This window comes from Anopheles cruzii, chromosome 3, assembly GCF_943734635.1.
Source record: "Anopheles cruzii chromosome 3, idAnoCruzAS_RS32_06, whole genome shotgun sequence".
NCBI classification, from domain to species: Eukaryota; Metazoa; Arthropoda; class Insecta; order Diptera; family Culicidae; genus Anopheles; species Anopheles cruzii.
In genome coordinates, this window is record NC_069145.1 from 5,887,138 (window position 1) to 6,024,612 (window position 137,475).

The 137,475-nt window shown below is 51.6% G+C and overlaps 13 protein-coding genes across 15 annotated transcripts; 7 read left to right on the top strand and 6 right to left on the bottom strand.

Annotated features, from left to right (window-relative positions):
* Positions 1–4,965: 4,965 nt before the first annotated feature.
* On the top strand, positions 4,966–7,724 carry LOC128274369 (isocitrate dehydrogenase [NADP], mitochondrial-like). Its single transcript, XM_053012544.1, has 6 exons — positions 4,966–5,249; positions 5,358–5,494; positions 6,176–6,288; positions 6,358–6,941; positions 7,019–7,270; positions 7,346–7,724. The coding sequence occupies exons 2-6, from the start codon at positions 5,392–5,394 to the stop codon at positions 7,629–7,631; spliced, it is 1,338 nt and encodes a 445-aa protein (XP_052868504.1). The 5' UTR covers positions 4,966–5,249; positions 5,358–5,391; the 3' UTR covers positions 7,632–7,724.
* Positions 7,725–7,797: 73 nt separating this feature from the next.
* On the bottom strand, positions 7,798–9,333 carry LOC128275358 (uncharacterized). The gene is made up of 4 exons (XM_053013835.1): positions 9,090–9,333; positions 8,731–9,009; positions 8,380–8,670; positions 7,798–8,310 (listed from the first exon to the last, which is right to left on the bottom strand). The coding sequence occupies exons 1-4, from the start codon at positions 9,331–9,333 to the stop codon at positions 7,817–7,819; spliced, it is 1,308 nt and encodes a 435-aa protein (XP_052869795.1). The 3' UTR covers positions 7,798–7,816.
* A 729-nt stretch (positions 9,334–10,062) lies between these two features.
* On the top strand, positions 10,063–11,286 carry LOC128275360 (RNA-binding protein 34-like). Its single transcript, XM_053013837.1, has 4 exons — positions 10,063–10,168; positions 10,236–10,343; positions 10,415–10,732; positions 10,791–11,286. The coding sequence occupies exons 1-4, from the start codon at positions 10,063–10,065 to the stop codon at positions 11,216–11,218; spliced, it is 960 nt and encodes a 319-aa protein (XP_052869797.1). The 3' UTR covers positions 11,219–11,286.
* A 12,389-nt stretch (positions 11,287–23,675) lies between these two features.
* LOC128275365 (uncharacterized) lies at positions 23,676–40,642 on the top strand. The gene is made up of 12 exons (XM_053013842.1): positions 23,676–23,882; positions 24,192–24,391; positions 25,475–27,817; positions 27,891–28,036; positions 28,102–28,682; positions 28,772–28,900; positions 28,964–29,093; positions 29,159–29,283; positions 29,359–29,465; positions 34,370–38,455; positions 38,570–39,236; positions 40,588–40,642. Exons 1-12 carry the CDS (start codon positions 23,728–23,730, stop codon positions 40,640–40,642), a joined length of 8,724 nt encoding a protein of 2,907 aa, XP_052869802.1. The 5' UTR covers positions 23,676–23,727.
* Positions 40,643–42,915: 2,273 nt separating this feature from the next.
* Positions 42,916–44,905, bottom strand: LOC128275504 (solute carrier family 23 member 2). The gene is made up of 3 exons (XM_053014026.1): positions 44,679–44,905; positions 43,067–44,580; positions 42,916–42,996 (listed from the first exon to the last, which is right to left on the bottom strand). Exons 1-3 carry the CDS (start codon positions 44,796–44,798, stop codon positions 42,942–42,944), a joined length of 1,689 nt encoding a protein of 562 aa, XP_052869986.1. The 5' UTR covers positions 44,799–44,905; the 3' UTR covers positions 42,916–42,941.
* A 1,033-nt stretch (positions 44,906–45,938) lies between these two features.
* LOC128275505 (protein max) lies at positions 45,939–47,680 on the bottom strand. 3 transcript variants are annotated; one of them, XM_053014028.1, is made up of 6 exons: positions 47,535–47,680; positions 47,203–47,361; positions 47,036–47,104; positions 46,800–46,907; positions 46,597–46,720; positions 45,939–46,460 (listed from the first exon to the last, which is right to left on the bottom strand). In XM_053014028.1, the coding sequence occupies exons 2-6, from the start codon at positions 47,299–47,301 to the stop codon at positions 46,279–46,281; spliced, it is 582 nt and encodes a 193-aa protein (XP_052869988.1). In that variant the 5' UTR covers positions 47,302–47,361; positions 47,535–47,680; the 3' UTR covers positions 45,939–46,278. The 3 variants fall into 3 exon arrangements, with proteins under 3 accessions (XP_052869988.1, XP_052869987.1, XP_052869990.1); XM_053014027.1 differs by having other exon boundaries at positions 47,493–47,680; XM_053014030.1 differs by lacking the exon at positions 47,036–47,104 and having other exon boundaries at positions 47,493–47,680.
* A 475-nt stretch (positions 47,681–48,155) lies between these two features.
* On the top strand, positions 48,156–51,684 carry LOC128275367 (uncharacterized). Its single transcript, XM_053013845.1, has 5 exons — positions 48,156–48,278; positions 48,371–48,565; positions 48,642–49,330; positions 49,413–49,481; positions 49,542–51,684. The coding sequence occupies exons 1-5, from the start codon at positions 48,156–48,158 to the stop codon at positions 51,682–51,684; spliced, it is 3,219 nt and encodes a 1,072-aa protein (XP_052869805.1).
* A 78-nt stretch (positions 51,685–51,762) lies between these two features.
* On the bottom strand, positions 51,763–52,636 carry LOC128273139 (thioredoxin domain-containing protein 17-like). The gene is made up of 3 exons (XM_053011059.1): positions 52,211–52,636; positions 52,056–52,140; positions 51,763–51,994 (listed from the first exon to the last, which is right to left on the bottom strand). The coding sequence occupies exons 1-3, from the start codon at positions 52,353–52,355 to the stop codon at positions 51,841–51,843; spliced, it is 384 nt and encodes a 127-aa protein (XP_052867019.1). The 5' UTR covers positions 52,356–52,636; the 3' UTR covers positions 51,763–51,840.
* Positions 52,637–53,313: 677 nt separating this feature from the next.
* Positions 53,314–57,049, top strand: LOC128271737 (E3 ubiquitin-protein ligase HRD1-like). Its single transcript, XM_053009363.1, has 5 exons — positions 53,314–53,513; positions 53,581–53,826; positions 53,903–54,282; positions 54,386–54,831; positions 55,065–57,049. The coding sequence occupies exons 1-5, from the start codon at positions 53,385–53,387 to the stop codon at positions 55,964–55,966; spliced, it is 2,103 nt and encodes a 700-aa protein (XP_052865323.1). The 5' UTR covers positions 53,314–53,384; the 3' UTR covers positions 55,967–57,049.
* A 274-nt stretch (positions 57,050–57,323) lies between these two features.
* On the bottom strand, positions 57,324–62,593 carry LOC128274270 (cyclin-dependent kinase-like 4). The gene is made up of 7 exons (XM_053012404.1): positions 62,526–62,593; positions 59,676–59,744; positions 58,384–58,690; positions 58,148–58,313; positions 57,825–58,075; positions 57,648–57,743; positions 57,324–57,578 (listed from the first exon to the last, which is right to left on the bottom strand). Exons 1-7 carry the CDS (start codon positions 62,591–62,593, stop codon positions 57,324–57,326), a joined length of 1,212 nt encoding a protein of 403 aa, XP_052868364.1.
* Positions 62,594–67,656: 5,063 nt separating this feature from the next.
* LOC128274268 (cell growth regulator with RING finger domain protein 1-like) lies at positions 67,657–81,132 on the top strand. Its single transcript, XM_053012403.1, has 7 exons — positions 67,657–67,854; positions 71,694–71,851; positions 73,725–73,896; positions 74,640–74,790; positions 77,374–77,481; positions 79,462–79,750; positions 79,956–81,132. The coding sequence occupies exons 1-7, from the start codon at positions 67,748–67,750 to the stop codon at positions 80,135–80,137; spliced, it is 1,167 nt and encodes a 388-aa protein (XP_052868363.1). The 5' UTR covers positions 67,657–67,747; the 3' UTR covers positions 80,138–81,132.
* Positions 81,133–81,386: 254 nt separating this feature from the next.
* LOC128275372 (SKI2 subunit of superkiller complex protein) lies at positions 81,387–85,355 on the top strand. Its single transcript, XM_053013850.1, has 5 exons — positions 81,387–81,398; positions 81,466–83,823; positions 83,894–84,665; positions 84,729–84,907; positions 84,984–85,355. Exons 1-5 carry the CDS (start codon positions 81,387–81,389, stop codon positions 85,353–85,355), a joined length of 3,693 nt encoding a protein of 1,230 aa, XP_052869810.1.
* A 63-nt stretch (positions 85,356–85,418) lies between these two features.
* On the bottom strand, positions 85,419–86,574 carry LOC128274271 (protein SEC13 homolog). The gene has a single exon (XM_053012405.1). It carries the CDS (start codon positions 86,515–86,517, stop codon positions 85,522–85,524), a length of 996 nt encoding a protein of 331 aa, XP_052868365.1. The 5' UTR covers positions 86,518–86,574; the 3' UTR covers positions 85,419–85,521.
* Positions 86,575–137,475: the final 50,901 nt, after the last annotated feature.

Below are 137,475 nucleotides of genomic sequence, written 5' to 3' on the forward strand. Positions count from 1 at the left end.
TTAACAGCACCATAAAACCGACAGCTCGCGAGTGACAGTGGCGGTCGACTGGCCGCCGTTTGGTCCGACCGGCTTACGGTCCCAGAGAGAGCATCCCACGCCGGTGCCGGTTCCACGGCGGCTTGGCGTACCCGGCATGATCACGGCCCGAGAGAGAGCGAGAGCGGCCGCGAGAGGACCAGAGATAGGCCCCGGATCCGGCCGATAGTGCCCAGTGGTGCGTAACAGGTTTGCCGCCGACCGCGGACTTCGGCCAGAGTGATAGAGGGAGATAGGAGGAACGAGAGTACGGCCACACCAACACCGACGACGCACGGGTTGCAGACGAACGGTGCATTGTACTCCCGCCGGTCTGTCCTGGGCCCGGGCGGCGTCGGGTATGGCACCACTGCCGGATGTTAAAAAGCGCGGCCGTGCCTCCCTCGCGAACTGGTTCGCGGAAGGTGGTCGCCAAAGGAAACAAAAAAAAAGAGTATCACAACAACATGTGATCAAACGGCTTGAGCCTTTTTTTTGTTTTGCCGGCGGTGTGTCAAAATTTATCAAAGCAGCCCTATCACATGTTGGCCATATTTTCGTAGAACTGATACGAACTTATAATCCAGATATTCGACTGCGGGGATCAACAGCAGCAAAATTAGAATATCGCGGTTTTTTCTATGGAGATAGTGTTTCGAAACAACTCCTTAATTCATAAATACGACCGGGTCCGTTCTTCTAAGTTAAAAAAACTTCCTAATTCTAATTTTCAATTTCAAATTTAGCAACGAGTACGAATAGCGCGCTCTTTGGCGCCAGCATTCCACATTCCAGCGCGTTCTAATTGCGTTGTAGTTTTCCATACCGGGCAAGTGAGCGGGCAATGAAAAAAAAATCTGACACTATCGTTGTTTATCGTGTAGGTGTCAGTATGGGTGCCTAGGCGGGGGTGCAAAGCCATGATTCCGCCAGCCAGGCCATGTGTGTTTTGAATGTCGGAGACTATCGGTACTCGCGTAGCGGCAATCTGTATCGATCGTCGGAGCATCAGGGATTGGAACGTGTTTCTGGGAGTTTTTGATCGCTCGCCACCGACGTCACAATAGATAATAGCTTAGAACCTTAGACTTATGATCACTGATGATCACTCAAATTTGTAGAACGTCGCCAATTTGTCAGCCGCCTGTTTGTCGCCAAAAATACATGACGGAATGACGTGTTTGAACAACTTTTGCCGCGTAAAAAATGATTGATACGTTAGAACGCCTTCTAATTTTGTACCCTGTTGTCCACACACAGTCTGAATGGAGAGCAAAAGATGTGTCCATTTCGACGTGCTAACGTGGCGAAAATGGAGAAAACGCACGTTAGTGCGCGCCATTTCTTAAACTGTTAACGTCATTTACTTTTAACATACGGTCGGTCGGCCTGTCAGTCAATTAGCAAACTATAAATAATCTTCACTTCGATGGTTTTGCTTACTTTTTCGGGCAATTTTTTTCCACCACAGAAGAGTTGGTGGTGTCAACAAAAATATTCATTGCATAATGTGGTGCGTCTCGTCCAGTATTTACCAACAGATACTGTACGCAACGCATACCACATGTTTATAAACACATGATTCCATTATTTTGCTGCTTTATCCTCTTTATCTCTTAGAGGAGCTACGTACTATTACCTAATCACGGTGGCGGAGTGCGTAATCAATCAAGTGGAAGCGTAGATTGTACACGGCCAACAGGAATGTACGTTGGACCATTTTTCTGGAAGTACCGAAACTATAGTAGCCGACAACAGGCCGCTCACTAACGATCTTTTGCAGCGGAGGGGTCTTGCAATCCATTGCATTTGTTGTGTTCCCTGCGGCTTAGCGACCCATCTATTTCCGGCTGAGCCCGCAACGGGTAAAACCTTGGTTCAAAAGGGATAAAATGGCAAAGATTAGGCCGACCCCCGCATGGTTCGTAGCCGCCAAGACTTATCGACTTTAATCTGGAATGAAAACCAAAAAAACCCAAATCTTTCACCCTATCGACGGACGGCACTCGTCTACTCGAGTGAGTAAAACGTTCATATCAAGTGCACTGCCGATAATCAATCTATGCGCTGGGGAGTCTAGCCGCGACCCCGTGGTGGGTAGCTTACAGCTGTGCGGACGTCAGCAGACCACCACGGAAACCCAACGGCAGCTCAAGTTCGTTATGTAATGACGTGGAACCTTTCCCGTTTGGTTTGCTATTTTTTACCCCTACTATCAAAGGCATCACGCTCCGCTCCCGTTATCGGTGGCCGATTGGTTGGGCGTTGGGTGATTGTCTGATAAGTGTTTTTTTGTGTGACGAACTGCCACGTGGTCCGGTGGGTTATCTTAATAATACGAAAAAAGGTAGTTTTCCCACTGTTAGCTAGAATCATTTTGCAGCTGGACACAGCTAGGAAAGTGATAACGGGCAGCATCTGTCTGTTGGTTGAAGCACACGCAACCTTTATTTGCGCACAGTTTGCGTGCGTTTGCGGAAGGAGTTTTCGTCTTGTGGCAGCGCCGCTCTATGGCTTCTCATTCCGGACCTTGCCGTTATCTGAGCTGTGTCGTCAGCAGCCTGTTGCTGTTTCAAACCGTTATGGCTACATTCTAAATATCTCGATGGGATTTGTTGATCTGCTCGATTCAATCGGTTAGGTCACCGGACTAAAATACCATGACCGCGAGTGAAACTTAATACGATACGTTGCACGGACGTCCTGATGCGTTCGCTTCGCCCGCATCCACTCTACTTGCGTTAATTAAAACGATGCCCATTTAATTCAGGGCTTCTCCCGCCATTGCGGCCATGCACTGTAGAGTCGGAGAAAATGGAAGAAACGGTCCCTTTCGAACAGAGCGTTGTTCACTGGGCTCGTTCTGCGTCACTGACCTTTCTCTGGTGGCAGTAGCAGAACCAAAGCCGAACCCCATTTAATGGCCATCTGGGCTTGGGACTGAACGGGGACAAGTTTTAAGCCTGCGATTTTGGCACTAAACTCCAGCGTCTGGCGTTCGCTGCAGTGTGAAATGTTTCATTCTAACGTAAAATGTAAACATAAGGCCGTCACATGGTGGTCCCCTCCCCATGGTACTCGTGTTTGCATTTCAGTCTGTTTACAGCTTTCTGCCGGGCTCGTAATCTCGGCCACAATCTTCTTATCGGCTCGGCTCGTGGACCACTGCGGATGCACACCAGGTATTGACAAAATTGTGAACACACCAAACATGAAACTTTAACAGGAACCGGCCCCATCCATCTGGAGCTTCGAGGAATCGATTTTTTCGACCGGGAATAAAAGTGCGTGGCACTCCAATAGCGACTGTGGTGGAATGTTTACTAATAACTGCACGCAGTAATTTCCAGGGGCGCGACCGCTGCCAATGTGGGAAGGGGTTTTCTTGGACAAGCCCAATACTTACCCCCGCGTAGTGGATCCCGTTGTCCTTGGGGGGTGTGCTTCGTCCTTCGAAAACCAGAACCGGAAAATATTCCGGTCGCCTTTGAAACAGTAAACCCGTCCAACTGGACGCCGTGCGTCGCGCAAAAACACACCCTCCAGCCGCGAGACACTAACTTGTAACGCTCTTTCTCTCTCTCTCCCTCTCTGTTTGTAGTGTTTTCTGGGAGAGAAATCGATGTATAAAAAGGCATCCAAATCCAGGCGGCATTTCTTCAGCGCGTTCTCGCGCCTCATGGTGACGTGCCCCCGAGATGGTTTTTTTGGGTGTGTTAACCAACCGGCGTTGATTCAAGTGGATCAAGATTGTGCGATGCAAAAAAGCGAAAACTATATTACCAGGAAACGGAAGTGATCTCTCTGTCTTCCGTGCGCCTGTCTCGGTGCGAGAATTTCTGTTTCATATGCACGCCGTATGAGAAATCCGGTGTGGGGATTATAAACCGGCGTGATATCCGATGCGTGTGCAGCTAAAAATAAGACAAAATCGTTCAAACATGCTAGCTTTCGTTTTACTGCGTGAAGCGCGATGCCCCTGACGCACGCACGCAGAAGTATCCGCATTCTGGCGCTATATGATGTTTAGCAAAATCCGCAATTCTACGAGGGTTTCTCGATACTGTTTGCCAAAGAGTGGTCCAAACCAATGGAGATACGCCTTAGCCTGTGTGTGCTAGAGATTATACTGGAATGGCATTTGGGAAACGCTTTTTAGGAATCTTGGTTACACTACGTTTCGAATCACTCTCTTTCCTACACGCTTTTTAATCAGAATGTAAAGAATGGTGGTGGCCACGCGCGCAACACAACCGAGCAAACAAGTTCCACAAAACAAGTTCGCCAGCGCCACAAAACTCGTTTCGCCAAAGTCCCATTATGAAGTCCTGTCGGCTATGACCGATCACGACGCCGAAGATTGGCGCCGGCACGTGAACCGTGAAGACGTCCTGTTGCAACGGCCACTTTCTGACGCCATCAGATCGTCTGGCGTCTGACGAGTTCCCCTGCAAAAATGGGTACAAGGTTGCTGCGGCGGACTGGATTTATGCACCACAGAGTGCAGCACTTCTTGCATCTCTACACTGCGTGCGGCGTATCCCTGACCGAAGAAAGGGACAAGATCATCCACATCAAAAGGGGTCCAAACGCGGCCATTGCCACGCAAGATGATGTTCCGGCCGCCAGCGACGGAGAGCGAGAGCGAGAGAGTGCGCTAAAAATAACAACAAAAAGTTGAACCCACTTCTCACGATCGCGGCTTCACTTTCGTTGCGTGTGATCGTCGAAAGCCGGATACATTTACACCCCCAGACGCACACCACGCTGCGGATGCCGGTCTCTCTCGCGGCTTATCAATGCGTTTCCCGCGAAAGGTCGCCGCCTCGCTCTCTGGGCTTCTCGCGCGGTCTCTCGCTCTCTGTCCGGGAGGTCGCTCAAGCGCACAACTCGCGCGCGGCCAGGTCCGGCATCGAAACCCGCGCCAGATTCGCTCCCACTTCAACGAAGACAATCGTCCGGGTAACATCACCGTCGTCGTTCGTCATCGTCGTAGCTGCTGGCTGATACTATCCGGCAACCCGGTACCATCATTCCTAAACCTAAACCTAAACAGTTTTTGGGGCATTTCCTTACACGCACGCTCTTGTTTAGTTTTCCTTCTACTCGCCGGCGGGGTCAATCGCCTCTAGTTTCCGTGTACGCGTGTATGTGTGTCTGTTGTTTACTCCTCAAGTGCTTTCCGTAGGTGCGTGCGTGTGTGTACGTTATTCGGAGTTCCTTTCCTTGGCGTAAGTACGCGGCGGCCACGCGTTATCACGTTGACGTTTAACGGCAATCGGGCCTGCGAACCGATAACGATCCTATTCTGTTCTTTCTCTCTTGCTGGTGGTTCCCAGATTTTTACGCTCCACTTGTTCCGGTCCAGTTACGATGGCACGTCTTTTGGCGCGTTTGTATAAGGCGCTTCCGGCGCAAAACAACAACACCGCTTCGCTGCTGCCGGCAGTTTCGATGATGACGACCAGGGCGCGCAGTAAGTATTGTTGCTCCACGTACTACGTACGCAACGAATTATTGTGTTGGGTCTCTGGTGTAGAGAGAGAGAGAAGCGCACGAGATGTGGTGCTCCGAGTGTGAACCAGTTGGAACCGGGTTAGCGCGCCGGCACGGCAGATGCACTCTGTTGCATCCTGCATTGCATCGGTATGACCTGTTGCATCCATCACCTCCGCGTTGGCAATGAGCACGAGCGTCGGATTACTTAATTCCGATACGAATACTACAAGTTGCTATACTCTCCCGCACGGGTTGCACTATCTTGCCCAGAAATCTCCAGCGGACTTCGGATCTTGGCGGCTCATCTGCCTCTGCCCGTCTTTGCCCCGCGAGAGAGTCATAACATGTTTAGGATTGTTTGAAATGATTCTTCCGCGCGCGAGAAGACTGTCAGATAGTGCCGCTCTCTGTGTGCCCTTTTTTTTAGTAGATTCATTGCCACAAACAGTAATTCCCTTATCGCTTTGACCTGCTTTTCAAAAGCAAGGTTTCGGTGGAGAATTCTGGGGCAATTTTTGTTCGCAATCATGCTTGCTGTGCTTAGCGATCAACTGGCGATCAGGCTCGGAATGGATGGCGAATATCGCGATGGTGCTGGCCACGTTGCCCCAATGAATCATCTCTATAATTAACTCTAATTACCAACCCGTCCCGCCAGGCACCGATAGCCGCATCCAGGTCGTAAAACCCGTGGTCGAGATGGACGGTGACGAAATGACCCGTATCATCTGGCAGTTCATTAAGGAGAAACTGATCTTCCCCTACATCAAGGTAACGGCATTCGGTTGTTGTTGTCGCTTCGCTCTTACCACCAAGCACTTCCTTGCAATCCACTTCCAGGTCGAGGCACTGTACTACGATCTCGGTCTGCCGTACCGCGACCAGACGAACGATCAGGTGACGATCGATGCGGCACATGCGATGCTGAAGCACAACGTTGGCATCAAGTGCGCGACGATCACGCCGGACGAGCAGCGGGTCGAGGAGTTTAAGCTGAAAAAGATGTGGCTCAGCCCGAACGGTACGATCCGTAACATTCTCGGTGGAACCGTGTTCCGCGAGCCGATCATCTGCTCCAACATTCCGCGGCTGGTGCCAGGCTGGACGAAACCGATCGTGATCGGTCGTCACGCGCACGGTGATCAGTACAAGGCGCAGGATTACGTGGTGCGCAATCCGGGAACCGTAAAGCTGGTGTACGCCGGGGACGACGGTTCGTCGGAGGAGATCCTGGTCTTCAAGTACAATGCGCCCGGTGTTGCCCTGGCGATGTACAACACGGACGAATCGATCAAAGCGTTCGCGCACTCGTCGTTCCAGGTGGCTCTGTCCAAGGGCTGGCCACTCTACCTGTCGACGAAGAACACCATTCTGAAGCGCTACGACGGACGCTTCAAGGACATCTTCCAGGAGATCTATGAAAAGTATGACAATGGCGGCACAGTACGGCCTGTGGGCTGAATTGATCTGCATTGGTTCCGCTTTCCTACGAACGTTTCAGGAGCTACAAGAAGCAGTACGAAGAGAAGAAGATATGGTACGAGCACCGGTTGATCGATGACATGGTGGCGCAGGCCCTCAAATCATCCGGCGAGTTCGTTTGGGCGTGCAAAAACTACGACGGTGATGTTCAATCGGATATCGTGGCGCAGGGTTACGGTTCGCTCGGTCTCATGACTTCGGTGCTCGTTTGTCCCGACGGTAAGACGGTGGAATCCGAAGCAGCTCACGGTACCGTCACACGCCATTATCGGTAAGAATGGGTTCTGAATTTGGGTTAGGCATAAGAACTCCTGAACTCCTAAATGTTCCTTCCGTCACCGTTTAGCGAACACCAAAAGGGACGCCCAACGTCGACCAATCCCGTGGCGTCGATCTTTGCGTGGACGCGTGGTCTCGAGCATCGCGCAAAGTTGGATAACACACCGGACTTGGCGCGGTTCGCGGGAGCTCTCGAGAAGGCCTGCATCGACTGTATCGAGTCGGGCAAGATGACGAAGGATCTGGCCATCTGCATTCACGGTGCCCGCAATACCAAGGAGAACATGTATCTGAATACGCAGGACTTCCTGGAAGCCATCTCCGAACAGCTGGAACGCTCGTGGAAGAAGTAGAGCACTGTCCGTGAAGGACAATACCCTTTACCTCCGTTTGCACCTGCCATCAAAACTTTGTATAAATAAATTTAAATAAAAGATTCCGCCACAATTAAACGGTTCTGGTTCTTATTCGTTTGTTTAAATAGATTAAAATTTATTTTATGATAAAATAATCGGAAGCTCTGTCGTGAATCGCCGACCTATGCAACATGATGGGCGGCACGGTTTTCCTTCGCATTCTCCGCGGCCCTGGCCGCCGCCTTCGAAGGTGTATCTGCACCGCCTTTTGCCGCTTCCGCTGTGGGCTTCCGGCCGAGCGGCTTCCGTCCAACAACCTGCAAGCTTTTGCGCGGAAGTTTTCGCCCCAACTTTCCGGCTTGACCGTGATTGGCGGACTTTGTGTTGCCAACAGTGCGACCCGCGGAACCACCCGCCGTACCGTCACCAGCATTGGTTTTTCCGTTGCTTCCGATGCCTTTCATAAGTTTACCGTCTTTCGGAACACCGGGAAGATCCAGCTTCTCGCACATCACACGCCGCTTGCGGAACGTTTGCTGGCCGATCCGCTTGACGATGTCGACCGGTACGGGTGGTTTAAAGCAAACGTAACCCGCCCGCTGATGTGGAATCTGATCGAGCGCCACGACGTCTCCGAAGGGTTGGAAGAAGATTCGCAGCGCATTGTTCGAAAGCTCTGCAAAGGTGTAGAGTTTTATTGGACGACACACGGGGAATAAGGTATCCGTTGTATTCACGCCCTTACCATCAGGATTGCAGTACTTCTGGTACGCCATCTGGACCGAAATGGGACGCTCTTTAAAGACGGTCCGGTTGAGCGCTTTCGTGGCGGCCCGGGCTTCGGCTCGGCGCCGGAACCGTATGTGGCAGTTTACCGAGGGAAGCTGAGAATATTCGGCATCACTTAGCAGCACCGTACCGTCCGAAAGCTCCATCCATAGCGAGCGGATCGCACCGAATGCCTTCCAGTGTTGCCACAGTTCTTGTCGTGTGGTGCCAGGCGGAAGATTTTCAACGAACACACAATTTTCCACTCCTTAACAGAAATATGTTTTACTTTTCCAGCCTCGTGTACTATCGTATGAACAACGCTTACCGTAACGTGACGGATCAACTAACGGTTTGGCCACAAATTTGCTGCCCGGCTTTACGTCGCATGCATTCTCCGCACTTTCGGGCGAATCGAACTCGACGGTGCAGCCGCAGGACCAGCCGGATTCGTACGGCGGTGGAACCGTTTGGCTACCAACGATCGGGCGCCCTCCTCGGGTCCGCAACTGAATGGCCAACACCGGCCCGTACTGTTGAAACAACTGAAAAATCTCCGATTTTTTCGTACCCCCCGGCAAGTTGCTCACGAAGACGCTCTTTTTCACTGTAACAACGAAGACCAATGGGAGGGTGACGAAATGAGCAAATGTCTCGTGAAAGACCGGCCGAACAACATGTACTTACTTTGCCGCAGGAAGTGCTCATCTCCTTCACAGACTTCACCATTGCTGTAGTAGGTCTTTCGGACATTTTCTTGTTTCACCGCTGCCGGTGGTTGCTGCGATTCGTAGGTGAAGTAGAAAAACCGCTTGAGGCTTTTGTTTTTGATGTCCGTTTTCTTTAACATTGCCAGCACGCTTTGGCGGTTTTGTCGTTTCTTTGAGGCCGCGGTGCCGCCTTCGGAACGTTCACCACCGGAAGAGTTCATGTTTACCAGTTTGTTGGGTCACCGAGAGCAAAACACTTTGTTTAAATTAAAATATTAACACAACATCAACATTTATAAACACTTTTGGCTTTGTGGCTTGTTGTGGAAGCTTCAAGCAGTTTGACAGCCGACAGTAGAGAGGAGTTTTATAGCAACTTTTATGGTGCTAAGAGTTTTGTTTAATAATATTTAAGCGTTAAAAGTCTGATAATATCTTAGACTAATAATGTGTTATTTCTTTGGTAAGTTCTATACATGAAAGAGTTTTGATTATTTTATTTTAAAGACTAACAGCCTAATCTGCTCGACTTATCCCACTCACAGTCAGTGTGCACTGACCTGAACACGGTTTTTTAATGAGTCGGAATTTTGACAGTTCGGGTAAAAACATGTGCTTATCCTGCCCACATTTTACCCTGGAAGCTTCGTAGCGGCACGCGATTCTGCATTTATTTCGTTCTGAAAATACAACGTAACTAGTAATCGAAAATGAAGTTGACCACAGATAAGAAACAGAAGCAAAAACAGAAAGGTGTAGTCAGTAATTCGATGTTAATCAAAAAGAAAACATCGAAGAACGAAAAGGTATTGCCGCCGGCCGCGCTCAATAAAAGTCTTGCTACGCCGGTCAAGAAAGGAAATAAGGCCGCTAACAAACTGGAAACAGTAAAGTCGGAAAAAGCAACTCTAAAGAAGTTGAAAACAAACGCAAATAAACCTGCATCCGGCATGAAGACTCCGAATCCAGCGGAGTCGGAAGACGAAGATGTTCCGCGTGGCAGTGATTCGGAAAACGAGGAGCAAGCAGCGACGGCAGTGGCTAAAAAGGAAGCAGGTAGCTTAAAGTTAATAAGATCGGTATCGGATTGAATCTGACTGTTTCCCTTTTTCCCGTCCTCTAGCTGTTTCGACGAAACCTGAAGATGAAATTGCAACGTCGGAAAGCGAAACCGAAGCAGAAGAAGACACCGCTAAGGAGCCCGGTAAAACCGCGGAAAAAAAGAAAGATGGTAATGTCCGGTCTTGGAAAACGCATATGAGCGACACTCGTTTAATCCTTGTCCCATTCTCTCAACCTTAGTCGAGCATTGCGTTTTCGTCGGAAACCTGCCTTCGACGACCGCAAAGTCCAAAGTTAAGTCTCTTTTCAAACAGTACGGCACCATTTTGTCTGTACGGTTCCGAGGAAACCTTGGGGAAAAGATAATGCATCGAAAGGATCAGGTAAAGGTTAAGTCTCTGATCGCCTACGTGCGCTTCTCGGCAAAGGATGAGGTGCAAAAAGCTTGTACGATGGACGGGCAGCTGGTGGAGCAGAATCGAATCCGGGTGTGTCCGCAGAATCAGAAGCAATTGGGAGAAGTAAAATCTACGGTTTTCGTAGGAAACATTTCAATAGGTAATCGACTGACAACATTAGAAACCGGGCCACTGCTAATCTGCTGTTGCCATTTCAGCTACAACGGACAACGAGTTGTACGATTTCTTCAGCACCGTCGGTGAGATAGAGTACGTGCGACAGATCGCTAACAAGGGCATCGCTTTCGTTTGCTTCAAGAAAGGAGTGTCCATCAAAAAAGCGCTAAAGTTGAACCAACAGCAACTGAACGGACGTGCGCTGCGTGTCATGGAAGTGGATCCGGAGCGGACCAATGTGAAGAAAAACAAGAAAGGCAATCCAGTGAAGAGGAACAAGTTGCCGCAGCAGGGACCGAACAAAAATGGTGGACCCACAGCCAAGGCAAATGACTTCCACGGTAAGGTGGTGGCTGACGGTGGACCCAAGAAGAAGAAGAAGTCTGGGTTTGGAAAAAAGGATAAAACCGCAAAGGTAATTGCCCAGAAGCTGAAGGCAGCCGCGAAGGTTTCTAAGCCCGTCGCTTAAAAACAATGTACAATCGACACTGTTGAGAAACAAACTTAGGGTTTATAAGGTTCTTCTGTTCCGTGTAATAGCGAGCAACCGAGAAATAACATTACTTTACGTGTAATTGTCATGTGTTTTGCTTTCAAATGGACCGGTAAAAGAAAGAAAGACTGACTAAAGAAGTGATTGCATAGTACAGGAAAAAGGGACACTAAACCGAGGGTTCCGTTTGCACCGGTTCATTGATTCGAATAAACCACTAATCGCTGGCCGCTAGGATTCATCTCGTTGGTACGCATATCAAGAGCGAAACGCAAACGCAATGCGTGCGCTTGGCAAGGGACACAAGGGGCTCGGTTTGTTTTGTTTAATGGAAGGTGCGAAGGAGGTTTGCCGGGTGGGTCGGCAATCGGTGACGCGCCCTCGCGCCCTTACACACACTTGCACGGCCACGCGAGAAGTGCGTCCCATTAAACATCTTCCAGTCTAGACGGAACGAACCGTGCGGCGAGACGTTGAAAGACAGAGAGGGTCGCCGCGTCGCCTGGTAGCGAGAAGAGTGTGTCGCTCGCGTTTGCGTATGTGGGTTTTGGTGCCAGTTGCTGTCAGAGCGACGAGTAAAGTAGCAAACATTCCGTCAATGGACGGTCAGCAGTGTGTCCTGTAAATCGCGAATGCGTAAGTTCCCGAAGTTCCGTTTAGTGCGGCTCCATGGTTTTGCGTAGGACGCGTGTGTGTCATCGGCACCAAAGTGTGTTCCGAGAAGCGCACTGTGCACGCTCGCAAGCATGTGTTGGCACAGGCGTGGAATTGAATAATCCGTCCCGTTCGGTCCCGTATCGGCTGGCTGTGTCTGTCTTTCTCCGTTCACTCTGCCACCGGGAATGATGAGATCATAGATCCATTGTGTGACGTCGCGCCCCGTGATTCACGCGCGACCGTGCGCTGTTCACTCGATACACACGGGGTGGATATTCTGGTTCTAGCGATTCACGGTAGTTTCACGTCCACCAGCGGATTCGTCGGTTCGTGCTGACGACGGCGCGTCGACGACCTCCGTGTCACTGTGTGTGCTGCACCACTCGGCGGACACATAGTGCGACGCGTAGTGGTAGTGAATCTAGTACATCCGACTCGTGCATCTAGTAGCCAAAGGAGTGTGGTGTTCGGTACATCGGTTGTCTCACAGTAGTCATTGTTTTGCCGGAGCTCGAAGTGGCCACAGCGGGTGCTGTTCGTGCGTAGCGGCAGGAAATAGGTACAGATGGTGCTGGTGGCAGGCGGATTCGGACGGTCTCGCCTGCCAGCTGCCGTGATCGTCATTCCCTCCGTGTGAGGACAAAAGTAATCGAACGGACGGATGTGTGACGGGATTTCTCGAAGGCAGATAATTTTCCCCCGATTCGGGGGATGATCATCACACGGCAAACGCCAGGCCAACAGGCCGGCCATAAAGATGGAGGAGCACACTGAAGTTGCTCATGCTAAAAATACATGCCTACGCACATGTACGCGGCACTCGCGACACAGCCCCCGCACGTTCTCATTTGTCGCGGCCCAGCACTAGCACCGCGCCACCACCACCCCCGCCCGAAACATCCTCGTCCGTCGGCGAGTCGCTGCACACGGCCGACTCGGTCCACTGATGGGCGTTTTGTCGAAAAATAAACTCCGACGTGCCGTGCATGCGTGCGGATGCAACAGTATAGAGTGCAGTGTGTGCATTCTCATCCTCTCGCACTCGTGTTTCACGCACCGTGCTATGTTGTCCGCGTAGATTCGATTCCGTAGTATATTTAATCCTTTTTGGGGCTTCACGAATTGCGCGATCCGAAGATGATCGCGGTGAGAGCGAGCGTGCGGTGAGATGAACCGTGCGAGCCGTGAGAGTGAGAAGCGAATCGAAAAGTGAGCGAAGCGCTTCGCTTCGGTAGTGCAGTTTCGCGAAAACATTCATTCGCGGCGCTGCAACGGATAAGAGTGCAAACGAACAGAACGGTCAGAGTGATGTAGAGTGCAGCAGCAGAGAGTGCATAACACTGCGCCCCATTGCCGCGCGGGTTGGGGGCTTGTGCAAAAGGTTAAAGAAAAGTTGCCCAAAAAAGCAGCACAAGTGGAACAGGGTTGATTCGGGGAGCTTTCGGATGAAAATTGCCCGTAAATTATTCGGCTCAAAGTGGGACTTGACTTTCGACCTAGCAACGCGCTACGCACCCTCCAGTTCACGGCTTGCTTTCCCATTACATTATGCAAATATTAGTACCGTGGTTCAGTAAGGCGACACCTTCGTAAAATCAATCAGTCGTCTTTCTCGCAGGCCGCATGTAACGTTCTCCCCCCCTGACTGAGACCGGCGGCAGGAGTGTCCGGCGGCCGGAAAAGCGCGGTGACACTGAAGGGGAAAAGAAAATCTCATCGCCGGAAATGGATCACCAGCCGAAAGGCGCGGGGAGTCTGTATACTTTGGAGATCTTCTCTTTCTTTCCCTTCCCGCGAGAGAGAGAGCGAATGGGAGTGACCGTCGAAAGTGAAGTGAGAAAAACAAAAACACACGGAACCAGCGACGACGACGGCGGGACAACAACAAGAACACTGCCGAAGAAAATCGGGTACACCCTGAACCGTGAACGCACACTGAAAGATTTTCAGGAAATCGGGAAAACCAGTTTTTCGTCGCGTTTATTTTTGGAAATTTTCTGTTTTTTTCTCTCGCTCTCTCTCTCTCTCTGAGCCGTTTCTAGTGTGTGCACTGTCGTCGGGTCGGAGAGAGAACCCCCAATTTTTTTTGCTCCGTGTCTCTGGGAGCTGCCAGACACACACGGGCGCCCCGACCCACGGTGTGTTGATGGGTAACAAAACCATCCGAGGGCAATAGAAATGCCGGAAAAAAACCCCGAGGCAGGCTGTGATGGTGGGGTACCTGTGGGGCAATCGTGGGACATCGAGTGCCACGAAATGTTTTGACAAAAAAAGGATTAATTAAGAGCCCGGATTCCTCTTTGGTCGGTCTGGCCGCGTGACGCTGACGTTTGGAATGGTTCGAATCTTGAGCGAATGATAAGTTTTTGGAACAGACCGCTAACAAGCTGGGAGAGACACTAACGATTCCATCGATGACCATCGTGGCGCTGAGAGTACTTCTGTTTAGTGCGACAGTGTGAGAGCACTAACGCGCGCTTGTGTCGGTCGCGATACTGCGAGAGAGGTGAAAAGCCACTTCGTCAACGTTCCGGAAAGTGTTATTTTCGAGGATGGGAAAATGGTGACAAAAACACGGACCCCGGCCCGACAAAAAGGGCACAGTGGGCCGGAGGACACCGTCGTGAGCAAAGGTGTTTGTGTGTGTGTGACACAAAGTGCACGGCGGCGGCCTCTCAAAGAGTTAACGATGGCGTCAAGTTACCGGTTCGCGGTGATGGAAGGTTCGCGGTTACGAGAAAACTTTCCATTCGCCGTGGCCCAGTGGCAGTAGGCGAAAAGTAACCGCATCCTGTAACACCACACACACGTGTGATGCACCTGGGAAACTCCGTGCCTGCTCCGTCGTGCACGGTGCTTCGGGTTTTGTGTTTCTGAAGTGGTCGCCGGTCGACGTTTCCATGGTCTGACAATTTTGTCCACGGTGAATGTCGTGTAAGTAGAAAGGATGCAACTTTTGCAACACGGAAAAACCCCTTCCGACAACATTGTAACCGAAAGCGACAGCCACAGAGAGTGCACACCTTCGTCGTTATCTTTCCGCGGCACAGTGTGACCCCCGGGGACCGGCATCATCGGTTGGGTGTAATTAATTAACGGAACGGGTCAGAACGTCCAAAAGTTGCGGCGTCACCTACGGATTGCCGACACCATTCCAGATTCTCCTGTTTTTCTTCTTATCAGCACCGAATGCGACATTTGGACGCGGCCGGACCTTTTAATCAGCTGGGAGTGCCAATTGCTGTCAGAAGACACACGAGGGTGTGTGTGCCGTTTGTGCAGGGTTGAAAAGGCTGTACCCGGGCCGTGCTTCGCTTCCTCAAGTGTTCTTTCTTTCAATTTCGGTTGGTTGGCGGTCCTAGAATCCTAGTCTTTAGCTCCCATTGCGTTTTGTAATGGCAGCTTCAGTTCGTTTTGTGAGATGTGGTAAAATTGTGGTCATGTAGATAGAATGGGGTGTTTTCTGTCGGTTCCATTAAACATGACAGTTGCTTGGGAAAATCGTACTGTTGGAAATCATTAGGAAAATCGTCATGCAGGCCACATAAAATTACCCGTAGAAGAAGCAATCACTTTCTAGATTTAATCCACGTACTTGTAACGATTGTCCCTGCGCCTTGTTTATTGTCATCGTAAAAGCGCAGCGCAGGGCATATCCGTCGGTAATGTGGGCACTCGAAGTAGTACTATATCCAGTACCATTTAAAACGATGGCGGCTTGATATTTCCCAAAAACATACTCATCGCACCAACCTTTAACTTCTGAATATGTGGAGGCGACCCTGGCAAATGAAGCGAGTAAAGAAGTTCTGGTGGTTAATTTACTGCTTCACCCGGATTCATCAAAGTATCCATTGACATGAAAGTCATAAGTTCTCCAGGTATTCCACCTGGAATGCTGCAGTAGCATTTACGACCAAATAGAAACAGAAAAGAGTTTTCTTTGATTATCCTCAGTGATTATCATATCATGAGTTCCTTCCAATGTTTTTCGTCGTTTGCGTAATTCTGTGCTTTGAAAAGACCGGATTCATGGAGAGACATTTCGGGGTTTTTGCCTCACGAGGAGATTGTTACATCACATTTTTAGGACCAGTTCGTGAACATTTCGCCACAAACCACCGCAGTAGCCTGACTTTGCACCATGTGACTTCTGGCTGTTCGCTAAACTCAAGAGGCCGCTCTGGGGACAGCTTTTTGTCAATCTATAGAAGAGATAGACACCGAAAAGGAGAAGGAATTGAAAGCTGCATCAGAAGAAAACTTTTGGGCATGTTTTGAAAAATGGAAAAAAACGTTGGCACGATAAAGATTTTTTATTTATAAATAAGTTCCCGATACGGTTTGGCCAAAGTAGTACAGTGTGGTTCTCTTATTAATACCAAGTAACTTTCAGTACAATTGTTTAGAAAACCTTCACTTAGCATTAGGGCGTGTTGGTCTAGAATATTTCCAGAAAAACAATTTACTGTTTCACTAGTGTTTACCGTCGTTTTCGTTACCTTCAAATTAAAGCACTCCTAATGGCCGTTCAACTAGTAAATAATTGGTCAGCCCGATGTTTTTTTTAACGTTTCGTAATTTGTCACCGTCCCTGGGCTCCGGCTCCGGAAGCATCCTTTGCACTGTGCATCTGCCTTAACGAACTCCTAATTGAGTTCGCCGTGTACTCGACATCGACATCGACGTGGTGGGGACTTTATAGTCTGTTGGCGACACTCTGCCTGCCAAGAAACGACCAACGGGTTCGGGTCGTAAACTTTTGCGCGGCCTCTTGTGGGCCTTCGAGTGTGGGGTTTTCTGATTAAAGCACCAGCTCCCAGGGCCGTTGACGACGGGTAATGATTTTATTTGAATAATGGCACAACAGTGGACAACAACTGCAGTTGTATTGACTGTGTTCGTTCCTCATGTACCCTGTCCGTTTGTGTGCCGTCTGCAGGTACGTTTTATTGGCCTCTCTATCTTATTCGATATTATTTAAAGCATGTGAAAATATATTTTACAAAATGTTGGCCTCCATCGACCTCCACCATCTTGGGACAGTAATCGATAAACGTCAAATAAGTTTGCTCTAATGAATGCAGCACGATGTTGACGTAAAGTTGGCAGATCTTATTAATTATGCCACCGTTTGGCGCTTACTATCGAGCCGGCAACCCAGCGAAAGCGGTCCGTTCTGTCGCAAATTATCAGCAGCTTCCGGGCAAGTTCCAGCGAGGGCTTCCGGGCAGAAGTGCTGTGGCAATTCATTGCTCCTCTCATCGAAACTTAACCTCGTTTTTGCTCAAACGAGAAATCGGCCATTATCGTGCGCACCCTGCGAGCAGTAATAGCATCTCGTCTCGTCCGTGGCCCTCGTCCGTAACTGCCTCGTCCGGAGGTGGTGGTTTTTGGAAAAGACCGCCGCTCATTATATAGCCGCTCTCAGAACACCCAGACGGGGGTTGCCCACCGAGTGATTTACCTTCCTTTTTCCGTTAGTGGTGGGACCGCGTGTTGCGTGAGTTCGTGCCTTATCGAGTGCCAGTGAAAACGACCACCCTTTTCTGCGCGGAACGTCTGGCCCAGTTTCGCTCAAGGAGCAGCCTCTTGCCGGCCACCGCATCCCGTGCCGCTCGTGACCCTTTCCCTAGGCCATCGGAAGGGTCTGCCGGTTCCTTTTCACTAGTGTTATCCGGTTTTCGTCGTTCCGGTGTTCGGTTCGATGGTGGCAGCTCGGAAACCGATTTTCCACGCCTGAACGGATCGGGGAGCTCCGATCGCTCGGTGGCAGGCGGCCGGGGTGGAAAATGCAAAATTTCATTTCGAGCATAAAACGAAGCGCAGAGCGACCGGCACCCGCCGGAAAGAAGCCGCCGAGTGGAACCTGCGGGAAGCATAATTAAGTATTTGATGGCGTGGCGTGGCGTGTGTTGGCAGGCCAATATCGGCTATCGTTTATTAATTTTCTTTCGCTGCGCCCTTTGCTTTTTTTATTCGTGTGGCCGATTCTGGTGGGATTCTGAAGTGGCGCGGTCTAGTTTTGATTATTTTTATGACGAGATTTTCCTAGTTGACCAATTTTGGCTTGTTTACTTCTGTTTATTTCAGGTTTCGTTTCAAAGAACTGCTCGATAAAAACTATTCCTAGTGGATCGATGATCGCGGTGGTGGCATCATTACGATAAAACCGGGAAGCTGAGACAGAGTGCAGCTAATTTAAAATGCATTCCAACCCGGAAACGAAGCTGGCAGGAGAATCACTGATGATCCGCTTCCAGGCCAACAGTTGAACCGATTGGCTTCCCTTTCGGGATGGATTACGTACTGGCCTCCCTGCAATCCCCAATGCGAGCAGCAAATTCGGATGAAATTTTACAATATTTATCTTCGCTCTGTCTCTCCCTCTGCGTCCGTTTCAAGGCGCTATCACCGTCAGCCATTCACCACCAAGCGGCGAAGGTTACTCCGGCAGGATGGTTTATGTCGGGTTGGAAAGTAATAATCCCCATTTCCCGGCCCGCGCGCTCGGCCCGGGAACTCGTTTTATTTTCTTTGCCCCGCATTGGTGGCGCTTTCTGTGAACCGGTTTTCTTCCACCGGTTCCCGTTACAGGCTTCAGTGCGGGAGGCCGATAATCGTTCATTAGGCCGGCGAGGCGTTTGCAAATAAATTAGACTTAAACTATGGGCGTGGGCCGTTGGATGGTGTTTTGAGTTAGACTACAAAATAAGATGTATAGTGTTTAAAAAAATGCTTTAATCTTTCGATAACGTATTTGGCTGTTCGTTTCATGTGCGCACTTCGTGCGCTTATTATCGTGGCACCAGCAGCGGAAACGATTAGCTCGCTACGGTCAAATATAATGTGCAATCGGCTCCGGCGCCGTCGCGTTGCAAGTTCTTGTCGGAAGCCAGGCGGCCCACTCTCGAATCTGAAACGGGGGGGTTTTGCGTCGCCAACCAAACGGGGCCGGCGTTCGTATATTTGGCGACCAAGTTTGCGTAGGACGACGCCAAACACACACGCACAGCAACAGTATTCTCAAGACGGTGAACGGTGCTTGGTGCCGGGTGGCAAGGGCGACTTGCGCTGCCTACGCGCTGCACGCCGATTGTTGGCCGTTCCGTCGTCCACCAATCTCGTCGGTCTGGCGGACTTCTGGTTTATTCGTCGCCGACTGCGCTGGCCTTGGAGAAATCTTCACTTTCTGGGCGTTCGGCAAAACCGAATGGCGTAGATCGGGGAGTGGCTGGTATCAGCTTCTCTGTTTGCCAGCTTAGCGCCGGATAAATCCGCTCGTATTGATGCTGAGCCCGTCTTTTACTTCGCTCGAGCGGGAAGAGCAGCGTTTGAGGACTTTGTCGGCTTTATTTTGAAACCGCAAGGAGCCGCTAATTGGGTTCCGAGCGCGAGTGCTACCCATCAGCTCCTTAGTTCTTTAGAGAGCTGTCTCGGGTTCCCGGAATGTTATCGCCCATAGATGGGCAAAAAGCTCGTTGAATAATTAAACGTCCGCGAGGTCTAATTAGTTCCTGTAATCCTGGGCGTAATCTGAGAATAGCGATGTTTACAGTGTGATGATGAAATCCCGTACTGGAGGCTTTCGGCGAATGCAGATTTTACGTGCCGCTTCTACAAGCCTTATGCTTTCATTCGAGAATTACAAAATAAAACACCCCATAAGGCATATGTACTAGACAGAATTTTGGGGCGTCGGGACTTCCCGAAAATCGCTGACCACGTGGAGATGCTGCAAAAGTATCGAAAACAAAAATTGCTGACTGAGCCCCTCGGACCGGGAGAATGTAATTTCAATTTTCGTAATCCCCTTCGATTGCAGATTGCAGTTGCTCCGTCGAAAACCGTTCGAAATTCAATTCCAATTTCGCCAAAAGCAATTTGTTGCTTCAACAGCACACACAGGATTGGGGGTTGGGGACCATCTGGGCGCCATTAGGGAACACCGTCCTCCGTATTTAATGCCACCGCGCCCGACACATGTTTCCACCGTTAAATTGCTGACAATGGGTTAGAAAACACAAATCCTTCACAATCGGAACGTTCGTTTCGTCGAACTCTAAAGCTTTATTTTCGCACCTTCCGGTTTCTTCCGCGGAGCTGCACCACATTCATGAACCGGCCGGTATCATCAGGCGGGCCAGAGATGGCCGGTAATGGGGCGCTCCGTTGTGGGTGCGCCGGTTCTGCGTCGTCGCCATTAAAAGCGATCTTCAAGCGTGAAGCGCGTGGTTACGGCGCGTAAAGCGCCCTCATGTGATACGTTACGCGTCACTAATGGCATCGACATTGGGCTCCGTGCCAACGGACCGCGCGCCCGGGATGGCTGCAGGTGTGTTTGGGGGCGTGCGGTCGGGTTGTGCCATTATGCAATGCGCTCATGTGTTTTCGCCGCCCTCGCCACTCGCGGCTCGGGTGGCAAAGTTTTCGAATCCTTTTCCCTTTCGCGCGAGATTGGCGGTGCGCTTGTTGTGGTTCGGGTGCACGCCGGGAGCGCACGAGCTTTCTGGAGCTTCTGGAGTGTGGCTTAATGGCTAGTGTAGTGGGTTGGAAAATGTTCGACGCACTTGCGGGGAAATCCATTTGGCGATTCGGCGAGTGGTTTAAAACTAATTTCAATGTGAAGTATGGCGATGGCGATTTGATGTGTCGAAGTTAAACGTAGAACGTATTTAATAATTCCATCCCAACGGAGGCCCATGCATTTTTAAACAGGAGATTAACGTGTGTCAACCTGTGTTATTTACACGATGTGTACAAATTGTTGATTGTACGTGTACGCGCGTAAAGGATAAATTTGGCATCATGGCACTATTTACATACAGCGCACCGCGCGATGGAGGCGCATGGTGGGGCACGTTATGGCATGTGCCCAGTGTCGAGTAATCCTAGCGAGACAAAACACGACGTGCCCTTGCTCTCGGCCCCCGTCTGTGTGTGTGTTCGGGGGCCTGTATTGTGTGAATACTGTAAATATTGTTTTCGTTTCGACACTGTGGCTTGGCACAAGAAATGGGAACGCCCGCGGATCCGATCCGAACTCTAGGCCAGAACGGATCGGCAGAATTATTTTCAGCTGGGCGTCCAATTACGCTTGGCTATTTTTTTTTTCAGTTGAACTGGCACTACTACTGGACCACGAAAGTGGTTTAAACCAGAAATTCGATATTCGTGTTAAGTAAGCGCCATTGAGTGTTGGATGGCTACTTTGATTGCCATCGATGAGCAGCTGATTCGCTTGCCAAGGGGTGCCTGGCCACTGTTTAACCGTCTGAAGTGGAAGCTTCACGTGATCGTCATTACTTGTGCTCGTTTGTGTGTGTTGCTTCGAGCTCCGTACGGTTCTTATTGCGCCCTCGTATCGCGTACTTTTCCGCCACTGTTCTGAATACTCTGTCTCACGAAGAAGCTCCTTCGTGTATTGCTCTCTCATTTTCTGCACATTCTGATCTCTTCAATGACCGTTTCTGCCTGCCGTGAAACTTTCTCTCTACTCTCTGCCGGGGCGGTCTTTCGGCGCTGGGCGTGTGTGTGCCGTGCGTGGCGTGCAAAAAGTCCGGTGCGCCGGGAAAACCCAATCTCACTCGCTCTCACTCGCGTGATCTCGCGTGAAAAACTCGAGCACTCAAAAACTCACACCCCGATCGTCGCGACGAGTGCGTGCGACGGTGATGATGTGACTTTGGGGCTAGCTGCCAGTCAAAGCTGTGCGAAGCGAGCGAGAGTGTTTCGCCTCACTTTAGTCGCTCGGACCCTCGGGCATTCGGTTGGTTCAGTTTGTCCAGCGGTTTTTGTGTTGAGGGTGATCGTCTGTCCTGGGATCGTCGATCGAGTTGGCAGCACCATTCAGTTCGCCGCTGACAGGATAATGGGTGTGCGAAGAAACCCATTCAATCGTAGTAGACGGTGACAGCGTAGTAGTTGCCAGAGTCGCAGACACCCCAGACCCCGTCTAACGGCGCCATTATAATCCGTGTGTCGCAAAATGGCCGAACCCGACCACCCGAATCAATAGTGTTGGTGGAGGATATCATTTTCTACCGTCATTTCGCACGTTGGAAAGCTCCTGGTCGAAGCACTAGGCCGATTTTCTTGTGCTCCTGCATTCCTTCCTGCCGTTCGTTGTGTTTTTTTCTTCATTTGGAATCTGTCTCTCTCGATGTGCGAGTGAAAGTGTGGCCACAGGGTGGTGCGTGCGTGGCCGTGTGTGAGTGAGTGCGATCGTTGCGAGGATCACGGTTGGCCGAGTGGGCGCAGTGGTGGGGTGCGCGGTCACACGCTCGATTCGATCCGAGTCGTCTGAAAACCGACCCCCAAAAACACACGTCCGATGAGAAGACGGCGAAACGGCGATCTATTTATACCGTACTTAGTAACACCGTCGACGTTCGACGCAGCAGCAGCAGGCGGGGCGGCACACACATTCTTCGGGCCGGTAATGTGTCGCACGGGGGCGCCGACGACATCGTCCAAATCGTCTTGGGCCCGGCCCGCCTGGTCCGCGATCACGGTGAACCGGTGTCGGTTTTGGTGTAAGGACCTTTCCGAACAGCGAGACCGAGGTGAAGCGCAGCGCCGCAAACGACCGTGAACGCGTGACGGCGACCGTGTGCACGTGTGTGTGTGTGTTGGTGTGCCGCGATGATGCCGGGCAGTAAAAAATAATCCAGGCCCACTGCGGAGCGAAATGTTATGACCGAATGTATATTTGATCGATCGATCGATTACCGTAAACGGGGACCGTGAGTGGCTGTGTGGTCACCCAAGCTGTGACGATTTTTCCTTCGCTTGGGGCGACATCCTCGAGAATGTCTCGTCTTTTTGCGGTTGGTTGCGGTGTACATCAGACGTGAGAGAGAGAGCGAACGAGTTGAAAGCGATGCTGGCGAAATAGTGAGCAAAGATGAGAGCGCACATGACGACGGCAAGGAGTGCAAGAAAAAGTGGACACGCACCGCAGGAAAAAAAGGAAAACCAATACCGTTCTATTGACTAGAAAGGGGTTAAACTCTGTGAGGCGACATTATGACATTTGGAGGTTGTGGCTTTTAGTGACGACGACGATCTGCGACGGAGTTTCCCTTACGAAAAAGACAGTGGCTACTTCGACCGAAAGTGAAACCGTGTGTTCAATAACTGAACGTGTCATCACTTCAGTTACTTTCAGTGTCTGTCTGTTTGAGCTTCTTTAGAGGGTTTTGCTAAAATACCATGCCGTTAGTAAAACCTCCAAACGAATGTGAACGAATGTCCACCAAGTGTCTCTGTGTGCCGCCGAGTTCGATTAAGACAGTGAAGAAGTGCACCGGAACACGGAACATTCAGAGTGACACGAGTGCAACGAGGACGATCAGAGCAGCCGCAGAAAACAATTTGAATTTCTTCCTTAATTCATGCAGTTTGTGCTTTCGTTAATTAAATTCATGAATTTTTTTATTTCCAATTTACAGTTTCGGACACTGCCCAGCGCGCGGCAGAGTAGAGCGGAGATTTGGCAGCAACAAAGAGTGCACGTGGCGCGGCGCGGCTAGTGCAGTGTAACGGTTATTTATGAAAACCCGCAAACAGAAATCCGCTTTCCACCGGAACGGGAAAACTTTACCAATTGTTTCTAGTTTTTACCTAAGTTGATCAACTCCCCGCGGATCGGCCAATGCAGACAGAGTGAGAGAGAGAGGGGGAGAACAGAAAAATACAACAAAGTGCCAGCCAGCTAGCCATAGGAGCCGGCTTAACTCAGCTTTGGTGGGACAGGTTCTCCGGTTCCGAAAACCTGGTGTCTGGGGCCTGTAATTGTTTTCGCCAAGCAACGCAACGCAACGACCATGGTGGTAGGCGAGCAGGTGGAGGGCGGCGAGGCACTGCCGCCCTCGCCCCAACAGTACCCACCGCAGAAGGCGTCGATAGAGAACATTATGAGCGGCATCGAGAACACGGGCGCGGTGAAGATGAACAACCACAGGAAAAAGCTACGCCAGAGGTAAGCGGAAAAGTTTCCCAACCCCCCCCCCCCCCCCCCCCCCCCCCCGGCCGGCCGCACGTGAAAAGGTGGACGAAAAACAAAAGAAAAAGTGTCGGCACCCGAAGCCGGAAAAAACGGTCCCCCCATTGTCCTTCCCACACAATCCGTGAGTTTGTGAATGGCTGATTTTGATTCAATTTTTCATCCATTGTTCCGTTTCGTTTCGCTTTTTCTTTGCCGTTCCGGGGACCGTGTCCTTGTCCTGCTTTTATGCCCGTGCCGTCGGGATGTCGCCTGGTGTCGTGCTGCTGCCGGTGCCGGTGTCAGATTCGACATCATCAAAAAGCTCGGCCAGGGAACGTACGGCAAGGTGCAGCTCGGCATCAACAAGGAAACCGGCCAGGAGGTGGCCATCAAGACGATCAAGAAGAGCAAAATAGAAACGGAAGCAGATCTCATTCGGATACGGCGCGAGGTGCAGATTATGAGCTCCGTGCAGCATCCCAACATAATACACATTTACGAAGGTAAGCACAGAACGGATGGGTGGGCCAATTTCTCCTGATTTTGTCCAAGGGCTCGTTTTTTGGGGTCGTCGGTGGGTGCCTTGACCTTGAGGTGTCACGTAAATGGAACGGCCGACCGGAAGCCGGCCAGGTTCGAAATAGCTCGACCGACCTGAGGTCCTTTGAGGTCGTGTGTGTGCGAGGAATGTAATTAGTTTTTGCTCCATTTGCCGGTGCCGAGCTTAAGGAGCTTCCCGGAGCTTCTCCGCCAGAGAGTGCGGCCTTCTATGATTAAATGATAATCTCCAAGTTTCCTGCTCGCCGAAGTGATGTGTGCGGCACACCACTTTAATAATGGACAGAGAGAGAGTGGCTGTGGCATATTTTATCAGCCCAATTTGTTCGATGGCCCGGGGCGCTCTCGGCCTGTATGTGTGCGCCTTGATTTGATTATCAACCGAATGGAGCTTTGAATTTGGGCTACGATGGGAGGCGTCCGTCGGTCCGGGTGTATTATACAGTATGGCTTTAAAATAACGAACCTGCCTTCGTAATTTCAATAAAACACACTCGGTTTTGGTTCGGGTACTTATTTTTAATAGAAATCATTTTTCGTCCTAGCTTCAGGGACGAATTCTTTATGGATTGAACCCTTTGGATCATAAAAAGTTATCAGCATTGTCTTTATCCTAGACTTCAACAGACGCAATATTGTGGTTTTAGGTTACCTGTTTGACTTCCACTCCATGCTTTGACGCATTGCTTGAGAGCCTTCCTTAAAACACCAAAGTTGTTGTCCTTTTTAGCGGTTGAAATCATGTCTTTCGAAGGTGTTACACGAGCGTTCTTTTGTATTACTCTCACCAGTCAACATCCTTGCTGGGAAATGTTCATCCCCAGCAACGATTTCACGAACTTTTCGCACCAATTCTGAATGATTTCAGTCTTGCGGACGCCCAGGCCTTTCTTCGTCTTCCAAGTCTTCACTCAGTCGTTTGATAGATCAAGAACTAATAGATGCGGCTGCATTTAATATTTCTCTTTTATGAAAAACTAAGCTCATTCGCTTTCATCTTCTCTTGTGTCGTCCTCGTGTCGATCTAGTATTTGAAAACCGTGAAAAAATGGTACTAGTCATGGAGTTTGCGGCCGGCGGCGAGCTGTACGATTACCTGTCCGAGCGGAAGGTGCTGGCGGAGGAGGAAGCACGGCGCATCTTCCGCCAGGTGTCGACGGCCATCTACTACTGTCACAAGCACAAAATCTGTCACCGCGATCTGAAGCTGGAAAACATTCTGCTCGACGAGAACGGGAACGCCAAGATCGCCGACTTCGGGCTGTCGAACGTGTTCGACGACCAGCGGCTGCTGGCCACGTTCTGCGGGTCGCCCCTGTACGCGTCGCCCGAAATCGTCAAGGGCACGCCGTACCAGGGCCCGGAAGTGGACTGCTGGTCACTGGGCGTGCTCCTCTACACTCTAGTCTACGGTGCGATGCCGTTCGATGGGGCCAACTTCAAGCGGCTGGTGAAGCAGATCAGCCAGGGCGACTACTTCGAGCCGAAGAAGCCGTCCCGCGCGTCCCCGCTCATCCGAGAAATGCTGACCGTGTGCCCGCGGCAGCGGGCCAGCGTCGAGCAGATCTGCAACCACTGGTGGGTGAACGAGGGCTACGACGAATCGTGCCTCGATCTGGCCGAGGAGCTGGCCAACCAGACGCCGGTCCGGTTGGACGTGCTGCTTTCGCTGGCACCACCGTCGGTGACGGCGGACCAGCTGCTGGTCGGCAACGGGCAAGACGAGGCATCCAAGGCGAAGGATCGCATCCAGCGGAGCCATTCGGTGGGCTCGATCGTCGACATGGGCGGCACCGAGGCGGAACGGCGCATTCTCGACATGGTGGCGGCCGGTGGCGAAGCGGCCCTCATGCCGTCGCCGACGCGGACGATCACTCCGGCGGAAGCGGCCACCGGTAGTCCGGCGCAGACGAAGCGCAAGCTCGAAACGACTGTGTCGACCGAGAACGCGACCGGAGCGGTGAAGAAAAAGGACAAAGCGGATCCATCGCCTTCGCATCCGCGCATACCCGAGGTGATGGACTTGGAGGAGGCGGCGGCGATCGGCTCTGATCCGCCTCCGACCGCACAACCGACGGACGGTAGCCCGTCTCGGCCGGAGGACGGCGCCGGTAGCGAGGCGACTCACGCGTCCCCGACGGCGGACAAGTTCGAGGCGCAGGAAGTGTTGGATGATTTGCAAAATCTCGAGAACATGTGTGACGAACTGTTGCTGGAGGCCACCACGCAGCCGCACTCGGAACCGGCTCCGGAACAGCAGCCGGAACCACTACCGTCCGAGCCAGCGGCGGCGAATGGAGTGGCGCAGTCCCCGGTGTCCACACCGGATGTCACCCACAAAACGGTGTCCAGTGTGCGCGCGAAGCTGGAGAAGCTGGAAAAGCCGGAACCGGAACAGAAACCCGCCTTCCCGGTCGCACCAAGGAAGGTGTTCGGCAAGAACAAAACGACCGACCTGACGTCGGCAATCCACGCGGTGAACGCTCCGGGTGCGACCGAACCGGGAGACGCACCGGGCGGTCCGGTGCACCGGTCGACCAGCGTGGAGCGCAAGAGCAGCCTGCCGGAGGAGAGCCTGGCGCGCACGGCCGAGCGGCGCAAGTCGCGCATTCTCGAGACGGCGGAAAAGTTCCAAAACATGAACCAGCAGCAGCAGGCGGGCGGGAACGAGAAGTTCAAGAAGTTTGTGCTTCCGGGCGGAGGCGTGCCAACGGTCGGGAACTACAAGAAAGAGTTCGAGCGCAAAACGGGCCTCAGTTCGTCGGCCACCTTCACCAAACCGCCGCCGGCAACCCTGGAGCTCCAGCAGCAGCAGCGTAAGCTGGCGGCGGACCAAGACGGCGGCAGGCAGGAACCGGTCGGCTCACCGGTGGCTACTCCACCGTCCACTGTCGGCAGTGGACCGACCAAGAGCATTTCGTCGGCCTTCCAACCGTCATCGCAGCCGCACGTCGAGCCGCCGCCCAAGTCCAAGTCGGACGATGAGGTGAAGGACAGCGACTCGAAGAGCTCGGTCGGCAGTTTCTCGCTGGAGGAAGCCCGTCGTTCGATGGAGAACTCGATCGCGCTGTTGAACAAGGTGAAACCGGTCACCCCGGACACGAGTGCACCGTCGACACCGACCATGGAGCAGCTGTGTTCGCGCACCGAGAGCTTCTCGATGCTGGACGAGGGCGAGCGTGAGCGGAAGCTGAAGAATGCGCGCGAAATCATTGGCAACGCCATACCGATCGGGCGGCTGCGCAAACCGCCGATGCCGTTCGGTGCCAACGGGCGCTCCACGACCGGTACGCTGGGCATCAACAAACCGTACCGCTTCGGTGGAGCGGACACGGTGGAGCCACGCTGCGATACGATGTCCACCCCCAGGAGTAAGTACCAAGAGCGGCCAATTGGGTGGTCCGTTTGGCATCATTAACCCCGTACCTTTCGTGTCCCGTACAGAAGTATCGATGGGAAGTATTCCGAGCCCGCCGAAGGACGAAACCAAAACATCGCACGCGGAAATTACGCTCAAATCGGCCACCTTGCCGAGGCGAAAGCTGTCCGCCAACAAACCATCGGAGGTGCCCGGAGACGGACCGGCAAAGGTGAGGCACCGTCCGCGTCGTAACACTCACTGGGGCCCCTCTCTAACCGGTGCTCTATCTTCCAGACCGACCAGCGCGTCCCACAGCAGCAGCAGCAGTCGTCAGCATTTGCGCCGATGCGCTTTTCGACCGAATTTCAGCACCAAATTCCGGATCTGCGCAGTGCGCCGATCGGGCGCGATCTGCCGCCCGCGTTTGGGCCGATGGCGTACCAGCAGCAGCAGCAGCAGCGGGCCAACAGCCTGGAACCGCAGGGCCGCGATCTTGGGCCGCAAAAACCGCCGGCCTACGGTCGCCCTACGTACGGCGGGGCGCAGCCAGCGCAGCGGGGAACGCTTTCGCGCCAGTCGACGAACGAGTCGAACGATTCCGACAGTAACACCGTCTCGCAGGGTGGCCTATCGGCGACCGCCTCCGGCCAGCACATGGCCAGCGGCACCGTGAGCAACAGCAGCAACGCCACGATGCCGATCAAGAAGAGCCCGCGCGAGTTCATCATACCGATCGCGGTCGAAGGCGGTGGGTTCGTGACACCGCGCGCAAACAGCCTCGAACCGTCCGAATCGAACGCGTCCTCGGCGTCGGCCGTCGGAGCGGCCGGTTTTCCGGGCATGAAGCCGCGCCTCGGACGCCCTCGGCGATTGGGGTAACGATCGTTTCGGTCAAACGTTTCGTGACTAATCAGCACGCCGGTTAAGGTTTATTTTAATTCTTTGTCGTTCGTCCGTCTCTTAGGTCTCTGCTGTCGGAAACCGACAACGAGCCGGCCGAAACGAGTTCCTTCCAACGACTGAACCGCCACACTTCTCTGGGCCGTGATAGTGACTCTGAGGAACCGAAATTCCACATGATGCATCGACTGCGGTACGGCGTTGCCGGTTGATTATTTGCTACGGTTTGTGACAACTCGACTTTTGACATTTCCAGGAGCTCCCGGCCATCGAAGCGTGGTACGCAGACGGATCCGAACGATTCGGCCAGCTCGGGCGAGGAAGACGATGACGATGGTTTCGAAATACTGACCGCGGAGAATCTGTTCTCTACGCTCCTGTCGAGGGTGAGTTTTTGTGGAACGCAACGAAGTTTGGGTTTAATTTGCTCATTTCCACTGTGGCACGTTAGGTTCGCGCTCTCACGAATCGGTTGAACGTGAACGATGCCAGCTCGCCGAGGTTCCCAGCGTCGCGCTTCATGAATAATCTGCGCCAAGCGCAGCCATCCTTCTGGCATCAGGATCCGTTTGCAAGGTAGCTAATGTAGAATAATCGTAACCGTTCGGCACTAACGTTTGTCCTTTTTCCGACAAAACCCTTTCGCGGCAGGCACATGGGCGACCCCAACGCCAACGCTTGGCGCCACAGCATGTCGCGAGACTTGAGCACGGACATCGATTCAATGTTTTCGCGCAGCGGAGCCACACTTCCAAGAGGTGAATATCGTAGCCTTTTTAAGTAGGTGTTGTTGTTCGTTCGTACACGCGATAGGTTCTTACCGTTAGCGCCCGTTTGCAATTACGTCTACGATCTGCGTCCGCGATCTGCGTTTACTTTTTTTCTTTTCCTTTTTTTTTGATGATGATAACCCGTTCTCTTCTTCTTCTTTTTTTATTTTTGTTCATGTGTTTTTTCGCCTCACAATATCATTGTTTTGATTTTCCATTTTTCAAACCAAACCAAAAGAAGGAACAAAACGCTTCAAATTTTTGCTCTAAACTCGAATCAAAAAGCGGCAAACGCACCCGACGCATCCGACTAGTACGCGTTGTTGTGGCCGCGACTGCGACACACACACACCCCAATTGCAACTTCTACAATCTTAAGCAGACACAGCGGCGAACATTATTGATCCGATTTAATTCCTACTTTTGGGAACGCCAAACGCAAGAGTAAAGCCTTTCGGAAGAAGGATAGACGCGAAACGGCAGATCGTTGCTTTTATGTAAGACAATCGGGATGTAAGAAGGGGCCGAGCAAAGGATTCATTTCCCGCGTAGTGTGTGATCGCTTTCCGGCTTGTGCCAGTGTTTACAGGTCCATAGGAACTATATATTTCATTGATGCTAGCGAAGTTTGGTTGATTCATATTACCTTGCAACAACCTTGGTTTGGATTGCTTTTATTTTTTGACCTGGTAATGATTTCGTGCCCCCTACACACATAATTATATGGTATATTTACTATAATGATACTCGCCAAGACGTTTCGCCAAGTACTCTGTGTCCGAACGAGCAGAACTCACCGAACACACTGCAACAACAACACCAAGCAAAAACTACAAACTTGTTCAGACGAGCATCAGTAAAATGTAACGGCGGTTGAAGCCGCGTTTGGATTGTGACCGTAGTACTTTCGTAGTCCGTTTTGGTTTTGTTTTTCTTTTTGTTGCTCTCATACATCTATACTTCCTGTGTCACTGGTTGTTGTTGTTTTTTTTATCATTTTTGCATACGTTTGAACTCGAACAAAATGGAAAAGAAAACAGTTTCCAACCGCCCATTAGTGTGGGGTTAGCACACGATAACGACGATGGCCCCGATACTGATGAGGATGATGATGGTGCGGATAGCGCACGAAGAAGGATTGTGCAGGATACTTAGAACACTATGACGGGGCAGTTGCTCGAGGCAGGCAACTCAAACTAGGGAGAGGCACCCGGCACCGTGTCGGGTTTAGGTAGGATCGCGCGCGCGCATCGTTTGTGATGTTGAAGCAAGCAATTTGTCAATTAAATAAAGCCATTTTTTTGTCCCGAAACGATGTGCCCTCCTTCCGGAATGGGCCATGTTCTTACTTGTGTCTATTAGCCGCGAGCCTTCGACTCAGTGTCCTTCGACTCAATCGAAAATATTGGTTTAGTTGCTAATCCTCTCACACGTAGCGCAGTTTTTCAGTTTCAGTTTCAGTTTCGTTAACGCTTTCCGGTAGTGTTTTAGTTTTTCTCTTTCGTTGAGCGTCAATTAAAACTGTTTCACGCGTAGAATGCTATAGAGGTTCGCTCTTTTGCTCGGTAGAGGTTCGGTGCTGTTAGCGAAACGATCGAGACGATCGATACGGTGGAAACGTTGTTCTTTTCATTTTCGTTGCGTTCACATCCAGTTCCGAAGAGAGAGATGGTTAAAGTTTGCTGGACGAGTAAGAAGGAAAATTGACGCAAACAGATCAAGATCTCAAACTCACACACAGACACACGGCTCCGATGTAGCCGGCTTTACCGGCATCGAGAGAGAGCGAGAGAACGAGAGAGCGAGAGAGAGAGAGGTTAACTAAAGGAATATTTTTGGTTGAACGGTCAAAAGGACGAGGCTTCGTTACGAAAGAAACCGATCGCGCTGGGCTGGCACTACGGCCCCGGCCGGCCAGCTAGCCAGCCAGCCAGCCAGCCACGCCACCTTATTCCTACTCTGTCAAACTTTAACCATCTGTCTGCTGCGTACTTTCTGTGTGTGTGTTTCCGTTTGTTTTTACAACTGTGTGCTTTCGATTGTTTGTTTGTTATTTGTTCTTGTTTTTTGTGTTCACCGTTTTTTGTTGCCATTTTTCTGTGTTTCTGGTCTTTTGGTTTTGGTTTTGTTGCTGTTTTTTCCTCTCGATCCTCTCCCAGGTCCCGGGAGGAAGAATAGTGGGTTGATAGTGGAACTGAGTGTTGTGCGACGGTTGTTGTTTTTTGTGGCAGGGGAAACCATCGGGAGTTCGGCTCACTGAAAGCGATCCAAATTTAGTTCCACAAGATTGAAATCCTAGAATTAGACCGACCTGGAACCTACTACTTTAACACACAGGGACAGACTTTTAAAACGATCGGGAAAACCATGCAACATTAAAACACACGGCGCACAGTCACGTTTGACCATCCCATGAGCTCACTTTTGTCATTATCACCACCAAGCATGGCCAGTCCATCCGTTCTGTTTACCATTCACTGTGTCTCATCGTGTTCTTGTCTTTTGTTTTTGTTCGTTTACACTGTTGCCATTGTGCCATTTGTTTTGTCCTTCTTCTGTTGCGATCAAGTACTTTAGTTTCTTACGCCGTACCGTCGTTGATCTGTCCCTTTTACGTGCTCATATGGTTGCGTGTTATTCTTCTTTTTTTCGTTTAATTTCATGTGATTGCAGTCGGGTTCCGCGTTACGTTATCTCATGTACCCAAACCCAGTACGCCCAGTAGCTCCCATACCGTTTCTGCTACGCCATCCGCGACCGACCCCAACATCCATACGACCACTACCACCACCAACAACAACAACAACAACAACAACAACAACAACAACAAGAACAACAATGCTACCAAAACCAATACTACCAACCCGAATTCTTCCTCCCAGCACAGCTCGACACCTCAACAGCAAGCACTACGCCGGCCAGCAGCGGCCACTGACGAGTGACAACACTGAAATCGATAGGCGATAGAGAGAAAAGTTGCTAAAACCCAAGCGAGCTTTGAGTCCGTGCCTTTGCAAGCACCACATTGTCTGGTGCGCTTATTAGCGAATAGCGTTGCTTCTTTTGGCCAACGGCCATTGTCCGGTGATAAGGGGTGTATAAGTATGAAACCGAAGTTGTTCAAAGGAAAGGCACTTTGCCTTCGCTAGCTTTTCATTTTGGCCATCCTTCTGGCAATTTGTGGAAGCCACGCCAAAAGAGCTGCTCCTTTTTTGGAGCAAACCTATTCATTTCAAACCATTTTGCCAAATGTTCACAAGAGAAGTAAGTGAACGCGTGGGAAAGTAATTCCCAACTAAATGAGTCAATCCTTTCCTTGACCGGCCTTCCATCATGTCCGATATACCGTTTGACTAGGTTTGAGTAGGTCATAGTAGACCAAACCCTGCCGATCCCACCAAACACTGAGCATTGTTTTCCGTCTATAGCGATTGGGCTATGGGATGTGGGTTTTGGGTTTTCCTGCTGCTTTTCGCTTGTGGAGTTCTTGCGGAATCCCCTTAAAAGCCTTTGTTGCCAAACGAGCATTATGATGAGGGCTCTAAATTGACCTGGTTTTATACTTATACACAAAATTAGCCAATTGCGCACGGATCTGGATGCCGTTCTTGTGTTGCAGCTTGCTGTTGGGGCATTGAGATAGATCGTGGCGATCTACGGACGAACCACAAGCCTAGGACCCAGAAACAAAAACAATTAAAAACCAAAAACCAAATGGCCACAGACAGATATGGAGTAGCCAGCGCCCGGAGTCCGGGCGCGCCTCGCAGTGCATGTTTGTTGAACCGTTTCAGTTCGGTGTGCTCCAAATAGCTTGATTGATCTTTCGTTAATTGATTTATTGCTAAACCCGGTCCAGTTAAACAACATTTAAAATGAACAATTTTGTAGCCATTTCGTACTGGAATCAGTGTTTCAATCGTGTATCTTTATGTGTGTGTGTGTGTGTGGAGAATAGATCCTTAAACGGACCATTGTTGTTTATGACCCTGTCTCTGCCGACTGCAGAGAAATTGCAAATAAAAATCTTTAGACCAATCCCCAAGACCGAATCCCCGAACATTGTGATGATGAACCTGTGGAGGTATGTCCCCGCAGTCGATTGAAACGAACTCTAGTAGTTTCCACTTGTAGAACGCCTCTCGTGAGTCTTGTTTGCCTTCCCGTCCTGCCGTTGCATGCCGTTTTCTGTTTCGTGTGTTCCGTTGTGTTAACACTCTAGTCAACTCCAGTCAGTAAGCGTGGTGGCCGTTTGGTGTTCCGGGTGTGCACCGACAGGGCCTCCAGAGCCGGCCACCGGTAAGTCTAAGGGTGATCCGTCCAAGGGTGGTCCGACACTAATCTCTCCCTCTCTCTCTCTCTGTCATCATCATCATCATCGTGGCTGTACCACCATCATGTTTCGAGCTCCCGCCTTCTCCACCCGCCTCCAGCACCCTGCCCTCTATCACCCCCCCCAACACGACCTGGCCTGATAGTTCCCAGTGTTGGCCGGTGAGAGTCGAACAATTGGTCAACCCTCTTGCTGCTGCTGTACATACTGTGGGCCTCCCCCCGGGGCCGTGCCCTCGGCCATGTCACCCATGCTCTCTCTCTCTCTCTGTGTATCTTACATTTTGGCTGTTGCAAAATTGTTTATCTCCCGTTTTCGTGCAAACTGTATTCGTTTTTTCTCTCTCTCTCTCTCTTCTCTCTCTCTTTCTATCTCTCTCTTACAACCTGACACTCCAAAACGATCCTCGGTTCCCGGCCCGATCCCGCACTTTCTCCACCAACCCATCCTTCGCTCGCTCTCACTCGCTCTCTCTCTCCATCCCTCTCTCTCTCTCTTTCTCTCTCTGTCTCTGTCTGCCACCATCGCTGTCCTTCCATCCTTTTTCCGTCTCTTCTAGGCACTAGACTCAAATCACAAAATAATCATGTAACGAATAGTAGTAATAACAGCAACAGCAACCACCACCACCCTACCAACAACCATCATCATCATCATCAACCACCACCAACAACAACACCACCACCAACAGCAGCAACAACAAATGGCAGCCCCATGCGTAGTAGTTTTAACCCTAGGCACAGCTACCATCATCAGCTACCCTCGTCATCTAACCTTCCTTCCTCCATCTACAAGGACCTGGCCGCGCTGGCGGCGGCGACGCCGCGCGGGGGGGACGGGTCCGCTGCCAGCGGCCAGCCAGGGGGGACGGTGGCTCCTGAGGACGGTGGCGTTGGAGGAATCCGCGGAGGTAGTGCCGGTGTCCGCGGTGGAGTGGCGGCAGCGGTGACTGAGGAGAACCTGGATCTGCGCGATCTCGATCTGTCGCAGCTGCGCCTGTCAAAGCGCGATCTGGAGACGCTGTCCAGCATTACGCCCGCCCTGTCGCAGCGCGTCCAGGAGCAGCTGCTGGCCCAGCTGCCCCCGCAGCAGGCCCGCAAGCTGTCGCGGACGCTTTCGATGCAGGGTGGACCGGCGGCGGCGACGGCAGCGGCGGCGGCGGCCACTGCCGGGCAGCGGCTTTACCGGCGCAGCTACAGTAACAGCGCCGCCGGAAGTCGCCCGGCCGGTGACGACGGTCGTCGGGCTGGCAGCCAACCGCGGGACATCCTTTCCCCACCGCCCGGCTATCAGACGAAGGACGAAGACGGAGGCACCAATGGCACCACGTACGTCCCGTACGGGGCGGCGGCGGCGGCGCCCTACTTCGACCTGTCCGGTACGTCTGCGCGCTACGAGTTGCCGAGTTCGCGCGGGTCGGCCTTCGCACCCCTGTCGGTGGCACACACACGAGCATCCGCACCACCACCACCAGCACACCGTCACAGTTTATTACTCCCGGACACACAGCCCGGCCGATCGGTCGCGGTACCTTCGAAGCGGCTGTCGCGCTTCCTGAGGCCCGACTTTTTCGATCCACCCAAGGCAGGGACGGAGGACGCGAAGGCTCCGGTGGAGCCCGAGGGCGGCGGCGGCGTAACACTGCGGGAGGGTGGAGGCTCCCGGCAGCGACGGTTGGAGCAGCTGGGCAGCGATTCGGTCAACGACCGGTTGAGCTACTTCCTCGAGAAGTACAAGAAGCCGGACGAGACGGGGCCGGTCCCGGAGGTGGCGGAGGAACCGCGGACGAGGCGGGCCACCGTTTCTCCACCGCCGCTATCGGCAGCCGAAACCCTGTCGTTACTACAGGAGCAGCTGCAGGACCTGACGAACCTGACGTCCCTGATGGGCGGCAATGTTGGTGGCCGACGGACTGAGGCCGACGCGGAACCGGCGGTGGTGGCGACGACGCCTGCCGGAGCATGTCCCAACTGTGAGGGGCCCGCGGATGCGGATCCGAAACCAGCGACCTCGACGCCGACCCCGGACGCCAGCAGCAGTCCACCGGTGGACGGTACTCCGGCGACGGCGACGGCGGCACCTACGGTAAAGAAAACGGTCAAGGTGAAGAAGGTGAAGCTGGTGAAGGTGGCCAAACTACCGGCGGTCGACTCGGCGGGAGTCGGCGGTGAGCAACCCGAGCCGCCGTCCACCGTGAAGAAGGTGAAGAAAGCTGACCCCCCATCGACGGATGTCACGACGCCGACGACGACCTTGGGTGGGGCTCCGAAGAAGGAGTCGAAACTGTTAAGACCCCGCTCGTACCCCTGCAAGGAACCGGCCGGTGGCCCGGAAGGGAAACTGTCACTGGCGGCCATCGATCCGGCGCTCGAATCAAGCGTAAAGGGATCCGCGGAGGTGGCGCCACTGGCGGCACCAGACGTAATCGCCGGAACCGGAACCAGCACCGGCACAGTGGGGAGTAAAATTGCGCGCCCCAAGAGTTTCCCTTCGTCCAAGCTGACGGCGACGAAATCTTCGCCACCGAAGGACCCACCGCCGCAGCCTCCGCCGGTCCGTGAGCCGACACCGGACAAGACTCCCACCGAGGTGGCTTCAACTCCCGCCGTCACCGTCGCTGCCAGCAACCCGGCACCGAAGAAGGTGAAGAAGGTGATCCGGATCGTGAAGAAGGTGTCCAAGGTGTCGACGGATGGGAAGAGTGCCGCTCCGGTTGAGACGGCCAACGGGAAGGTCGTCAACGGTGCGATCACATCTCCGGAACCGACGGAAGCGGCGACGGAGAAGCAGCGATCCAAGTCACCGGAGAAGAAGGTCAAACAGAAGGGCTTCCTGGCCAGCATCGGGCAGCGGTTCGAGAAGTTCCGCGACACCAGCACCAAAGCCGGCAGGGAGAAGAAGGCTGCGGCGACGGCGGCAGCGGCGGTGAGCACCGGCGCGGACGATGCCACCCTGCCCGATCCGGCCGTTCCCGCGATGGTGCCTACGGCGCTGGTGAAGGAGAATGGCGCCGGTCCAGTGGCGCCCGGGGGGCGGAAGTCCCGTATCGACACGGTGATCCGGAACCTGCGCGAGCGATCGGTTGGCCCGAGGGCGACCGAAGCCGCCGGGCTGACCGAATCGACGCTGATCAAGCGCGCCGTGAGCGTGGAGGAGATGCCGGGCACGTTTAACCGGTGCGGCGTCACGAAGGTACTGGGGCTTTTCCGGAGGTTCGAGAAGGAGCCGCCGCCACCCTCCTCCTCCTCCTCGTCGTCGTCACGCACTAACCACCGTCTTCTTAATACCAAGTCCTCTAGCCACATCGCGATGGCGGCACGGCCTGCGACGGCGGCGGCCGGTGTGTTGGAGACTGAGCCCCGTGCCCGGATGTACGGTGGGGCGCGCAGTGACACCGTGATACCGCTGGGACCCCCGAACGGCGACATGGCGGCCGTGGCGATGATGACGTCGGCGACGGAACAGCAGCAGCGTAAGTTACGACCGGTGCAGTCGCTGGCCCAGTCGTCGCAGATACCGGTCAAGTATGGCTGTCCCGGTTGCGTGCTGGCGGCGGCGGAAGGTGACGGAACCGAAGCACCGGAACCGGATGCGCGGTGCTTCCACCGGGATGATGGTGCCGAACATACCGACGGGACCGGTGGCACCACCGCCCAGACCCGCGAAGAACCGGATCGGAGGGGACGGAGGACCCGCTCGAATGTCCGCGCACTGACGATCGATCTCGAGCAGGCCGTACACTCGGCCACGGAGAAATTGAAGCGCCTGCAGCAGCAACAGCAGTCAACGACGTCGTCGATGACAGCCAATCATCAATCTCACACACACGAACATGCGCCTAGCAATGGCCACAGCCTCCATAACCTCAACCACAAAAACAACAACAACCAGAACAACAACAATTATCTGTACAATGCGAACGGTGCGAGTATGAACGGCGGCGCCCCGCCAGTGCCCTTGGCCAATAACAATCACACTCACAGTCACCATCACCACCACAACAACAACAACAACAACTACAGCTATCCCCCGGCGATGCCCTGCGACGGAACACTGGGGCTCGCCTTTAACAGCATGGCCAACCACAGCAACAACAACAACACGGCGCTGACGCCGTCGTCGTACGACAGCATCACCAACTACTCCTCTGGTTCGCGCAGTAGTCCGTACGACGACGCCTCGTCCAGCACTTTCCAGTCCCCGTCGGAGGAGCGCGAGCTCTACTTTGACAGCTGGTCCGTGTGCTCGGACGAGCACCAGCAGGACACCAGACTCAACGCCGGCGGCAGGTCGTCGCCGGCCGCGTCGTCCGTGTCGAGGCGCCACTCGCGACTAACCCAAGCCCCCCACCTGCCCTCTGTCTCCCCAGTAGATCCGGACACGGAGAGCGTCATCGAGCGGATCCGGCGCAAGAGCTTCTACACGCGCTTCAACGAGAACAAGAAACCGGCCAAACGCGCATCGGCCACCAACCTGGCCACCGGAACGCCGCCCGGGGCGTCCTCTTCCTCGTCGGCCCTGCACGGCCTGGGCAAGGAGTACTCCTACGTTGGCTCTGGAACCCTGCGCGAAAAGTCCCTGACACGGGGTGGCTCCACGTCCTACATTCTGCGCCCGTCCAAGGAGTACGGCGGTGGCAGCAGCGGTAAGTACGGTGGCGGCGGCGGCAGCGGCAGTGGGCTGTACGCCCTCCTGCCGGGGTACGCGACGATCGGCGCGGGGCGGAGCGACCGGAACCGGAACCGGTACGCGCATCCAGCCACCACCAGCATACTCACGTCCGCGTCGGCCACACCGAAATCCGCCGCCCCGATACGGGATTGCGTGCGGTTGCGCAACAACCACAGCTTCGACCTGCTGGCGCCCACCGCCGACTACCACCACCACCTACCCGCACACAACCCGCACTTACCACATCACCACCACCATCACCATCACGTCCACGGCGACAGCAACTCCATCAACAACAACACCAGCAACACGAAGTACACACGCAACACCTACTACGAAACCTCCGTACCGTCCGTGTACGCCCCGTGTTACAGCCCCGTGAAGAGGCGCTCGTCGTTCGTGGCGGCCGCCGGCCATTACAGTGCCCCGACTAACGATATCACGTCGTCCTCCTCCTCGTCGATCGCGCTAGATCTGCTCAAGGACCACCACCAGCAAGGGGTTGGTGGTGGTGGCGGCGGTGCCACCATCACGTCTTCGTCCTCGTCGACCACCGTGTCCGCGTCGGACTACTCGCACGGTAATGGCGGCGGCGGTGGCGGTGGCGGCAGTAGCAGCACCAGCGGCTCTAGGACCCTCCGGTCGTACGACGGGCGCAGCAGCTCGTTGCTGACACCGAGCGCCCTGCGGGAAGCTCGCTACGGAACCACCAGCAGCACCGGTACGCCGCGGTACGAGAGCGGAACACTCACGAAGTAAGTGCCTCCTGGTGTTTGGTGTCTGGTCTTAACTGCATGGAACGCCCGTTCCCCTGTCCCAAGCAATCGGTTCCTGTTTTCTATTCCCCGTACCCCGTTCCAATGGCCGATAGCTGGCCGATCAGAGTTGGTGATAGAAAGGCTTCTATTCCTCGAAATTAGACGTTGATGTTCGCTTCGTGGATCCAAATTCTTCCTAGATGAAATCCCTAGATGGATTTTGCCGTTCGACGAAGATCTACGGCGAGATATTGAGGTATTTGGCCCCTTATGGTGTGTGCCATTACATGTCGCTGTTCATTGGAACGATACGCGATGCTTGGATACGGCACGCCGGCCGTTTATTTATGGGTTTAGTAGTTTGCACTGGAGGGCGTCCCTGTCGGGGATTGTTTCCGCTTTCCGTTGGCAGAGTTTATGCGCCTTTTCCCAAATGTTCTAGAATTTCGTTGTTGTAAGAATCCATAAGGATGGGTTTGTTTATTCAGCCGAATTTAGGCTAATTTCAGTTCAACAAATGCCGCCATTGATCGAAATGCGTGCGGCTGGCTGCTGATAACATTTTTTGGCTGTTCGATGTATACGATTTGATCGATGAACGAATTGACGTGCAATTGACGTTTCGGACACACTTTGGTCCATATGAGAAGATTTCCGGTTTTCATAAAACGCATTTGATATCTAGTGACAGCTGGATTGCTGGATAGCACTATCGGTCTAAGCAGGCTTGGGAGTACCAAACGCTGAATTAGGCGAATCTCGCTTCGAACTCAGGTATACTACTCGGTTAGGCTCTCTATAATGGCCGCCAAGGCAAGTGTCTCACTAGTCGTAACTACCCCAAACAGTCCCTGAGGTGCTAATGGCCGTGCTAACCGCCCGATTTCAGACTGTATTAAAGTGTAACTGTAACTGTCGTCTGTAATTTTATCTTGATGTTCGCCACACACACCCATCGATCTCTGTCCCAGCAACGCACTACAACTAATCGAAAGCCGACTCTATTCCCTCTTGCCTTGCTGCGCCGCCGCCACTGTGAAGCGAACCCAGCGACCACCGGCACCGTAGCACGCTGTATCGCAGTTTTATGATGTTCCTGAAGCTCCTCTAGCTTGTCGGCCTTCCCTCCTATTCCTTACCTTTTTGGGGGGTGAATTCCTTGCGAGCCACCGCTCCCCGTGCCGGCCGATGGGCTTTCCTTGCTTAGGTAATACACACCTGCGGACACCTGCGCAGATGTTTCCAACTCGATAGCGTGCCCTCAATTGCGGTCCAGTAGAACCTCGTCCGGTGGCATTCAGTTTTTGACTAACGATTCTTTCCCGCGTCTCACTGTCTTTCTCCACAGAACCTACCGCAACCGGACATCGTCCTCGTCCCGGCCAACGGAGAGTAATCCATAAGCAATTTACTATTTCAGACCCCCCTCAACAACTAGTGCGATCGCACCAACAGACAACGAAACGAGTGCAGTGATCGGACGCTGAAATGGAGCACCAAAGGGTTGGGCTCCCGCCATTGGGAGGCAGGATTTAGACTAATGTTGCCCACGGGTAAACGGAGGTGTGTTTTTAGAAGAACTATATAGCGAACTAGGAAGCAATGCATTTAGACCAATTCTCCCCAGTTGTAATGATCCTCACAGTTAAGGCCACCCTCGCTGGAGGCAAGTAAGTAGAAGACGCCAAATGCCATGAACATTAAGCCAAAAAAGGTGTAGCCGCACCCGGTGGCCAAGGCCAGGGTTATTAGGAATGTTTTAAATTAGGAGCGCTCTCTAAAGATGGTGCACTTACCGAAGGCCTACCATGGTGGCCATCTCCATCGCCAATAGTGTATGTGTAGGAACCCGCCAAACGAAACACTCGGTGCCATACGGATCACCATGCGCCTCCATCATGGTGCATCCTGATCCAGAGTTGCCATTTGTTGACACTATGTTTAATCTGTGCTCTACCGAACGTATGTTACCATTACCCACACACCACCGCCCATTACCATGTGTCTCACCCAGGCGCCCCACCTTTGGGGCGGTAGGATTAGGGTCTGCGCATCACCGCCGGTCCGAGTGCGGTGCATTTGTGTCACGACGAAATCTGTACCACGTCTTATGCTGGCCCGGATGCCCTCCGTTTTCACTGCTCCGTGGTTCACCCTATTCCGGTGCCTTTGCTTTTCTGACGACCACTTACCTCTGTCACTCACTCACTGTCTCTGTCTCACTGTTTCCAAAAAAAACCCTAGGTTATCTATATTGCAGGTTAGGTGCTTTTGGGTAAAGTAACAACGGACTGGTTTTAAACAACGCCCGCAAGGCGGCGTCAATTTTAAGCAAACCAAAATGGTGGTAAAAAGGTGGTATTAAAAGAGCTCTCCGCTCGTGGGGTGTTAAACGTAGTATAACGGCAAACGAAAGGAAAGGAAAGGTGCCATGCCAAACGCGCAGAGCAGCAGCCAAAGCCAAACAACAAAGCCCCAAGTACCGGGGAAGGAACGGAAATCAAAAGAAACGGGGATGCCAAAAAAGCCCGTGGATAAACGTGGAACGGAGTATCGAGGAGTCGGTGATCTGGTGATTGTTGTTATAAGTTATTTTTTATAAATTTTTACAAGCCAAACTGATGGGATGGAACCCCTAGAAACGAGCGCACCAAACACACACACAGAGGAAGGCATGCTTTGGTGGGCGACAAAATAAAACATAATAATTGTATTGCGATCGAAGCAACCATAGGAAATCGGGCTAATGTCGGGCCGGTAGCGCTGTCAACACTTTGCTATGGCTTGAAAATATATATCCACCACGGCAGCAAAGATCGTAGCCATGGCAAGCATACTACAGTATTGGGTTGGAGTGCGCCAAGGTGACGTCGAAACACTAGACTTTGTTTGCGACTCTGTTTCTCTCTCTATCTCTCTTTATCCTTCTCTCTGTCTGTATGGCGATGGATGTTTTACAATTAGTTGTGAACATACTGTGGTTGTGTTTCTTTCGTTTTTTGTTAAGGAATCTCGTTCGAAAGGTCTCAAGCGTACGACACCGGTGGACTTGCGTCTTCCCAACGGAAGAAGTCTGCTCGGGAAGCAATAAGTAAATGAAATCAAAATGTCATAGCAACCGTTGGACTGTAGTCCTACATACTCTGTAGGAACATGTTGACATCGCTGTGTCACCCGTGGCCATGCGTACTTAACCCATGTTGGCATTGCCAAACCGATGGTTGGTTGGTGGCCAGTAGGAGTTCGCGTTCGAGTAGCAACCATTTCAAACGCGGAAATGGAAGACGAAAGTAGAGGATACATAAAGGAGGAGAGAGAGAGAGACAGAGAATGAATCCCGAATTGGTAGCCCGTGACCGTGTAGCACTATTATTGACCAATTTTTTAATTGTTGGGTCGTAGAGCTACCTAACATTCGAACAGGTAGCGCAATGGTCCTGTGACATCAATAAACCTAGGATGAATCAGTACACGATTCCCTGTGTGCATCTGCTCTCTGCCCGGACCATCCGAAATATGAACTCAGCTCAAGTTCCATCACGGAACGGATCAGGCTAAGTCAACTAATGGACAAAGTAATGACTTAAGTTGTTTATCGAAATTATTTATTATCGACTCGCTAACTCGTTTCATCTAACTTCGAGAAATGATTAATTCTATCTAAACTTAATTGTAACTCGCGATCCATTCGAGGGTTGTCCTTCAGAGCTTCATTTTGTACGTGGGAAGAAACGGTACGTGCCTTGTCCATTTCCAGCTACGGTGGATTGAAAGAGCTGGGTTAATGCAAGCAGCTTCGACCACCCGGTACGGGTTGTCCAACTTACCGTCGCATCAAGTCACTTCCGTAGGGGAAATCGAAGGTGCTCCTCTCGGCAGCACCCGCGTGCTCCGATTGTTGCCCGACGTCGAGTGCCATCTCCTTCGACCACGCCACCAGACCGCGCTCCTCGTCCGTGCCCGGTATGAGATTGTCCAGCACGCAACCGAGCACTCCGCCGACCAGGATAGTCGTTCCGAGCAGCACGGACAGAGTGGAGTCGACCGTTTCGTTGCCGGTGCGAATTGCTCCCGGGTGCTCCTGGAGCCACAGGCAGAGGACGAGTGGGAAGAAGAAGGACACGCCCAGGATGTAGAGGTTCCGAGAGGACCGCAGATCGACGTACTGCAGCGCTCCGAGCCCGAACGCCGTGATCATACCGAACATGACGCAAAAGATTCCCCCGACGACCGGGTCCGGCACCATGATGAAGATCGCACCAAACTTACTGAGCACACCCTGCAGAACCATGATGGCCGCGGCCCACTGTATCACCCGCCGGCTGCCGACCCGCGTCACTCCGATCGCACCGACGTTCTCACCGAACGTGTTCGTTCCATTGCCGGCTCCCCACAGCCCGGCCAGCACCGTGCCGAGCCCCTCGATGCCGATACCCCGGTTGATGGCGTGCAGTGGCGGCGGTGGAGCCCCACACATTTGCGCGATCGTTGGATAGTAGCTGATCGACTCCACGGTGCAAGCGATCACTCCGGCCAGCATACCGAGCACTCCGGCCAGCGACACGGTCGGCAGGCCGAACTGGCCCGGGTAGGGCACACGGAACCACGCCGCATCCTGGAGCACACGCAACCGGACGTCGGTCCGCGCCGGGTGACCCTCGGGAAATACGCCGGTCGCGGTCAGTACCCCGCAAAGCGCCCACATGATGGCGATGGTCAGAAGCACCGGGAACAGTTTGAACAGGGGAAACCACGTGACGCGCAATCCGTGGCCGCTCCCGCGATAGACGACTGCCGGGCAGTTCACGTTGGCCATGAGCTGCGAGAAGAGCGTCAGCATGGTGGTGGTTCCGACCGCGATGCCCCACTGCTTGGACGCCGTTTCGCTGGCGTGCCGGAAGAGCGTTATGCCGACCAGCGCCACGGTCGGTGCGATCGTGAGCGGGGTCACGATCCGCAACAGCTTCCCGACCAGGCCGCTAAAGCCGAGCACGAGCTGTGACACGGCCGCCACGGCGATCGCCCCGGACAACTCGCGCATCCGCACCTGCCACAGCTCGGTCCGCTCGGTGTCGCTCATCGCGCCGATCAACTCATCGGACGGGCACTTCCAGCGCGGCAGACTGAGAATGGCCAGCGTGGGTACCAGAAACGAAATGGTGCCACCCTGCACCAGCGGCAACCGGCAGCCCCACGTTGTCTGCAGGAACGTGATCAGCCCGGTCACGAAGATCATGGTCGAGATGATGGTCCCGCGGGCTGGATCTTCGTCACGCATGCACAACGCCGGCGTCAGAATAAACGGTATCGACACGATCGCCCCGATCATGGTCAGATAGTGCTGGAAAGTATATTATAGGAATGGAAGACCATGTTATTGCCATTTTTTACACGGTAAAGGATGCATTAAACATTCCCAACCGACCGAAAGTCCACTACCTGTAAAGCCATCATGATGCAGAAGTACCACGGTGGATTGTCGTCGATTCCGTAGCTAATGGCGCCACCACGTGCCGTCGATTGCTTCGGCGAATGCTGCTGCTCCGCATCCACGGCCATCACGAAACTGTTCGCAATTGACGCGATCGACTTGGCGCTGATTGGTTTTCTCGCAATCACTGCACCACTAATCACATCAACTGTTTGACTCGCTAGCGCAGTCTATTAGCAAGTTCCCGAGACTGAGACTGAGTGTGAATGCCGAGAGATTTTCGTACGCACACTGCTACTACGACTAGAATGATTACTAGATGTTCACTAAAGTGTTAAAAATAGTAGCTGCCCTTCCATTGTGATGCGGAACACGGGATGTGTTCGGTTTGCGTGCTCCGGTTTGACTGACTTGTTCGAACCTTAGTTCGCGGTTGTTTTATCTGCTCACAAGAACCACACCGGGTCCAATGTGAACAGGTCCGACGCGAAGCTAAGGGAATCGTTAAAGGCTAAGGGTCTGTTAAAAACGGCAATTCTGCGCCGTGTGCCGAACAGTGGCAGTTGGAAGTTACCTCATAAATCGTAACGGTTACGGATCAACCGAAAATGGGAGCCGTTTTTTTTGTCGCAAAGTTTGAATTCGCCCCTGGGGTTGTGGTTTCCGCAGTTGCTGTTATCTATACAGCGGCGGCGATAGTAAGCGTTAGAAAGGCTGTGTTTGCTCGAAGGGAGCTTTGTTTGAGGCACACGCGTCGGTCAATATAAATTAACTCATGTCAGGCGCTGGTAAATGGTACGTCTCCTCGAGTATTGAGCAGGTCTGTGGCTGAAGCTTCGCTGTGATTTAAGATTCTACTTGTCGGAGACGTGCGTTGCTTGTTATGCTCGTTCGTTTGAACCCGTAACGTAACGACACTTCAAATGTGTAAACTCGGAGTGTCTATATGTGGAGTCCAGCGTCAAAATCCGTTAATGCCTCCGGTCACGTGTATTAAAAGACTTCCCACTAGTGACAACGTGCGCACCTTATATCGCTCTATCTAAACGCTCGTTCCACCATCGACAGTTATTTGCTGCAGATAAACAGGGTAACTTTATTACTGATACGGAACCGTCAATTCTGGAGCTTATGTCTCAAACCTTCCCATGGCCGACGCTACCGTCTCTCTGCTCGATGGCACCATACTGCCCCGCGTACTGATTCGCATTCGCCTGCCCACTCGGGGTTCGGATGTGGTCGAATAAGCAGCCGTACCGAATCACACGTTACACCTAATTAGCGTACGCCTATATTTGTTGGTACGTGAAAATAATCATCTAATGTACAGATTGATGTGGTTCCATTTTAGTTCAAAATTGTGGTTTAAAAACAAAAGCCGTTACCGCCAATCTGGCGAACAGATAAAAGCGTAAAAGAGTTCGAAAGTTGATACGCCGATTCCGACCAATGGAACTGACCACGCAAAATGCCGGAACTGTGAATGGTAAACGGTACGAGAAACGCTTACTTTAACTCTAATGGACAAACGGCGGCAGAAATAGAAGATAAATGACAGAAAAAAGATGGGCCACAGTTAAATTGCTGTGCAGCAAACGCATCGTCCGTTCAGTAGCTAGAGTTGGTTTTCATCTTCTTGTTTCGTCGCACACCGAGCCCGTTGTTGTTGTTGTTCACCGCCTCGTCGATGTCGGAGCTGTCTGACTCGCGGGAACTATCGTTCATGCCCATACCCAGCTCGGAACCGTCCACAAAGTTACCGGATGCTCTCGCCTGCTCGAGTTGACGTACTGTGCCGGGAGCGTGACATGGAAATAAAAAATAGATTTAAAAAGCGTCCGAAACGGATTATGCATGAGGAGTAGAGCACCGATCGGACGATCGTTGATAAATATTCATCCCGAGATGTGTGTTGAGCCAACTTACTTTGAGTTTCGAGCAGAGTGTTTTGTCGCCGCAGATCGTCGATGTCTTGCTGGTGTGAATTGTTCTTCCGTCGCATGAACTGAATGTATTCGGCCGCTTTTTTCAGAATCTGTGCCCGGCTGGCCTGCAGCGGTGAAGAGGTGGGTGGAAATATAAAAGTGCCCTTTGACTCCCCAGTGGCGGAGTGCCGTTTTGTAGCCTACCTTTTCGCCCTGCAGCGACGGCACAGAGTCTCTGAGTGAAGTGAAGCTGTCCTTGATGTGATCGCGCCGTTTCCGCTCCAGCGCGTTGTGGTGGGCACGTTTCTCAGCCTGCAACGAGCACAAATGGGGCCGAGGGCCGAGAGGGATTAGAATGGGACAAAGGAAGCCACCGAGCCGGTAGGGTTAGACGGGTGCGATTAGCGTGTGAAGCGACCAAATAATACGTTATGCGCTACCTGCGAATTGTAATGACCACCCCCTCCGGAACGGTTCTGAGATTTTGTGTTATCCGAATCATCGCCGTCCTGGAAGTTGTAGTATAAAATAATAATAATCGGAAATCAAAACGAACAGCGTTCGAGGCGTCGCCTGGTGCTACGGAATAGGTAGAAAAACGGCTTACGTCGCTCTCTATGTCAAGGTCCCGGTCATCGTCGCTCATGTTGTCGTACCAATCGCCGGTGCTTAGCTTCCGTCCTTGGGTGTCCTCGTACAAGCGCATCCACGGGCTGTTGCTGTCTAGGATCGTTCCGGAAGTCTCGTGCGCCGTCTGCAGCAGCCTCTAAACGGTGCGCAAATGGCGGAAATGAGCCAACATAATGTTACTACGCCATAATGCTGCCTCCCAGATGGTACCCGCGAACGCGGATCACAACAAAGTGCTGCGCTGCTTGCTCCCCTCCATTTGTTTACCGTTCAATGGCGCATAAATCGTTGGCGGGCTGGTCAACGTACACTGTTGATGCTCACTAATCGCCGGTTACTAGATCAACCGTACTCCGCCAAGCACTCGCACCGTAATAGTACCGATTTCCTCGCAAAACACTGCAAAAGGACACTGCGAAATAGATATAGATCCGCACCGTGGTTTAATCGCTCGCAAAATCCGTCGAAGCACGAGTTGACATATTTTTGAAGCTTTTTCATGCGCTGCATGGGTATGAGGCAGGGTTCGGTCGGATGCTACGGGAAAATTCCCATGCTGTCGGTCGCTGCTGACAGCACTCTGGTTCGCAAAACTTTGTGAGCTTACAAAGTGGCTACACCTTTACACTCGGCATTGGTTGGTCGCAAAGTGTTTGAATTTATTTTTTTCCAACTCATTGTTCAATCGAAGAGCCTAACAAAATTGTGAAAATACCCTTTCTTCAGCACGATTTAACATACAGTTCCCGCAGAGGGCGCCACCGTCGCGTTGCCGTTTAAATAGCTGTCATTCAGCGTAACGGAGCCGCCGCCAGCCAAAGCAAACATCAAAGCAAACGGCGGTGAAGCAACACAATCGCAGCAGCAAATCTCGTCGCGCAAAAAGGCACACAGTTTTCTCGATGGTTTTGCAGTGAAGTGAAGTAAACTATGGCCTCTAAGGTGCTGATCTTCGACGTCGAAAACAAAGAAGAGCTGTACTCCGTGGTGGTTAGCGAGTTGCGACGACACAACATCAAATATCGGAAAGAGAAAACGTCCAAAGCGTCGCAGGTTAGTCGGCATCACTTTCGTTCCCCCGGGGAACGGTTCCTTTCCTGTTGCTTGTTTGCATAACTGGTTCGGTTCGTTTCGATTCGCGCTAGGATAAGGTCAAATGTAGACGCATATTCAACGCACCGTTGCACACGCTGGAGCTGACGGACGTGATACTGGCCAATGGAGGCATTGTACAAATTCCACTCTTCGTGTCCAATGCGTGCCAGTTCATACTGGAAAATGTGTCCACCGAGGGGCTGTTCCGTAAAGCCGGCTCATCGAAACGGCAGCGAGATATCCGGGTATGTGTGCTACCATCTGTTCGCCAGATGCGTCGCCTGCTTTGATTAACCCTAAGCCTGTGTCTGCTGCTTTCAGACGAGTTTGGAGTCGGGAAAACCGCTCGGTCGCTCGTATCACGTCATCGATGTCGCTAACCTGCTGAAAACATTCTTCCGTGATCTGCCCGAACCGCTGCTACCATGCGGCAACGTTCAGGAAGCCCTTCTTCGGTGCCTGCTCGGCGAACAGAACGTCCAGAAGCTTTTGATGACCTGTCTGTTGCTGCCGCCCCTGACCCTAAACACGCTGGCATTTTTCATGCAGTTTCTGCACACCGTGTCCCAGCACTCGGGAAGCAACAAAATGACGGTCAACAATCTGTCGATCATCATCACCCCCAATCTGATGCCGTTTGTCGAGGACCAGAAACGGATGGCGAGCAACCAGCAAGTGGTACAGTTGCTGATCGAACATTCGCAGCAAATAGGACTCGTTCCGGACACGATTTTACGCCAGCTGAAGGACGAATCCGTGAGCCACGGTGCCATTAACGCGAGCGTGAACGATCGGAAGAAGAAAAAACGGCGCAGTGGCTCTTTGACGCGCATGTTCAACGGATTCCGAAAGATCGTCGGCGCCATCGGTTCGTCGGAGAACCTGGACAAAACGGATGAGTTGGAGGAGCAGGATCCAACGTTGCCCGCCGTACCGAGCACACCGTGTCTCAGCAAGTCCGCCAAGAAGCGAAAAGTAACGGATGGAATGCCGTTCAGTGTGAAGAAGAAGTAAGTATCGTCCCGAAGGGACACCGACTTGGGGCTAGTAATCGGACTAATATGTGCTTCATTTTCCCTTCCAACTCATCAGAAAAGAAGTGACTTCCTTTCTGCCAGACAACCAGGAACTACTGCCCTGCACCCCGACGGTGGTGATCAAGTGAGTGGCTATTCCGATTGTCGCCGAAGGTGACCATTTATTGTTTGTTCTTCATTTCAGAGAGGTCAAGAAGAGCCGCCTTAGCCTAGGTGGAGGTAAAAAACCGGTCAAAATAGTCCAACGTTTGCTACCGTCGGGCTCGGTACCGTCGATTGCGGAGAACAAACCGATGGAAAGGCGCTGGAGTGTGGTCGGTGCGCCGTGGGGTCGCAAGAAACAAAGTCGCAACAAGCACACAGCCAAGGACGCAACGGATCTGTCGGGAGCGAAAACGGAGGACGAGTTTGAGGTGGAGGAAGTGGCCAAAAGGACGCTACTACACGGTGTTGGCCGCATGTCGCCCGTCATGTCTATGCCGTGCCTCGCCAGTGCCGAAGGTTTGTTCGATATTGGCGCATCGTCTCGAGCCAGAAACCAAGTGCCAGAGGCCCCCGACGAAACCGATGGCGGCGAGGAAGATTTCGTCAACTTCCAGCGAAGTGAATACGAAGCGATCAAAAAGCGCATGACCGTCATCGAGACCACCATTTCGCAGGAGTTCCGGCACCTAGGCCAGCGGGAGGAGGTGCTGCTGGAGGATGTGGAGGATAAGTATCGGCAGACGCTCGAGCACACGGAACCCATTGAAGCAGTCTGCTCGTCGACCGATCAGTTGGCGAAGCGCTTGAGCCGGGAGTTGAAGATACGGCAGAGTGGCGAACACAAGATGATTCGTTCACCGAGCGCTCGAAAGATTGGCACGATCCGTCGTCGCAGCCGTGAAGCGGTCCGACTGTCACGCAACCAGTCGTGGCACATTGGCAGCGGTTCGACCCGCGATGGTGCTGCCGTCGATCTGTCGTTCTATCCGAAGCCGGCAGTACTGAAACGAGGTCGCCCCAATACGGTGCAGAGTGGCTTGAAGGCCCCCGGTGAAAGCGAAGCTTCCCCAGAGAAGCTGGCGAAGCATTCCGGCCAAAAGCTGGCTGTCACGCCGTCGCCGAGTGTGAACATGACCAACTTCACCGACGAGGAAAAGGAGGAACGGTGGGTGAATGCGGAGAGTTACTTTGAAACGCACAATGTGACCGTGGACAGTGCGTCAACGATGGACTCGATGGGCGAGTTCCTGACACCGGCCAAAGTGCTGCAGGAGGACAGTTTCCAAACGCCCGACAAACACCCGCGAACGTCGTCCTTGCGGTCGGCTTCAAAGATTTGCCCACCTTCGTTTGTGACGAAAATCGAACTTAACACCTTGGCCAGCACCAAAACGCCCATGCTGCCCCCACCGACCGTTCCGCCTCGATCGGGGAAAACTCCCGCCCACCGCACACCGAGGCTTCCGCCGAGAACGCCCACCAGTGGGACTGCGGCAGGACTGGCAAGTGTTATGCTCAAGTCCCACATCACCCCGCTGCAGCAGGAGGCTCAAAGTGGCCGGGCATCGATCGCGCGAATTCGAAGCCAAAACGCGGGCATGGTGATGGCGAAAGCGAAGCTGTTCGATGGTTTAGTCACGAACGCGGACAGCGGACCGCTTTGTTCAAAGCGCACCGCACCGTACGTGAACAGCGGTGCCAATCGTCGGCAGAGCGCGAAATTCCGGTCGGCGACCGTGGCCGTAGCCTTGGAAGCGACACCGGACCGAGCGGAATCGCACCCCCAGCTGCGGCAGATACAGAAGCTGCGTTCCTCATCGGCACACGGCACCAACCAGCGAAGTCCCCGCAAAGGGACCCCTCGGAAACGAGCGTTCACCAAATCGGCCCACCACAGTGGTGCCATCAATCGGCGCGAAAAGCTTCGACAGATTTCGAAGGGACAAGCGGGGGGGCCGGCGAACGCGTCAGTCGGAAGCGGAATCTCGTCGAAGGTACTCAACTCGCCACGTCTGATGCGCCAGTTACAGGAGAACGTTCAGGAGCATTTCTGGCCGAGCGACGGTGGCTCGTATGCGGATGTTTGTATCTCACCGAACGTGACGCTGGGTAAAGCAGGAGGCAGTGCCTCGACGACGCCCCACATACGCCACCGGTTGCTGCGGAACTCACCGAGACGTATTTTGGCGGCCACACCGTGCCGTGAAAACCGGATGCTTCACCATGCTGGTGACCGCACACGCACACCCATGAAGGCCCTCCGATGCTCGCCGAGTGCCGGTTCTGTTCCGTTCTCCACCGTGCCATCTAGGGCCAGTACTGGTCCACTCCGGCGGATGTAATACTCTGTAACAATCCTCCTCTCCTCGAGGGATTGTCTCTGGTAAACTAAAATAAATTTTTCGAAGTTAGATCATTTTAGCAAACGGCCATGGAACTCGTTTTTTGTTTATTGGGCGAAAGAATGGAACCCTGTTCGGTTCACGGGTCGTATTCCGCTAGTCTTCTTCGGTGAAAAATAGCTCCAAAAGGTCGGCCTTGGCACACTGTTCACCTTCGAGCCGCTGTGGGTTCTTCCAGCGGATCATGGTTGGAATGACCGAAAGGCGTGTGTTCGTGTCCTTGCGGAATGCATTGTTCATGTCTTTCCAGCTGCAGAAAAACGTGATGAGAAATCCGCGTGTCCCCGGGCAGCCCCAATGCCTCTACTCACGTAGGTCTATCGCCGACGTCCACGTAGATGAAATGAGAATCTTTGGGAGCATCCTTTTCTACCGCTTTTTCGATGGACGGGGCCGCTGTTTCGGATCGAAAGAGGAGACTTGTATCAGCCGGAGTGTGGCTGCACTGGAATTCGCGCTACTGTACCTTCAACACAATCACCACACCAGCTCTGACCGTTTTCTAACTTCGCACCGGTGAAGAGAATGTTGATCGGTGCACCGTGGCCGTTAAAATCCTTCATAAAAGCCACGAAAGCATCGTAGCCGGCCAAAAAATGTTTGTGCACCATGATCGAAAAACAGTCACACCTAATGCCTAATCCTTCGTACAATACTATGAAGTGGTTTCCCGGGGACTGTCTTCTGATGCCAAATGGCCCTATTGTGTGGGATCGTATCGATAACCGATAAGGGCTATCAGTGAGATACTTTGCTCGTTTGTCTCCAATCAGGCACTTTGCTTCGCTTTGTTTGTTTGTTTTGACAGAATATGTTTTGTTTCGAGATGCGCCAAAAGCTGCTAACAAAACTAATGCAACATTAGAAAAAATCTGCGGACCTTAATTGTGCTCTGATTATAAAATCCAATTTCTGGAATGAACTCTCTTTAATTGGGTGAACTCTCGAATTGGGTGAACTCTCTCTGGAATGAACTCTCTTTAATTGGGTGAACTCTCGAATTGGGTGAACTCTCTCTGGAATGAACTCTCTTTAATTGGGTGAACTCTCGAATTGGGTCACACATCTTGACATTTTGCTTTAGTGATCTTGGGTCACCGAATCTGACAACCGAATGCTGTCAGATTCTGCTGAGCCCTGATGTGTCAGATGTTGCAATCGGCAATTGACAGCACACGAAAAATATTGGTAGTGTTTACGTGTACTTTAAAATTTGTTGTAAAAGACCCTGGGAATTGGCACCACCCCGAGCGAATGCGTAAGGTGCACGGATCGACAAATTAGCGAATAACTGTGTGTGGCAACAGGTAGTTAATGGGCGCCACGACCCAGCCACAGACGGTGGGGCACTTGAACAGTGGCAGCTAGTTTCCACACGGCACCCCGGGAATCGAATGAGCTGCACAGGCCAGCGGCAGGGTAAGGGAAGTAGCAGGGCAGTGCAACTCCGCAAACGGTGGATCGAGGCCGTAGGCTGAGCCCAAACGCGGCTAGGCGGGCGCTACATTTCCGGACATCAGTTCACGGCCATTCGGTTCGAGTGCGCTTGGTGCGGCGGCTGGTGGGAGTCCCGTCCCGGAGCGGTCAAGATTAACATATTTCTCGAAAGCGTCAGCCAGCTGGCTGCCTACTGCGTCAAGATGCGCACGCTCGGCATCTCGGTGATCAGCATGGTGCTGACGGGGTTAGTGATCGGCAACGCATACTACCAGAAGAAGCAATTCTACCCGTCGGTGGTCTACATCACCAAGTCCAACCCGAGCATGGCCGTAAGTCGCGGGTGCCGCTCTCCGGCTACCTGGGTACCTGGTGTTAACATCCCCCTTTTCGCCGCAGGTTATCTACATCCAGGCTCTGGTGCTGGTGCTAATGCTGGGCAAGGTGATGAAGAAAATCTTTCTCGGCACGTTACGGGCGGCCGAGTTCGAGCATTTGATGGAGCGGTTCTGGTACGCGCTGACCGAAACCTGTCTCGCGTTTACCGTCTTTCGGGACGACTTTAATCCAAAGTTTGTGGCCCTATTCACGGTGCTGCTGTTTCTCAAGTCCTTCCACTGGCTCGCCGAAGATCGGGTCGATTACGTGAGTATTGCCGCGTGACGGTGCCCAGTCTCCCAAAGGGTCTGTGATGATGCGGATTTTTGTTTGTACCTTCCAGATGGAAAGAAGCCCCGTGATTGGGTGGTTGTTCCATGTGCGCGTGGCCGGTTTGCTCGTATGCCTGGGACTGTTCGACTACGAACTGATCTCGTACGCCTACCAATCGACGATCGCCAAGGGCGTCACGGTGCAGCTGGTGTTTGGGTTCGAGTATGCGATCCTCATGACGATGGTCATCAACACCGCGATCAAGTACATCTTCCACGCGGCCGAACTGCGCTCGGACACGCCGTGGGAGAACAAGGCGGTCTTCCTGCTCTACACCGAGCTGATCATCGGGTTTACGCGCGTCGTGCTCTACGTGGTGTTTGTGATTTTGATGGTCAAAATATTCACCCTACCCATGTTTGCCTTCCGGCCAATGTACTACACGATGCGGTAAGTAGAGCCGAGCCGACCGTGCAGGTCTTATCGCGGCGAAAGTCGAATCTTATCTTGCCCTTGCTTCAATGCCATCCCATCCCCAAATGCGCAACCGCAGAAACTTCAAGAAAGCGCTCAACGATGTGATTCTGTCGCGGCGCGCCATTCGCAACATGAACACACTCTACCCGGACGCGACGACCGAGGAGCTGCAGATGTCGGACAATATCTGCATCATCTGCCGCGAGGATATGGTGAGCAACTCGAAGAAGCTTCCCTGTGGCCACATTTTCCACACCGCCTGCCTGCGGTCGTGGTTCCAGCGGCAGCAAACCTGCCCCACCTGCCGGCTAAACATTCTCCGCACACCGATCACCGCTGCCACGACCGCTGCCAATCCTGTGCCAAATAATAGTGCCAACGATGCGGGCGCCAACGCTGGTGGTGCTGGTGGCGGCGGTGGTGTTGGTGGGGCCACTACGACCGATGCCAGCCGATCCACCGGAGCGCTGGCAGGTGCCGGCGTAGCCACGGGAAATATCATCAATTCCACCGTTCCGAATGGTAAGTTATCGGTCGGCGGCCCATCACGCCACCGGGTCACTTTCAGTTAATCCGTTTATCGGTCGGTTGGAGTGAATGAAAGATAAGATCCTTTCGACGTTTTGAGTGCCTGTTTTTGACAGACAGCCGTGAGTCGTGGCATGCTAAGAAAAGTTTCGGAGAAGAAAGGCATCGCCGGTCTACTGTGATCGTTTCATTTGTCATTTTAGTTGACTATCTGTCTTCTCCTTCAGGAATGCCACCGACAGCGACCAATGCTATGCCAATGTTTCCGGGCGCTCCGTTCGTTCCGTTTCCCTTCGTCGGAATGCCTCCGTACACGATGCCCCTGCCGCCGGTGCCACCTTTGCTCGGTGAGCTTACGGACGAGGAGGTCCGTGCGATGGAAGGTACCGAGCGACGGCACATTGAAGAACGCATTAAGCACTTGCAAAACATTCGTACCCTGCTGGACGCATCCGTGGCACTGATGAACCAGTACGCCACCATTACGTCCCGCTTACCGCCGGAAGCCGTCGCTCACTTGCAAACACAAGCCGTACCGCAACCACCACCATTGGTAGTTCCGGTTGTTCCACCGTTGGTACCCGAGGAAAGCACCTCTTCCACCATCGTCGCTCCCGAACCGGCAGCGACTTCGTCGGCAACAGCGACAACATCTCCTGCACAATTGGTCGACGAGCGAGTGCCGGTAGAAAGTGTCCCGGCAGCTCCTGCGATCGTCGCTGGGAGCAGTAGCAGTAGCTTAAGTAACACCAATAGTCCCACTAGCAGCCGATCGAGCCAGGTCTCGGTGAAGCCAACCCGAACAGGGGTCGAACAGGCGAAGCTGGAAGATTTGGGTCCGATCAGCAGCGACGAGGACGATGCATCGTCCGGTGTGAAGCTGAAAAAGGAACCCATTCCTAGCACCAGCAAAGCATTCCTTATCACACCCGACCAGCTGGACGCGAAGGATGGTTCGGCATCGAAAACTATGGGTGGCGCCACACCCGGAACCGTGAACGGCGGTAGTAGTGCCGATGCCACGAGGCACCCGGAAAGCTCGACCATGAGCGAGCTGCGCCGTAGAAGGTTAGAAAAGTTTGCAACCTCCTCCCCGGCATCGTCACCCGGAGCCGGAGATGGCCAGTAGTCGGCGAACGGGCCTAAGGGAACCGACAATCTCCGCCCTCCGCGGTTCCCGAAGCTAAACACAACACACAAAACGGAAACTGCAAAAATCTGCTTCCAGGTAGCGATAACTGCTGCAGCAGCCAAACTAACACGCCACGTGTGCACCAAATCCGACGAGGCGCTGAGGGCCAAGTCGAGTTCAGGGGAACGTTCGTTTGACGGAGTAGTACGGCCGCCAACGGTTGTTATTATTATTTACACAGAGGCACTGACGGCGGCACGAACTAAAGCACGTACTAATTACTGCAGGCACACACGGACGGAAGAGTGACGTTCTGGCGCAGCTTTTCCTATTCCCTTTACGTTTGTCTTGTCTTGTGCTCATCATCCCACATCCGTTCCGTTCCCGTTCGTTCCCGCCTTGTTCGCCGTTGCTTTTAAGATGATCTTTTTAATTCTTATCGCCCCGCGCGTTTAGTATTTCTGTTTGGCCGTGTTGTGTTGATTAAGTTGATTTTGTGTAGGTTTCTTCGCTTTACTGTTGTGCTTTTTGTTTTGTTTATTTTCTTCTGCGACTTGATCTGCGACGGAATGCGAGCACGCCACACATTATGTAGAGGGTCTCTATATGTGAAAAATTAAACCAACGTTATGTGTCTACATATGTAAGAAGCTGTATGTAGGGAAGCGAGAAAGATCGAGTGAATGAGCGAATGAACTAGGTTTATAGAGGACGCGGTGGAATGTGATTCAGCGAACCGTCAACGTTCCGGTTTGGTTCGAAAACTAAAATGGTAAATCAGTCAGAGAGACACAGAACACAAACACAAGGGGGGACGTTTTGTACTAGCGTGATACGCAACTGTTGTGGCGCGGACCAGGAGAGACCGGAAACAATGGACACAAACACAACGGTCTGCTGTTGCTGTTGTTGTTGCTGTTGGTGGGGAAACGAGGTCGAAAGGATTGGAAAGGACAGACGGAAGCGATAACCTCTGGCGGTGCCGCGATTTCGGTGTTTGCGAACGGGGCACCGTTAGTGATGGCGTAATGTAAATACTACCATATAACTGTACTGTGGAATCTAAAATAATAAAGGCAAAGCAACTGTAAAAATCTCCACAATTCTATTGTTTTCTGCTGTCTTGTTACAAACATAGCCACGTGTGTTAAAGTTTAATAGTTTCGATAATTTTATTCATAGAAAATAGTGAACGTAATGAAAAGGTATGCAATACTTCGCAACGGTTCTCTGATGCGCGTGCCCTAAGGCGGCCATTTCTTTACGCCACTGGCCACTTGAACAAACACAGCGAACATACGGAGAACTGACTCTCTTCTGCCCACAGTGGCGGTAGCGTGTGTCGGAACAGCTTCTAGATGGTAGGCAAATGGTGGTCGGACCGCAGAAAGAGATTCTTCTGCGGGACGCGTGATTCCTGCGTGCCGGGCAGCTGCGGCAGCGAAGTGTTGGACGTTTTCGGTTTCAGCTCCCGGTTACCGTTTTGCTTCTGCTCGAGCGTGATCGTCTGTTCGATCTCCTTCTGCTTGCTGATGTAGTCCTCGAAGTACGGGTGCGAACCCAACCGCTCGCACGACCAACGCTTGACGGGATCTTTGTCGAGACATTTCTGTGGGCGAAGGGAATTGGAATGGGGGGCCTTGTAGCAAACAGCCGGAGGCCACCGGTCGGTACTTACTTTCAAAAAATCCATCATCAACGGATTTGCTAAGGTACGTGACGGCATCTTGGCTTCCAGTGTTTCCAGTGTCGGTGGCACGGGAAGTGTTATACCCTGGCGATTCGGAAACAATTTCATGCATAAAGTTTGTCCAGAAGCGTATGACAAACGGCTTTCTCTCTCCATTGAACGTACCTTAAAGAATTCATTCTGATTGAAGATGGCCAGATGCCGAGGTAGTAGATCGCCGAGGGTCCGCCGAATCAGGTACAGCTGATCGACGTCACTGCGTCCGGGCCAAAGAGCATCGCCGCGGACCAGCTCGGCAAACACGCACCCGATGGCCCACACGTCCACCGGCGTACCGTACTGGGTGTCGCCAACTAGCAGCTCCGGTGCCCGGTACCATCGTGTCGCCACGTAATCCGTATAATTTTCTCCCGGACCTGCAGGTTTTGGGTGGGCAGAACACACTCCCCTTAAGTCCCTGGTCCGCGCATGGCGTGGCGGCTACTTACTGAGCATCCGAGCGAATCCGAAATCGCACAGCTTCACCTGTCCCTGGGCCGTGAGTAGGATGTTTTCCGGCTTGATGTCCCGGTGCAGACAGCCCTGCTTGTGACAGTACGCGACCCCCTGGATCGTTTGGTACGTGATCTGCTTGGTGAGATTATCCGGACAGCCCTGTCGGAAGCAGTCACGATCAGTCACGCGCCCCCTCCTCTTCGGTGTTGCAAAGATGGTGTCCACTTACCTCTGGATGTCGCTCGAGTTCATGCAGCACGGTGTGTTCGCAGAACTCAAACACCAGGTGGAGCCGCCGTTTGCGCCGGAACACCTCCAGCAGGCACACCAGGTTTGGGTGCTTCAGATTCTTCAGGAGGCGAATCTCTCGCAGCGCTATCTTGCGTATGGCCGGATCGTCCTCCGACTCGACGAACCGTTTGACCGCGACGAGTGACCCGGTTTCCCGGTCGCGGCACTTGTACACCACTCCGTACGAGCCTTCGCCCAGCCGGCTGAGCTTCTCGTACCGATCCATTCTACTGCTGCCGCGTGATCTGGAAAAGAGTGTCGACAGGACAAACATTCTGGTAGTGATGCTAGGCACTGGCGGTGTCCAACGCGGCAAAGCAACTGGTTTGCAGAACAATTCACACGGTAGTACCGGCACGGGGGCCAACAGATAGCTAGTAGCTTCCTCGCAGGGAAGCGGACAACAGCCGCCGCCGTCAAAACTTTCAACGATCGTACGGGAGCGAACGATGCCGAATGTTCCCTGGAACATTCTCCAACTCGAACTGAAACGCTCGGATCCAGAACCACAGCCCAGCCCGACCCGGTGTGTCCGGTACGGGGTAAATTAAAATATCGCCTGACCGGACCTGATAGTTTTCCAAGTTTTCTTGGCGGGCCATGCCGTCTCTTTCGTACGTTCTTCGAGGCCAGTTAGCCACCGGGTGTCCTTGCAGGAATCTTTGGCTGCGTCTCTTTTCCCACGCCAGGCCAGGTGGCGGCTGTTACACGATAGTCCTTCGGAGTCCTTCGTAACGAACGGCGAATGTTTCAGCCTTGGGATTGGCTGCCTTGCCGCCCTGCGTGCAAGAATACTTGCCCCAGAACGCGGGGCCGTTGGACCCAGTCAATGTCAGGGAAGTGAGTGAAGAGAGCCGTAAGGTCCGAGAAACTACGTCTTTCAGTTTTCCACTCGATAATGTGTGTAAAGCGCCCGCCCAGGCCGGGCACAGGGGTTTGTGGTTGATGCGGTGATGGTGAATAATAAAGATTAGGTAAGCATACGAAAATCGATAACCCTCGACGCGGCAGCAAGGACCTCACGGCGTGCCTGTATATGTCATGAATTTCTCCTTGTACCGCCGGTTACGCCCTGCCGTTACGACTGAACGCGGTTTTGGTCCTTTGGTCCTACGTTTGAAGGGTTCCTTTCATGTATTTATTTTGAGCAAAAGTAGTAACCGTTCGTGCCGAGTTTCGTCACAAAAGTGTGGAATGTCGTCACCAGGGGCAACCGCTTTGGAACCTTACCTTTCTTGGATGGCTTTGATTACTCCTTCCGCTTTCGATTCGCCGGACGTCCATCGGAAGGGAAGATTGCTGGAAAGAAACAAAGGCCGATCAGTAATCCCAAGGTTTGGGGGGCGAAAAATAATTGCCGTGGAACTACAATCTGACCATCTTACAGTAGAACCTTTGTCCTCCAGGAACCCAACGCAACGTGAATGTGCATAGTTTGAATAAATTAAAAGCAGACCTGAAAAGGACGTCAATGTTTTGTTCTCCACCATAAGTACGCATACAAAGCATGCTGCGATCAACAACTGGCTCGGCTCTGGAACTGCAGCTCCTAATTGAGATTGAATCAATCGCAGAAACCGCGAACTAACCTTATTGTTTACTAACCTCCAAACCACCAAGAAATCCTCGCACCATTAGATTGTCGAAACTTTTGCCCAAACAATTCCCCTCTCTGTGGAGCCAGTCTTGATTTTTCCTCATTTTTTTGGGGTGGGGTTCGAAGTCAGCTCAACTTTTAACGCCCAATAATTACCGCGGCTCGGCTCGCGATGTACGGTTCTTTTCGGTTCGACGCCATTCCTTAGGGTTCTACGCGGTGACCTTTTGCCGTGGGTTTCTTTTACTTCCCGTTGCTTGTGCCCTTTGCGAAAGAACTTTTCAGACCCACCAGGTGTGCTGGTGGTGGAAACGCTATCGTTTAAGGTCAAAAGTTGAAACTATCGTTAAGCAGGGTGTTGTGCCGGGAATATAGGCCAACCACGGTTTGCACGGAAGCCGCAGGATCCTCTTTGGCGTGATGCAGGTTCACCATTCATCATGCAGGGTAATTGTTTTTTCATTACCATCATATCATTGGATGGCATGTTCCGATCCGGTGCTTCTGATAGTGGACGGATCGGTATATAACATCAATTACATGCAAACGGACAGCACACCGTGGCCGCCATGCAGTGATGATGCCTCCTGGAATTCGCCGCTAGGTCAACTATCGCGCAATATTGGTTTGAATAATTACTCAAAACGTGGAACTGATCCGTCTTGGGACCGGCTAGATGTTCTGCCTATCAGACGGCTCAGGCGACTCCAATGGATTCCCGGACTCCGCCTTCGATAGGTACCTTGAAGCCCTCGTCAACAACAGCGCGGGCGGCCAGAGACATGTTTTGTCGCCCAACCGATCATACACACTTTAATCTGTAGGCCATTAAACCGACAGGAGTCCAACACTCATCCATCAACCGTTGAACATGTGCTGTATGCCGGCGTGTGCCAGATTATGGTCGTGGTCCCGGCTCCGATTCGAATGTCCGGGGTTGGGAAACATCGATGCGTCGATGACTCCACGATGCCGTACGAATGGTGCCGGACCGATGCCTGACGAAGTACATACGTGCAATGGGATTCCAATCGCGCCAGTCATCGGCCATGGCGACAATTGGCTAACCATTTGTTGATTTTGTGTGCTTTTTGTTCTCACCGAGCCTAGGCGCCCGGTTTGTTTGTGAAGATTAAGTAAGTACGGCAGTAACGATATTTGGCAAAATGATAGTAGTACTAGTAGTAATTGCGGCACATACTGCACAATGGATTTATAAAGTACCAACAAAGAGTTACTAATCAAGAGCCAATACCATAGATCGAGAATGATCGCAATTCTTAATTCGCTCCTAAACCACCAAGCAATGCGTTTAATCATCCATCATTGTGTCGATATTGCGACGACGTAGTCCGGTAGAATTGCAAAACTCCGTGTCCAACCCGATACCGGATACATCGTGTCCGGTGACTAGGGCGGCCATCGATTAGTGATGTTCCGAACGGGGTGCTCGATAAGGGCACCATATATCCCGGCAAAGGAGTCCGCCGATATAAAGTCCGCCCGGTCGGTCATCACTCTCATGAAACGGTTCAGCTTCCCCGCCAAGTGAACATCGGTCCCGCTTCCCGCTTCGAAGATGCATACCATCACCGTCGTAGCCCTGCTGTCCCTCGCTGCCGTCGTCACCGGTGGACCCCTTAGCGGAAGGTTGCCGTTGCGGCTGGCCGACTCCGGTAACCAGCGGCGGCTGGAGGTGCTCAATCCGACCAACGGCGGGGCATCCGTCACTTCAGATACGATCCAGAACCTGGCCATAGTCATGGCGGAGACGGTCTACATCATGGCGGACGGCAGCGTCGTTCCGGAAAACCCTATCACTACGCCGGCTCCCTTCCCGACAACGACCGGGGGGAACACGTTCCCGACGGTACCGGGTGCCCCATCCACACCGAACCTTACCCCGCCACCACTGTTCCCGGGCCGAAAGTAGGAGTTACGACCGAACTGAAGCGCAATAAAGTTCGCCTAGCGTGAGCCCAAACCCAAGTTGCCGCACGCGTAAACAAACTCCGGGCTTCCCGGGATTCATTCATGGCTTTTCGCTTTCGATGACGTCCTGCCGCGGATATTTCGATTCTGGGCAATCATTCCGTTTGCTTGGTGCTCCGCTCCAAAGGTCGGCTGGTGAGAGTTGCCCGGTTGGAAAATGACGTGGAAAACTCGAGCCGTAGCTCGGGGAGGTCAAAGCACTGACTCGCGGCCTCATTAGGCCCTTAGCTACCTCTGTCCAGGGCTGGGGTGGTGGTCCCGAGACTAAACAAACGACATGCCCGGAACCGCTGCCTGCTAAGAGCTTACCAAGTTCTGACATAGCGGGTTCCTCGAGACTCCCATTTCTCCAATCAATGACGCAGCATGTCTCGCAAACATTAATCACACACGAATCGATCGATCGGCGGTTGGAGTTGGTGCAAGTGCAATAAATCAATAAAATCAGTCTTAAAATGGCCGCCAACGCCGGGACGGTGGCCGTGCGTTACCTGCGTGGTAGGAGCGGTAGATGATTACCAAACAACCACAGCCGTTTCTCCCCGAACCATTTGTCCATACGGACCGCCACGTTGGAACCGCTGGGGTGAGGATGAGTGATGCCCGCCGTTCTGTAGATTTGCCGCGTACTCGTACTTCTCCTGGTACTCCTCCTGGGGGTCACAATTCACAGTTCTTTCACAACACGGACCCTCGCCGAGGTCCTGCCTATCGTTGGTGTGTGCGGGTTTTGGTTGACGGTCAACCGATGTCGGGTCGAGACACTTCTTCACTACGGTGTGTCGGTTGCTGCGTCCATTGGTCACTGCCTCGGTTACGTATTAACTTTCGCGCCACGACAAAACGGCCAACTAGTTCCAGCGACACTACTGGCCGAAGTTTGCGCTATTCGGGCGCAAACGGCGGCGGCAGGAAAATCGATCCGCCGTTTTCAATCGCTCGGCCGCCCCACACCGCGCCTGTGTTCACTCCTCCTCCGAGATTTGCCGAGTGCAACAACGTGCTATTACGACCCGTGGCCCCGTTGCGCATCCGCGGCGGCTGCTGCGGAACCTGCTCGCTGGCTGCGTAAGATGACCAGCACCACATTTGAAAGGACTCACTGCTGGCAATCTTTTTGTTTTTTTTTCTCCGTCGACTAAACACCTTCCGCACGATGGCGGACGCGCGCGAATTACGGGTACGACTGCACGCGCCAGCTCCGGGACAGTGGAGCGCCAACCGCTTCGACTGATCGGCGGTCGGGGTGGCGGTTGGGTAACGTCGGGACCGTGGCGTATCCGTGGCGACGGTGAAAACAAAACAAATTTTCACCACCGGGGAGTTTGGTGGCCACCACGGTTTGGGTGCGCGGTTACCCGTTTTCGTCGCGCTTGCTTCGTTTCCGCCGGCACCGGCTTCACGATTTTTGGTGGTAGTGGTGAACGGTGTAGAAAAGCGGTAATGGTGGTAGTAGGTTCGGTGGTCTTGCTCAATCAGTTTTCTATCGGTTAGAAATGTAGATTGAATTGCATTTCATTCGGCGCAGCTATTGGCAGCAAACTCTACGGTTAGCATACCAAAATCTAGTTACAAGCACCGCTAGTCTTAACAGTTAACCACCGAAATGGACGGTGAAGTTTGGTTGTGCTGTGGCAGCGGTTAATTTAAATGCATTCGATTCGAGCAGTCGAGCAAACCGCTGCCAGGTGAGCAAATTGTGTCAGCGAATGCGTGAGTTTACTCGTCGAGATTCTGAACTCACAATAACATCTCACTATGAGCAGCCGTTCACAAAATTTTACTCTCCGATCAGCAATTTGTATGGCGGAATAAACGATTGATGCGTTTTTAGTGTTTATTTACAACTTGCGCACATCGAATGCATAATCAAAATATGAGTAAAGAAAAAGTTCAATAAATAAAAAAAATCTAAAATGTATAGATGTGTTTTGAATGTCTACAAAAGGCCACGGGTGGCATCACATAAGCATCTAAGTGGGGCCGATACTGTATGAGGACGTCAAGCTTGAAACAAAAGAACATTGATGGTCGAAAGATTCTTCGAAAGACGATCTGGACAGTTACGAATCTAGTTGTGTGGATGTGAAGTTGAATATTGAACATTGTACAGTCTATTGTGTATAGAAAGTTGTTAAGAAAAGAACAATTGCTCTTGGTTTGGTTGCTTTCTACGTCGAAATTGCATACAATTTTCCTGATCGGGTCGGCGACAGCTGATTAACTGTCAGTCGCGCTCATCAGAAAAAAAAGTGCAAGAAAAAACACCCGACGCACATTGTAAAATAATAACAAACGTGAGTAATCGGCCAAGTCTGTGCATTGTGCGCGTGTGTGGTTCGACGGACGGGTTAAGTGGCCGGAGAAAAAGAGCCACGCAAAAAATATAAACCAACATCTTCACTATCGGCCAATTATACAAGGGCCGTGCTTGCGCGCCGCGTGTAAATAGAGACATCCGATCGGTCCGGTTTTTTGTCGCTTCCGCGGCGGCGGCCGCTACACCTGGAATGCGGTAACTAAAGCGATTCAGTGACCTCTCGACTAAGCGCCGTGTGGCCAATCGATACGGACGACGACGGTGAAACCACGTGCCAGTGATCCAGAAACGACAGACGTGAACATATGATGCAGGCCTTGACTCGCAGCCCAATTCTACGTAATGACCGGCTTTCGATTTGCTGGAGATATCAGCGCCCGGCCATATCAGGTCAGGCGATCCGACAGCTTCAAAGCGACACTTCCCACGGCCACGGCACGGCTGGGAAAGCGTCGCGAGAGATAGACGGGAATCGTCCGGATGTTAATAGGCCCAAATTGAGGCGCAAATTGTTTTTTTTTCTTCTCTCTCCCATCGCTGTTGGGGCTGTCGTTTCCTTAGTTCCCGAATCAGGCCACACGAACAACGGCGGGGAGGCGGTAGGATAAGATCACGGGGTTGTGGACAACGTCCTACATTGTTCGGGCCGGGAACGGAATTTTCTTCTCCATTTCGTGCCGTTCATTAATCTTCCGCAATCATGGCCGGGAATGGCGTGCAAAAAAGCGCCTCTGCATGAGGGAGCAATTTTTAGGCCAACGGTACTCCCTGTCCCAGCACCGGTTGGCGGAACTCTGCCAGAATGGGGTCCTAAAGCGGAGAGAAATACAAAAATCTATGCTGCGGGTGATCGTGGAAGGGGATTCCGATTTTACGTTACGCCGGTCGATGCGTGTAAGGCCGTGGCAGTGGAAAAACACAAACAATCGGCACCCGAAGGTCGTGTACCTGGTCGCGCACATGCCCTTCGTGTGGGGGACACTCTGTACATCGCTCGTTTGCGTGTGTGTGCACCGTGAGACCAAACATGCGGCCAATCACTGCACACACGCGAGACGCATCGATGAATTTCTTGGCGCTTACGTCCTTCCGCGGCACAACAACCCACCGAAGAGGACAGCTAATTGCTCTTTTCTCCCGTTGCCGGTTGGGGTGGCAAATACATTGTTTTGTGCCTCAAGTTCGTCCCCTTTGTGTCACGGGTCTGATCCGATGGCTCGACGGCCACTAAAATTCCTTGCGGATGAGGTAATTTGTTAGCACTTTTTAAGGCTACAAACTAAAAGCCGGCTGGCTGTTGTTGTTGTTGTTCGCACCCCACAACGGAGCGGAATTTCGGTCGATCAACCGACCGAGACGTCGGCGGCAGCGGCGTTGTCGTCGTCTTCCTACGCTTCAGGAGGCGCTGGCGCCAGCCGGGAGAATCCGGTTCTTTTGGAGAAAGATAACGCGTGTGTTAAAATTCGGGTCCATCCACCCGGAGAGACGCGAGACGAGAAGTGCGCGAAATGCGCGCGGGGAGTTGTTTTGAAGCAGATTGGAATTTTCACCTTTCGACGAGCGTCCCGGATCGTTGCGGTCGTGGTCATCGACCGGTCGCCACGCGCGGGAATGCGAAAACAACCATTACTCCGGCCACACCTGGAACGGCGGGTGGAACTACGGAGAAATCGGCTGTCTGGTGAACCGTATCCCAGTTGGCTGTAAAAAGTTCAACGACACGGACGCCAACTACGACGGATTTGAGCAATGAAATGACCAACATTGGAAGGAAATAACGCATTTAGTTCCACTGGCCTGTTAATGATTGATCCCTGATGTATTGCAGGTTTCCAGCAACGGAATCGCAATGCCTCCCGGGATCCAGCGGGTTGTGAGATGCAGCTGCAGCCGATGACGAATAGAGCGGTTGCGAAGAAAGGCATCCAAGTATGCAAAGCGGTGCGGTGGGCGAGAGTGCGCGGCTATAGAGCGTATCTCGTCGCAGCCTGCTGAGAGACACACGAAGACGGTTCGGTCAGTCGGTTCACCAACTAAGAGCCCCACCAAAACCCGATGCCAGCCGAGCGCGGTAGTGTCTGGACTACGCGAGTAGTAGTTGTCCGGTCCGGCTAGTTTCTTGCGTCCGATCGCGCGTACAGCCGTTGCTCCGGCGCTCGGCTCGGCTCAGCCTGTCGCGCACGCACCGGCTCAGTTATGTTTCAGCGCTGCTGAGGAGAAGAAGCGATGAACTATCGCCGGCAAACGGTGTCGTCGTTGTTGTCGCCGTGCTCTGTTTCGTCGCTGTAGTGCACAATAGTCGCGGCGCGAAAAAAGGCCCCGCGGTGATCGGGAAGCGTGGTGAGTGGAAGTGGCTCGGAAACCCAATCTGTCGAGTGACCGATCGATAGATCGGGAAACAGAGACAGGCTGTCCTGGGTCAGTTGAGGGAATGCAATCGATACGAAATGCGATCCTCATCGATCTCACCAAGCTCGAACGGATTGCCGTGCGCTGCGTTGCTTAAATCATTTTTAGGAGAAAAGTGCCGTTGATCGTGTGTCATCCGCAGTCCAACGACCGGCAGCTGAGCGTAAGAAGGAAGTGGACGTTGAAGTGTGCGCATCTCCCTCTTTGGTAGAAAGACAGAAGAAAGCAGAGCGCCGGCGCCGTCACGGTTGTGTTGCGTGGCGTACGCAAGGCAAAAAGAGCCGATAACTGCGAAAAACAACATCGCAGTTTGTGGTGATGATGATGATGATGATGATGCCGCCCATCGGTCGCGATCGGGCTCGCGATCTGTCGGCGACCGGACGCGATCTAAATTCGGGTTACTTTCTCTTTTTGAGTTCGTAAATCTGTTTATGTGTTTTCTCCCATTTCTCTGCCTTTCTCTCGCTCTTTCTCTGTCGCTCTCTCTCTCTCGCTGGTTGGAGTATTAGAGACCGCGATCGGGTGTTGATGCGTGTTGTGGATCAGTCGCCGGGACCTAGGTCGCAGGAACGGCACTGCCTCTACCCATTGCCAGCGGGAGTCTTCTCGCGGACAGTTGTGCCTGGGCGTCATGGGCGATCACTGCTAATCGTCTAATCAATCTGTTTCGATCTTTTCTTGTTCTCCACGTGTGTGTTTCTTAGTGTGCTAATCGAATGAATTACTATCCGCCGGTCGTCTGGGCGAATGCACGTTGATCATCCTTTCCAGGACGATAGATTCCGGTTTCGGTTTGCATTTCGTGTCGTGCCGTTCTGTGTGGTTGTGTGTTTGTGTGCGTTGCTAGGAACGATCGTGTGAAACGTCCCAAGAGTGTCAACATCGTGCCGACTTCCGGAAAACGGATTCAAACAGGAACACCGGAAAGGCGGAAGAAACGGAAGACAGCTCACTCGCCTCCGGTACTACTTCACACACAAGATGAGTGCGTTCAGTTCGTTGGCCTTTTCGGCGGCCGAGTTCAGCAATCTGGTGCCGCTAACGGCGGTGATCGTGTGCATCGGTGCAACGATCATGTTTTTCATCAAGTAAGTACCATACCGTACCGTAATTTGGGTGAAAGTTTCTCACGATTACGATTTTCCACTTTTCCGGGTTTTCACTTGCTACGGGTGCGATCGGAGCAACGATTTGTGGGCTCTCCCTTCGCTCAAGATGATCGTCTGCGTTTGAACGGTGGCGATCCATTAGCGTGTCACGATCCGGCTCTGGAGGGCACCTTATCGCCAAACTAACATTGAATCGGTTCCGGTGTTGGTGGCATTCGAAAACCTCAAGGGCGCCAATTGCGGAAAGCTACACGGAACGCCCATCGCCCGGGTGCGGCGTCGATCGATTTCGTGTCTGCTGTCGGGCCGTCGGTTATCAAAAGCATATTCTGTTTCGGGGCATTTGGGCTCCGGTTGCCAGTCACGGAAGATGTGCCAACTAAAACCGGTTAGTTCGTGGCGGTTTGTTGTTTTTTTTTCGGAATAAAACGGCCCACAAAAGAACCGCAGCGCCCAAGTCCCATCGGTAGGTCGGAGACATAGAACTTAGGCGTAGCATGCTTCAACCCGACGCGGCGCGGATAAACAGCTGTGCACGAGCGGGGATTGTGTCGTTGGAGGGGATTTTGAGTGAGTTTTGGTGCTTCGAGCAAACGGCCACCAGATCGTTCGCGAAACGTTCAAATGCCCGCGGGCCCACGTCACGGACTTGTTGTTGTCTTAGGGTAATCTTCCGAAGCGCTTATCATATTACGCGTGATCGTTGTAAACAGTTTCTTGTTTTAAGCAACTCTTCGATGGATGAATCACCGTAACGCGAAAGGCGTTGGCAAACGAGGAAACGGACGACCGAATGCCCGAGTATCAAGACTCTCGCGCGGGCAGTCGAAGAAGAAATCGTCCAAAGTCTAGCCGGCGTTTAGATTCGATTCCATCGGTGACATGGTGTGCGAACAGGAACGCCTTTAAGCAGCGTCAACACTTCTACAAACCCGAAGTCTCGTAGTGGTCCATCCAATCCAATGCAAGCGGCTCGCCGGTCTGAAACGTTTGCCCGATGGTGGGGCTTGGCGTGCGATAACGCACGACCGCCGCGCGATTGTCGCGTCGATATTCGGTGCTACCCTTCTCTAGAGTATGCAACTACCGCTATGGTGTCCTTGAAAAATTCGACCACAATCTGGCACAGCTTCAATTCGTGCGTTGCGTGCGGCTTCCCTCTACGGTGCGAGCCATTACCAGCTCGGAACCAGTCGGTCGCTCTTTGTCAGTCGCACCGTAGCCCTTTCGCGCTCTCTGTCTCCCGTGGCGGGCGTTGAGTCCGTGGGCAGCATAAATTAACCTCCTCAGTTCGCTGACTGAGAGCAACGCATCGAACCGAACCGATCCCGGTGACCACGGGCGTTTTTCATGATCATCCCAGCCGAGCGTAACAGTCGTGGGTAGCACCAGCCCCTTACACGGCGGCGTGCTGGCGTGCGTGCAACCGTCCAGCTCCTCCCGGTAAACCCTGTGAACTTCACGTACGAACGACGACGATGGATCGGGCCGACACGCACCCATCAAACTCCGATTCGGCATTGGCATTTTTCTTCCGCATCGCAACGGTTGGATTAGCCCGCATTGCTGCCGCTTGGACCTTTCGGAGATTAAGCTCGAAATAGTTTTCTTCCATTTTCGGGTTCGTCTGTTTGCTGCCAGCGTGTGGCTTGGCGCCGTGTACCGATGGCGCCCGAAAACCCCTCGAGAATGGGATGTCCGAGCTGTTGGCACCGCCAGAGAACCTGTCTTTGGCAGTGTGCTTCTTTTTTACTATTGTTTTTACTACCCAAAGCCTACACGTGCCGCGCGCTGGAGCGGATGTTTTCACCGACCGACTGGCTTTTTTAGGGCCAATCTAATATTCTATGGGGCAGCTTGTTATCTCCAGGATTATTTGCATAACGATAGGTGTCACAAAGTGACTCTCCAAATGGTGGTCCCCCACACGGTGCAGTTTTTAATGGCCGGTTTAACAATTGACGTTTGATGAACGAAATTCGAACGCTCGAAAATATAATATCGTAAAATCGAACCGGGAAAGGTTTACTACTGATACGGCAAAGGTAGGAAGACGAAAACTATTCCTCATGGAGGTCACAAGAACTGGTCTTTATTTATTGTGACTGCAAGAACGGACCGGGCTTAACAGCCAAATAGTAATGTTTGTTGACAGTTTGGCCGGAATTAATGATGCACCACAGCAGGAGATTCGTGGAAAACTGTTTCCTGTTTGTTTTTTGGCCACGGCGCACACGCAAGACCAGTTTGGATTCCTCTGTTTCTGTAAAACGTTACTTCATTAATCTACGAACTGTGGGCCTACTATGCTCCAATCAACGGTGAAGCTACTGAACCGTGCTAGTCGTTGGACTGATTGAATATCGATTAGCCTGCGGAACGGTGAATGTTCCAAACATGCGTAGGATCAAGTAGCCATTGGAGCGTTGGCGACGATCAAAAGATGGTGCGCTTTATATAGCAACCCAAGAAATGTTACGTGTTGTTCGAAAAAAAATACAGTTCAGCTATGAGGAAGAACATAAAAAATCATTAATGGCTGTGTGTCTGACTTAAGCCTTTACCGCTTTCTGTCCAATTCTAGCAGTAAATCTGCCGTGGGTGTTACCGTTGCTAGTTCGACGTAGAAGTCGTGCCTGAAGTCGAACCGAACCGAACACAGTTACTGCAGAAATTCCTTCACCTCGCAAACCGGCAAACCCGGCGATCCGCCGGCAGAGCGAGAGACTTGGCCGAGATGCAGACGGCGAACCGAAATCTGCAAAAAGCCGGCTGGGCCCCGTGCGCTGTGAGCGAGCCGCTGAATGAAAAATCAAGCTAAAAAACGTACAGCCTTGACTCGCTTTCAAACCGGTGTGTTGCCCGGCATGGCATGTTGGGCCGCGCCACCCGCAAAACCCCGTTGCACGGCGAAGACACCGCACCGAACGCGGTGGTGTCGGGTGTGTCACATCACGGTGGCCGCGCTCGTGACTGTTCTGTGGATTGGCATCTACGGCGAGCACGTTTAAGGGACGGCCGGGTTGCCAAACGCCGCCGCCGCCGCCGGATTAACGTTCCGCAACGGTTCTTTGGTAACGGACCCCGCCGGTAGAATTGATGATGTGTTAGCCATTCTTCGACCAACCGTGGGTTACAGAACCCGCGGATCACGGATCATTGCTACACTGTGTGTGTCGCCCGGAGAGCTGCAGGAATGCAGCCGGAGCGGTTGCACTTTTCATTCGCCCCCGGAGGGTCACCTCTGGTGGCCACTTTCTGGTCCGCTTGAGATCCGTTTTGGAGCTGGCTGGAGAGTTGTTTCTCGAGTGTGGTTCGCGGCCGGCCAAGGAATGGGTAAAGATGAAGCAATGCGCGCGCGCGCGAACCTCTCCGTACGGCGTACCCGGGGTGTTTGGTTTGACTATTTATTGCACACCCCGTGTACACCTCGTGTCGAGCCACTCGAGAGGAAGGGCGAAGGACAACGCACTCGTTGTTGCCGTCGCCGTCTCCGACGTCGTGTAATAATCCGTCGAGGTTACCGGCTCGAGGAGCAGTTACTCGCCCCTCGCCGCCGTGTGGAGGGGTTTGCGGCAAGAAGAAATGAAGAGACAGTTGCCCCTGAACGGCGTCAGGAGAGCCACAGCCAGCCGTCAGGAGGCCATCTCCGACGGTTCTTCGCCTGCCAGCGCGTGTACCCTTTACCATTTCGCGCCGAATGACGTCGCCGGCCGGTCGGTCGGCGGGGTTAGGTCGGCGGCTCTGTGCAGCCTCCAACAACGTGATGTTTGTTCTTTTCTTCTCTTGTCTCACACTTTTCTCTGCCTTTTCCCCAGGGCCACCGTCATACTTCGCGTGCAGGCCGATGACGTGCTGCGGCCGTCGAATGTAACGCAGCAGAACCATAACGTGCACGTACCGCGCCTTAAAATGACCAGGGTCCACATACCGTTCACCTTTCGGCTGCTCGACGCGGGAAACAACTCGTTCGATGGTAGGTATTGACGCGCCGTGACCGTGCTTGGCCGGCCGGCCCGGGGGAGGCATTTCTGTTCTGTCTTTCTTTTAGGATTTATGCGGCTCATTGACGGCAGGGCTGTTCGAACGTGTCGGAAAAGGGGACGAAAAAAAATCGGCAGAAAAGGAAGAACGCGAGATGCGAAACGATCATTGGTGCCTTGGAATATTAGAATATTAGACAACGACTGGCCTACTGTGGCATGTTGCACTGCGTTTTAGTACAAAAACTCAATGAGTGACGTTTAATATCAAATGCCAGAGGTCACGGGGGTTAATTGTATGAGACCATGTGTAGGTTCGGAATACTGACCAAAATTACCGGACTTGTTAGAATGATCATGTGGAGGTGAAGGTGCTCCTCTTCAACATCGCACGGGATCGAACCATCCGGGATTCTGAAATAAAGATCTCGGGGACATAGATCTCACATTTGATCTCACCGCGCCACGCCAGGCTCCGGTGGGCTGGTCATGTCATGAGATGTTCAGATGCTGGAGGGAGTCTCTATTGCAGTCCAAGACCGCTCTGCGGTTGTAGTTGTCGGATAAGTAAGGTCACGAGTTTCAAATTTGTTAGCCACCACGGTGTGCCCGTAACAGAAATGCTTAGGGCTTGCTGCATATTTACTCAGCTTTTGTTTTGTTTAACAATTTTCCTCCATTGCCACTCCGCCCGGGCAGAAGGCGCACGACTTGGCATTAGGAATTAATTTTCATGCCAATCATTAGAAAAGACGCACACGGTACCACGGTGCCCCTACTTTGACTGATGCCGTTGCAACGTGCTGATAATTAAGCACAATGTTAAAGAGTTTTGCGGCGCTGCGGACGCTTTTTTTTTTGCAGCTCCATCTTCTCCACGATTAATAGGTTCACGAATGGGATGTGCAGCGGCTTCAATTTGCATTAGCACGGCGCACGGTGATGGTGGTGGCTTTGGCCACCTAGCCACCCCTAGCACCCACCCCCCGGTTCCGATGACAAACGGCGCTTCAAATTACTGTCATTCACATGACGGCGGGCTGGCCGCGACGGTGGCGTTGCAACGCGCGGGAACCGTACCTTTCGCCGCAGGCGCGTGCACGAGAACGTCTAGTCCCGTGCACCGGAGCCTTGCTCCACCGGTGAGCCGTGGGGGAGAGCGGGAGCGACTGCGGTGCAGAATGAAACGTGCAGTGATCGGTTGGCGGCAAATGATGCAATGACGGCTGCAACAACTGTTGTAGCATCCCGTAGCGGTTCCACCACCTCCTGCGCTGCACTGTAATGCGAGGAAGAGAGTCGTTAAAAAGTCATTCCAGTTCCAGCCTGGACTGAACCTACGTGACCAGCGTCACGTGAGGAAGTTCTATATTCTGTACCGGTGCGCGGGCGCGCGCGCTTACGAGCCAACCGACGTGGCTCGTAATCTCGCGCGTCTGTGGTACCAGGTGCCTGCAACCAGTTCTCGGCACCCCGGTGGGGGGCAAAGGTGATGCTGCTGCGGGTGGCGTGGCGGTTCATTTGCAATCTTGTTCAGCGTCGTCAGCGCTGAAATGGCAAACAGCGTCGGTCGTCACGTCATCGTGTGTGTCATTTTCACTTTCCACGCCAGGACCACGCACCGGTGTTCGGTGCGGCCGCCAATATGGGGCCATGGTATGCTTTTCCGGGGTTTTTGCCGGTGCCCGTTTTCCTGGTTGTAGAGCGCAGCTTCCCCGTTCTTTGTCGCAAGTCCACCTCGTGACTTCCTGCCTCTGTCAACACGCTCTCTCGTTTAAGGTTATGTGTGGCGCTCGAACTATGAGACACTGGTTAATACTGTCTGTTTTCGCTCTCTCTCTGTCTCCCTTTGTCCCTCCCTTACAGAGGTCCGTCTAGCGGTGTCGAGCCAGGTGAAGTACTCGCTGCAAGCCTTCTGGGGCGTCTCGATCCGTGAGCTGCACGTATCGCTGTGGAGAACGTGGAACGACCTCAAGGAAGCGTCGAGCTCGCACATCGTAGACTCCAGCTACTGCCAGCAACTGGCAACTAACGTAAGGTCTGACTTCACTGCTGCTTGCCGACCCTTATTCTACCTCCATAGCTTCCGCCTAAAGGCCCCACGGTGTGCTGGAAGAATTGGATTCTACTTTTACGTCGATTGGCCTTTGCTCCTCGATTTGTTCGTCTGGGCTTCCCTCAGCAAGCGAACGATCGTGCAGCTAATTATTTGGATAAACGTCGTGGATCATCACTTTTTATCACACTTTGGCTGGCCGTAGTGTGTGTGATCGCAAAACCAGTTTACTGCGCGAAACAATGGCGCGAAGAAGTTCCCCTCGGAAGGAGATCAAATCGAGATGACTGAGCGATCGAGAATGCTCATTCTTACAACGGAGGGAGAAAGAGAGAGAGAAACCCAATACCAGGTGACCAACCCAAGAACAGTCGTACCGGCGGCATCCCGCGCAGAACACTGTTGGTGAACTATTGTAGAATAAAAAAAAAAAAACGATTTAAATATGGCGGAAAAACGTAAAAGCAGTTGCCAGATCCAGTTCTTCCATCCACCGGTCGGTAGAGTTTGCTCTTAAGCGGAAATAATTATGGCCTTGTTTTTAACTGAAAGTTTACAGTGCGGAGAGAGAGAAAAGGCCACCGCCACCCACCCTAGCCACTTTTTTCATCTTGCCATTTCTTGCTGTCTCTATTTTTTCCACTCCATTCCGGCGGACGGACCAACTGACGGACGGATGGACGGACGGTCGATATTGGGTTGACCTACGCAAACGGTCCACACAGATGCTGTCCACCGCACGCGGAGCACATCATCGCGTTGCAGTCACCGAAGCCACCACTGATCCTGGGCGCTCCGCCACGGCTGGCGTATCCGCTGGTGGTGTTCATGATCCGCGAGTCCGAACCGGACGAGCTGCTCCATCCCGATGAGACGGTATGTATCGATATCGGGGAAACCGAGAAGACCACGACATTTAAAGCACTGAATCGATCGTCGTCGTTACGCTTGGGCCAGGATCCGGATGCTCCGGAACACCCGCCCGGAACGCTTGAATCGCTGGGAGCTCGCGCCAAATTTGAATGATTACGCGCTCGAAGCGCTGCCGCTTCGGCGTCTTGTTACATCTCGATGATGTGCATAAATTAAATGTTGTGTCATCAAACTGGCAGCGGAGCTCCGTTGCTTCACTTTCGATTCGTGCCGGAATCGAGGCGTTCTGGGAAATAGTCGGCGACGAACCAACAACCTACACAAAAAAAGACGGGGCATCTTCACCCGCGGTGTGGGCCGCATATCGAACGCGGTGCGGTCATAAGTGGGCCTGTGCGGGGCTTAAAGAAATGGTCAGTATTTTTTGCCCCCTTTGGTGACCATTATTATGTAAAATGGCAAACTCTCACCGCGCTGCTTTCTTCCTTGTGCGCTTCGTGCGCCGATGACGATTTCGTCTTCTGCTTCGCGCGGCTCGATTTGATTGCCGCCGAACCGTTTGAATAAATATTATCAAAATAAATATGCCCGAAAAAAGGGGCCTCCCGGAGACGCAAAAGATCCCCCCGAGATTACGGTGCCCGTGTTTTTTTTGGCAGGGTGGAAACAGGAAGTGGCCTCGACAGTTTTGCGTAACCGTTCAGGAGTGTGAGATGGGTTGAGCACTTTCGTAACATCCCGTGACCCGTTTCGTGGAGGCGTCTTAACTTTCTCGTCCCTCGCGGCATGAATTGCTGCTTTCGGAACAACCGTTTCCAGTGCGCAGAACACTGTTCCACCGACAAAACCTTCGACTTATAGTTCTGATCTTGTTCCGCTTTTCGTTTTAGCCGAGCGAGCGGATCGTACAAATGACATTTTTCTTACGGAACGGAACGGAAGAAATGGTTTCAATCCACGTGAAAGGGGTTTTCTCCCCGGGGCCGTCGGGGAAAGTTTGTCGCCATCGGTCACGGGAAACGGGACATCCAGCGTCCCCGCACTTTAAGGGCCGTATCGGGGCCGATGTACCGGTTTTCTGGCTTCTTGAAACCGCTTCTTCCGCACGCAGTGGTGCGCTCTCGGATTACTTGCGCTCGACGGCCGCAATAGCCCGCCACATAGGCCCACCCGGGAAAGAAACGGAACCGCAGCATCGGAGGTTGTGCGTGTGCTCTAAAGAAGCGGTACTTTCACTCGTCGACATCATCTTGGGATGTGGGTTTTTTGGTCGAGAGGCGTCTTTCGAGCTTCGAACCGAACGAGGGTTTTCACTTTCGCCCGAACCCGTAGGTGGCTCGCCGTAGGTTATATTACACATCCGTCGTCCGGTTCGTCGTTTTTTTTGTAGCACGCACGCAATTGCGCAAAAGTACTTGTTGGGGCCTTCGCGGAAAGAAAGTGGACAACTAATGAGCACGTGAAATGGACCGGTTCATACAATTACAGACAAAAAAAGGAAGTGAGATGGCGTGGCGAAAATGGCACCCGGCTTTTTTGGATCCTGTGCCAGTACCTTCACACGGAGATGGCCACGGACAGCCGGACGACGAAACTGGCGTCAATTTATGGTTTGTTTTTCTTTGCTGACCGGTTTCTGGGGTTCGCTGTCGCTTTCGTTGAGCCGTTTGAAGAAGATTCGTCCCGGGATGGCCAACACTGAGATTGTGTTGACTTTCGCCGTACGTAGCCGGAGCCTGTCTGTGGAGAGTGGTTCGAACCGGTTTCGTCCTAGATATGCTGGCACCCGCGCGCTCGGTCAGGCCTACGGGTGGACCGCATGCATAATCAGTTTCGTTCGAGTGGAAACGGTTTTCGGCAACCGATCGGCGATCGGCGCGGATTGCGATCGGATCGCGGCATTCTGGCTACCGTGGCTTTTGTCCGTCCGTCGTGTTGTTGTCGGTGACGGCAGCAGCGGCCTGCGGGCCAACCCAAATGACGTAGGCTGTGTGGAATTTGCAGACTGTTTATCCCGACTGGCCGCTGTGTTGATCTGGCGTGGGCCACCTAGATGGTCGCTTTATTACGATCAACAGTTGTGCGGGTTTCGGTGGAAGCCCGGCGTTGCTGGTTTTCAATGTTTGTTTTCACCAGTGCACATCAAAACAGTGCCGCAAAGAATAAAGTGGCCAAGAGGGTACCCCAAAACGATCTAAAGTCAGTTGATCAATAGTACGCAGCATCGCAGTGCACTGATGTCCCGGGGAATCAGAGCAACGAATAGGAGAGTGATGCAATGGTTGCTGCGATGCTACGTACATTGAATGTCAAAACTGTAGCCAATTTCACGGTGTGTGGCAAGTGGCCAATTTGATCTAAAACCATTAGAAAGTACAGTAATAAGCCAATTGTTGTCGAGTAATGGAACGCACCACCCAAAATACATCGACCCTAACGGTGCGTAACGACGGTGCCCAATCGTTAGCCAGTGAAGGTAACAGTGTTTAAAACGAGCGCAAACCAAAAATGCCAAACAAAAACACCCAATCAACGCCCGCGTTTCTAATGCATTTTCCGCCTTTCCACCCCTTGGTTTCCCTGCAGGTCATTTTGGTGATTGTTGTCCACTTGCGGGACCCGGTGTGCCCGCTGCCGACGTCGATTCTAGCGCAGTACTTGAAGCAAGCGAGCGGTCAACTGTCCTGCCTGAAGGTGAGTGTGGTATGCGATGCGATAATTAGCTGCTGCTGCTGAGACGAAGCTAACGAGGACAACGTGGCCACCGGCGCCCGGTAACGCGACGGGTGGCTTTGATTGACCGTAACCGAGCGCGACGAAAACGGTAAAACGTCACGATGCAACCGAATCGATGCGATGCCGAACCTCCTCGGTTGAGGTTCACCGGCCAGTGCCCGCCATCGGATGCTGTCTTTCGGGTTGCGCGTTGCCAATTAATCGGATAGCGGAGGTTCGATTCACCACCACGGACGCCTAGAACACGCGCGAGGCTAGGCACTGTGGCACCGTTGCCGGTGGTGGTGGTGGTGGCCCCCACACACGGTGTCACACACGGGTTCGATGGGTGGCTGATTGGCTACCTCCCGCTGTTACACAATCCGTGGTAAGCGGGCGCACCGAGGCGACCTTCACAGTTCAATTGACGGTGCGCGCACGGCTCGACGGCGGAGGCTGCTGAGATCACGGTGCCGCTGTTGCAGCCCCCCAACCTCAGCAAGCTGTGCACCGCTGAGAAGGGGGCCACTTCTTCACTACCTCATGCGTGTGTGTGTGTGTTGGCCGAGAATGTGCAGCCGTGATTTGGGGAGGCAGTGCCTCTGCAGGGAGGCCCCTACTTACGAACAACAACAACAGCATCAACAGAAAAACCTTCCACGAGAAGAGAGGACACATTACCACCGACGAGACGTTTTGTTTTGCTTTTCTCACCTGTGGCTGGCCACCAACAGCCCGTCTGCTGATGATCGGCTGCCGGTGGTAGTGGCAGCAGTACTACACACACGCGGCACGGCATCGGAAAGGTTTTCTTTTCATGGGCAACATGTGGCAACCGGTGCGGCTACTGCTGCCGCCTGTGGCCCCACTCTGCGCCCGGCGTGCGGCGTGGCATTAACATTACCGTGCAACCCGTTCGACGGCCTCGAGTGGGAGCAGAGTGTACACTGCTGGACATAACTTCATCCCATGGCCGTGTCGCTGTGATGCGCGACGGTTGGCTGTTTCTTTCTTGGTGGTTGACTTTTCTTTTTACCACATTTCAACGGTCGGGGTGAATCCTACAAGGATTTAGAAGAAATATTGGACCCAGATGATGATGCTGTCACTGCTTCGACTGTCGACTAGAACGTAGTCATTTGCGAGTAAACGTAGGCATATTATCGAATGTACTAAACTTTAGTACACCGTTCACATGCACTGCTCATGGCCAACTGCTCTGCATGCTATAACAGTGTCGGTTTCTCACCGCAAGACAGTTCACTGTACCTGGATTACCTGCTCGTAGCCGGCAGGATGCCTTCTTGCTCTCCGATGCGGCCACTGCCAATGACCACCGGGCCGCCACCGGTGCCGGAGGGCCCCTCAACTCAAACCTGCCAACGACTGGTTTTATTTACTTCGGGGACCCCTCCGTCTGGCCGGCCATAAATGAACTCATTGCACGCCCAACGTTGAATACCGGTTTTTGGTGCTTCATTTTGCTGTCCGTTCCGCCGGTTCTCTCTATTTATGCGCACGCGGGGACTTGGTTTGACTTTTTTGGCCTAGCTTATTACCGCCGGCTACTGTGGCGTGTGTGCGCACGCGCGCGCCCGGTCGCGTGTGTTATCGATCGCATCGGTAGCGGATGATCGGAAAGTGATATGCTATGCGCCGACTGTCCCTTAGGTGCCCGGATGCCCGGCGGCAATATCTTTTTCTGCGCAACGTCGTCGGCTTCGGATCGACCATTTTTGAACCGCGACGGTGTAGGAGCCAAAAGCGGTTGGGCACGTTGGAACGCGGCGATCCGGTTCAGTTCCCGGTTTAGATTCATTCGTTTAGGCCTGTGAAGGTCACGGCCGTTACGGCCATTGCCGCGGAACTCTAAAAAACATCCCCGGGGAAGTTACTTCCCCGTTTTAAACTTCAAAAGTTTGTCGAATCGTTTCTGATGACTTTTTCTCACTTTCGCAGCAACTCTACCTGGCCACCGGCGATCCGATGACGGCGGATGAAGTGAGCAGTGCAGCCACCGGTAGCGGTGCAGCCGGACCAAACGGTGGCAGCGGAACCACTCCTACAGGAACACTGTCCCTCGCCGAACCGGTCGCCTGCGCCGGCAACAATGAGCCGCTGCTCTGTTCCGATTCGGCGCCCCGGGACTGTCCGGTTGGTGAGCAACTGTGCGTCGTGTGCCATTACTTCCCACTGTCCCGGGCCCTGCTTCCCTGTCGCCACACGTGCATCTGTGCGGTTTGTTTCGGTGAGTGTTAACGGCGTTAACTAACTGGCGGGGGCAACCACGGTCCACCGCGAAGGTCAAGTTACGCGTGTAATGAGTCTCGCAGTGGTCACGGACCTCTACCGGAGAGCCTAGCTAATTAGAGAAACACGCCCTTTCGCGCGGCAACTGCTGCAGTCCACGCAGTCTCTGTCAATGCCCTAACTTTTATCTCTTTTTCTCGCAGCCAAACTGGACCGATGTCCGATGTGCCGTGCCACCATCAGCAGCTACTTTTGCATACGAACCGAGGAGTATCTCCCGGCGAGCACGACGAACGAGCTTAAGGTCAACAGCAAACCGAAAGGAACCGTTCACTGGCTGGACGCGCTCAACGATCGACTAACCGACTTTCTTGGCTTTCGGTGAAGAACACTCGTAGACTAATGAAGGAAGCGTACCGTGTGTGTGTGCGTGTGATGATGATGATGGTGTGCGCGAGTGAGGCGGAAAGATAAAGTAGAGGTCCGGGAGCGGGTGGGTCGGTGCCACACCCTACCCGTCGGCCGGTAACTGGTTGAAGGGGGTTGCGTAGCATCTTCCGCTCGGCGACAGCGTTGAAATGGCGGCATAATGAATTAAATATGAAAATTATGTTTATCGCTAAGTATTAGATAACGTCCGGTGGCGAAGGTTCAGTGTCCTGAAGTTGAGCCTCCGCCGGTGTTAGTAGTAGTTAGTAGCAGAAAGATAGGAGGAGCTTGGATGGGAAGGATGCCGGAACAGAAGATATATAGGGTAAGGCTGTTGTGGATGGCAGCGCGCGAATTGTAGCGGATTTTGTCTCTCCCATGGAAAAAAAAAGATTGGAATTAATGTTCCCCACTTCGGATCAACATCGGATTGTGGCGAGCGGAGGGGCATGTTTTTTTTATCTTTCGAAGCGGTACGCCGTCGGTCGGTAAATGGTTGTCCTTTTATATTATTTGATGTGTTTATTAAGCAAACTACTAAACAGTTTCGAGGAGGATTATTTTCTATAGCTGTGATTTTAAAACGAGAACGTAAGTGATGTGTTAAAAAAAACAAAAGGAAGAAATCTATCCACGGATGACTGATATGTGTTTTAAAGAAAGGAATATTAAGCTGTGAGGCACTGTTTGTTTTGTTTTCTTCTTCTATCGACCTATTTCATTTTATGTGCGTGGTGCGGTAATCAAGGAAAGAAATGGGTTATTCTCGAAAGAACTATAACGTAATTTACAAGTGGTTCGAATCGGATCGGCAACCGGAACCGGAACCGGGCGATTCAAATGAGAATCGAACATCGCATATAGAGCTCACATTTTTCAAGTTTTTACATGCTTGGACATTTTTATTTAGAAAGGCCGTCAATTTTAAACTAATAAAATTTATACAAACATAATTTCTGCGAAAAGTGTTAACATTTTTAGTGCGAAATGTTCGTGGCTCACTGTGTTTATGTGTGCGAAAGAGACAACCAGTGTTCCGCGGTTTCCACGGTGATTTGACAGCTCGACCCAAATCGGCTTTTTATGCCATTGTTTACTTTGTTTCGGCACACATTGGCCGGCTTCTGGCAGCGATTTTTCAGCGTTTCAACGATTCTGGTGCTGTAAATTGTCCCTCTAAATCGTGACCACAGCCACCTGCCGTCATGCCGTTTGATGTAATGCGACACGCTTGCGGTGAAAGAGTTAAGTTGAGCTAAACTTTCGATTGGTCCCTTTACGCAGCCGGCCTGGTTAACGACGGAACCGCCGCCACCGATAGTGGACGAACGGGACGATGTGCTCCGTGCGTTCCTGCTCGACCCACAGATTCCCGTGAACGATCCCAAACCGTACTACGAACCGCGCCATCCCAACATCGAGCAACTGTACGACGTTCCGTTCGCTCCGATCATTAGCCGGATCGTGCCGGAACGCTGTGCCGAGACGGGGCGTGTGCTGGACTTTGTCGAGGTGTTGGTACAGAATGCGGGTGCGAATGCAAAAAACTCCATGTCCCTGCAACGGGAACCATCAAAGGGTGAATCGGCCCGCGGATCGGCATCGTACTTTCCCTTTTGGCCGGGCGGGTTCGAAACATCGGAAACGATCCTCGGATCACTGCCATCACCCAGCGGTGATGAGCCGCTGTTTACGGGCAACCTCAAGACCTGTCCACCCGGCTTTGCGAGTGGCATCGATTTTGGATCCAGCACCACCGAAGGGGCCGCCAGTAAAGGCGGTAACAGTGCCGCCGATGGCGGCTTAGTTGATCTTCTGTCGGCAATCGATACTGGTGAAGGTTTCGATCTGCTGGCGGAAGATGGCGGGAAGGAAAAGGACGAGGGAAAGCCAAAGCCAACCAACGACACGCTAACGCCGCTTGGTGAGGAGGAAGAGAAAGTGCTGGCAACGGCCGATAGGGGCCCGCACGTGCTGAATATATCGAGCAACACGACCAGCTCCATCCAGTCGGCGGAGTGGGCCGAAATGCTGGACATTTCGAAGCCCGTCGACGATTTCTACGCCAAGATACCGGTGATGGCGCATCGGTTCCCGTTCGAGTTGGACATTTTCCAGAAGCAGGCCATCCTGAAGCTCGAGGAGCACAGCCACGTGTTTGTGGCGGCGCACACGTCCGCCGGCAAAACGGTGGTGGCCGAGTATGCGATCGCACTGTCGAAGAAACACATGACCAAGAGCATCTACACGTCGCCGATCAAGGCGCTATCGAACCAGAAGTACCGCGACTTTAAGACCACCTTCCAGGACGTGGGCCTGATGACGGGCGACATTCAGATCGATCCGACGGCATCATGTCTGATCATGACGACCGAGATCCTGCGCTCGATGCTGTACTGCGGGAGCGACATTACGCGCGATCTCGAGTACGTGATCTTCGACGAGGTACACTACATTACCGACTCCGAGCGGGGCCACGTGTGGGAAGAGGTGCTGATACTGTTGCCCGACCACGTGTGCATCGTAATGCTGAGTGCCACCGTTCCGAACACGATCGAGTTTGCCAACTGGGTCGGGAAGACGAAGCAGAAGCGTGTTTATGTGGTCAGCACGGCAAAGCGACCCGTTCCGCTCGAGCACCACCTGTACACCGGGTTCGGGGGTAAAACGCGCCACGATTCGTTCCAGATTGTCAACGAGCAAAGCCAGTTCCTGCAGGAGGGCTACCGGAAGGCGAAGGAGTGCGTGGAAGCCAAGCTGGCCAAGGCGGGCCCGGTGCGACACCAGCAACGCGCGGGGCAGTACAGCCAGAAGCAGGAGCAGACACTCTGGGTCGGGTTGATCGATCATCTGCAGAAGCAGGACAAGCTCCCGGTCGTGGCGTTCACACTGTCGCGCAAACGGTGCGACAACAACGCCGAGGCCCTGATGTCGTGCGATCTGACGACGGCCCGCGAAAAGTACGCCATCAATTCGTTCTTTCAGCTGTGCCTGCACCGGCTTATCGCGCCCGACCGGGTCCTGCCGCAGGTGATTCAGGTGCAGAGTTGCCTGGAGCGTGGCATCGGCATCCACCACAGTGGCATTTTGCCGATCCTGAAGGAGATCGTGGAGATGTTGTTTGCCCGGGGCCTCGTGAAGATACTGTTCGCGACGGAAACGTTCGCGATGGGCGTGAACATGCCGGCGCGGACAGTGATTTTCGATAGTACGCGCAAGTTCGATGGCCAGTGCGTGCGGCCACTTCAAACGGCGGAGTACACGCAGATGGCGGGACGGGCGGGGCGCCGCGGGCTGGACAAAACGGGCACCGTGATTATCATCTGCAAGAACGGAATACCGCCCGAATCGGAACTGCGCACGATGATCCTGGGCAAACCGATCCGGCTCGAGTCGCAGTTCCGGCTGACGTACGCCATGATGCTGTACCTGTTGCGCGTCGAGCTGGTGACGGTCGAGAGCATGATGTTGCACAGCTTCCGGGAGTTTGGCAAGCGGCAGCGGATGCCCCAGAGCAAGCTCGAGCTGACCAAGGTGCAGGAGAAGGTGTCTGCGCTCAGCAAACTCGGGGACCACCTGCAGCCGCTGTGCGAGTTTTACCGTGCAGCACGTGACTACATTAGCGTGTGGAATGAGCTGGTGGTAAGAAATAGCCTACCCGGGAACGATCTGGTGGTTGGTTTAGACATTCTCTTCCCTTGTTCCGTTGCAGCCTCAGCAGCTCTGCCAGACGAAGGCACTGAACGAGCTCAAACCGGGCCGTGTGCTGGTAGTGACGGAGAAGGGCCACTACAACAAGCTGGCCATTTTGCTGTCGGTCACACTGCAGACGCACAAGCTGATGAAACTGACCGTCTTGGTGCTGGACCACCAACACCCACGGGAGCAGCAGCAGGGGACGGCCGGCGACTCTTCGGAGACGCTCGATCGGGGTCCACTCTGGCACCAGATGCTGTCCCTTTCCGCCAACTATATGTCGTTCATCCCGGAAGGCGTCGGTGGACACCAGATCCTAACGATCGGGCCCACGAACGTGATCGAGGTAACGAAGCTTATGATCAAGTGTGACCCCGCCAAAATCCTACAAAACTGGGACACCCGTCAAATACCGCGATTCCGCGATGCGCCACCAACGCAAGCGGTCGTTGACGCCGTGGCCAGTCTCGCGGAGTTGCACGGAAGCCTCGTTGAAGGCAACACGATCGGGGTGCTCGAAGTTATCCAGCTTCGCACACTGTTCCAGCATGTTGACCTCACCAATGAGCTGGCCGCTGCCCATGCACGTGTGGTGGAATACTACCCATACACCTGCATTCCGCACTTTGAGCACGAATTCGCGAAGGTTTACGATCGCATGGAACTGGAGGCGAAGCTGGACGAGCTCAAGTACCAGGTGTCGTACGAAAGTATGTCACTGTATCCGGACTACTGCCGGAAGTTGGAGGTACTCCAGGCGCTCAAGTACATCGACGACACGCATCAAGGTAAGCGAAGCGACGGGACATAACGGTGCGCTCTATGCCGGCTAATCGGTTCTTCGTTCTTAGTGGCCATGAAAGGGCGAGTGGCGTGCGAGATGGGCCAGAACGAGCTGATGATCACGGAGCTGGTGATGCGCAACATACTGACCGATCTGCAACCGGCCGAAATCGCGGCCCTCCTGTCCAGTCTCGTGTTTCAGGCCAAAACGGATGTGCAGCCAAAACTTACCGAAACACTGCAACAGGTAATGTACCGGATGGAAAGTGGCCGAAAGTCGGTCTCCTATTGTCTTATGCACTGTTTCTTCCCCCCCGGGGCAGGCTGAGGCACAGTTCCGGGAAGTGGAAAACGACATCCGGACGGTCGAGCGGCAGTACGGTGTGACGGAGGTGATTAAAAAGGAGGAACTGAACTTTGGCCTGGTCGAGGTGGTGTACGAGTGGGCGCGCAACAAACCGTTCGCGGAGATCATGGTGCTGACCGACATCAAGGAGGGCATCATTGTGCGGTGCATTCAGCAGCTCAACGAGACGCTGTGCAACGTGAAGGACGCCGCGCAGATCATCGGCGATCCGGTGTTGCAGAGCAAGATGGAGGAGGCATCGAATGCGATCAAACGAGACATTGTGTTCGCGGCCAGCCTTTACACCTCGAGCACGCCGATCGATATCGAAGCGCAGCCGCTGGATTGAGTCTATATTAATAAATATTCTGCCGGGCAGTTGTCGAAATGGATTGGCCATTCGATCGCGATATTTAAAAGTATTCTTTTGTTTTATTTTGGGTAGCATGCAATACACGGTAATAATGGAATACAAGCAAACAAAGGGTTCCTAAGCTCTATGGTTCGTTCGTGGCCTATAGCGTTCGCTGTTCCGGTATGAAATTGTTTTGGCCACCGGACGGTTGCTGACCGGACGCTAGCGCCGCCGCGGAAGCCGTGTTCGTATCTTCGCTAATGCAAATCCATTGCCCTTCGTTGGTTTCCTTCCACAGGCTCACCTTGTTGTCGCCGCCCGACACTCCCAGGATGTTACCCGTCAGCGACCAGCTGACGTTCCAGACGACGTCGTCAAAGTTGTGCAGCACCGTCGGCTGCCAGCTGAGCAGATCGTCGCTGGTCCAAATGACCACCCGGCGGTCCTGTGAGCAGCTCGCAATCTGATGCCTCGGCATACCGACGCTCGGGGCCCACGCCACGTCCCGGACCCAGTCCGAGTGTAGCTCGAGCCGTTTCTCTTCCTCCCAGCGGTCGCCTTCCTCTTTCCAGATTTTCACCGCATTATCGCACCCGCCCGTCACGAGCCGCTTGACGGCGAGGTTGGTTTTGTTCGGGCGCTGATCGAACGCCGGCTCGGGAACGGTGGCCGGGCACCAGCTAACCGTGTTGCAGCCGATCGTGTGCACGTTCGGTATCTTCTTGCAGTCCCAAGTGCCCGCTTCCACGTTGGCCGTCAGTATCGAGATGGAACCATCCGAGCTGCCGCACGCCAGTATCAACCCGTACTCGGCCGGTGCCCAGGCCACGGAGTTGACGGACGAATCGTGATTGCTGTATTCGTACCACTTGGTCCAATCGCCCGGACCGGCCTCCTTCCAAATGATCACCTTCCGGTCGTACGAGCACGAGGCCAGCACGTTACCGTACCGCGGGTGTCCCCACGCCACCTGCCAGACCGGGCCACGGTGGCCCTTCAGATCGGCGGCCAGTGTTTGGGCTCCGCTTTTGATGTCGAAGATTTTCACCGAGTTGTCCGACGAGCAGGTGGCCAACCGCAGCCCGTAGTAGTCGACGTCGGCACAGTGGATCATGTCCTCGTGCCCGGTGTCGATCGTGTTCAGTACCGAAACCATTTTGAGGGAGAAATCGGGCTTAATAAATGCAAAATAATCACTTTTCGCTCTGCTCAGTTTGCAGCGTTCGGAACGGTCGCCACTATTTGACGTGGAGCAAAACACAACGATACGCGATGCTGTCGGTGCGCCCCGAACTGACAGCACGGATTTGACGTCTGGCATCGGCGGTGAGAGCAGCGACACTTGAAAACACTCACTTGGATGACATATTTGAAATTTCAAGAACAATCCGATTCTGACGTACGAATTCCGTTTGCTCGTGAAATGTGTAACGGATTGTTGGTTCTTGCGTTCTTCTGTGCTCCTGGAGGCTAGAAGAGAATCGAAATTACATGAACAAACCACTTTATCATAAGCAACATAGTCGTATAAGTATAACTTTCATGTTATTAGCACATTGTTGGACTGAATAAAGGCGATTTTGCGATGAACAGTCGCATTTCTGTTTCTCCGGCCTTACCACAGAGATCAGTGCCGAAGAGACACCAGGAGGTCGCCCCGTATAGGAAGCATCATAAAAAACAAATCGGTGACTTGTAGTCGCTAAAGCTTTGACTACTTTACTTCAGTTGGGTACTAAACGAAAACGTAAAGCATATTAATAGATTCGATACACGAAATCAGAAACCATCGTGTCATTTCATTAACCGTTTGCTCACACAGATCCCAAGAGTACATTCGACCCCATTAGCCTCGTCGTGTAATGTGTTCGGACAATCGGTCGAAATTGATTTCAGATTCCAATCGTTGAGCCTTATCCAATCGTTGAATGGTGAGTGGATTTTTCCTATTGCCACCATTATCAGAACATTGGGCCCTCATCGCCTCAAGTGTAGAATGTTATCGGTACATTGGAATAAACATTTTCCTAAGTGGGACCAAACTTGTGGCTGAACGCCCCCAGCCACCAGGGGCTTGTCTGGAGCTCAAGCAGCAAACCATAATGATAATGAACATTGCTTGACCGTTCCGTGGATCGCCCAGGCCAAGGTTGGGGAAATTTAAATAATCGAGCTTTCATTTAGTACGTCCCTTTTGCAAGACGGGGCCCGTTGGCGGAGACGGATAATATTTTGGGCGAACGGCGCGGAGACGGTCTTGCAAATAGTATTGTCCTGATTGTAATTCATTGCCCAAATTTGGACGGTCTCTCTAGAGGGACACGCGTCAGCGTCCCGCCGAAAGCGGGCGCTATAAGTGCAAAATTAATAATCCTAATGGGCCGCGCTGCGATGGCAGCCCGGGACAGTTTGAATCTAATTTATCAACGGTTAAACGGTTGCCAGGTAAGCGGAGGCTCCGGGGCTGCTCGGTGGCCCGAAAATCTAATACGTCGTAAAGTGCGCGGATGATAATCATCCATCGGCGGCCCCGCGGATTAGCGAAGTCGCGAGTCTCTCCTGGTCGGGCGATCCTCGGCCGACCGACCGGAGGAGTGAAGGTCGTTCAGAAATTCATCATTACACATAACAAATTGTGTTCACTTTCCTTCGGGAACCGGAAGGCGGGACGACCGGAATGTCGTGAGGTGAATAAGAGAGCAAACGCCAAAGCGACAAACAAAAAAAACGCCGTTCATTTCAGCGAATGCGGATAAGAAAGATCTGAAGTCGCGATAAAGGCAACGAGGGGCCGGCAGAATATGGGGAACAAAAAAGACATTTTCCATCATCGCGAAACTTTATGCCGTGGGGAACGGGGCGCCCATGTCGCGGTTCTTTTTTGTTTCTGTGCCACTGAAAGTTAAATTACCCATCACCGTGTGCCGTAATGGCGGGGGACTCGGTTGAATTAAGGTAGTAGCTGATTGATCGCTAACTCAGTGGACCGTACGCAAAGTGGACGAGCGGAATTGTTATGCCGTTAGAGTCATGTCAGCGCCTATTAGCAGATGCTGCTGATTGTTTTGATTGAACATTTCCATCCTGTGCTTGCGTTTGTTTGTAGGTGAGAAGAAAAAGAAAACGTTTGATGTCGGTTTGAAATGTTCCTCCGATTTCGATTGTTTGGACAGAAAAATTTCAAGGCCAACCTAGCCAACTATGAAAACAGGAAACTTGCGTGTGATTTATGCCTGTCAGAATTGTGTCAGCCGCGGATACGTCTGAAAGAACTCTTCTGACACAATTGATTACAATTGAACAAATTCGTTTCCTTCTAACCCTGCGTTTATTCTCTTTCTACTTCTATATCTTCCATCCAATGCTTGCATAAGTTAGTTTTGTTTGGTTTATGTTTTCTGCATTAATATGTATCACTCGATGTCGTTTTGCATAGTTTAGGTTTCTATTTACGTGGTCTGTTTGTGAATTTTTGCCTTTTTTGCATTTTTCTTCATGCATTTCTCATTCTTGGCTTTCCAATTTTCCATTTTATATGATGCATGACGCGGAATTGATCATCAAAACGTTTCCTGGTCGTGGTTCTAGATCGCATACTCAACAATCATCCGGTTAGACTTTAATGCACAACTACTATAGTGATACTAATTGAGTTGTTGCTTTGCTTCCAACGAGCTATGCGCAGGGAAAGAGAGAAATAGAAAGGATTGTTCAGTTCAGTTATTGTATTTGCATTTCAACCATTCGCACATAACATCCGAGTTCAACGGGCTGTATGAAAGTTCTAATAAGCTAGTCACCGAGTCTGTGTCTCGCGCAGCCCGCGGAACCTTCATCAACTATCGCTGTTGATAAGGGGTCCGAACGGCTCCTGATAGTTGGCAACTCTCATTCGTTACGCGGCCGCCAAGGGAGAGTTCGATTGAATTCAATCCACTTCGATCGCGGCGTCGCTTCCGCAATATCGACCTTTTTTTCATTTTATTTCACCAAAACATTCACGCTGCACATTCGCGGGTGCGTCCTTCGTCTATTGTGTCCGCTCTGGCAGGGGCGTTCCCCGGGGAGTTATTTTTTGCATTTCGCCCATCCCGACCCGACAGCGATTGCACTGGTGTTAAGTTTTCTAATCAACTTTAAACTTTTCTCTCGATAGCAGTTTCATTTTCTCCAGTTCTCTCTCTCTCTCTATCTATGCTTTGCGGCCTTTTGCCCGTGCTTTGCGCCCCTTAATTGTGCCTGGCCAATTCAATGGCCCCCAACGACGACGACGTCGGTGGGTTTGCGAAAAGGACTTCGGAGGCATCGGAAGCAGCGGCGCAACGGCGGTAGGTGTGATTCGTACGTGTGTGGTGCCGTCACAGAGCGACATCTCGGAACCGGCGGGGGCCGCCGCAGGACTCGGGACCGGTTGATGAACATTATAATAAATCTAATATGGCGCTTGTTAGCTGTGACGGTTCAATTTAGTTATCTTATCAGTGTGTTCAATTATTGGTGATGATCTGTTGGATGGGGCCTTCGGCCGGGTTTCGGCCAGCATGTCGGCCGGCATCCCGGTGCTGGCTCCATTTCAAAGCCGTGCGCACCGGGCGCTTGGTGCGCAGCGCCAGGAAGCGGATATCTATCAGAGTTTGCGGCCAGATTGGTCATTTAATCTAATTACACGCGCCCCAGTTGGCTGTGACGAAACGCTATTGTTTGTGTGGCAGATTGATGTGATAAAGGAATTGCCCCACAAACCCGGTACCCGGCACCTGGAAGCCCGGCACCTCCTGCCGGTTTCGACGGATGGATGGATGAAACGAGCGCGGCTCGTTTAGAAAAGATTTATCGGTTAATCGGTGGCCTCAAACGGGCCACTCGATTCTTGCATACACTTATATGTAGCTGCCTTGTGGCGTTCGTTTGCATTTTGATTTAAAATTATGAAGCAAAAAAACAAGGACACGGCTGGTGGAGTATAATTAGCCGATAAGTTTAAATATTGATCGATTCGACCGTCGGAATGTTTGCCGAACAAAATGCACAATTTCGCTTCACCGGCGTGGTTTGTTTGGCGCACATCATCATGCGTCAGAAGGCTGTCCAGTTATCGCTCGGTGCGTGGTCACGTTGGGCGATGGAGGCGCATGGCCGTCGATGGAGACGCCTGGTTATTGGTGGCGATATTTCCAGTTCGGGGGTTTATTCATCGAACACCGCACTTACTGGGGGCGAGTTGTTTGCCGTCGGTTCCAACCCGACAGGGCAATCCGCTCTCGCTATCGTCCTGTGAGCCGCATAATCCGGTCTCTATTGGCCGAGTAATGGGCGAGGCGAAGTTAAGAGGTTTTACGCGCTCTCGGTTGGACTTTTCTGGACCCGGACCCGCTTGTAATGAGATGCACTCGAACGTACTAAGATTCGAATGGCAGGACCGGGACGGGTTAATGACGGGTTGATACTGGCAACGTACTGGGGCTGCTGGTCTCGGAACGCCTATGTTTACTGAGCAGATTACACCGAGCTATTGAATGCATATTACATCCGATCGGGATCTTTCGGGAAGCAGCCTTCAGGTCGATTCATGATGGCGTTCGGTTTGTGGCAATTTGAGTTTGAAAGGGTTGTGTGGCAAATTTATTCACCATCGGCCGCTGCCAGCTCGATGAATCTTTGGGTACATAAAATAATCTTTCCGCCACTTATCGATGCTCCATGAAGGCGCCTGTCGGTTGGCTCGGACCGGCAGCCACCAGATGTTGTTTTTCTTTCGCCCACGGGAGGGCCAGGGGTGGCGTTGCACAGTTCATGATTGGCCGCAGGCACATCCGGTCAGGGCCGGTCAGTTGCGGTGTCCGACAAGCCCGGCGGACGTGAGAATGAATTGAATTCGGACGAGCTGCCAGGATCACGTTTCCGGAAGCCGCCGGAAGCGATGATCCCACGCGGTGCGGCTTTAGGTACGAGGAGGTACGTGTTCTGGGACGCCCATTGTGGCAATGCACCACAATTTATAATAACGTATGCAAGTGGTAAATTCATCGATGATGTCTACCGAAGTTTGGAGTTGAGGTACTGTGTGGGAAGAACCCGTAAATGGCCTCCATATTGAGGCTTATGGGTGAATTTATTTGAATTCATAATCTGGGTATAAATTGGGTTTAAAATGGGGTGCCCACCGCCTCCGGATCGGGAATGTACCAAAAGTTTAGTTAAGATAGGGCACTTTTTAAGACGAAGCACTAATTGTGGAATGCATTAAAAGCCGATCCGTGCGAACTCTGAAACCAGATACAATCAGCTCGTTAGTGGGTCATTATAATCGGCGTGGCGTTGGCCCACTTGCCACGGGATATTTTTCGTGGCATCGGCAATAATAAAGTTGGTTCTTGATCAGGATAACATTTGGTCGACCGGAAGACATTCGGTTATTAACCATTTTTCCACATTAATGTTCATATTCTCGCTTAAGACGCAAGAAGTAGCTTTCGAAGCACTTAAAACCGTTTCAACATTTCGCATGGAACGTCCTTGGGCTCTGGTGTCGGCAAAGAAATGGCACCGGAAGTGAAGCAAAGGACTTTGCCATGCATGCATTTTCTGACACGCAACCGTGTCCGCCGCGGGGATCTTGGTCGCCAGCGTGGTCTAGTGGCACTGCCATCGCTGCTCGGAATCGTCCGTTATCATTATTCGTTTTATTATGTTAGCTGCCTAAGCAGCTGCCCAGTGCCGGATTTAGAGCCCAACCCGCGGTTAGGGACGCATCCACATGTGGCTGGATGGACTGGGCTGGTCATTTCAGCCGTGCTAGCTGCTTGCTGCTTCTTTTTCCCCTTTTGACGAACACTATGGCCGGCCTGCCGCACGGACGACGGATTTCGTCGGAAGCAAATGCATTCATAGCAGACGTCTCGCGATTCAAAAGCTCACTTCAGCACCAGCATTAATCCTTTTCGCTCGTCATTCGGGGGTAGCAGCGACCGAAAGACGCCGCAGGATGATCCACGCCATAGTTTTCAGCCTAAGCAGTACGCTCGGCAGCACGGCTGGGATGTCCGAAAAGCATTTGAGGCTCCTCTTTTCTGGGACTTTCCAGGAGTTCTGTGGCTGCGAAACGATGAATAGAGCTGCATCCGTTTGAGTACTCACCGCGAGATGGGCTCACTCGAAGGAATGTCTGGAGCTTGGCTGTTATAAATGTTTAGTACATAAATGGAGGTAAATGTAGGAGCTAAAACGGACCGAAAAATTCTGGTAGATCTAGGCCATTTGCACAAAATCCTTTGAACACATAAATGTCCAAAGAGCGTACATGGAAGACTCAACTGAATGTGCTTCGAAATAATTTAACATAGAAATTCACGCAGGGCCCGCCCGAAAGAAATCTGGCATGATACTGAGCCATCAGTTAAACAATTAATTCATGTCGACATTACGGCGCAAAACGACTTCTAGAATCTTACAGCCACAGGCACACATGCATCGATAACAACTTCGCTGAAGGTTCCTGCTTCTTTTTCGGTTACCATTCGAAAACACGCAAATACCGAGGATTAACATGCCACTTCCGGGGCGAGCTGTGTCGCTAACTTACAAACTCACTTCGTTCGGCCCCAAATCTTGCGTCATCAAACTTCTTCAGTACGGAGTTTGTATTTACTTTCGGAAGGGCTTACTTTCTTGGGCGCGGCCACCGAAAGAAATTAGCCAAGAATAATGCATTCCCGGAAGCCCTTCTGCCAGCTGGCGAGGCGAATGAAATGAATCTGTGACCCGAGCACCCCGGGGTGTGGCAGTTGAAGGTTAGCGTGTGTGTGATCTCACATTTCCACGAATTAATGCCTTTTAATGGATTAAGCGTTGTAATAAATACATGAATCAGTCACGCGTGTTTGCCCTGTTCGAGAAAGTGCGAATCTTGCTAATGAAAGGCCTCGAAAGCTGCGGCATTCATGTTTAATACAGCTGCGGCATTCATGTAAATACTTGTACTTGTTGTAGGTTCTACCATTTGGAGAGCAGTATATTGGAGCTCCTTGTTGGCCGGAAACTACGTCACATTTATTTGCTTTTCTCCGTCAGAAGTCAGACACCCGTAGCGGTAGCCATTTGAGTGTAAAATAGGACACGCCAACCGGTGGGATAAAATTAAATGTCCCGGACACCAAAAGGCAACAGCCATTTCCATTCGCAGCGCTAATCTGTGATATTGGATTTGGTGCTCCTTCGTCCATTACTGTTCGACTGTTCGTCGACCACACTTGGCCGTTGTTGGCGAAAATGGACGCGCCGGCGTTGCATTCATATTTGTGCGCCTTGTCCGCTCCTCGTTCGCCATCACACAAGAAGAAAATAAAAAAGGAACGAAACGAAATGAATGCCGCTGTCATTACTTGATTACTGCGCGGCGCTGTGCTGTGGCCGATTCTTCAGCCGTGCAAAAAACAGAAGCCCCTTCAGAAGCTCCTTGTCCGAAAGGCGGGTTCTCGGGTTCTCGGGTGGTGAAAGATGAAATTTCTATTTTAATTCAAGCTCCACTGGCACTGATGATTACACAAACGAATCAGCCAGCTGGACTCAATACATAGTGCCCGGACGGATGTGAGGACACATAAAAATAGGGATAGGGCGCCTGCCAAAACCGATGAGTCCCCCAAAAAGGCCACCCGTGCCTGACGGTGCGCGAATGTATTCGAAAGCTCGAAAGTAGACACGGTGCAGGGCGCACGGCTCTGCTGCTGCTGCTGCGGTTATGATAGAAGTTAGAAAATTGTCTTCAAAAAGCAAATTTGCCAACCAAACGAAACACATGGGACTTTTGCCCGAACCGGCCGCAGGAACCGACCAGGGTGGCCCAGAATTATGCATTCCGATTTCTTTGCACGCCGATTGCGGCAGGACAGTGGGCTAATGGGCACCCCAGGAGGTGTCTAGTTGCCGTGGGCTTGGTTACAGGTTTGAAACGAATCGTGGAGTTTGTTAAAACATTATTTCTGTTACTAATTGATCATTAAGTTTTTTCGTGTAATTTAAAGAAATATTCCTTAATTTTGGCCATCCGATCCGATCGGTGCAAGAGTGTGCGCGTCCAGTGCGGTACCTACATTTGTCATCATCGTCGTGGTTTGGCCGTTAGATTTAATTTCGTCATGAGTTAAGTAGCTAAGCAGCGGGGCGAGGCGCGCCAGCCCTTCCCGAAAAGAAGCCCGGTGAAAAAGACAACCGACAGCGAGCGAATGACCAGAACTTGGAATGCAAAGACAAATCGTACCGTTTGTCGCAAAAAGCGCGGCGACAGATTCGGTCCGTGGCCTCGGCACGGAGCGTGTCCGGTGATTATCCGAAGCTCGGGCAGTTTGGGCCGAGGACTACACAGAGATTGCGACGATTTGGAAGGGTTTTTGGCGCAAAAATGGTTCTGTTTACTTTTCGAACACGATTATTTAAACTACGCTCAGCACCGGCACCGGGCAGAGCGCCGTGGGTCGGTGGCCGTTAGAGCGGAGAAACGCGGCGATTGCATGACGGGTATTCCGGGAGTGGACCAAGTTTTGTGTTTAACTAAATTCGACATGCTTTTTGCTATTCGTCCCTCTGCGGAACGATAAAATGGCGTGGCTTTGTGGATTTTATATAAGTGAATGTGCGTTCAAAATGTGTTACAAATTGGAAGCGATTCTTCAGACTTTCGTCCGGTGTCCGGACCACGGTCTTTCGTCAATTTTGAAACACAATTTTAAACAGAACCACAAGCCGGAGGATGAGCGAGATTCACGTTCGGACACAGAAATGGCATAATTTGCCTCTGTTCCACTCGAGAAGAAGGGGAAAGATATCCCCAGGAAGTTAGTAATCGGAAACGGGCCTCGATGATGTGCGGCGCCCATATGTTCCGTTTCTATGGCAGCAAAGCATAAGTCCTGCCGCCTCACAATGGCGGGATTTATGGCCCATCTTCCTCCACCGTGCTTTCCCCGAAGCGCTTTCGCTCACACGCGCTGGCCTTTGTCACGGTCGCTATCTGCTAAATTGCGGTACTTAATCCAAATTCAAATTGATTGGTTGCTCGCGAGGAGCAATTCCGTTTAATTGCAACCCCGCGCTGCCGGCCGACAAAAGGACACCCGTGTGTTACATCCAGGGGGTTTCAATGCTATTCATCATATGGCAAGGGGGATTCCATAACGGGTGCGATCTTTATCTGAAGTCCAATCGTGTGCCACGCGGAGTGGCAACGGCACGCCGCACTAGCAATCAAACGAAGCGCTCCGGAATGCACCGGGGGTGGTTGATTTTTTGTTTACTGTTTCCGGTGGTGTTGTGATTGGTAATTAGTGGGATATTAGTAACGGAATCCACTGTAATGAAATGTAATGGTAATGTTGTGAATGAAACCGGCACATTATGTCACGCCTTGAGGCGCTGGTTCGTAGCTCTGAGTTACGCCAAATGGGCATTCCTCAAGAAAAGGGTTGTCCCTAGTCTCGGACAATCCTATATCTTGGCACATTAGTTGGCAGATCAGCTAAAGGCAGACCGCATTGGAAGTGTCAATTCAGTAAAATTTTAATCATAGAACAACGATCTAAATACGACCAAAAAGTTACTGTTAGGTCCGGATATGATCAACGGCCCATATTTCTTTGAAGACGATGATAGAGAGCTAGGGATTCGTCAATGGTGAGCGTTATCGGGTTACAATTACGGATTTTGTGATGCCAATCGTTCGTGAAAATAACATGGACGACTAATGGATCAAACTGCCCGGTGTCACATGTCCCACAGCGCGACCAACAATCAATTTATTGCAACCATTGTTCCATTGACCAAAAATCTGTCGCCCTATCCGCCGAAACATTGGCCAAAGTGATGGAAAACGCCGCAAAAGGGCACATTTGGTTACCAACGCCAGAGTTGGCCCTTTGTTAAAAAGTAATAGAACCAAATATGCTTGGTCTAAATGAAAGATTTTTCAAATAAATATAATTAAAAAAAAGTAATGTTAAAATGTATTTATTTTTGAAGAAACAAGTTCTTGTGGAACGCAGCTTTATGTCAATCATTTTGACTTTGGGTACAATGTGTTAAAATTGGCTCTGAGTCTAAATTCGGTCGGCATTTCACAAGATATGCTCGTAAATTTTCAAAACCTTCAACGATGTAGAAATTGTAAACGGTAAACCTCATTCGTGCCTTTGGATACAAACGCCGCTTGTTCCATTCCTATAAAAAACTCATCCTTACATTGGACTTACACCTGAACACCTCAACATTAAGATGAAATATTTTAACTGAAGAAGAAAAACAAACGTCACGCATTTTTTGATGGCCGAACTTCCTACCCAACTTCGAAAAGCAAACGTCGCTGCACCAAAATTACGGAGAATTTTCTCACAAAAGCCAGGCCCGCCACGCAAGCCAGGAGCCGTCCCGTGGGAACTGCCCAGACGTGGGACGGACGGCTCAGCATTGTTTTGTATGCAAGATGGATCATAGCCTTTTTAATCATACCGGAGACCACCGAAGAGATAGGTGTCCCAGGGTTCAGGGGGTGTCCCGTTACGGTCGTGCCCACGTCTCGCGACTTGGTGCGCCCGGCACCAAAAGTCCCCAGTTGTGGTCCCCACCACCGCCGCGAACTTCCGGTGGAGGTTTTCGGTGTTGAAGGTAACGAGTTCGTGAAATGATGGCACGTTTTGCCGGTGAGAGCGCTCACCGGTGAGACACGGAATTTTTCGACCCGGTTCGGTGCGGCATCATAATTTGGGGCGTGTTTCGATTTCGGTGAATACTTTTTTTTAATGAAATTCGGCCGAAAAACGTTAACAAAAGGTTCCGGACGGAAGTGATCCGGGGTGCCCATTTTTTTGCTCCCTTTCGTATAATTAGGGAGCCAATTTTGCTGGTCTATGGTTAGTAATATTTTCAATATGAATAAAAAGTTGTAAAATCATTTAAGTCCCTGTTAGCTTGCTTTCCTTAGTCCCTCGGCGAGTTGACTCAAAGTGCGTACCGAGCAATGCAAGTGAGCATTGATCTCCTTATCGATGGCAGCAGTCTATTCTTTCCCAGGACGATATTTCTATCGATAATCGGTGTGCATCAAAATAACGGTCGAATGTGGTACAGAATGGGGGACATAATTCACTTACCGACCAGCGTATCATGTTGATGATTTCGTGCCATAAAATTCTATGACCCTCATCACCTTGGGGTATCATTTCTCTACCCGTGGTTGCCGGCCTTCAGTTGAGTTAATTTGATTGGAATCTCGCGGACGCGAACGACTCTTCTTTCCTCATTAAAATCCTAATCAAACTGCATCCAGCACGGACGGGCTCACTTTAGAACCGGGGTTGGGGAGGACAATATCTGGCTCCGGACAGTCCCGGAGCCGCAGGAGCTCTGCCGACTGCTGCATCGACTGACAGCGGCCCGCCAAAAAGGGCATGGAGTGGAAAAACGGATGGCAGATTGATCTAAATTCATCTAAATCCTTCCTTTCGAGGTGAGCGAGCGCTCGGGTCACGACGGAACGCCTCCGAGCGGATGCCATCGCCGACGGTGTGCCCGCTGCCGGATGTTTTCTTTTTCTCGGGGAAAGGGAAAATAAAAATGGAAGGAGCAACAGAAAAAGCGGCAAACAAGTTGAAGAAAGCCGGAATTCGCCGGAAGCTCGGCCGTAGAAGGCGATACAACGGGCCACGGTCCCAGTGGCGCCTCTTAACGCCACCGTCAGCAGCAGCAGCCGGCGCACCGTTGATCGAATCCCGGATGATACACACCGGAACAGGAGATAGATGAGCTGATGGTGGTACGGCTCCGGGAGCCGGGCTGCTGCCGCCGGAAACGGCGAAATGTAATTTATAATTCATAAAATGTATTCCCACATCCAATTAATATCGAAACAGGCATGATAGTAGTAAGTAAGTTCGATCATTCATTTTTCTCCCCGGGCATGTGATTGGCCCGGGACCCAGGACGCCGTCCGACGCTGGCCGGGTGAGAGGTGAGGTAGTTATGGCGAAATGTTGCATCATCTTGCAGGGGAGCGGGGGACGGCCGGCCAGACGGACGGGCACCGCGAGGCAAGAGCGAACTTATCAGGACGCTGTGCACACTCAAGGTACATACTATTAATAGTTGATAGTGAACCCATGGCGACCCTCGCCGTGGGGAGCTTGATTTTGGGTCTAACAACAATTTTGGTTTGCGAAAGCCACAGATCTCGAGGCCGACCAGCGGTAACGTCCGCAGGTCGGAAAGTTGCCGGTTCCCGGGTGACGGTTCGGAGGATGTTTTTGGTTGCTAACAAATGTTTCCGTCCGTCATTTTCACACAACTTTCGTGACTCGCGCACTATCAATAATATTGAGCCGTAATTGGGTTCGAGCAAAAGAGTGAAGTGAAGAGCCTGAAGAATTGCACTGAGTTCAATTGAATGGTGTTGAACTATTTGCTGCAGCTTATATAGATTTCTTCATATTTGGCCATCATTTGGCTGCCAGTAAGCTGAGCGTTGAAACAATGCCTTTAGTAGATTGTTGAAGACTGAAAAAACTGAAATGTGTGAAGATTATTCATATCCATTGGCGTTCTATTTACGTCTATTGTTCGAAACCTATCCTAATATCCTTTCCCCGGGACGGCCGTTTAATTACTAAAATCGTGGTCGTGTCGCGTCACAGTCGCGTCACACTGTTCGTTGTGGTTGGCCAACTGGCGTGCCTAATCAGTGTGATTTGGATTTTGAGGGACCCATGTTTGGACGTTCCTCTAATTAATAATCCTTCCACGGCGATAGGCGACATCCATCCAGACACGGGGACCTTCTCACTTTTCGCCCCCAAATGTGACCACCGCAACGTCATACATCATATTTGATTAAAATGTTTACACTCGAATCGACCCTCGTGCCCGATCTATAATTCACCATCCGGTTCTGGTTTCCGGCTCGGCGGGGAAGGAGTGATAGTTAAAAAGGGGGCCCTCGAAGCGCACCACACGACCTTGATAATTACAGCACACGGAGCCATCGTGCAGCCAGGGCCATGCATGCCACAGATGAGAGAGAGAGAGAGAGAGAGAGAGAACGCTCGAGAGAGTGGCCAGGGCTGATGGATTCCGGGTGAAAAACGGAGCCACTGAACCGCGGCGTGGCTCGTGCATCCATTTTCGTTATCGGAGGTAATGTAGCATGAGCCTTCCGGCGTCGCGTGAATTATGGAGGACCTGATTTCCGCGTTCGCTTCGGTAATTAGCTGGCGCTGCAGAATCGGCTCCCGTCCGGTCGCCCGCCCGGCAAATTTTGCATTCCAACGGCCAGCCCGTGCATCTCTCGTTTGCATTTTCGGTTCGGCTGCACGCCGCCGCCGCCAGCAGGCCAAACCAAAAAGCGCCCCATTCATGTGCAACATTGTCCGTGTTTTCCCCTCCGGTCCGTGTGCCGTTTCTTTCATTTAATCAACCCTGCGCACTGGGATACACTTTTTTTGTTGTGGTCCGTAATCTTTTGCAAGGAATTAAAATTCACGCATCTTGGTCACTGACGCGGAGTTTCCGGTGTTCCGGCCGGGGCAGTTAGTAAATCACCGCGTTTGTGGTTGACCGCGAAGACGCGCGAAGCAGCAGTGTGGTGAGTGCTTTTCTGCACACCGACAAACTATTGTGCAGCTAATCCTGTCTGATCTTCCTTACCAATGCTATTCGGATGCGTTTTGTGCAGTAAAGTTGAATCTGAATAAGTAGCCCTACCAGGTTTATGCGCACCACCGGGCAATGTGGGTCTACATATACACGGAAGCAATGACTCGCCAGGCTCCGGTGGGTTGGTCATGTCACGAGAATGGCGCACGATGAATCAGCCTCCAAAGGCTTCAGTTTGTTGAAAAACACTGTGTAAACTGTTTTGTGAAAACTGTTCTTTTATTTAATATTGATTAAACCTCTACAGACATTAAAATGTCCCATGTTCTCAGGTTTGCAGCTGAAAACGATCAAATACGTCTAATATGCTCTAATAGTAGAGCATATTTCAGTACAAACCCGGAATCGGTTCAACACGCTCTTAGAGAAGGAAATTACCGTATATCACTCAAAGAAGTTTCATTTCTCTATTGCTTATTACCATTTTGCGCGTTATTGAATAAAATTTAGCCTAAGGTTTTGAGAAAGGGATTTACTAATAATAAATTTATAACTACTGAATAAGTGTGAGCAAAGAGGACATAGCATCTTATTCGATGTTCGTCGGAAAGTTACAACCATTTGACTCCGGTCGCTATTAGACTCTTGAGAAGCGAAACAGAAACGATTGCGCGCACGAGAAACACTCAATTCGCCAGTAGGAGCCACAGCTCCCCACCGGGCACGGGCACTTTCGAGAGTTTTTGTTTTCCATTTTGGTTTCCTTTTACTTCTTTCCAAAAATGCAGCCACCCGAAGATGCACACGGGCTGACTGGCTGGCGGACTTTCGAGTAAGTCACGGTGTCTCCGGTGAGATTCGGTTACCGCCGTGTCGGGCGGGCGCCCTAACGATGCTCTCTCGTGATTGTTGGACCGGTAGTACCGTGAAGTACGCACTCGACCAACCCCGGGTGACCTGGTTCCGGACTAAAAACTGGACTAGTCCTTACCCTTTTGTGCTCGAAAAGGCATGACGTTTTGTGTCTGTCGTCGCGGCTAGTGTCTGTGGCGCGCGTCGCATTCATGTCGCTGATGAGGGACGCTGAAGGGCTTGTAATTGTTGGACGGTTCCTGCCTGTCCGCGGTTCCACGGTTCCGTTCGCGGTGTGCATATTTCATGTGTTTCAGTTTTCGGTCTTTGAAGAAACTTGGGATAATGGATGGCAATTGGAAAGGGCAACGCAGCTTTCGGTGCGGGTGCCGGCAGCTAACAAGGCTAAGGATGTACAAACAAGCGACTCGCAAAGCGTCTAGTGATTAAAAGAGTACCATTTTAATTTGTTTTCTCTAACTTTTATTAGGTCGCTATTACTCAATTTACATAGTAGCGTAAGGATTATTATTGGCAATCATAATTCGAACATAATGGTTTGTTACTTTATTTAAAAACTATGTTTTCAACTATTAAAAGATTGTAAGAAGTATTTAAAAGTCCCCTCTCACCTGCAAGCATAAGTTCTCTCATAAGCAGTTACAATCCGTTAAAACCCCAAATATGATCTAATCGAGCGTTATCCCTGTTTCCTTTAAGCCCTACAATCCATTGTTTACCGTTTGTGCCGCTTTCACCCGAGCCCCAGCAAACAGCGCCCGGTGTACATACCTTTGACCTATGTCAATGTGGTCCAAATCCCGACATGTGTAAGGCTTGGGTTTTTTTCCGACACTCCAAGGAGCGGTCGCCCTGTTCGTTCGTTACGCTCCTGCCTTCACACACACACACACACGCGCATTAGTGTTACATAAAACATACTTTTGAAGGGTCCGTGTTGAGCATGGGCCTGGGTGAGCCTTTTTTTGGCCAGCGCGCTTCGGCAACGAGAGGTGATAAAAGTTCTTCGCCGGGCGACGCCAGAATGGTTAATGAATCGGAACGGGTTAGGAAAGGTTCAGCAACTTCGGGGGTTCTATCAGGCCGCTCATTTCCGGCAGCACCCAGCGCGTGTGGCCCGGAATGGGCCACACCACTCAGAAACACGATAACAAAATTAAACATTGTTTTTGCTTTGGCCCCCTGAAGGCCCATCGTTAGTTTCCCGGTGTGCCGCCGGGTTTCGCGGGGTGCTCCAAGATGGTGGGCCAGAGATTTGGCCCAAAAAGTTTGCGCTTTCTTTCTTAGCGCTCGGTGCTTGGGCTCAATTTTTCTGGGCGTTTCTGGCGCAAAGAGGAAACTTTTCGTTGGCGAGGAAGAAACAATAAGTGTCCCGGCGAGTTAGTGGAACCTTCGCCCTGGCTGTAACCCGTGGTGGGAAGTCCACCGAAGCCCAGCCGAGAGTGAGCAGCGTAAGCGTATGGTTCGTTTTGCGTGAAGTGTGAAAAACACGAAAATCACTAACACGGTGTCGCATTTGCATACAGAGTGCACAATGAGAGTGTAATTAAAAACCGTGGCCGGCTCGTGATGAGCTGAAAACGTTGTCGCTGTTGTCTGTCGGCTTGTAGTGCGTGTTTGAACGAGGCCCACGGCTTGGGGCACTTCACGGAACCGCCACCCGGCGCCGAAGAACTGACAGAACACTTCACTTCGGCTGGCAGAGGTTGACTAGGTCACCCGACAAACGGCCGCCCTCCGTTTACTCACCCACAGCACCATGAGCTTAATTAAGTCTAATAAAATCTTTTCTATTGCGTCGTCACACACTCATCACGACATTGTGTGCCGTAAAGGCAAATGTCTCTGTCGGCAGCGCCGAGCTCTGGCCTCAGACTCTGACGCCGGTGTCGGCAGTCTTGAGACGGCGCGGTCACGCAATCGGAGTGGGCCCTCGGCAAGATGCTTGTAACGGTGTAATTTCGTGAGGTGAAACAGTGTTTCCGAATGGGATTTCGTTATGGAACGACTTACGGAAAGAGTCCTTCCGTACTGGGCCTAGCCCGAAGTTAGCTCAAGAGACCGTCTGCGGGGCGTGGAGAGCACCCCGGGCGCGTCACAGCATCTCCTTTTGATCGTCCCGTGCGTTAGTCGGTGGGGCGATAAGTAGCGAAGTGGCCAAAGCTTCGAACTAGAGTATTTTTTTCAGTTATAAGTTTATTACAAACTTAAGAATTGGTCATCGAACGGCCCTTTTTCACACCAATGAACGACCGTTATTATTTATAAGATTATAATGTTAATAAAGTTGTTATAATATTTACAGCGTATCTACGCTCTTTAAGCTAAGTTCAGAAACGCATTTCATCGTGTTGTTATTTACTGCTTATTTTGTGAGGAACCGTAAACATCTTTCTGAATTAGAAATTGTAATTCTTTCTCGGCTCTCTCAATTCGAACGATTCAACGGTCAAAAGGAGATGCTTTAAATTTGAAGCCAATTGCCTACAGATCAGCTGCTGGATTCCAGCAAGCCGATTAACCCTTTCGAGACTCGTAATCATGAAGGCGTTGGCACACTTAGGCTTCACTACTTTTGGACCACCCTGTCCGGAATCCGTCGCCTGCGGGGTCCGACTAGTAGCGACACTGAGCGGCCGATTGTCCTGTGGGAGTCCAGGAGACTTCGAATCACAGCCAAACACCCAAACGGATCACGTTGTGCTGGTTGAAAGAGTTAGACATTCGTTCCACAACAACGCCGCAACACAACGGGTCAAGCACTCGTTCGTGCACTCCGTGGCCTCGGTTTCTTTTCTCCACTCCGCGCCCGAGACTCGAGTCCCGCTGAGTAGATTAAACTGCACGTGGGGAAATTAATTTGAATAAACCGCACACATACACACACACAAAGAGCTACGGTGCCGGCGGCCATGGCGTCCTGGCCGTCCTAGTCCTCATCATCAAGGATCGTACCGTTTTGTGTTTCATCTCGAGCCCGCCGTCGTCGTAACCGCACTCGCGCGCGCGCGCGCTCGGTGTAATTATGAATGAGCCATAAGCGCGGACGCCATAAATCGCAACAATCCGAAGCGCGGACCACTCTTTATGGCAACTACGTGTTTTAATTAATGGTTTGAAGAGTCGGTTGGCTGTGAAATGAGTTTCTGGCCGGCAGCGGCTTGGCGGTGCGGTCGGTTGTGGCTCGGGCTGTTTGGCAGCAGCGTTCTGACGGAGACGGAACCGTCGACGGATTGTCGACGGTGTGTCGAAGCAAAAAATGGGGTGATTTATGCGCACAAATCCATTCCGAACCTGGTGGTAGTTGGGTTGGGCAGTGGTTGCGGGTTATATGACTGGTCCTGGCTACCTCTTCGACCAGATCGCACCGGAGTGTCTTCCTTTTTGATGCGATTTGACCCGCGGAGGAGATTTTTTTTTTCTGTCGTTAGGACAACGTTGTGGACTTGGACAGTGTGAGCTAAAAAGGGAAATGGTTTGTTTATTAACGCAAGGTTATGTCACATTTGAAGCGTTTTCAGATGTGGCAATAAAATAAAGCGTGCGTGAAAACGCAACAATTAAGTACAGGGTATTTTATTGTTCTAGTTTCAAGAATATATTCTGAAAAAACACACTACAAATCTCAGTTTTGAATGAATTTTTTTTCGCATTACGTTTGCACTTTGCCATTATGCGTCAAACACAATATCGTTTACTATGTAGATGGTCGCCTCCGGATCTATGACAACAGCTAACTGTTCTGTCCATTCAAGTGATTGGCAAACATTCCACTAAAAGTTGGACGCTTGGCTTCGGTTTATATTTGAAAACTGTAAAGTGCCAGCCCTATGATTTCGAAACTATGAAATGGGTAACCCAGTATTTTATACTTCGTTACGTTAATAAATAAGTGACATTTTCGGAGTAAAACCATAACAGAAACGTGGTAATGTTTTGAATACATTTTATTGAACACATATTTTTGCAACAATCCACCCAATTGGTTGCAGTAGTACTGCGTAGAGAGATTGTGGTGGGTTGTAAACGTTCAATACTCACGAGTTCGTTAATAGTTCACAATGCGATTGAACACATTCCACACGTCGAACATTCCGCACATTGAATAACATTCCTTAATTTATCGTTGACATCGAGTGAAAGGACCCATAAATAATCCATGATACATTCGCTGCCATCAATCGCTTTCAAAGAATTCAATTTCATGCCAAAAAATTACCGAAAATTCGTTATTTTCTACTTCATGCATCAGTCGCTCATGTCCAAACTGTTCCTACCTTGCTCGTACGGGGCCGAAAGTGGTCCGGAACGGTTTGGTGAGCTTAATTAACCCATTTCACAACCTACACCATGCATATTGACTCATTTCGCTCCGAAATATTATTGACAATCGGTGCTGATCGATCACTGAGCGATTTATCAAAATCATTTCATTTATTCAATTTCAAATTTAGAAAATTAAGTTCGGAGTTACCAAATCAGTCTGCTACTCTAACCATTGTTGCGAAGCTCGCACGAAGTCCACTTTGGTTCTAGTTCAATTGTGTTTTGTGTTGTGAAAACTAAAAACCAAACTTGAAACGAATTTTCTACGGGTCCAACCTGAAAGAGATGAACCGTCAGTCAAGACGTCAGTAAAACTATACCGCCCAAGGCTGCGCGGTCCGCGCGGCTTTCGGGGGGTGGGGGGGGCCCAAACTTTGACCCTCTGATTACCGATGGCCGCCCCCGTGTTTATGTTGCGGCTGCGGCGGTGCCGTTTGGTTGGAAAATTGAGAAATTAATGTTATAAAACCGAGCTCTCGTGGCCGGCTCGGAGCGGATCCAGCCGCGGGCGCCCTAAGGGTGGTTCCACGGACCGTGGGCAGGGGCCAGAGGAGATGGAGGTCAACTTTTCGTTCCGTTCCGGACCCGTTTCCGTCTGACTTGCGTTTGCACACAAATTCGGCACGCACGGTTGGATAAATTTGGCCAAATTATCACAAACCCTTCGCGCGGTGCGGTGCAGGCGATGGGTCGCCCACCAATATTCAGTCGAATGAAGCTGAAAGTGAAGTCCAGGACGGCGGAAACTCCCGGCCGGCCACGCAGCGGTTCGGGCACAACAATCAAAGTGGCCAAAGTTGAGCAACGTTAAAAGAATGACGCAACGACCGGCAAGCCCGGGCCAACGCACTCCGGAATGTTGGTATGCTAGAGTACGGCATTTTACCGATTGGCCTATGCAATTATGTGAACGTTAAATATTCGCTGAATGTCGCTTTCGGATTCAATTGTTGGCAGCAACATTGTACTGAGGAATTGCGTTCACCGCAATGTATCATAATGTTGCCGTTAGTGAGCCGTCGGTTCCGGTGACCTTTACCTGTGAGAGGACTCGAGAAATCGTAAACTTTGTTCATCACCACCACCCCGAGCAAGGATACCTGGGCGGACTGGGTACACTTCGGCACGCCCGCAGGTGAAAAAGATTAATTGGAATGCCTTTAATAAAACCTGTTTCGTTTGGGTCGTCCGTTTCCACAACACAATTAATATCAATTGAACCGAAACCGCTCAGCCTTGGTGTTCAGCCATCAAAGGGATCAGGAGGGACCATAAAATCTACATTTTACCCATCATCACGATCGCTCCAAACCCGCTGTGGTTCGGCCAGTGATACTGGCCCGGGATGCGCCCCAGGTTGCGACGGGTCACCGCTCACACCGAGGCAAGATTGAAATTAGCATATTTTGCATGCGTACCGGAACTACCACTAGCCGGCAGTCGGACCGGCAGTAATCAGGGGTAGCAGCGGCACCGTGTGAAAAGTTGTTCCGGGGGTCAACCGGAAACTTTTGCTCTGCCGAGTTTGCTGGGCGGCCGAAGAAAGCCGGTAGCAAAGTTTTGCCGGGTTCCGCACGGCAGGAACCGGCCCGTACACATCACAAGCAAACCGGAACAAGCTGCCCGAAGCGGACACAATACGACCGAGAGTGGAGCGGGAGCGGGAGCGACGAGGAGCGAGTTTAGAATAATATTTGCTATTAATGTTGACAAATGTGACTACGCGCACCGCACGGCCTATTCGGTAAACCGTTTGCTGTTGTGTGTGTGTGTGTCATTTAAGTCCGAGGGCTATCCGGTGCCGGCTACCTGTAACCGGATTTGTGATGGAAGGAAACTTATTTTCCGTCGGTGCCCGGTGTCCGGGGTAACTACTAAATAATTCATACGACTGACCGAATTAAAAGCATCGGTCCGTCCGCCCGTCCGCCCGTCCACGCAAAACGGAAAGGTCCACAACTTGGCGAAACACAACACACAGTCAGCGTTGGAACTAGGGTCAAAATGCGCCCGGGGTGGAGACTGCGTGGCTCGGAATAGGGAGGTGCCCCCAGCACTTACTTCATAACCGTCCGACACAGTTTATGGGCGTTCGCGTGTAAAGAGGAATGCGCCACGCGTGGAATTGGCCACTTCTGGGCCGGAGCGCCCAATTAGTGGAAACATTTCAAAACAACAATCACCACACGCGCCATCTGAGCGTGAGTACGGCACGCGATTAGCTGCCGATCATTCAAATGATTTGTTGACGATTTGAGGATTTGTGATGATTTTATTTGTTTCATGATTTTTTGATTCGACATACGTGCGTATGTAACACATGGGCTGAAAAGTCCCGAACCTAAGAAAGAAAACTCCGTCTTTTGTTCAAAATTGGCTTCATCAACGTAATCTCCTTCAAGAGCCACACAATCGTTCCAGCGCCGCTCTAACATTTCAATACCACTTTTGTAGAACGATTTTCTTTTTGTCGTAAAATAGGCCTCAGTTTCAGCTATAACCTTTTCATTCGAGCGACATTTCTTACCGTTGAACATTGTTTAAAGGCTGTCCGCGTTGTCGGTTGTTGCGGTTGTCGCGTTTGCTCACGTTACCATCACGTTGCTCAGCGTTGCCATGGCGAGAATCCGCGATTTACGGTTTGAACTGCTTGACCATCCCAGATCTGGTCCCAAGCGACTTCTTTTCGTTCCCTCATCTCAAAATCACGTTCGGAGGACAGAGATTTTCGTCAAATGAAGTTGGCCTTGAATCACCTTTTTCGTGAACAATTATTTTGACTGGAGAAAAAGTGACACTTTTCAGAGTACTATTTGGACGGGTTACTGAGATGGAAGCTTCGCCAGGAGAAGTCCACGCTTCGCTGACAGCTTCCACGACGTAAGGTCTCCACGATAAATTTTTTGGAAATTAAAAAGTCTCTGTGCTACCTTGCTGAGCTACATTTTTGACCTCTTGTGACCATTGAGTTCGAAGATGTTCCGTGGAAATTAGATTCTGATCCCTTGGGACGTCTGTCGGCGAACAACTCATAAGGATTTCCTTCCCTGGTGAAATGATTTCATAAACGGAACACAGCATGATTGATGCGACTTCCGGCAAAGTATTCTAAGGTCTCTGACGTAAATTGATTGTATTCAGTTTCTGAATAAAAATGGTTTACGTGTGTTGGTGCTCAATGTTTTTCATGCGTTTGTTGAGAGAAATGTGATTTTTAAACGTTCGTAAACATCGATAATTTATCATCATGAGAATGTTTGAAAAAACCCACAATTAAGCTGCTATTGCTTGCGATCGTTAAATAGAATCACATTCGGTCGAATATTTAAACCATTTACCTTCCACACCAAGAAGCGCCTGCTGAGCGTGTGCCACGCGGCCATTACCAAATGACTCCAATTTCTCAACGCTCTCTCTCTCTCTCTCTCTCTTCAAATCACTTTTCCGCTTAATTGCTTCCAAAACGCTTGAAATCAGCGCGTTTGCGGTGCGGCAATTCCTGGGGCGCTGCGCCCCACGAATGGCCAATGCCTCCCCCCGCCGAACAAGGGACCTCCAAGAGGATGCGGTTTCGGTGCTGTCGCTAGAAGCGAAAAGTGGAGAAAAAAAGCAAAGCCGCCCAAAAAGGGTAGGTCCCCACGAAAAAGGCACACACACGAGCCCAGAACAACCGCCAATAATTGGGAAGCCATTTTTCGCCGTCGAAGACCGACGCGCCGAGTTTCTTGCTCGGCATGCCCCGTCCCGTTCCAATATTAATGCTCACTCAATTCATTTCCGCTCGGGACTAATTGTTATCGAGCAGCAAAAATCTTGCTCCGGACGCGGGACCCCGAGTGTCGAGTCTGCAGAACCTGCAGGTCCCCTGCGGAGAAGAATGTGCCGATCCCGGGCCGGGCGACATGAATCGATTCTAAATCATTGCAGTTTTGAGAACTTTTGCCGAACGGGGCGGCCCTTCGACAGCCCGCAGCGGACCGGAGCGGACCGGAGCGGTGGAACCCGGTATAAAGCAGAGTCCCCCAGAAACCAGAACAAACCCTTCGCAGCGCAATTTTCCGCCTTCAATAACGGCGACAATCGGATGCCTCCTTCGGCGGGGGCCACCAGCCAGCGAAACAACACTCGAGTTGGGGCGCTTTTTTGCTTCTTCTTCTTCCGCCTGGCTGCGATCGGGGCCGGGGAAGCACCGTCGATTGATCGAAACACATTCCACACCATCGCGATTTGTATTTTCGAGCTTCGAGTGTGTGTGTGTGTCTGATTCGAGGAGATGCACTTTTATTTGCACTTTCCGCCGCGGCCACATCCCGGCCGCGTGCGGGAACCACAAATCGCTCTGCAGAAGAAGGGTGCTCATGCGGATGCGCCCGAAGTGCGGTGAAGATGCGATGATGAAGGCGCCTCCGTTGCGGGCACGTGTTCGCTGGCGCAAAAGAGGTGCTCCAACTGAACGATTGCGGTTGAGGCTGTTCAAATAGTTCAGCGACGCCGAATGGAGCCGAACTTAATGATGCGTTTGCGGCCCGGAACTGCTGCACAGCTGCTCCTTGTTGGGTTTGGTTCCGCACAAATCGGTTGGTTCCCGGAACTGACGTTTGGAGTGATTTTGACGGTATTTTTTGGGGTCCTTTTTTACCACTCGACTGGATACTGGGTGGTCATTTTTACAATTGCTACACGCTGTCACGCTACAAACCCGACACCAGTTCGCGAGGAAACTGCCGAAAATGTAATCCACAAACAAAACACGTCCCACAAAAACCGAATTGTGACACTACCACACCGTGTCCGAGCTCCCCGAAAAAAATCACTGTCCAATTGTCCCGGCGAGTGCGAACTCGCCGATTTGGCGAATCAAACTCATGCGAAATTCATCATCCCCACGCCGAGCCGACGAAGTGCCCATTACAGAGCGCCACGATGGACAGGCGTATTGGTAGCGTTTGATTATGGCCCCACACTTCGAGCAGGACGAAAAAGTAATCCACCCAACAGCCCGTCCGCCAGTTGTTCCGCCCAATTTCGCTCGGGAACGCACGCCGCCCGACAGCTTCCCGATTTTTTTTCTGTGTTTCCCTTTTGCTGGCTACAAAATGTCGGCGCAAAATGCAATCAAATTAAGTGGAAGATGGTTGCAGTCGGTAGTTACGCCTGGCCCCTGTTTTTGCTTGCGGCTATGTTTTCGCTTTAGTTACGTGTTTGGTAGCACACAAAAAGTCGAGCACTTTTTGAGGTCCGCTGCATAGTGTTCGATTCTCGGTAAATTTGCAAATCGCTGTCGATTCCACCCCGTGTCGGAGCCTGCTATGTCGAGGCACTACTACACGAGAGGCGTTTGTAGAGACTGATGCGGACCCATCAAGCGATTGTCCGGTTCCGGCCACAGGCGCCCGGCAGAGAGTGGTTTGTGGCGAGAACAATTAATCTCGAACACACACGCTTTTTCTCGGGCCTGCATCCATTTCGCAGTAGTGATTCCATTATTAATTCCATTTCGGGTTTTTTCGATTTCAATCAGCGGGCATGCACTGGCAACAAAAAAAGTGGATCTCGTTCACGGTAACCACATCGCGACGTGCTTTTCGACCCAACCTATGAGCGAAAGAGAGCGAGTGAGATGGAGTCTTGAGAACCAAGGCAAGGCGGCTCTAAATAGGCCGTCCGTGGCGGTGAGAATCCAACCTTAACGGGCAATGAAACGGGAATTTAATTACCCCTGACAGGACACGTGACCGCAGACATGTGATCCCGAACGGACGCTCTCCGGACGCACCGCACTCAGAAGGCGCGCTTACCTCACGCGCTCGGCAACCTCGGGCACGGTTTGGCACGGAAAGGGCCCGTCGGGATCGCCGATGGCCATCGATTTTCCATTAGTGTCTTGAGAGTGCGCGCCGCCCGGTGGACGGTACGAAATTATGTTGTGACGTGACGTTGAAGCTTTTTGTCTGCTGCACCGGACAACGGACACCGGACGGAGTGACATAGACATTCCCGTGACATCGAAGGCTGCGAAGTCGAGCAGCCGGCGAGGAACGATCCTTTTTTGGTGGTGTTTACGCCATCCATCGTGGCCGCGTGTCGCGTGTCGCGAATAACGCTCATTATAGACAAACGATGTTTTTACTACACGAGTGGCTAATTGCGAATGCGAAAGTGAACCATAAGTGAAAACATAAGTCAGAAATGTAGGAGAAGCACTGATGAGATGAGTTTGGCTACTTATAGCGAATTTGGCAGGGAAAACTTGAGTTCTAAAAACAACCCCCAGACCCGCTAGAGCATTGAATTGACCACAACCAGCTGTATGGCGAAATTGTCAAGTTATTTCTACGTTACACTTTTGTGGGTTCCTGGTTGTTGCGTTTTCTAGGGAGTCTCTAGCTATGTGTATGACATTTATCTGACCCAAATACCCTTGAATGCAAAATTTTGCTGTTATCGGCTCAGTAGTTTCCAAGGTTACCGTGTCAAATAGAAATCCATTTTAGTATACACAGATGAATGCTGTATGAATGATGAATAGAGTATGCAGGAATTGGTCGAGTAAACTATTTTTAAAGTCAACGAATCGAGTCCAGCGATTGGAGCTCCTAATCATAGACAAAGAAGGCTTACACGAAGCAGGCGAAGAGTCCTTATACACTTTCAACATTTATTCACAAATTTCCTTTGTTTTTAAACCTTCCAAAAATAGTAATTCGATCACTTTACGGTACTTGATTTTTTCCATTGTAAAAAAATAATGTGACACGTCGATACTAAATGGTTTGTAAACAAAAAATGAAGCGACAGATCGAAGTGAAACTTCACATATGTTCTTATGAAGAGTGTACATCAGCCTGATACATCAAAAAGACGACGCTGTGCCATTAGGAAGATCCTAGGAGTCCTGTTTAACGAAAATAACACCAAAGTTAGCTTTCTGATATGAAAATGGTTAAAGCTTTTCCTCGGAGATTGATTGAACCAAAGTACTGTTGTCGTGTCGAAACATGCATGCGAACGTTGGTTTAATCATCAGTTGTCAAGATAGAAGTTGAATAGTGTTCAGCAAAAAGAAAAAAAAAACTATTCTATTTCCCAATCCCCGAACTTTTGCGATGTAACAGCAATCCTGTCACTGAATGGTGCCAGCGAAATCCGCGTCGCGTTGCAATTTCCGTTACAAATCGAAGCACGAGGCCGAAGAAAAAGAAAAGCCGGGAAGGGACCAAAACCTTAATTCAGGTACATCTCGCGCCGCGTATGAGTGGGCAAAAGGTTCCACGGCGAAGAAAACATACCTCACTAACGACCTCAGCAGTCGCGTATCAATAATCTCCGGCCGGGTATCGATATCCTGGCCGTGGCTCACTCAGCCCGAACGTACCCTGGTCGTCGTATCCCGGGCAATACGGTTCGGAATGCAATAAAGCTCGCGCGGAACTCGCGTATCGAAAATAACAATTCCTTGAGCAACGTCAACAATCGCAATAAGATGCGAGAATGTTTAACAGAGAGCAAAGAAGAAAAAAAAAACGCGCGCGTGGAAGAGTCGTACAATGAAATAAAGTAGGCTGTGCCAACAACTTCCCGGGTGGTGTGTACGGGCACAGGGCCAAAATAGTGGGCCAAGATGCGGTACGCTGTATTGGGCCAGCGAAATAAGGAACTTCTTGGCATCGCGTGATCCTCGTCCTGGTCGTCGCCATAGCCGCCATGCGATGGCTTTCGAATACTGCGGGCGAAACGTTGTCTATCACTTGCCGCACCGACCGCACTGTGGGTGAGTTTGGGGTGTGACTTGGACAAAGGATTTCTCCTTTAAAGGACTAAAAAGTGCAGAAAATGGCCAAGATTCTGATGATGATGATAACAGTAACTTTTTACAGATTTGATTTGGTTGAAGTCGCGGTCTGCATTTTGCAAACGCCTAGCTTAGTCAACCTTAGTGACTATTTTACTAGACCGTCTCGGCATCTCTTGAGCAAAACTTACCACTTTTCCTTTCTTTTCCAATTGTCTACAAAGTTTTGCTCACTAGGTGATCTATGTTTGGCATAAAATCAAAAGTTGTTTCTCTAAATACATTTTATACTCCTTCTCCTTCTCACTTTATAACAAGCCCTGAAATCCCTGCAAAGCTTCGCGACTTTTGGCATGCGTTCGTCCCACTGTTTAGGGTTCGGAAACCAATCACAACTGTGACCGACTGCTGAGGGATGGTGGGCCGTTCACAACCGCCTCAGCACGTCGTGGGAATGCCACGGAACCGACGGGGTATCAGACCGGGTAACTCTATTTGCACAACAGACTAGGCGACCGTACTCGGCTATTAGCAAGGCTTTCCCTCGAATTCCAGCCGAACGGAGGTATGTGGTGAGTCGAGGTCCCTGCCTCAAGTAGTGGTAGAAGAAGAAGCAGCAGAAGAGGAAAAATATCAACCAAAAACCCTCGAAACACATCAAGAACAACAACTACACACAGCCGGCTGCTGCCGTGGGCCTGCGGGACGCAAATGCAAATGAAAGTCAGCAAAACCAAACCCTGGCCTGCAACTTCTTCCTCGGAAGCACTCCAAAGGAAGGCGGAAGGCGACTAGCCGAACTTACCAGGCCCCGTTCTGCGGGTTCCACCCGGGGTTTCTGATTTTGCAGGTCGTTAGCAGTACTGTCGCTGTCCGCTGCCGGTTTCGGTTTCGTTTTCGGACTCGGCCGATCCCTCGGCCTCGGTCTCGGTAAACATGGGATGGAAAAATAAATTGCATTTTCTATTTAAAATTAGATGCAAGACCCGAAACAGAGACACGTGCACAAGGAGGCGGCCCACGGATGGAGTCCGGTTCGGAAGTCGGGTAAGACGACGTGCGTCTTCTGCAGTGGCGAGCGGCTCAAGAAATGAAATTGCTCCAGTCGTCTCGTCCGGTTGTCGAATTGTCTTCAAACATGACAAACTGGACCAGCCATGGGATGCTCATCCTTCCCGGAGGAGCTCGCCGCCAGCGTACTGGATTGGATTTGAATTCCTCACGGGGTTGGACGTGGTGTGGACCCATCGGAATGACGCTGGAATTTCTGGCTTCCGAACCAACCTACCGGCCGACCTGCGGCACATCTCAATCTCGGCCTTTGGAGTACCAGATTATTTGCATCCAGAAGTCTTTAGAGGGCGCCTTCCTCGTGCGCCAAAGCCAACCCTGGCATGACATGACTCGCGGATTCGGCAGGTATCGCTCTAATTGTCTGCAGAATTTGGACGCTCCGTCTCCGGCGCCGTCCGACCTCTGTCCGAGCCAACGTGTCCGTGTCCGGGTGTGGTGCAACATTTTTCAACGAAACAAATATTCAGCGTCATCGTCGCCGTCAGCCGCTCCCCCCGGGGGGAGTTCATGAGCGTTTCGGGGCCGTTCCCCGAGGTCCTCGAGATGAAGTTCCGAGGAACCGCTAGCAAATTCCTCGCATTGCACCGACGACAGACCAGCCCAGGTCCCGTTGCGCAGAGCTCTGTTGTGGTCTTGTCCGATAGCCACTTCGACCGAGTGACGGTATGCAGTATTTAAAATAGGACATTTTCTCAGCCAACCCCGGGGCCAGTAGGAACGAGCTAAGGCACAGGTTTAGAGAGACTAATCAAATGAATTCTCTGGTGTGTGTGTGGACGAGACTTGTCTCGGACTTCCGGATCTCCTTGGTCCGGATCCGAGCGGTGAAATTCGATTGTGAGTGGTTTTATTTGTCATTTAGAAGACAGGACCAGCAGGCTGGCCAGGATGCTGAAGACTTCTTAAATTGTTTGGTTTAGTATGCACGGTCAGCAACACACACACAGCGGCGTGTGTGTGGATCGAAGCTGCAAAGCGGCACACAAACACAAACACAATTGAATTGAGATAACTTCGAAATGGGATGGACTCACTGATGAGCAAGATGTGGCCTCGGTCTTCCGAAACGGCTTTTGTTTAAGTTTAATTGCGTTATCTCCCTGACGGTCCGAGTTTCTTTGATTATTAGATGCGCCCCTTAACGTATGCGGGTCCCTGGACCAATCGTTGCCCCGATCTTGTTTTTTATTTGAGTTAATAAACCATTGGGCCGGGTAAACGACGGGTAAAACGATACACTGTTCACATGTGGAATCGGAAGCTAGCCATACTGTGCTGTTTGTCGGGTTTGATACGAAACCTCTATATTTAAATTCTTCAAAGAATGTAATATTTTTTGCAAGATCGATCTCCTTTCGTAATAATGTTACTAAAGGCTATCTTTTATTCATACTTAACTAATATTGGAGGATCTAGTTTAGCAGAATTGAACGAGTAAAAACGAGTTTCATTGAAGTCAGGTGTATAACAGTTTTGTTTTAATTTTTTATGGTGACTTCAATTCTTCATTTTTTCAAACTTTAGACAGTCTTTAAGAGCACCGATGTGACATGAAAGCTAAAACATCACGACACCAATCAAGGGACATATTAAATTAAACTCAAGCAGTGACGAGAAATTGTTGTACGTACGACAGAGAGCTAGTAACGGGCCTTTATGTCCGGTGAGGGAGATCGCGCATCGATTCTAAGTTTCAGGTTAATCCAGGTCCAGGATCAAGCAGCTTAAGCTAGTCAGCATGAACTAGCTGGTATTTAGAAATGAAAGGCTTGTGCACGGACACTACATGCTTTATCGTTGCTTGAATAGTTCTCTTAATCCTTTTGGACCAAATTACTCAATTGGAGTGCCACCAACCGAAAACAGAGTCCAATTGATTTCGCTGCGTTGAGCGTTAGCTGTAGATACAAATAATTGTCACATTTAAGCACTAAGTGCATCCCGGTCAAAGTAGCTGTCCTACGCACACACACACACACACACGCACACAATCATTCCCTAAGACGTTCGGCTGCCATTCCCGGGAGTCAGCCAAGCCACGGAGTCCAGGCCCCCGGCGGGGAGTATATCGCACTAATCGCCGGTGGCACCAGGTTCAGCAACAAAAGGACCATCCGAAGGACCCTCAGTGGCGGCGGCGGTGGCGTGGTCCAAGTGTCCTTTGAATTCAATATCCCTTTTCCGGCGCCCAAATTCACCCGAAACAATTCGCAGCCCAAAAAGCCCGACACGACTGGGTGGGGACCAAATTACAATCTCCCCGGAAGGGGCCTGGCGGTGGTGGTGATGGGTGGTAAAGGGTGGCCACCACAAGCCGTGGGATTCGTGGGACCCGTGATTCGAACCGACGCGCGCGGCTCGCCACGCCACGCTCGGGCTGCAGTCGATGCTGGTCATTTGAAGTTTAATTGAATTTGATTTTAATTAAAACCCTGAAATTTACTCCGCAGGCGTAGAGCGAAATGGCCGGTATCGGTGGTACCGGCGATAGCGATAGCTGGCTTCGGAGGTGGTTCCGGTTGGCTGGTTCTACCGGAAGACCCACACCCAGGGAAGGGTGCAGGTGGAAAGGTGTTACTACTACTTTCCGGCCGGAAGTATTTTTCTGAAGGGCTTTTCCGCGAGCGAACGAAGGAGAGAGAGAGAGAGAGCGCGTGAGTGAGGTTCCGGTCCGGTTTCCCGTTCGCCATTGTTTTCGACTCTCGCCAATCAGGTAAAATCAGTGTTAAAAGGCGGAAATTACAGTGCTACTTCAGCCGCCGTCGCCGCCGCCGTGGAAGGCTCGCCGGGGCTTCAGCCCGAACTTCATCCACCATCCTGTGGGCCGGAAGCTAACCCTCTACTTACCACGCCACGCCAGCGTCTTTCTTCTTGGAGGGTTGGAGGGTTCCTTTGGGTCTCCATCGGTCTGCTTGCCGTCTTTTCTGGACAAGTTTGCTGCTCGTTACCTGGGACGTGCCTTGGACGTGAGTCGCATATCGACGAGGCGAAGAATCATTTTCTGTGAACGGCGCTACCTACGGCGCGCCTTCAGTTCAGCTGGCCTTTCGCACTGGCGAGTGTCAGGAGTGCGTGTCGTTGTGGGTTTCCCCGCAGGTTGCATAATGCACCGCGCCGTAAGCGGTGCTACGGAATTAAATTCAAGACCGGAAGCCGGAGCGGTGTGTTCTTGAGAGAATGCCAAAAGACGACGACGACGCTACTCCTGCGCAGCTTTGGTGAATGAAACGTTACATCGGGAGTAACATTGTCAAATTTAATTTCCTTACCACTATTTTACATACGGAGAGCGTCCTCTGCTAGTGGAGTAAATAACTCCGCTTTGCTTGGTTCGTGCGGCCCCATCCCGGCAGCCAGCGAGAACGGGCGATTTTTGTTTGATTTATGAAGTGTGAATCCGTTCCGAAATGGAGCGATTTGATTAAAACTGGAGCTGGATATATTGTGGAGCCGCGCACTGGACGTAGCCGGGATTCCGGTTTGGTCATACTTTATATGATTATTATTTCATAATACTCGAAAAAGTGAGATCTTCCGGTGAAACTTGATCCATCTGACAGCTATTGCTAGTGCCTAATACCCAGGTGGCTCAATCATAGCTTATGATGTTTACCTGACCTACAATGGAGAATGTAGTGAAGCTTGTGAGTTAAGGACCGCTATTTATGATGTTTAATTTAAGTGAAGTTTTTTATGATGCTTAATGTAAAGACAGCGTGGTCGGTAAACCGACTCAAGCAGACCGAAACAATTGTAGACCCAAACCTATGCAAACGATACGTTCTGCGGTGAAGTGGCTCACGACATTGAAAAGCTGCTTCTTCCTCACGCTAAGACGGGCCACCCTTCGTGCCTCTCATAACCCCCTTCGTCCTTTGCTGGAGTTGCGGCCGGCTTCGGAAGTGGCAAATAGCTGATGGAATCTTGATTGAACTCCTGCTCCGAACCGAAACCCCTGTTTTACGCCACGACCCCAGGAACCCTTTCGCGTCCGGGGGGCCACCAAATTTACCGGTTCTGATGTTCCGCACCAACGCCAGAAGCCCTCGATGCGGGGTTCGTGGATTACGCGAAGGGCTTACGGGAAGCGACGAGAATGTGTAATTATTTTCCGTTGCACCTTTGCGTGCCAAAGATCAGTATCTCAGCTGTGATTTTGTACAAACAGCGCTCCGCGTGCCAGGGTCCGAGGGTCCGGGCCGTTGAAAGGATCTACTTCCCGTCCCGTGGGCAAGCAATGGCGATTGTTGAAAGGGGTGGTTTGTGACATTAAGAGGAAGCTTTCGTGGAAGTGTTGAAAACGAGAATCGATAGATTTAAATTCTATTTGCTGTTCCTCGTGTTTACTGCAGTATTTTTCCAGCATTTTTTTATTTATTTTGTGCACCTAGAGTTGACTGTTATGAGACAACTGTATATAGATTATGAAATGTTAAAATCAAAGTATGTGCACAAGACATTTCTTGCAACGGACTTGAAATAAGGGACCCTTAAAGAACAGATGGTAGAAAACAGATGCTGACGACGAAACACAGTTCCCTAAAGAAGCATCTCAATTGATCAACTACTCTATACGACAGAAATGTATCGTAAAAGGTTCTCAAAGCGTCTCAAAGAAATATGCATACAAACCTATCTAAGCAGGAATTGGGACCAAGGAACCTAAGCGTTCCCAATTCCTGAAAAAGATAAGAACCTCCCCACGTAATTTCAAAATTACAGAATGTATATCCCTCTAGAAAAAGTTGAAATAAATTTAAGGAAGATTATTGATACGACCGACGAGGTGTTCAACTCTTTCATTTTCAAGTTCCCTAACCCCTCGTAGAACGACGTTGTGACAGATTTTTAAAGCGCAGTTCGAGTTGGTAAACCGCTAAAACGGCCTTTTTGGTGCAATAGTTTCATAATAATTTTTAGCATAGGAAATCTGTCAAAAGAAGTCGATTGCGGCACTTTTCGGAGCGTGAAGTATGAGCAGCCAAAAAGGAAAATGGATAAACACTCGGATAAAGCACCCGCCCGGCACGGGTTTAGCAGCAAAACACATCACCGTAAAGCGCATTATATCATCACACGTTTGGTTGAGGTTACCACAACGTTATCGCTTCTCCTTGTTGGCCGCTATGCTGCCATGCACACATCCTTTGAGCATCGTAAACCATGATTTAAGCCATCAGCCTTCGGTGCCGTCGGTCCGTTCCGGGCCGGACGGCAAGTGTCGCCGGTGCCGGTGCTTGGGTCTATATTCGACAATTTGACAATAAATATGTACCCACATCCTCAAGAGCACACGGCCCGGGCACGAAGGCACACACGCAAGAAGCCGTGCTCAAGGATGCCCGGCCAGGACTCGAGCTCGAGGGATTGCAGTGTGAATGGGCAACCGGCACCCGGCCGTCGGGTGTGCCGCGGGTGGGATTGATGCATTGACGGACGGAAGAAAATTTTATCCTTTCTGGTCCCGGCGCCGAATCCTCTTCGGTCCTCTTTCGCTGACACACTTTCGCCCCGGACCCGTCCCGCCCCCGGAACGGTTTAATAACAATAGATGGAGGAATTTTATTATGCAAATACCCACGTACACCCTCCACGGTGCAGCGGAACGGTGCAAAGGAGGGCATAAAGAAGAGTCATCAGCATCGAGCTCGTGAAGAGGTTGCACAACACGGCAGAGAGCACCGTCATCCCACAAAGGGGCTCCAATGTGAGCGTGTGACAGAACGGGAGATAGAGAGAGCAAGGACCAATAGGATATGGGCTTCGAATGGCGTAAGATATACGATCGTCGATCGGCGCCCTTGGGGAGCCGTAAGAGGCCGAGGAGTAGGTCACACGGCCACCGGAACTGCCAGCCGGAATGCCGGCCCAATCGAGTGAGGTGTGTAATATGTCTCGAAGACCGGAAGTTTTATGCTCAACACCCGCTGACACAATCTGCTCCACGGTCCCTCGACCTAACGACCCAGCGGTCGAGATCGTCCCGGCTCGGCATCCCAACTGCCTGGCGGTGGCAGTTGCGATGACATGCAGTCCATCAACACATTGTCACCCTTGGTGCCACTCCATAGAGCCTATGCCGCCAGGTGCAGATCGTTAAGTAATGGCGTAACTGGATGCCTTGCACTTCATTAATGGACGAAGCGTCACTCAGCAGGAAGCTGAGCACTTAACTGCTTCATATTTATTTACTTATTTATTGATTGTGACATTCAATTTATAGCCAGCATCATTTGACTTGCTAGTGAACTAGTTTGTGAACGGTCGTTTTTTTATTCAAATTTATTTGATTGATTACAAAAAACCAGGCGTCTCCATTTCGCGGCTCGTCCACGAAAGACCATGCGCCTCCATTGGAAGAGATCCGAAACCGAGAGAGCGCACGTTAGACGCCCCGTGCGAGCTGATGAAAAACAAATTAAATACCTCGTTTCCGAACGATCTTCCAAATCAAGTCCAAATTACAGGTGCCGACTCTATTCGGTGGTCAGTCGATCGGTAAAATGGGAAACTCCATTTGGAGGGCTCGGTTCGCTCGTGGTGGCTCAACAAATAGAAGTATTAGGGACTCGCCCTTTTCGATCTAGCCGACGCCCCGGGGGTTAGTTCAAACAGTTTTTAATGAGTTTGCCACATTTAATGAAGCTGTTTGAATTGATTATTTCAATCGCTTCCATTGCGCAGCGTATGGTGCGTTCCACTTCCAGGCTAGGGGATCAAAAGGGGGGACATTTTTCTAATCGATTCGATTATCGTGGTGAACTCAACTGAGCCGAAGCATCAACTAAGTTTGCAATTTTTGGAACTAGAATGTAGGTAATTTGGAACAAAGGTGTTTGGTTCGAAGTGCGCTTGAAGTGCGCCTGAAGGTATGCAATGCGTGCTTCAAAATGTCATGGAACCATTTCACTGTCCCCGCGTGGTTCATGCTGAACTGAAGATAATTAAACACTTTGATGTCTGGGCTCCTCAAGTAAAACTATGGTACCTGAATGAAGATTCGAAGGAACTGCATCGGAACCCATCGGTGACACGTGCACCCCCAGCTCACGGGTGCGACTTTTCTGGTCGCCGCGAAGGTGGGCAAAGTTTTCCCATCCCTGGACCCGTGACCACCCACCCGCGGTCCATAGTCTGGCGAAAAATTAAAACATAATCCGTTTGATTATGCCGGCCAAGCGGCTGACGGGCGATGTGCATTCTTTGGCTCCCGAACAGGGTATAAAAAGTACGGGGGTTTTGCAGATGCACTTCGCGGTTAGTTTGGTGAAAATTTGCCACGGAAATCCCGACCATCCGTCCGTCGATCGCGCCCCGAGTCAAGTTCCTCCTCGCCGGCGGGTGGGTCGGGGTCTCCGATGTGGCTGCGCCGGATTGAATGAAATTAAAACTTTTTCGTCGCCCCCAAAAACCCCCCGTAGGAAGGGGGAGGGGGGGGATACCGAGCCGCGAGTAGCTGCGACCGGCGACCGCAACAACGGTGACGGCGGCGGCACCGATGGTGATGATGGTGATGATGCTGCTGGCGGCGAATGTCGACCAAATGATGTTACAGTTTTCATTCCCCACTGCGCTCCAGTAATGGAGTTTTCCAGCTTTTCTGGAGCCGACCGGGTCGGGAGGGTGACCGGGTAGCGAATGGCTTATCGAGGGGCGTATGTTTTCGTGGCATTTTTCGACCACCTCACGGGCGCCACGGGCGTACCGCCGATCAGAGTGTGACCGCCTGTGTGCCTGTGTGGGGCACGTTCTTCTCGAGCACCTTTTCGGCTGACGAGCTGAAGTAGCTTCTGGCCGGTGGAGTGCCGCGTGCAGCTGCTACAGTGCTGCACATAAATGTATCAATTGGGTTCAAAGTTGTGAAAACTGACTGAGGCATACTTCTTTGGTCTAATAATTAACCTTTTCGCTTGCGACAATAAATCGCGAATCGATTGGCAGTTAGGAATTGAATGGAACGAAGTCGGCGAAGCCTTTCCGCAAAAAGTCTTGCCAGAAATGCTGCCAGTGAGGTGCAACATGTTCGAGGAAATAATTCGAGAGCCGACCGTTTCTGGTCAAGCTTCAAACGGTCCAGAGATCTGCGTTTAGTGTTTGGTCACAAGGAAGCAACTCATAATAAATGATTCCCTGCAAGTCCCACCAAATGTATTGGCTACCTTTTTAACTGTTTCGTCATGCTTTGGCGCTCTTTTTCTGCAGTCTAATAATTTTTTTTATATTTGAGATAGGATAAGCCACACTGGAAATTGATGAACTATTTTCATGATGATTGCATTTTTATGTGATTTTTACGAAACAAACCTTCAGTGGGTTCAACCTTCGCCATCGAGAGGGGCCACGAGATCCCGATTGTCATCTGGCGTCGGAGCGTTCCATGCGCGAAATTTCCATCTCAAGAGGGGTGTTGGCTCGGAGCGCCAAAAGACGATGTCCGGAGCGCGAACGGGCGCACGCGGGGTGTGTGTGTGTGTCTGCGCGAAGATGAAGGCATCCTCATCAAGGGCACCGTCCTGCCGCCGGGACTTGTCCGTTTTTATCCTTATTGCTGTTTGCTCTAATTTCGTTCGGTGGAGATGAGTCGTGGAAAAAGTGTCGGCGATTGAAGGCGGCGAGCAAACAAACGGCGAGAATGGAGGGCCACCGACGTCAGGCTGCATCAAGGCGGCACGTTCGCTGGCGTGTGCTTCGCGAGGTTAGACGGACCCCTCTGTTGTTTGGTTGCACCTGGTCCCACTGAGCCGCATGCACTCCGGTGGCGGCGGCGAAGGCGGACTTCGACAGCGTCTTCGGGCGGACGGGATTCCTATTTTGCTGCTTCTTCGCCACCGAACGGTGCTGGGGTGCTGAACTTTCTTGACGTGTTTATCGCAACGAAGGTTCGGAACTCTCCGAAAAGGGGTCGGCGCTCACCTTACCTCACACAGGCCCCGGATCCCGGCGTCTAACGATGGAACCTCTTTTCCATTCCCGTGACTCGATTATTTGCGATACGTGAGTTGAAATCCGATGCGCGAAATGGGTCTGCCGGTCGGGTCGACGGCAGAGAAAATTAAGTGTTGACTGGGCCGGGATGAAAAACAAGCTCCCGGGCTCCCGAGGCTCTGCACCTCGGCAAGGTGACACATCGCCGCAGCACATACTCACGCACAGGACGCGTGAGACACACACACACACAGCGGTGCGTGCGTGGGAATGAGCACGGCGCGTGAAGAGCTTCTGTCGTCGAATGTTTTGCATTCATCGCCCGACGCCCGGCCGTCGAACAAATCGTCGCCGCCGGGCAGTCGGGTTTGTCGGGATTTTACCAACGGAAGCAGAACGACAAAAGGTGGTCCCTGAGAGAGTGTGAGAGCGAGAGAAGAAAGAAAGGTATGCTCGCAAAGGTGGGTGTCGCGAAAAGTCACGGCTCACGGCACGCTGCGGGAAAGAAAAGCCGAACGAACGGTATTATAACTCATTCAATTAATTGTGAGTGCCGTATTGGATTAGGGCAGGGCGCACCGGTGAAGGAAGGTTGCGCGCGAATTCCGGAACGTGAGGAACGGATTTCTCGGCCCCGTTCCTTATTGCTAGCTCATTCGCCGTTCGCCGCTCCAAAGCCAAAGAGGAAGCAAAAATTGAAATTGGCTTGGGCCCGGTTTAAACTGGAACCGTTTTCAAATTTGGCCGCACCACCGAGGGCCGTGATGCAATGAGGTGATAATCGACGATAGCCGGCCTTTGGTTGGGCAGCAGCGATTTGCGTTTAAAGGGGAATAATGCTGAACGCCTGAATAGTGCGTAGCCTGATTGGATCGCTTCGGTCTTTGCTGAACGTAGGTGACCCAGATCTGGTGGTTGAAGGTTTTCTTAGCTTTTCGAAACCGTCCGTTGGTTCAACGAAACGCAAGAAGCTGGCTGATAATATAATAGTGCATAGTGAGGAGAACTTTCTCACCACTCATCTGGTTTTCTCATAGGTGCTTCGAGCACACAAAGAACACCTCATGGCTTATGTGTGAACTACTCACTACTGGGATGTTCAATAAGTTTTGCGGTTCAATAACAGAGGGCGCTCCTACTAGCTTAGTTTTTTTGTTATATTGATACACTCTTCATATGAACGTATGTGAAGTTTCGTTTCGAACTTTTCGACTTCATCCTTTGTTTACAAGCCATTTAGTATCGACTTCTCATAGGTTTTTTTACAAGGGAAAAAATGAAGTATCTTGCAGTAATTGATTTTTTTAAGGTTTAAAAGGAAAGCAAATTTATGAACGAATGTTGAAAGTGTATAAGGATTCATTGCCTACAATTAATAGAGTAAAAAGATGGGTTGCAGAATTTAAACGTGGCCTTGAATACGATCCACGTCAAGAACAGTGAAAAACAGTAGCAATACCTGGAATCGTAGGAAAAATACAGTATATCGTATTGGGAAATGTTCGAGTGACTAAACACACAAAAACGTACAAATGGTAAATACATAAACGCATTCGAATGAAATTTTCTCGGCAAAGTTTTCCCGAAAAGGTCAAGTGGATTTTGTTCGCCGACTCATCACTATGGATGAGACTCTGGTCTACCGTCATGATCCTGAATCAAAACAAGAGACTAAAGAGTGGTGTGAACCTGGTTCTTCGGCATTGAAGTGAGTTCGTGTCCAGATATCGGCCAAAAAAATGTTAGCATCAGTTTTTTGGAATGCGAAAGGAGTGGCAAAGGAATGGCAAAATAAATGAGCATAAATTGTTACAACATCCACCGTATTCCAAAGATTTGGCCCCTAGCAACTTCCATCTGTTTCCAGACCCAAACAAAATCATGCGTGGAAAGCGTATTCAATAATCATAAACCATTAACCAACCATAATTCAAACCATTTTTGTTTTCTTATCAAACCGCAAGACTTATTGTACAGCCTGGTACAACCTCGCCCAGCTCATTTTCCTGAGCCTTTGGTTTAACCGAAGTGGACATTGCAATTAATGTGCACAGAAGTTTGTCACGTAAATTTAAAGAACCACTGGAACTGGTCAATAAGTCTAAATTTTAAAGGCTCCCTTGAGAGCCATACGGCAAAATTGGTCCCGAAATTGATAGTTACGAAGGAAGGGTCAAGCAAATACAGTCTAAGGAATGTATGGAAGGTCAAAGAGTATAAGCTCACTAGATTGTCTCATGCAGTGCCAATGGAAGCCAAATGATTATTTTGTGTATCAATTTTAGTTTCTACGCTCGATTCGTCTTCCTGTTTTGAAGCATTTGCTCCAGAAGAAAGGATTGGCACAAACAAAATAATGTTCTAATGGTTTCCATTACGATCGGAATCGATCGATCTGAAGCTCTGCAGAAAAGGTATCGACAACTATCGCGTGTAATGAACCTCGAGTTTCCATTTGGAAGTCTGTGCTCTTGTGAAACCTTCCGAAAAACGGAAAAAAAGAACCCGGACCGGGGTTCACCGGTCCCGACGGTTTCGTGATGCGATAAACCAATTACGGTGGCTGCACGCGACTGAGCCCTGCAATCGAATTGGCTCCGAATTTACGGGTACGCTTCCGAATGCCGAGAAGCTGGAAGCCACTCCGAAGTGTCGCCGCCGTTGTCCTTCGGCGTGCCTTCCAGTCCCGTTAGCCTGGCGGTGTCCGAAGAATGGAACCGACTGGAAGCCACTCGTGCCAGCCAGCCAGCTGCTCGGGCGCCGCACGAACCACTTCCAGTTCCGGCCGGTTCCGAAGGACGTCGGCAGCGTTCGGGTTCGGGCCGCTCGGGAGATGAGGGTTCGCGCCGACGACATCATCTGACGAAGATGTCGGCGGCCGACATCTGAGCGCGGTGGGCCAGTTGGTCCATGATCGTTCCCACCATCGGATGGGCTGCGCGTTTCCGGTTTCCGGTTTGCCCGCGGGTTTCGGCTGATTCGTGTTCTAGCCGCGTCCTCGTCCGGATAGTCAGTGGTGCCGAGTGCAGGTGAAGCGCGTGAAGGTAAACCGGGCGTCGAGCGGCCCCCACCGGAAGTGGCTGAGGCACTAGTGATTGAGTTGCACTTGAGACAGGCACCGTTCGGTCGTCAGTCAGCTCGTTCGTCCATCTCGGCGCAGTCCTTGGACCAATTTGTACTGGACCCCGCCAGACGTCCACTGGAGTGCCGGGCATCCGCACAAACGGTACAAATTGTTGTACCACGCACCGGACGAAGACGGTCATTTAGAATCCGGTGGCCGGTGGTTCCGGGTCTGGAGGCGCAACTAGGCGCGATGGCGTACCGTTCGGACGACCGCAACGATGCACTAAACGTCGTGTGAGATGATAAATGCACACGGCCCCCCTGTGTGTATGTGTGTCTGCCCCCATGTGTGTGTGCGTGTGAAGATATACAGCCATTTAGCCGTCTGCTGGCTGGTGAAGCGAGCGCTGGACCGGAAGCGCTCGACCGCATGCTAACAAGCGGCCTGATCTGGCCGTGATGGTGGCCGAGGCGCTGGAATTGCCCCCGCCCCGCCCCAGGTGTCGCGTTCATATCTCCGAGGCCGGGCCACAAAACTTCCTTAACAGTTCATTTTATCGTCCCCCGGGTGCCCCGAGGCCACTTCACCGGGACCGACCGGGACGCTCGCCGGATCGCCGGGTGCTCGTTCGCGTGCCCCGCAGACATCTGTTTCCTGGCGGCTATTTTCGGGTGCCGACACACGTTAGCAACGTCACCGCCGGTTCGCCCGGTTTGGCTCCGCGTGGCGTGGTGAGCTTTATGCTTTATGTGCATTGTTTCGAGCATCTTCCGATGCAGATCTGCGGCCGGGTGGAAAGCAACCACAACACAGCGCACCCGATGTGCCAGGAGCCGGCCACGGCCAAACCGGAAGAGGTGATTATTTCTTCCTTTTTATCTCTTCCCGCTTGGCCCATTGTGCCGGGGTTTATTTATTTACTGCGACTCGACTTAACCTCACTCACGTTCCAACTCACTACTTTGAGACCGTGATTCTAGGTTTTTCCCTATTGCCGACCAGCTTTCGCGGTTGTTATTATTTACCCCCCCTCAAAGCAGGCCACGCTAAACATCGATTTGTGTCACTTCTTTTTGAAGGATTTCGCATGGTTCTGTTAACCACCACCACCACCATAGCGCGCCTGACAGCGCTATCAGATGGTGTGTTGAAAAAGGGAACAAAAAATCACACCACAGTGAAACTCACCACCACCGGCGAGCTCTGTGTGCGAAGTGTGAGGTTAGGGTTAAGCGCACGCCATTTGACGACAATCGGTAAGTGTCGGGAGTGAGTTAACTGAGCAGCGAATGGCCACGGTACCGAATGAGCGACATAGAGCCACAGAGAGAGAGTGGGCGAAAATACAATCAAACGAACTGCTCATGCGAGAAGGGGGTGACCTACGGATAGTCCGTCGGGTGACGCGAGTTGACCGAATAAAAGACCGCACAAAAAAGCGGAGAGCGAACGCGAAAACATGGAAATGAAGTTTTGCTGAAGCTCGGAGCGGCTACCCCCGGGACGCCGACGGTGGTCGCGGAAGATAGCGCACACCTGGCCGGATGTGTGTTGGACGTGGCCACGTTGCCAAGCAAAACAATAGCCTGCCTGGTCCTGGAGACGCAGCTGGCCCTTTCGGATGTCCATTTTGAATTTTGCCCGCTTCTCTCCTAGTCGGGTGCCGGCTAGTTTAGACCCGGGCCGGGTTGCAGGTGAGTGCCGGTTGTTGCTGGTGGGTTTGTTCTGGGAACAGCAACACCCTCAACACAACACGGTTAACCCGTGCTCAACCCCTCCACAAAACAATTGAGAAGACAGCGATGGGATCGTGGTCCACAAGCTCTCCACAAAGGATGCAGCGAAGATCGGTCGCGGACGGCACATGTGGACAGTGTGCAGGACCTCTTCATCGCCGGCCGGCCGGTCCGGGGTGAGAAGAAGAAAAAAACCCACACACACAGAACGTGATAATTCACTCCGACAATGGCCACCGTTATCTGGCGCGCTCGGACCCACCAACAGCGACAGGAAAAAGAAGCCAAACAAACCCGTTTAGAAAATACAAATTGTCACAGCGCGCGGCACACTAGTGTGGCCACGGGCACACTATTTTCTCGTTCGCCCGTTCGGTGCGCCATTTTCTTTTTATTCGTTGTTTTCGGTGCCAGTAGTACCACATGGCGGATAGATTTTATGTTTCGCTTTTAACGCGCGCTTTTCGCGCCACTACTATTTTTTGTTCGGTCATAGCGAGGGCCACTTTTTTGTCCATTGGCCGCGAAAGTCATTTAACCATAACCCCCGGGGTTGGGGTTGTTTCGTTCACACCCCGCTCCCCTGGTTGGCGGTAGTAAATTTTAGGGTTATCGGTAAATGAGCTTATCCGCGCAACGGTCAGTCGGTCGGTCGGTCGGTGGTTGTGGGTTGGCACCCGAGACTCGGATCTGATTCGCTCGGATCCACCACCACTAGGTCGCACACACCCGCACACGGACACGGATTGTGAGTTTTCCATTTCCGGCCAATGCACTGGCGTAATGAAATGAAAATAACATTCCCCAATTAATGTCGCGTCGTCCGCTCTCCCCGAGGAGGTCAGTAAGCTCGTGTCCCGCTCGGTGGCGAATCTAAATTAGTTAAAATTTGGCACCTCCCCGACTGCGCATTTGATTTCGTTTCCGGAGGTTCAGCATTTTTTTTTTCGGGGACACCAATGGGGGCGTCAACGGCACGTGGCCCTGGGGACAGCGGATGGGAACACAATTTATTGCCGCGCACATCGTTGCAGCCGTTGGCCGGCTAGCCAGCCGAGACCGGAAACCGGGTCCACTGCAGCGGAAATGGGTGCGCATCAAACGGGTTATTGTTCCGTCGGGCGGCGCGCGCTCGGCGGCTCGGGCCAGAATTAATTTCCATGAAAAATAAAACGGACCCGCCCCGCCGGGTGCTGCTTAAATTGCAAAGTCAACAACCTGCGGGTCCGGTCAGAAAAATTCAACTGCAACGGGCACGACGCGCGCGCGTTATTATGATTGTTTTGCAGAGTAATGCGCGCCCGGCCCGGAAACCGGAACCGGGGTCGAGGCTCCGGATGGGCCTATGAATATTAAATTCGAATTAATCAGCCATCGGAGGAGGGCGTCCGCCAGAGTTTCAGTTCAGTCCAGTTTGGGCCGAAAGAAAGGGACGATCCCGAACGACGGTTAATTCCCTGACTGGTGAATAATTCCGCGCCGATCTGCGCCAGATCCGAAATTAGGGGACCTAATGGTGCCACAGAAAGATCGGAAGTTTCATCCGGTCCGATCTTCGAACAAGTTATTCCCGTTTGCAGCTCGTGCCATCCGTGCCTCAGCTGTACGCAAAACTGAATTAATTAGCTCACAAAAAGCGTCCCCCGTGGGGGGAAAAAGTTCTTTGTTTTTAATCCCCGTAATCTTTTAGGCCTCCCCACAGGACAACGCGCGGAACCCCGTGGTCCGAGTGGAACCGTTCGGCGCACAGGATAATACAATGTAAGCCACCGCACTAATGCCATCATTGCCCGGGTCTGAGGATCCGGATGCACTCTAAGTGAATTCCGTACACCTGTGAGTGAGCGCCCGTGTGTGTGTGATCGTGTTACAAGAGCCCGCTGCTTGTGTGTGTGCGTATGTGAATCACCCAGTCTTCGCAGAGGTTGCTCCTGTGGGCCATCCCCAAAACACGATTATGATCGATGCGCGTCGTGAGGGTTTGTGGCCGCAAACAACCGCCTGCCGTGTCGTGTGCCTGTGGTGTGTGCGCGTGTGTGTGTGCGCGTGTGTGTGAGTGTTTTTCGCGACCACGATCACCAACCCAACGGCATCGTAGCCGGTGGCGTGAAGCGTCCCCTCGCTCGGTTCGGCGGCGGCGAGAATGCGACCGGAAGTGTTGAATTATTTATGCAATCACTTCCCATCAGGTGCAGTTGCACTTCCGCCTGGCGCGAGTCTAAGGCTGGTCTCGGGTAGGGCCCCACAGCATCAGACGGCTGCGGCTCCGCGGACAGGTGAGTACTCAATGGCCAATGATGCTGCGGCGCGACATAAGAGGGTTCGCAGGGTTCCCGGTTGGGGCGGTCCCGGTCGACGAAATTATTACCATCCCATGGCGTACCAAGCTTTCGACCGGAAACGAGGAACCGCAAGGCCACCACCGGACGAATCTCATTACAGCGCGCGAGAGCTTGCGGCTCGATAAATACGAACTAAAAGCATGTCAAACATTATCAGCATCGTGGGTCGGGGCGGTGTTCGGTCGGAAAAGGCGGCCAAGGTTCGTAGCCGGCGGCTGCAACACGTAGCACGCTCTCTCTCTCTCTCTCCGAGACCTGTGGCAGCATTACGGCGAGTGGCCCCGTATGGTGCCGTAGCATAAATTGCTTCCCGGCAGGGCGCCGGCAATCGTAATCAATTATTAAACGGTTACTAATCTATCGCTGCCATTGATCGCTGCACCGTTCGGATCCCGGCCACGGCCACGATTGCCCCGTCGATGATGATGGATGCACGTCCCTATTTTTCATTCCTTTAATCCCGGGCGGCCCGGGCGGGTGTTACGGGTGAGCCCGGGGATTATCTTCATCTTCGGTTCGCGGCGCCTTTGAAGAGCGCGTCTTTGAAGATCACGCGCGCCCAAGGATTCGCGGCCCTTACAACACCCGGACGCAACCGGTTCCGGTTTCTCGCGATTCGATTCGCCGACTTTTTGCATCCCACACCGGATGGTGAGCAGGAACCGTCGATTCCCGGGAACGATTCATCAACTTCGACATTCAATTATCGCGGCTCCTGGGGCAGCTCGACGATAAGAAAGGGCAGCCGGAAGATAAGAGCGAAGGCACGTGCATCGAGTGACGACTTTGAGAAATGATTGTTGCACTTGCACTTCGCAGTCGTTGCAGTGGCCCTGGGCCCTCGATGTCGGTTCCTTCAAAAACGATAAATTCATATGGACGTGAGGATTTGTTTTCGACAGCGACCGCCCGTTTCGGATGCGGGTGCGTTCGTTCGCAGGGCACAGTGAAGAGCGGGTTTCAGTTCGCCCCCTTGCGCCCTAAGAAAGCTCCACCTTTCTAGCTGGCTAAGGGCTGAGTGGCTAAGGGTTGCACAACTCACGAGCGCGGTACTTGAGGTCCATAAAACTGGCGAATAATTTGAACTTTTTCAATTTATTTCCCAAACGGACGGGCGCCGATGAGCTCGACCGGGTTTTGTGTGTACGTCCGTTTTATTACAATAAAGTTGAGCCCTGCACTCGAGCGCTCTTTTTAGGCGACCTAGCACTTCGTGCTCAAGACAACGGTTGAATTTTTTGCTTATATTACATTTTATTTCTACTACGTTTTAAAGAAAAATATTTATTGGATCTGCATCGCACTTCTTGTTCGTATTTTCGAATATTGTTAGCTCATACTTAGCTTGGAATCGCTCATTTAGGATGATAAATGTTAGTTTATGGTTCTAAGAGTTAAACTGTGACGATTAAAGAACATTCTGACTTAATATCGTGGGGTGGAACAGCTATTACCGGCAATAGGTTAGTTTGAGCGATACGAAAATAAGTTAAGTTGATGTTTGAAACTTGAAGTTTTCGGTTTAAAACATCCAATTTAAAAAAGAATGGTATTTTACTATCGGCATGCTGTTTTTGAGCTGAAGTTTTCCGTTATTTGTGGTCTAAACTAATATAAATTGTTGTAAATTGTATCTTACTAACATTATATTGAAAACATGTTACCATTGAATGAACCTTGAAGTAACTGAGAAGAACCAATTGAGCAAATTTGGCTAAATTAGTCAAAAATATCTGGAGATCTTGATCTGGTATTTATACTTTCTCCATTCGATCAAGGTTAGTGAATAATCTTCTCTCTTTCGAAGCAAACCCCGAAATTAGATGCTAATTATTGGGAGAAGGAACAGCCATCCTTCTGAATCACTTGTCTGACATTTGGGAGTGCTTCACTACTCGGTCAAGCGTTTACGCTCCCCACCGGACCTGTGGTTAGAAAACTCCATTAGGTCCATTAGCTAGATGAAAAAACCCCAATTAGGAAGCGTACCGAGGTATTTGTTTACCGAATCGCTCAACTCGAACCCATAGACCGTCGACCAGGCCGGGCCAGGCAACCGTCCGTTAAAAAGGACACTGTTCAACACTACGCTGCGCACGAACGGTGCACGAAAGTTGTGCCGAAAGTAAAAGTTTGTTCGAAACGCGTTGCTGTCGGCAATTGACGCTTAGTTGCGATAGTGGCAACTTGGCCCAGTTTCATTTCCGTACGAACTCGGCCAACGGACTGCTGTGCTGACCCGGGCGCCCGATTTTCTTTCCGTGCTCCGAGCCACGGAGCGACCTGGACCTGGCTGGCCCGAAAGCGCTACTTTCCAATTCGCTTCCGGAGGCGTCTTGGCGGTGTCGGCTTTAAAAATGCAACCACGGACGGGTTCGACGACGGATCGGTAAATGCATTACACCGGGCGGCGGCTCACCGATACTCACCACCAGCCGTAAAGTGGAAATCAAAGTGTGCCAGAACGGCGCTAGCAACCTCGAAGGGTTCGACGAAGGAATCGGAGAACACAGCTCACTGAAAATTGATTCCACGAGTGGATCGCAGTAGCGCACGGGAAAGTCGTCCCGGGCAGGCCCAGCCACCCGGAACGTGTTGACGCGGAACGGAAAACTCCTTCCGGTTGAGGTTGCAAAAACGATTGCAGAGGAGACCGCTTTTTGTGTGCGCTTGCCTCGTTCGCAATCGACGGGCTGCTGCTGCGACTGCATCTTCATCAATTGAGTTGCCCCAGAAACCGGACGACCGCCGAGCCGATGGATGGGATTCGAGCTGGAGATAGAAAAAACGGTGCAGCCCTCTCGAAACAAGGACGAACCGAAAAAGGAAAAAATATAGCGAGCCGAACCAAAACTTCCGACCGCACCCCCTCCGATGCACGCGCTCTGGGCAAACTTGATTTTGATGCCTTCGACGACGACGTCGGCCACACCACTTCCGGTCGCTGGTTTGAAGTTGCTGGCTAAGAACACTCGAATGGCAGGCGAATTGATTCGCTAACAACTGCCGGCTGGCTCCGCATTCTGGCTCCGGCAGTAAGATACTCTGCGGTCGAAACCGAAGTTTACCGTTCCACTCCGCCCGGAAGTCAACGGTGCAACGGGGCGAGTTTGGCGATCCTCCGTCTCTCGTTTTTGTTTGTGGATGTGCCACCTTTTACTCCTCCTTGGGTGCTGGGTGCTCTATTTTTCTTACTCTCATCAGCTGGCGCGTCGGTCGGCTGAGGCTGTTGAAAGGTTCCCAACTTTCCCGCAGCGTAACTTTCTCGCCGTGGCGCCAAAGCTTTTCACGGTGATTTTTCGTCCGACTTTTTCCCCTTCTTTTTGGTCAGCTCCGGCCCGGGCTTTTCACACGATTTCGGTTTAGACTCCCGGTGGCCCGGTGTTGGAAAGTGGAATGATTTTCCCGTGATTTCCACGGTTTGATGTTGGCCGGTGAAGGACGCTCTTCCGCTTTAAATTCGACTTGAAATTCCACATTGACTTAATGCTGTTTTATAGTGGAAACCAATAAGCGCGAACTGCAAAGAAACAAAATGTTCAAATTCATGCAAAAGCAAATAGAAATGAGAGGGCATAGAATAGTCAAAAGGAATCAAAAGAATCAAGTCTTGGAAAACTTGAAAAGCGATGAGAATGAAAACGAAAATGGACAAAAAAATCATCAATACGATTGAAAAGAAGTTGCGCGAGAAAGTTTCGAAGAAAAAAAAAAAGATGATAAATCATAAATCAAACTGAAGAAAGAATGGTGAGTAAGGTACAGTAATATTAAAAGAAAAAGATGCAAACAAATAGCGAAAAGTTGATAGAAAAAGCGACCACAAGTAGTGGCTAGTGGCGAGGTGAATGAAAGTAGGGCGCTCGCCGGACCTGCCGGTGTGTAACAATTGAAGTCCAGCAGAAAGCAACAACAAAAAAACCCTACTTCTCACTGTCCAGTGGCAAGTGATCCGCTCAAAGAAAGCGGCTACAAACTTCACTTCACGGAGCACCCGAAAAATGTTACTGCAAAAGTGCAAGTACGAAAAAGAGAGAGAAAGGGAGAGAGAAAGAGAGAGAGAAAAACGCAGCGAAATACGCGATTTTTGCACCTCCGTTTCTGGTTCAGCGCTGGCCGCACAGTTCGCTTCAGTTCAATCGATTCCACAGCTACCTTTTAACGGGAAGCGATCGATTTTTTCCGATTCCTTTCCGTTGGCTTCGATTTGTTGGCCACCTTAGGAGCACTTTTTTGGGCAAAGGCAAAAGTTTTACAATAGCCAGCGAAAAGTTGGTTAGCATTTCAAGTACAAGTACCCCGTCGTGGCCGGTCCCGTTCCATTCGCTCGATCATTGTCGAGTTTTCAATTCCGACCGGTGCCGCCGATCGGTGAACCTCCAATTGTAATAGAATAAAATTACACCTAATACGCGATGAGGTGGCAACGTTACATCTTGATACGGCGACGCCTGAAGGGTGACCGTTTCGTTACGGTGGGTTAATTTTTCAATTATGCCGCCTCACAACCCTTCACTTCTGAAAGTCTGTTCGCTTCCCGCGTTTTCTGTCGATAACGGTACGAATATTATTGAAGCAAAGTTTGTTGAAATAAGCGTCTAAGTTGTGTAACTAAGTCAAGCACGTACGGAGCTGAGCTCAGCTGAGGGCAAAATTTGATTCCAAGTACGGGCACTGTCAAGGACTTGCACTTCCGGCTGACCCTGCTTCGGTTGACGGACGGTAAGGTTGCTTACTATGCTGCTTCCACCTGTGTGGCCTGTGACCGCCAACCAGGAATCGATGTGATCGATGTCCTGCCGTTCGCATCGGAGCGTTCGGAATGCTTCTTGCTGCCGCAAAGTACCGGAAATGCAGAAGGAATCGGTTGTCTTTCCCACCCCGGGAACGTGCACCGCGACGCATCCTGCATGCTTTCGGGGGAAAGCTTATCAAGCGGAGCACAACACCGTTTCGAAACCACATACCCGGATCGGTTGCTGCTGCCCACTTCCGGTGCCATGAATATGCAGATGGAAAAAGTGTCGATGCGGATGATTTGTTTATGCATGATTCGGAAACTTTTCGGCAAAACACATCGAATGCTAATTCCGGGGGAAGTTTCACCTGGGCGGCAACAGGCGGCGGTAACCGGGACTCGTACTCGTACCAGGGGCGTCGGCCATACGTTGCTGCGACGGCGAATTTTCGGACCGGAACTGAGCTAAACAGTGTTGTTCTTCTAACAGTCGGTGCCCGGCGGAGACGGGCCAAACTTCCCTCGTTACACATTGATGCAAATCCCCGGGTCTTCCCGGTTGGAAAGTGTGGGACCGAAGCCGAAGCCGGTTTCGGTTACGAGCCGGTTGATTACCATGTAAAGCGATAATAGGGTTCAGGTGGGACCGTCCCCGAACGGTGCCGGGGACGGTGCAAATAATGGTTTCATTGAAGGGTGCAATTTCCGTGCACACGGACACTGCTTCCGTTCTTTGCCGCGCGACGCAAAGTGCATTAGAACTGCTGCTTTAAAGCTGCTAAGCGATTGCCCAAGGAGGCGGTTCCTTGAAGTGAAGCTACAAAAATTATGTCTGACAAGCGAAGACCATAACATAGTAATGGAACTAACTACCGAAATTCGAATTAACGCGGACCCAAAGACTGGTCGAACCGAAAGGCGAACTGCTTTTAGCTAAGAATCATTCAAGTCAAAGTATGTCAAGGGAATTTTCAGATGAGAGAACAAAACGAAGTCGCCTGAGTAGTTCAAACCGTAAGTAACGGATTTTCGCCATGGCAACCGCTTAACAACGTGACAGCCATCGCACGGAAAGCTTTCTCAAGTCTAAACGTTGCTCTAAATGTGACAAACACGTTGGTTTAGCATGTTCATAACCTCTTCTATTGCTACAAAAACACTTATATCAACTTACTCAAACAATTGCTTTGTTGAGTAACTGTCAGAAGACTGACAACCAAATCCACAATCCAGTGCTTTGTTTGTCTTGTCTATCTAAACGTTTGTCTATCGCTTCTTATGGACTAGCAAATTAAAATTAGAAGAAAAATACAAATAATCGATAAAAATACTGAAAGTACCACCAGCGAAAGAAAACAAACCAAAAGCAAACCTGAATCGGCAGAGCAAAACAAACACAAAGCTTTCTTGGGCGTGCATCGCTTGCCGGCACTTCAAATAAAGACGCTAAAAACATCCAGAAACGCCCCAAGAAATCGCTCTCACTGTCTCACCCTCGGAATTCGCAATCGCACCTAATGACACATGCCAAATTTTGTTTGGTTTGTTTTTTCTTTGCCTCACTTCCTTTTATGGGGAAATTGGTGTTCAAAAAAAAGCCCCGAAATGGAAGGAATTACACCAGAGCAGTGGCGCGTCAGGCGGAATAACTTTTTATCGCGGCGTGCGCCCGAGTGCCCGTCGGATTAGTTGGGAAACGGAAAGGCACGAAAAATCCGAGAACACGAAAAAACGGGAGAAAAAGCATAAAATTATGCAAATCAACATTTCGCACTTTCGCCGGTGCCGGCACAACTCGTTTCCAATTTTAGCCTTCTCCCTTCGCCCCCGCGGGGTTTGTCCCGTGAGCGAGATGTGACCGTTAGACGATTTGTTCAGCCCCATGCTGTGACTTGAGTTTCGGAATTCATTCATTTTTTACATCAACCGGCCCGATGATGATGTTGAGGCGTTGAGGAAAATTCTTATCATTCACCGGCACAGAGCCAGCGCGCAGAATGGGATGCGTGGGACTTTTCCAACCTTCCCACCGAAGGAATGATCCGAAGGCCGCCAATGAGGCCGCTGTCGGAAGGCCGGAATCCCCGGTGCTGGTGTTTTGCATGCGTAGTAATTTGCGTTGTGTGTTACATTTTTCTTGTTTCACCTTCTAACGGCTAGGCGGAATAGCGGTCAGCAAGAAACACATTACCGACGGATTTTCTTTTCGGGTTTTAATTCAGGTTCGTCTTTCCGCGATCCACGGCGGCCTAGTACACACACCTTGGCCGACCCCCTCACACCCTGATTAAATATTTAAAATATTTTTCGACCTTCGCGCTCTCCGGAGAAGGGCATCGGTTCAGTGTTGCACTTTTCCCCAAGACCTTTCCCATCGAGAGAGAGGCGGTCCTCGACTAAGGATTTATTCTTGGGTTTGGCCACGACGACGACCAAAGAACGCCGGATTTTTTTCTACCTACCCAGCCGATCCCAAAGAGCTCGCAGCGTCCCGAGATTGTGTTCCGTGTTTCGGGAGAATAATTTCGGGTCTTCCCGGTCATGCCCGTTGCATGACGTGACCCACGGCCGACCCGATGTCCGCTGGTAACTTTTTACGGACCGTGC

What these genes read in the sequence shown, in the direction of transcription:
- LOC128275360 (XM_053013837.1), top strand. Translation starts at nt 10,063, where the DNA reads ATGAAGACTCCGAATCCAGCGGAGTCGGAAGACGAAGATGTTCCGCGT. An exon ending in AGTGGCTAAAAAGGAAGCAG is followed by an intron (nt 10,169 to 10,235) that starts GTAGCTTAAAGT and finishes CCCGTCCTCTAG; the next exon opens with CTGTTTCGACGAAACCTGAA. An exon ending in CGCGGAAAAAAAGAAAGATG is followed by an intron (nt 10,344 to 10,414) that starts GTAATGTCCGGT and finishes TCTCAACCTTAG; the next exon opens with TCGAGCATTGCGTTTTCGTC.
- LOC128271737 (XM_053009363.1), top strand. Translation starts at nt 53,385, where the DNA reads ATGCGCACGCTCGGCATCTCGGTGATCAGCATGGTGCTGACGGGGTTA. An exon ending in AGTCCAACCCGAGCATGGCC is followed by an intron (nt 53,514 to 53,580) that starts GTAAGTCGCGGG and finishes TTTTCGCCGCAG; the next exon opens with GTTATCTACATCCAGGCTCT. An exon ending in CAATTCCACCGTTCCGAATG is followed by an intron (nt 54,832 to 55,064) that starts GTAAGTTATCGG and finishes CTTCTCCTTCAG; the next exon opens with GAATGCCACCGACAGCGACC.
- LOC128275365 (XM_053013842.1), top strand. Translation starts at nt 23,728, where the DNA reads ATGGTGGTAGGCGAGCAGGTGGAGGGCGGCGAGGCACTGCCGCCCTCG. An exon ending in GGACGCCCTCGGCGATTGGG is followed by an intron (nt 28,683 to 28,771) that starts GTAACGATCGTT and finishes TCCGTCTCTTAG; the next exon opens with GTCTCTGCTGTCGGAAACCG. An exon ending in CATCAGGATCCGTTTGCAAG is followed by an intron (nt 29,284 to 29,358) that starts GTAGCTAATGTA and finishes CTTTCGCGGCAG; the next exon opens with GCACATGGGCGACCCCAACG.
- LOC128274271 (XM_053012405.1), bottom strand. Translation starts at nt 86,517, where the DNA reads ATGGTTTCGGTACTGAACACGATCGACACCGGGCACGAGGACATGATC.
- LOC128275367 (XM_053013845.1), top strand. Translation starts at nt 48,156, where the DNA reads ATGGCCTCTAAGGTGCTGATCTTCGACGTCGAAAACAAAGAAGAGCTG. An exon ending in CCGTTCAGTGTGAAGAAGAA is followed by an intron (nt 49,331 to 49,412) that starts GTAAGTATCGTC and finishes CCAACTCATCAG; the next exon opens with AAAAGAAGTGACTTCCTTTC. An exon ending in ACCCCGACGGTGGTGATCAA is followed by an intron (nt 49,482 to 49,541) that starts GTGAGTGGCTAT and finishes TCTTCATTTCAG; the next exon opens with AGAGGTCAAGAAGAGCCGCC.
- LOC128274268 (XM_053012403.1), top strand. Translation starts at nt 67,748, where the DNA reads ATGAGTGCGTTCAGTTCGTTGGCCTTTTCGGCGGCCGAGTTCAGCAAT. An exon ending in ACGATCATGTTTTTCATCAA is followed by an intron (nt 67,855 to 71,693) that starts GTAAGTACCATA and finishes CCTTTTCCCCAG; the next exon opens with GGCCACCGTCATACTTCGCG. An exon ending in CAACTGGCAACTAACGTAAG is followed by an intron (nt 73,897 to 74,639) that starts GTCTGACTTCAC and finishes CGGTCCACACAG; the next exon opens with ATGCTGTCCACCGCACGCGG.
- LOC128275504 (XM_053014026.1), bottom strand. Translation starts at nt 44,798, where the DNA reads ATGGCCGTGGATGCGGAGCAGCAGCATTCGCCGAAGCAATCGACGGCA. An exon ending in GCATCATGATGGCTTTACAG is followed by an intron (nt 44,581 to 44,678) that starts GTAGTGGACTTT and finishes TATACTTTCCAG; the next exon opens with CACTATCTGACCATGATCGG. An exon ending in GGAAGTGACTTGATGCGACG is followed by an intron (nt 42,997 to 43,066) that starts GTAAGTTGGACA and finishes AATCCACCGTAG; the next exon opens with CTGGAAATGGACAAGGCACG.
- LOC128275505 (XM_053014028.1), bottom strand. Translation starts at nt 47,301, where the DNA reads ATGCGCTTGTACGAGGACACCCAAGGACGGAAGCTAAGCACCGGCGAT. An exon ending in CGTCGCTGCAGGGCGAAAAG is followed by an intron (nt 46,721 to 46,799) that starts GTAGGCTACAAA and finishes TCACCGCTGCAG; the next exon opens with GCCAGCCGGGCACAGATTCT. An exon ending in CACTCTGCTCGAAACTCAAA is followed by an intron (nt 46,461 to 46,596) that starts GTAAGTTGGCTC and finishes CTCCCGGCACAG; the next exon opens with TACGTCAACTCGAGCAGGCG.
- LOC128273139 (XM_053011059.1), bottom strand. Translation starts at nt 52,355, where the DNA reads ATGGTGCACAAACATTTTTTGGCCGGCTACGATGCTTTCGTGGCTTTT. An exon ending in GTGTGGTGATTGTGTTGAAG is followed by an intron (nt 52,141 to 52,210) that starts GTACAGTAGCGC and finishes GATCCGAAACAG; the next exon opens with CGGCCCCGTCCATCGAAAAA. An exon ending in GACGTCGGCGATAGACCTAC is followed by an intron (nt 51,995 to 52,055) that starts GTGAGTAGAGGC and finishes GTTTTTCTGCAG; the next exon opens with CTGGAAAGACATGAACAATG.
- LOC128275372 (XM_053013850.1), top strand. An exon ending in GCGTGTGGAATGAGCTGGTG is followed by an intron (nt 83,824 to 83,893) that starts GTAAGAAATAGC and finishes GTTCCGTTGCAG; the next exon opens with CCTCAGCAGCTCTGCCAGAC. An exon ending in CATCGACGACACGCATCAAG is followed by an intron (nt 84,666 to 84,728) that starts GTAAGCGAAGCG and finishes CTTCGTTCTTAG; the next exon opens with TGGCCATGAAAGGGCGAGTG.
- LOC128274369 (XM_053012544.1), top strand. Translation starts at nt 5,392, where the DNA reads ATGGCACGTCTTTTGGCGCGTTTGTATAAGGCGCTTCCGGCGCAAAAC. An exon ending in GATGACGACCAGGGCGCGCA is followed by an intron (nt 5,495 to 6,175) that starts GTAAGTATTGTT and finishes CCGTCCCGCCAG; the next exon opens with GCACCGATAGCCGCATCCAG. An exon ending in ACCGTCACACGCCATTATCG is followed by an intron (nt 7,271 to 7,345) that starts GTAAGAATGGGT and finishes GTCACCGTTTAG; the next exon opens with CGAACACCAAAAGGGACGCC.
- LOC128275358 (XM_053013835.1), bottom strand. Translation starts at nt 9,333, where the DNA reads ATGAACTCTTCCGGTGGTGAACGTTCCGAAGGCGGCACCGCGGCCTCA. An exon ending in TGAGCACTTCCTGCGGCAAA is followed by an intron (nt 9,010 to 9,089) that starts GTAAGTACATGT and finishes TCGTTGTTACAG; the next exon opens with TGAAAAAGAGCGTCTTCGTG. An exon ending in AGTTGATCCGTCACGTTACG is followed by an intron (nt 8,671 to 8,730) that starts GTAAGCGTTGTT and finishes ATTTCTGTTAAG; the next exon opens with GAGTGGAAAATTGTGTGTTC.
- LOC128274270 (XM_053012404.1), bottom strand. Translation starts at nt 62,593, where the DNA reads ATGGACAAATGGTTCGGGGAGAAACGGCTGTGGTTGTTTGGTAATCAT. An exon ending in CTACCGCTCCTACCACGCAG is followed by an intron (nt 59,745 to 62,525) that starts GTAACGCACGGC and finishes GTTTCTTTCCAG; the next exon opens with CAATCTTCCCTTCCGATGGA. An exon ending in TGATGATGGATTTTTTGAAA is followed by an intron (nt 57,579 to 57,647) that starts GTAAGTACCGAC and finishes CTTCGCCCACAG; the next exon opens with AAATGTCTCGACAAAGATCC.